The sequence below is a fragment of the Peromyscus maniculatus genome, chromosome 3, assembly GCF_049852395.1.
Source record: "Peromyscus maniculatus bairdii isolate BWxNUB_F1_BW_parent chromosome 3, HU_Pman_BW_mat_3.1, whole genome shotgun sequence".
NCBI lineage: Eukaryota > Metazoa > Chordata > Mammalia > Rodentia > Cricetidae > Peromyscus > Peromyscus maniculatus.
The window spans coordinates 149,952,072-150,096,250 of NC_134854.1; the positions used below are offsets into that span (position 1 = coordinate 149,952,072).

The window sequence follows — 144,179 nt, forward strand, 5'->3', positions numbered from 1 at the left end:
CTGCCCAGGGGCTGAGAGCTGAGTACACTCATGGGCTCGGGGTGGAGGCTGTGCACAGACCTAGGGGACTCAGTTAAGTCAGCATGAAGGAAAGCTGAATGACCTTATTTCTCAGGGTTTGGACAAGAGCTAATCAAATCTACCAGAGACTAACATGGTGAGGGAGTTCCATGAAGTGCATGTTGACTTACAGGTTCAGAGTATCCTATTCTGGCCCATTATCCAATAAGCATTTCTTGGATAAGCTTTTGATTAGTGGATACACTGTGTCTGAGTCTTTGCTGAGTGCAAACTGATGACTTCCTTTGGGCCAGAGACCTTGGAAGCTCCTGACCAAGAACAGACTACAGCCACTGGAAGTCAGGCTTATCTTGGAAGTCACAGGATAAGAGGCCCAGAGTTTAGTGTGATAGCGCATAGCCCCAGGGTATAAGGCAAGCTTTTCTGGAGACAAACCATAGTCCAGCCACTGAGGATGGGCTAAGATGCCTGGGGACATTCTAGGCCATTGCTGAGGTCTGGAGCTGGGCAGTGCCTACAGATGGAGTACTAGGGGTAGCATGAGAGCCCAGCTATAGATAGAGGTGGAGACTAGGCAGGCCTGGCAAAGGCTTCATATTTGCCCATAGTCTCCAGGGAAGATGGCCCCCATGGACCATCTTACTTAAGAAAGTAAGGAAAATGTCAGCATCTCAAGGGACTGGAAGGCCAAGGACTAGACAGGCCCATGGGAACATTGCATGGAATGAGGTTTGCTGAGCTCTGCTGTTGGCCTAGCTCTATACTCTGCTCATTCACAGAAGTCACATCCTCAGAGCCTGTAGTCTAGCTGGGGGAGAGAGACCTTCCAAACCTGGACTTCAGAGTATGCCCAGTGGCCCATGTTCGACCATATCCACCACACACAATGGCGAAAGAGGCAGTGCAGATCCATGCTCATGGATCTGTGAGAAGTTCTCTAGAAGACTGACAGCAGAGAAGGCCACTGATAGGCTCACTAATGCAGCCTCAGCAACAACAAAAGCAATGAGTTTGGGTGAGGGGTGAGCTTCTGAAGGGACATCAATTCTACAGCATCTCTGTATCTTAGACCCTGACTTCTATTCAGAACACAGTCAAAGCAGATATGGTTTGTTTTCACTGAATCAGAAAATAAAACAACAACAATAAATAAGTAAAACAAAACAAAACCTAAACAAAAGAAAAACTTGGACAGTTCCCACTGGAGACTCCCAGGAGCAGGAGGGGACATAGCTGTCATTTTAATCCTTTGTGGGGTCCATGGGTAGAGAATGATGGCCACAGGACAGGGTCTGGGGCAGCCCCAGGAGGCTGAAAATGAGGACTGGGGTGAGAGGAGACTGGGATGGCCCTCTTCTCTGATAGCTGGAGAGGATGAAATGGTGTCATGGATACCTGTGACTCACAAGATGGTCAACCTGTTGACTCCTATGGGTTCTGGCAACCTGGGACTTTGCCCTGTTTGCAGGCATCTCCCTTAAGCGGGATTCAAGGCTGGGCCCCTTGTGGTAGGCAGAACACAGGATCTCTCCAAGAGATTTGGTAATGGAAGCTCACTAATAGGTTTCCCTCCAATGCCCTCAGAATGTCCCTTTTCAATTAAATTCCTTTTTCTAACTCAAGGTTTTGCCCTCCCCTTAAGTTTCTCTATTTTTCTCATCTGGCATATGCAGATTATTATATAATTCTCACTGATTTTTTTTCTAAACACAATGAGGGTCTCACACTTTAGGTCAAGGCTCTGAAGAACCAAACGAGGGCAGGAAGAGCCCGTGGAAGTAGCTCCAGCTCTGCACCAACTCTGCAGCTCCTCCCTGGGTCCCAATATCTGTCAGCTATGAAGGGGGTGATGAGGTTTGGCATCTGTCTCCCAAGGCTTTGGGGAAGTTGACAAGATTCACAACAGAGAGTTCTAGAAACAAAAGAGACACTGCCATTGGATTTGTTTGTCATTGTCTGAGGACTCTCCATAGACTTTATGTAGGCTTGGTCTTCTCTAGATAGTCCTTCTAGGTTGGTTTTTATGAAAGTAGAGAAAAATGTTAAAATCCCCCTAGAAGAGCGCTCAGGGGACTGGAGCCTGGGTCCTGGAGAAGGTTGTGGGAGCCTTTCATAGAGTCAGGTCGTGCTGGGATATGCTGTCCCTGTCACCAACCCCTGTAACTCACTCTATGTAGGCAGCTCCACCTGGAACAATCTATCACCAGCATGCCTCTCCCGTGCACAGCCAAGCCCAAGGCCCCTCTGCATCTGACCCCTCCTGGGCGCCATCACTCCACAATGGACTCCATCTTTCAATGGGCCCCTTTCCTACCCAGCACTTGGAATGTCTCTCCCATGGGAGACAACACAGGTGGTAGTCCAGAGGCCAAAGAATAATCTAGAAACAAAGACCAAGTATTCCACCAAGCCTGACAAAGCACACTGTCTTTCTATCCTGTGGAAATTCTGTTTCCATTCTCAGACCAGGGCCTTCAGACTTCAAGTAGCTTCCTGGCTATGTGTAGAGCACTGTTGGTCAGTTCCTGTCCCCTTCCCCAGCACCCTCACCTCCACAGCTCCAGGACTCTCGTGTCCCCTCAGGGCAAGCCTAGACAGTCTACAGAAAGGTGTGCAGGACTGACAACTTCCCAGCTGCTCCCATGGAACTTACTTCCAGTGAGCAAACATAAACACAGGCAGGGCCTGCACTCCACAGTTTTCTGCCCCATTGTGGCTTCCTACCACCCACTCTACCCCCTGCACCCACCCCTACACCCACACAGCATCAGGAACACAGGTATCCCACGTTGCTTCGTTCTCATGTGTGTTTATTGAGCGCCCACAGAGCCCGTGGTACTGTGCTCAGGATTCAGAGCCACAGTCTAGTCAAAACAAGACCAGAGCTAGAACACAGAATGTTTCATAGCTGCGTAACATCTGTTAAGGGATCGGGGTGGGGAAAACTAATCACGAAACAAATTCCTATTCAAAAGCAACAGAACCTCCTCTGAGAGTAATATAGATTCTAGGCACACACATCCACACTCGCGCATACACATGCGCACACGCCCCTCAGAATGAACGCCCAAGTACGCCCACTTAGTTGTATATGCATGCATATACAGATGTTTGTGGGCAAGGAAATTAATATATATGCTGTATGCACACACACTAGCACGTGCGCGCGCACGCACACACTCACACATACACACGCACACACTCACCACTGCACAGACGGGAAATCTGGCTTATGCTATCAAAGACACTATGTCTCCAGGTTCTAGTGGAAGCAACCTGTCCTAGATGTCTGCAGCATGCAAAACTTGGAAGATCCGTAGAGTCAGTTTAGGAGGACAATGGGGGCACATGGGTATGTTTCCATCCTCGGAGCTCCCACCAATGCACAACAGGCAACAGCAACGCCTTTGTGAAGGGCTCCGGGGGCAGAGCAGAGGAGCTGGGGGCTCCCCGTCATGGTGGGGCCCCGGAGAGCCCTGGCAAGTTCACCAATCTTCAAGGCAGAGTGGAAAGCTCTGGTTGTCGAGTGTGGTCCTCCTAACAGTATTCCTGGGGCAGCGTGGCAGGCTGAAGTGAGTGCCTCTTCTCGCTTGCTCTCTGCAGCTTCCCACATGTGCTAACGCATTTTGTAGTCATTAGATACAGATGTTTCACACAGCTGTCCTTTAAAATCCAAGTCTACTGTGAAATCGAGGTCTCGCTGTGAGGAAAGAGCAAAGGGCCACAGTGTGAGTCTAGGTAGGGGATCGTAGCCCTTCCCGGGCACAGGACTTCTCTTGAAGCCCACAGGGACAGGCAGCCATGGCATCTCTAGCTAAGGGGTCTCCATGGACAGTCCTCAGGAATGCATTCTGGTGCCCCATGATCCTCACGGGAAGGACTCTGACAGCTAACCTAAGCCTTCCTGTCCTCACACGAAAGCAGTCCTGGGATTTCTTTCATCTAGGTGATAACTGAGGTTGGTGTTGGGTCTGGCTCGACACCACCCTCAACACCCTGCAGACTGTGAGTGTCTGTGCAGATACAGGGACACCTCAGCAAGGTCTCACCAGGTCAGCTGGAGGAATGCCCAACAAACACTCCTATAGCAGACTCTTGCATTTACTGGCTCAGCTCACCCTAAATGAGGCAGAGCCATTTGTACAACATCCGTTCTCAAAGGCTCTCCTGTGGGCTTCCGGGAGCTGTCCTCAAGGCTGAGATCAGAGTCTAGAAAGCCTCTAGCCACTGGGGTCAGAAAGAGTCAACACAGAGATCATCAATTAGGCCCTGTCACCTGCAAACACAGCTGCTGTCTGCCTCCTCCAGAAGTTTTTCTATTTGTACACAAGACATTCGGCTGGGCAGGTGACTTCTGGGAGCTCCCCTCAGTGGTCATGGCCATGCAGGGCTCCCTCAGACTCACCACATTTTTGGCATTTGGCTTCATGGATATGGTCCCATAGATTTCCTCCCCCCTCCGGACAGTGAGGTAGTCTTCCAAGTAGAAGACGGTCTGCTTCCAGTGAGTGTAGGGGGCATCAGGGGCTGGAGAGGGACACAAGAGAGGGAAGAAGCGAGAGTCAGAGATGAACAAGATTCAGCTGAGGCCCAGGACCCACACAGAAGTCCTGAGCTTTCCATGCTGGAAGGGCTCTGGCCGGCCCAAGCATGGCCAACACAGGCCTGAGCACGACATACAGGGCTCTGGCAGGCCTTGCTCTTCCCCGTTCCCTCTACCTTGCTTATGTATTTTTTTTAATATGAGTACTCTGTCTGCATGCCAGAGAGAGCTTCAGATCCCATTACAGATGGTTGTGAGCCACCATGTGGTTGCTGGGAATTGAACTCAGGACCTTTAGAAGAACTACCAGTGCTCATAACCGAGGAGCCATCTCTCCAGCCCTCCCTCTACCTTGCTAAACCATTAGATTACATTCCTAAAGCCAGCTACCAAGGTCCATTCCCTTATTTGGCCACTTCCTTCTCCTGAGGCTGACCACCAAGGTCCAGCTAGCAAAGTATCAAAGCCTAGCAATCAAAAGCCCCCCTGGGGTCGCCTTATTAACATGCCTAATTCAAAATTAACCAACTCATCCTAACACTGGGTTTCCCCCTTTCCCATTATAAGCGGCCACTTGCCTCTACACCACAGCTGTCTCCTCTCTATCCAGAGGCAGTCCTTTGTCTCGCTGGGACAAGCGCCCCTGCCCCCTTTCCTTTGCTCCCTTCCTTTCGTCCTCTATTTCCTGTCTTTGTCTCTTATTCCCTGTCCTTTGTTTCTCTGGTGCAAATAAATCTCCTTTTGTGCTGAAAACTTGGGCTTGGGGTGTCTTGTGCCAGCACCAATCCTTTCATGGGAGACTCAGTGATTTCTGCCCATACACCAACACTTAAAAGGGGCCAGGTGTACAGTCCAAGCCCCAGAACTCCAGACTCGGCCCCAGTGCCCTTCCTCACATTTCAGCCCCATTGAACTGGTGATCTCAGTAAGGGGTCAGAAGAGAGGCAGCCTTGTACCAGGGAGCAGCTGGTACTCTGAAAGCTCCCTCAGCAACCAATCCCATTAGCATAAATGGGCCTCTTCCCTGTGATCCTGTGTTAGTGCAGTAAAGACTCGGGAGTGTAAGATGTATAGAGCAGAGCATCCCATCTCCATCATTTGTAGATTTGTGACACCATTCATGCAAACTCTACAGCTCAACCAGTCTCCCAGCTTTACCAACACCCCTCCTTCTTACTCCTGCATCCTTCAAGTAGTTTCACTTGCCTGGGATTTTGCTCCAGTGCTGCACCCAGCACCCTGGCCCAGTCCTGCTGTAAGATTCCAGCTGTGCCTTCCCAACTGGACCAGAAAGAAGGGGATTCTTACTCCACAGACCCCCACCCCCTCCCGCATAGTTCAAGGCCATTGTGATGCTCACATCTCCTGGGTATTTGCCACTGGATCTCATGTGGTCTCCAGCTGACTGGGAGGGGCCCTGTGTCTTTGGATACAGTCCTTTTCTTTGGCAGTGACTGCCTCTGGAGCACTCTCCCCCTTCCCTACTCACTACATCCTCATCCTTCAAGGCCAGCCTTCCTGGACCACTCCAGCCTGGATCTATCTGGTGCTCCAAGGGCATCCAGAACGGATGTCATCACAATGCCTAGCATGCCTCAGAATGAATGCCTCCCCTTCACTTGTTTACATCCTTCGCAGACTCCTAGAGAGCAGAGCCAGGCCAGCCTTGCTTAGCACTGCTTAGCTCTCCCCAAATTTAATCTAGAAGTACGGAGTCGAGTATCAAGTGGACACCGATAAGTGGACAGTGTCAAGAGCCCAAAGCACAGCATCACACAGATGTGTGATGTGCCTAAAGATGCTTAACTGAAACCGGTAGGCCACAGGAGACTCACTTTAGGGTGAGAGCCTCTTGGCTGAGACCCTCATCTTCCCCCAGTGGACTTTGCTTCTTGCCTAAAACCAATGCTAACAGCAACAAGACTTGGGAAGGACATAAGGGTCCTTCAAACACATGGAAGACTGCATAGGAGATTCTGCCTTACATGCGCCTTGGGGAATCACTAGGAGTCAGTTGTGCATCTGCAGGAGGAACTGGAGCTGTCTCACAACCGTGGGAACTGAGTTGCTCATTCCTCCCCGAGGTGTTGAGGACACCACTCGCAGTGAGCTCATTTGTCACGCACCAAGTTAGACAGGGTGACCTCAAATATCTTTCCAAACCCCAAGATCTATTTTAACGACAGCAGAGAGGCCCTTCCTTCCCTTTGTTGTTTGCCTGGAGCTGGCTTGATCAAATGTCAGTGGTCAGATGGAGACTAGGGCAGCCTTCAGTGTGTGCATTTGGCAATCAATGAAAACCCAAGGTCACAGGAGAAAGCACAGCCGGAGCATCTGGAGGGGGAGGAGGAGCGAGAGACCACAGCCTGTGCCCATGCAGACCTGGGGCCTCCAGCCCACCTAGCACCCAGCCTGCAAGGCACGCTGCTGTCTACAGACCACCTGCTCTCAGCACGCTTCTGCCAATTATCTCTAAATAAACTGTCAAAAGACAGTTCTGGCTGTGTGTGCAGAATGCCGGAGTGTGAGTGACAGCACTCTCACCCCCGTCTCCACCTCCACCCACTCAGGCAGGTGTTCCTAAAGACCTTCAGTTAAGGGGATTCGAGCTGCCTCCTTTATCACCCAATCAGAGATGTTGAGGATCCGAGCTTCACCGGCTTAGGTCTGCTGGCCAGTGAGGCCAGTTGGCTTCCAGGGAATGGCCCAAGGCATGCATGGCATCCCTGGGTGGAAGGAATTGTCTTAAAAGATTTTCCAAATGTCATTTCCATAGTGGAACCAGTAGCCATGGCCTAACTGTCTCAACATCTTTTCTCATCTGAGTTTTCCACTGTGTCCAGTAGAAACAGCAGAATTTAGAAGCTTGGCTCTGCTTGGTTTTGCATTTCTAATTCAACAATTTTGGGGAGGCAATGCACAGAGGGGTCAGACATGCCAAGACATAGTATCTGCCCCCATGGCTAAAGTGGCTGTCTTCTTTCGCATCCTCCTGGGTAGATGCAGTGGGAAGGACAACAGGCCCCACCTAGTTCTATATTCCTTTTGCCACAGGTTTGTACTGTGACCCTGGAAATCCTGCACCACCACATGGACCTATAGGTCATGCTATTTATCCCCTGAGGTACTATAAGGGTGAGAGGGATCGTAAAGAGTGACCATACCTCCCTCTGTGCCTGGGGACACAGTTCATGTCCATTCACCCAGCACAATCATCACTAGCTCACCATCTTGCTTGACAAAACATCCTTAATAAAAGCTTTTCATATGGACACCCCACTTAGAACCGATTAGTTATAACAAAACCACATTAGGGGATGGCTAGGCCGTGGCAGCTGATAGTCATTTCATGAACTGGTGTGTAAGTACCCATCCATAAACTGAGGGATACCTGCAAAGATACACTGCCTCACACCGGTGCTCTACAATGCCTGAGTTATATCTGGAATGCCGCAATGCATGGGGTGGTACTCACACTACACCATGCATTCAGGGCTGTGAATGATGTCTAAAGCTCTCTTTGTCTGTGACTAAGTTTTCCCCTCTTCCCAGTCCCAACCCACAATCCAGGATGGCACAGCTTTCAGTCATTATGAGGATGAGTTCCTTTTGAGAATATTCTGGATCCACATGCCAGCCCAGCATCCTGGTTCTAGATTACTGCTGATTTTCACTCTATATTTATGGTGAGTATGGCCAATACTGTTTGCAATACTGCAGGTATAAGAACGTGTATACAAAGATCTTTGGCTTAGGATGCCTGTCATGTGCCAGGCATGGCCCTGAATTTGTCCAGCAATGCCCAAGATGAACACAGCTTTGCATTCCCACCCTCATCCCTCCTGTAGACCCTACACCCTTAGAAGACCATCAGGCAAGCAGTGGATAGTGCAAGCAGGACTGTGGAAGCTATGATCTTGGGTGAGGAATGGAAACACAGGGAGCCATGAGAGCCATTGGGAGTGGCCTCTCATGAAATGATCCTCTTGTGCTTTGAGGAAGAGAATTCTGCTTCCTGTTTCACTTTCTAGTGGTCAAGTAGTTAGTGTTTCTTTGTAGGTTATACGTTTTCCAGCTGTATATTTAGAGTTGTGTTGTCCAGTGAGCTTCTTGGAAATTAAAGACTGTGCACGGAGAGCCTTTGTTGACCTGGAAAATGACTCAGTGCCATGGGATAGCAAAGTGGGAAAGAGGCCACCTGAGGCCCACAAAGTCACCTGCTCAAGGGCATCTCTGGTGACTATCATCGTACCTCGGAAAACCTGATATTTGAAGCCAGCTTCCCTTAGGGCCACTGCCTTCCACCCACCCCACGGCTTTCCTGGATGGAACAGCAGCAGCAGCAAATCTCCTCCCACCCTCACAGAGGATGAGTTCAAGGGGACAGGGACAGCTGTGCCTCTGGCTGGCAGAGCCTGGAACCTTGGGCACTTCTGCCTGATGCTGTAAAGCAGCCAGAACGATTAGCAGCAGCATTTTCAAGCTACACAGTATGTGATTTGCTTTTTTGAGTGGATCCCCCAGAGCTGGCCGCGCTGGGTCTGAGATGGAAGACTCAGTGGGGAGCCAACAGGGAGGGGCACCTGCTGGGGAGGGGAGGAATGCATCCACAGACTCCCACCATCAACATCTTGTTTTTGCCCATGCATGATTGCTTTAAAACTCTTTTCCGATAGCCAGGACATAGGACTACTTAATTTAGGGATGGGATGGCTAGAAATGGGACATTTAGATAAAACATTCAGAGATACCAATAGCAACTAAGCCACTAAGTTCTGAGGTGGGCTCACAGGGAGTTCTGTGAATACGAATTAGTTTATTTACATTTATTAATTATAAATATAACCATATATCATTTATTCATCATCCATTTTAGCTGATATTTATATTTTAATTAAGTATTACTCAACAGCTCGTGCACTTACATTCCAACAGAAATAATAATAAATTTGTTTCCAGCTACTCTTTTGCATTGTAGTTAATAATTTAGCTCCATTCTAGTTAATAATTAATCTCCATCCTAGTTATTAAGTTAGGTGGTAAGTTCATGGGTACTCATTATATTAATAAACAAATAAGCCAAAAGTGAATCATGCATAGGTTGTCCAATTGTGACAGCATGTCTTGAACCAAACATTGGGATTTATCAAATTGTATGCACCTATGAGCCTGAAAAACAAGCAAAAAAAAATTACTCTGCCAGTGGCCAGACTGAAGACTCTGAGTAGAGTCTGCTGCCAAGTCCACACAGTCTAGTAAAGTCTTTGACACGCTAAACTGATGCTCATCTCCCGAGAGGGCTAAGAGACTAACCAACCGCATTTCCTCTGGTTTTCAGCAAGCAGGGTAAGAGTTTACAAGCAGCATGGAGACTGGGTGAGCACAAAGGATATGCCTTGGTGAGGAGACAGGCTTGCCCTACCAGTAGGGAGTCAGGCATAGTTGAATTCTCAACTGTTTCGTTCAAGATGGTCTCGTAGTGCTTCTCAAACTCAAGTAGGAACCATGGCCACCTAGAGGCTTTGCCAAGGTACAGAAGGCTGGGTCACCCTCAGAGTTTCTGAACTGATGGTTCTAGGGTGAGGCTTTCCCAGAACCGAGTGGTGCTGAGGCTGCTGTCCACATACTATATTTTGAGAGTCACTGCACAGAGACACAGGAATCAAAGATTTTAGGACCTATGAACATCCTTCTAGAGCCCAGCTTTGCAGAGTTCTGTGCAAACAAGAGGGACTATGGCTTGTTAATGGCTCAAAGGCAGAGAAGAGCCTTCCACCTGGGCTTTCAGCTTAAGCCGAGTAATGGTAAGGGGATGGCCAACAGACAGAGGGGACTGAGCCTAGGGTTACACACTTCAAATCCTCACCTTCTTTCAGGAAGCCCAGAAGCAACAGTCTGAAGTCCTGGCTGAGCTTTAACCAAGCCTCCTCCTTATGGGGCCATCAGAATGTCAATCCTGCCACTACAGAGCCAGGGAATCAACTCTAAACAGAAGTCCAGTAGGCTATTGGGACCAGAAGCAAATCACTTTCAAGAAAGATAAGCCTTAGTAAGAGTCATGGGTCAGGGTCCAGCTTTAGACATCCACAGCTTTTTCCAGAGTGCCCCTGCCGCTGGCTCTCTCGTCACCCACAGGGCAGGCTCTGCACTATCATCATTGGGAGGTGGGAGAGACAGAGCTAGACATCATGGTCCCCTCACTACCAGCCTCCCCTTTTCATTGCTAGACTGAGTCTCCTTTATCCTTCAAGTTCAAGCAGAATCTGACTTCCCCTCTCCAGGCTGCTCCTGCACACTGGAAAAAAGAGCTCAGCTCACCTACTGACCTTTGAAGGAGGGCAGCCCTCAGCAATGGTCCCATCAGTGGGGGAATCTCTAGTTTTACCCAGGGCCAAGAGAGCACCAGTCCGGCCTAGGTGACAGAGCCCAGGAGATACTAGTCTTTGTAATCAGAAGCTGAGTGCTGGACTTAGGAGAAAACTTTCTGGGATTTGGACAAGATTTGTGTTTGTTTGTTTGTCTGTTCATTTGTTTGTCTAGAGACAAGGCTTCTGTATCCTTGGCTGGTCTGGAACTTACTGTATAGACCAGGCTGGCCTCAAACTCACAGAGATCCACTTGCCTCTGCCTCCCAAGTGCTGGAACTGAAGGTGTGTACTACCACACCTGGCCTGGCATTGGATATGCTTAAAAAGTCTCCTGCCTCCTGTTCACAGGTTAAAGGGCATTCCTGCCCCCATGTATCTAAGAAATAAGTGGTTACATCTGCTAGAACATTCCCTGTGCCACTAGCACACCTACTCAGCCCCTGAGGGCACACTCACAGTTTCCAGGAACTCACGTGGAGGACATTCAGTCTCTGGACCTTTGTCCTGGCAGATCAAGCAGACTATTGCAGAAAGAAGGGGTATCAAGAGCCCTCTGCTAAAGGACCTTCCCATTGCTGGGTCACATCCCAAACGAACATGTAGAAACAATGGCCCAGTGATGAAGTCCCCTGAGCCTAGGGCATTGGAGGGAGCCCAGAGTGGCTGTCCTGTGGGTGGGAGTGATGGGAAAGAGCTTGGGCATGCCCAGCAAGGGGATGTCTGAGGACCCACTAGGGGGCTAGGGCCAAGCCATGGAGCCCTCCCTTGCTGGGCCCGAAGGCAATGAAGCACCTCTCAAGGCAGCCTAGACAAAGGACATGGTTTGAATTTGTCTGCCAAAGCTCATGTGTTGGAAATGTGGTCTTCAGTGAATGCATCAATGCTGAGAGCTGAAATCTTTTTTTCAGGGGGCAGGGTGGGTAATTGGGTCTTGGGGTTCTATCCTCATGAATATACAAATCTATTCATGGATGGATGGACCTGTGGGTTATCATGTGTCTTAATCACTGTTCTATTGCTGTGAAGAGACACCGTGACCATGGCTACTCTTATGAAAGAAAGCATTTAATTAGGGGCTGGCTTATAGTTCCAGAGGGTGAGTCCATGATTATCATGGTGGAAAGCAGACAGGCATGGTGCTGGAGCAGTAGCAGGGCTTTGCAACCTGATCCACAGATAGCAGACAGAGAGAAAGAGAGACTGGTCCAGGCTTTTGAAAGCTCAAAGCTCGGTCTCAGTGACACACCTCTTCCACTGCGACCACATATCCAATCCTTCCCCAAAGTTCTGCTCCCTGATGACTAAGCATTCAGATACATGAACCTATGGGGACCATTCTTATTCAGTCACCACATCACAGGAGTGGCCTACCATACAGGAAAGCTCTCTCTCTCTCTCTCTCTCTCTCTCTCTCTCTCTCTCTCTCTCTCAGGTTTTCTTTGTCTTGTCTTTGGTACCTTCTGCCATGTTATGATGCAGCACAGAACCCTCATTAGGTGTCACCTAAACATGCATTTTTGACTTGCAATTTCCAGAACTGTGAGCCAAATAAATTTCTATTTCTCATAAGTTATCCAGATTCCAATGTTTTGTTATAGCAACAAAAAGCAGACCAAGATAGTTGAAATCATCTTCTGGAAACACAACCACAGACTTAATGAATGGACACAGGGGGGGAAAGCAGAAAGGAAAGAGAGAGGCCAGTTCATAGCCCAGAGAGAGTTATGTGTCGTCTTGCATAGAGGCCATCACCTCTGCACGCTATACACACATTCCCTCTTGTGCATATGGGCTGTCCTAGGGCCAGAAGGGGATTCTATCAGAAGCTCTATGCTGTTCTTACCCTTCACACAGAATTTTTCACAAATGCTAACCAGATAAACATATATTAAAAATCTCCAGAGGACAAACACAGTTGAGATGGATCAGCAGCCAGAGACTCTTACCACATAAACCTATTGACCTGAGTTTGATCCCTGGAACCCACATAAAGGTAGAAGGAGAGAATCAACTCTGAAATGTTGTCTTCTGACCTCCACATGCACAAGCACACCACAGCACACCCACCCCTCACACACATCATAACACACATTATAATAATAATACATTAAATTTTTCAAAAGGGAATCTCCTTACCCAGCCCATGTCTCCTATCTTGCCCTCACCCAGTATTAAGTCATATATGAGCAGGGTGGAGGTGATGGGGATGAGCCCTCCCACATTATCAGCAGCTTGTAAACCCAGGGACGGAGACAGCAAGACTTGGATGATTAGTCAAAACAATGAGAAGTTTATCTCTGGCCCCAGGTGGAGACATGCCATTCTGAACTGACAGGAATTGCCTCCATTGCACTGGCCTGTGGGCATGTCTACGAGGTATTTTCTTGGTGGTTAATTGATGTGGGAAGACTCAGCCACTGTGGATGGTACCAACCCTAGGCAGGTGTATCTATGATGCATAAAAAAAGGAGGGAAATGTGAACCCGAGAGCAAGCCAATAATCAGCGTTCCTTCAGTTCCTGTCTCTGTGTTCTTGCCTGGGCTTCCCCCAGTGACCAACAATAGCTGTAGTATTAAATAAACCCTTTCCTCCCCACATTGTTTCTGGCCATGGTGTTTATCACAGCGACAGAAAGCTGACTGGGACAGCCTCCATTCTCCTGTGCTCACACAAGTGAGCACACAGGAACATTCAAACACAAGACACAGTGTAAGGTAGACCTAAGGACGGAAGTCAGAATGCCGACCTCCCTCAGCACTGTTCACGCTTGACCCTCCAGAGTGTCTCCCCCCACAGTGGTCTCTTTGGTCGCTCTCCACTCTCACCCTCCAAAGCACCTCATGTTGTTTTACAATGAGCTCGCCTGTGTTGTGTAACTACACCATGTGTCGTAGGAATTCTTCCCTTAAAGACCACAAGGATAGAAGAGCAAAGCGGAGGCCAGAGTGCATTCCTGGTGACAGCCATGCCAGCTCTCAGCTCTGGGAACTCTACCTCTATCACGTTTACCTTCTCCTTGGGAAGTCAAGAGAGTCGGGGCTACATCCTCTCCTCAGATGGAGAAAGCTCGTGAGATGCCAGGTCACAGCCCCAACTGATGTCTGGCCAAGTTAAGGCCAGCCCCGGTTCCTACCCATAAGCCTCAAGGAAGCACAGAGGGGAAGTCACAGAAAACCAATGGAGAGCTCACCTGTAGAAAAGCCCATTTTCTTGTGGCACTTGGTAAATTCAATATTAAAGTAGGTGACAAGGGCGTGGACGTAGTCGTTGCGCTGAATCTGCAGGCAGAAGGCAGATGTGAAGGACAGCTCTTCCGTCTTCACAGTGTAAATGTCCACTTCCTGTAGCCCAGAGGAGAAAGAAGCCGGAGGCTGACAACCTCTGTCTTTCGGGGGCCCAGTAGCTTTACCCCTAGAGAAACTGGATTAGCCACTACTTTGGGGTGACTTCCAGACCCACCCACCACCCTCTCAACTCCCTCCTCCATCTTTCCTAAGGTAAAGGACGCTTGGAGAATGGTGTGAGTGGAATTGAATCCAAATCTGACCAGAACTGAACCAGGAAGGTCCATCTGCTGGGGAGGAGGCCAAAGGGGCTGAAGGTTGAGACAAGAGTGATTGAGGAGACCAAAGCAAGTTAGAACGGCTTGCGGTGGCCAGGCAAGCATTGCTACCTCCCTCCAGTCATTCACAAAGTGTGGGGCCCCTGCTCAGCGTCTTTATTACCTGGGAGAAAATTCTGAGAGAGGCAAGGAGAGTCACCACAGACCTACTCAATCAAAACAGCAGGGCCTTCCTTCCAGGTCTCCCATGAATCAGAGCACTCATTCCCCAGCCCCCACTAATTTTTATTTTTTATTTAAGTTCTCCAAGGCAAGAACACTAAGTGTTGCCTCAGGACTGAAGCATAAACGGGCTGGAGGAAGTTCCGCCGACCATTTATAACAAGGCTAGACAGGTTTAAAAAATAAATAAGAGGGGGAAACATGAAGCGAGAAGTCTCAGTTTGGACTGGGGAAAGCGGAACACAAAGAACTAATAATTCTCACAAGTTCAGCTGGAGAGTGACTGAAAATCGATGTTGCGTGGGGAGTCAGTGAAATGCAGAGACGGCTCTCCATGTGCTGCTCTTCTGTGAGTGGAGGATGCTGACTGACCTGCTGTTCACTGGCTGTCCTGAGGCAGGAAACCCTGCTGGAGACTTTTAGGGGCATCCAGGCAGATGCCAGTGAGACTGGCTTTTTGTTTGTTTGTTTGTTTTTTGAGGCAGGGTTTCTCGGTATAGTTTTGGTGCCTTTCCTGGAACTCACTTTGTAGCCCAGGCTGGCCTCGAACTCACAGAGATCCACCTGCCTCTGCCTCCCGAGTGCTGGGATTAAAGGCGTGCGCCACCACCGCCCGGCACCAGTGAGACTTTAAGAAGAACTTCTCTTGGGTTGGGCTGTATAGAAAGAACCACTCTTTGCGGGACTCTGGAAGAGACAGGCAGGCATCTGTGTGCCTGGTGGCTCCAGGCAGTGCTCCAGATACCCAGCAACAAGACCCATGAAGAGACAGAATGGCACTGGGCAGAGGGCTCCCATCTCTCTGTGTTTTTAGAATCATTAGAAGGAATGGGGTTACAAAGGTCATAGGATGTGTAAAGAAGAAATAGAGTCACAGGAGCCAAGCAAGTCTCAGTCCTGATGGGGCCTGAATGAGCCACCATGGCCCTTGCAGAAGGGGAAACGCTCTCAGACTGGCCAGGAAGAGGGCAGAGGCAGGGTTAGAAAGTGAAGCCCTCCAGTCATTGGCAGCGAGCAGCTGGACTGCAGGGTGGGATGGAGCCTTCCGTGAGGTGGACACTATGTAGTTTCTAGAGCCCATCTAAAGATGGAGAATAAGAATTAATGGGAAGGTGAACCTTGGGCCAGAGGGGCCACCATAGATGATATAAAGCATCTCATCCATCCTGATAAGTGACAGCTTGACCTTTGTGGACAGCCCAGGGATGCTGATCCTCTGTCCACCATATAGTGCCTTCCAGGTCCAGGCATCTTCAGAAGCAGTGGAGAGATCACAGCTGTTTGCCCTGACTTCCACCTACAGGGCAAGCCGAATGTCCACCATGGAGGCTCTTCACTCTGCTGCTGGGAATCGCAATGCCGCAGGGTTCTGTCTGCATTCAAGTCTGCTCTCCACCCCACCCCTTCAGCAGAGACCCTACCTAGGAGTGGGAGCCACTGTTCCAGGGTAGGAAACCCCTTCAGAGGAGATGTCTGACAGACTTTCTCAGTGCTCACAGTCCCTCCAAACCACACGCCATCTGAAAGCTCCCCACGGCTCCAGAATTCAAGAGAAAGCCTCAGGGAACTGAGCAGTGACTAATGGTGTACATAAAGCACCTGGTGACTTTTCTGCCTCCTTCTCATGCAGGTTCTTTCACAGTCCCTGCATCTTTCTCTTTTGATCCTCGGCCACCAGCCCAGCTTGACTCCTGGCTCTTATGTAGGGGCCTTGTCCACCTCCATCCTCAGCCCCTGCCATTAAAATGGATCCTTCTGGGGACAGGAGCCATACCTCATTGTCTTGTGTGTCCTTGGAATATAATCGAGTACTAACAGGTGCGTGGGCTCACCTCCTCCCAGAACAGGTCTCCCTGCCTGGAGTCTTTCCCTCCTTCCTGGGCTGTCTTTCACAATCACCCACCCACTCAAACGGTGTCACTCTTGGTCTACAGCCTTCAAGGACTCCCTAGGACTTACCCCCGGATCTCATAAATTTCCCCATCTATTACTTCCCTTTCTGTCACTTTCAAAACACATATGTGCACACATGCACACACATACATAAATGCGCACATACACATACAGACACACACAAACACATATACACATTACTTAATGGGAACTTAAATAAGCTTCTACCTCCACACCCTTCAGTTGATTCCAAAGTCATTAGTTTGGGAGACTACGCAGCCATCGCAGCCATCGACATGTTACTCCTGGCTTCACGTTGGCTTTGCTCCAAGGGACACTCTGCACGAAGCCACCCTGTTGTGTGAAAACTGCATTTCACTATCTAGCCTGGCTACAGTTGCGTGTCTCTGGCCCTCCAGAAGAAGTTGCTCTTCTCTATCCCCCAGGGTCTTCCAGCAAAGTAGTCCTTCGCAATCTTTCTCACTCTTTGGAGAGCAGTATTTTCTATTTTATAATTAGCTGCAGAATTAACTTCTCCCAGAGCAAGCAATTCCAAAAAAACAGGAGTTGTAGATTTGTTTGGTTTGGTTTGGTTTTGGTTTTTGAGACAGGGTCTCACATAGGCCAGAATGGTCTCCAACTCACTAAGTAGACGAGGCTGGCTTTGAACCATGATCTCTAGCCTCTACCTCCCTAGTGCTGGGACCTCAGGTGTGTCCCACCATGCCTGGCAGAGACTTTACTTTAGACTTCAGAATCCAAAACAGCTGGTCAGCACAGTGAACAGCATTCCACACATCAGAGAAGACCACTGCTGGTTTAGATCCTGAAGTCCACTTACCCCAAGTGCACTCATATTTCACTATAGCGGCCTGCAAACCCAAGGTCAGGGTATTTTTTCTTTGCCCCAACAACCTGCTCTGGAGTCATTAGCTGTTTCCAGCGATGAGCACCAAACTTGTATTCATGGTTACACAAACATACACCACACATACACACAGACACACACACATACACCCACACACCACACACACACCACACACCACAGACACACACCACACACACACACACACACACACACACACACATGCCATACCACACACACAGACACACACAGACATAGACACACACACACCACACACATACACACCACACCACACCACACCACACATACACACACAGAGACACACACACAGAGACACACACACACATACACATACACACACACACACACACACACACACACACACACACACACACAGAGCCAGCACAAGCAAACCATCTAGCAGGCATCCCATCTCCAGACAGCCTCTCAGACCATCCATCAACCAAATGTCATCCGTCATATCTTGTGTTAGCTGACAGTGTTCCATGGGTCCTGGAGACATTTGCATCTTAATGGGGGCCTCTGAGGAAACAAAAGGCTCCAGGCAGAGGGCAATGAAGCTGTGCACTAACGTGACAATAGTAGAGGCAGATGGGTCCCTTTTGTGGGAATAGGATCAGACCTGGCTGGGCTTTGGGGACTCAAAGGCCCGGGGCTCAGGTGCATGCCCCAGCCCCCAGCTCAGCCACAGTTATCCCCACTGATGCCCAGGAGCCCGGGCGCTATTACTGGAAGGCTTCTTTCTCTCTCATTTGCACCCTTGAGACCTCAAGGAAATTCACTGCCTTGTCCTCAGACAACCCCAGATAACACAGGGATCCTCAGGGAATGAGCTTCAGAGGAGCTCCTGGCCTCTGCTACCCCCACCTCTCAATAATGTCACAAATAGATGTCTCCAGGCAAAAGTCTGGTCAAAACAGAGTCTTAATTATAATAAAGTGTCACACTCGGCAGTGTTAATAGCTATGAAAACAGCAATTAAGTGTGTGAAGAAGGGCAAGTGTTTTCCCAGGAGGCTCAGTGAGATGCTGCAGAGAGAGAGAGAGAGAGAGAGAGAGAGAGAGAGAGAGAGAGAGAGAGAGAGAGAGAGAGAGAGAGAGAGAGAGGTGGGAGCGAGCACTGTCGGGGCAAACAGTCCCCCTCCTGGCTCAGAAAATGCTGATAAGAAGGTCTCAGTGCAGCAGCAAAGAGGCATCATCGCAGAGGGCCCCTGGTCCCGAGACATCTTCAGATACTTCTGAGTTTGCAGGAGGAACAGATGCGACACCCATCCCTCCCCAGGCTCCTTCCCGTCTAGTCTGACTGCTTGGCACACAGATACACCCAGGTGCAACATGGCCAGGGATCTTGCTGCCGAGGCACCCACCTGGGAAGAGGGAAAAGGAGAAAAAGGGAAAGAGAGGCATGGGGGCTGAGGGTTGGGGAGAGCCTAGCCAACCTGGGAGGCCACCGGCAGGCAACACGTAGGAACACAGTGGCCACATTGCAATGGGACTCTGTCAAAGACAATAAGGTGATCCAGTGCCCAGAACACTAACAGATTTTATCTCTAAGCTAAAGCTGCTTTGTGCGGGCGCCCGATGGCAGCTGTGATGGCTACGTGTTGTTTTGGAAAATTCAATAGTACTCATTGACGTCTACCTCTTCTGAAATCAATTAATAAATAAATTCATCAATTTATTTATTTGTTTGTTTATTTTTGGTACTGGGGACTGAACTCTGGGCCTAGTATATGCTAGGCAAGTGCTCTACCACTGAACTACTGAAATGAACTCTCCTCTTCTTGCTTTGGCTTCTGAGACAGTTGCCCAAGAGGGTCTCAAACTCTCTATCTTCTCTATCCTTCTCTCTTAGCCTCCACAGAGACTAAAGATCTCAGCCATAAGGCTCAACTCTTCTTCTGAATTTTCAGGGGTGTGCCATGCCCTGAGAGTGAGCTTCTCCCATTTTCCTTGCTCTTGTTCAGAGTCCCAAGAGAGAAAGGCCTCGGGGTTATGGGTTTATAGGAAGATGTGGGCATATTTCCTTGCAATGGCTCCTGCCAGTACCAGAGAACTGATAAGCGGGGAGTACTGTGAGCCTGAGGATGAGAAGCCAAGACTCAGATCTGCAGCTAAACCTCTCAGGCAGGATGCTGCGAAGTGGGGGGGGGGTTATCAGGTGGTGCAACAGGGATGATCAGGAACAAGGGCTGCAGTGGATCCTATGTCCAAAAAAGAGGGGGAGTTCTTTGTATGGACAAACAGCAGCCATTCAGAAACTTCCCCTCAACTTTGGAGGCCGTGAATCGGTCCTCACTTCTGCTAGAAAGGTTCCAAGCCACCAGTCCCAGACGTCCAGAAAACAAGGGAGGCACAGGGGCCCAGAGCAGACAAGGATGCCCCAGTAGAATGAGAGAGACAGGTAGGATGATGAGGCTTACAAAGAAGCCATGGGTTTATATCCAAAAATGAACTTGCGTCCTGTGAAGTGGATGTCTTTCAACCTCAAAGACTAGAGGTAGTCACACGTCAGTTGCCTCTGTTTCAGATCATACATTAGCACATAGTGTTAAAACTTAGAAGGGGGACTGAAAAGATTCATCTGGCCTTGAACAGTGGCGGCTCCTGGGAGGAGTTGGGGTGGGCAAAGTGGTGGGGGTGGGGTTCAAATGCTTATTGTTACGCTTCGTAATTAGGCATGTTTAGATATTTAATAATAAGAGAGAATCCAAGATGCTCACCAGCTAGTTGTGCACACTGAAGAAACCCTGACAAAGGATTTCAGGGCACGGACCAAGGAGGAGGCTCCAGGATGGGGCTGGAGGCTCTGTGTGTGCAAACCTGATGTGTGCTTGGAGTGGCAGTCTCTGGAGGTCTGAGAGGTCCTCCCCAAGATGGACACTCAGCCCTGAATTGCCCTGCTACCCTAAGTCTCCATATTCCTCCTGCCTCCCAGCAGTGTGGTCTCTGATGCTCTCCTCCTCACTCACACCACCAAGGACCACCCCACCCCCCAACCCCCAACTCCCCAACCCCCCACCTTCCCACCCCTCCATCCCCCACCTCCCCACCCCTCCACCCCCCCACACACTTTGGGCCCCGCTCCCAGCAGTGTGGTCTCTGATGCTCTCCTCCTCACTCACACCACCAAGGGTCCTCCCACCCCTCCCACCCCCCAACCTCAACCCCAACCCCTCACCTCCCCACCCCCCACACACTTTGGGCCCCGCTCCCAGCAGTGTGGTCTCTGATGCTCTCTTCCTCACTCACACTACCAAGGGCCCCGCTTTGGGCCCCGCTACCAGCAGTGCCACTCTGGAGTCATCTCAGCAGCTCTGCTTAGCAAGAACACCAGCTTTTGACTTGTCACCAGGCTCTGACCAAAGTGGCCTTGGTGCCCTCAGTAGGGAGCCCTGCAGGAATTGCTATGACCCCGCTTTCCAGAGTGGCACCACTGGGTCCTTAGCATACCCAGTCCCAACCCAGACGAATCTCCAGACCTTTATTAAACAGGCATTGGTCACCACTTGCTTTGGGTCCACGATGTCCACCAGGGGCTCCTTCATGGCAACATCCCGGATACAGGTCATGTCAAAGCCATAGACGTTCTCCCACCCTGAGGAGACAGAGTGCGACATGAGGACAGGCAGCAGGACCCCCAAGCTCACACAAGCTACAGCACAGCCTTTCTAAGACAAGGGAGCAAGGTGAAGCCTCTGCTCCCTTCAGTCAGAACACTGGAAGCATCACTGGCCTGCAAGGGCAGCCTTGCAGTGAAGCAGCTGCTCATTCACTGGCCTGCAAGGGCAGCCTTGCAGTGAAGCAGCTGTTCATCCACACTGCCATTCTCGCCTCTAGAAAAGGCAAGCCCCATTCTGTCACGTCAGCCAGGGCTCAGAGAGGCTGTGAAACTGCTGGAAGGTCACACATCTAGAAGGCAATAAGGCTAAGGTCCTTCCTTACACACAGGACCGGTGACTTCCGGCATGTGCCTGCTGTCTCCTCTCCAGGCCATTTACTTTCCTGTTTCTGGGCCTTTGCTCAAGATTCCTGTCCCCTAAGGGCCCATCTGAGTCTGGCACCATAGCTTACTCTGAGGACACTGGGCAGACTCCCTCCCTGACCTCTCAGAATCCCAGCTTGCTCAGCAGGTGGGTGCAGGAGGGTGCTCACCTTACCCCCATGCCATCGATCTGAAAAGCACTCACTGAGGGCTCACCCCATAAGAAATCACCCTATGTGGGGAGGGGGCAACCATTCTTATGGGGCTCTGGGCCTCATGGACTACTAATGAAACGCTTTGGGAAGGAAGAAGAATTAGAGTGTAGGAGCTGGTGAGTTTGAGTCTGATGGCCTAAGACCATCAGGGATGGTGCTAATTGGCATTAGTGAGTGATTAGTCACCTTTGCCTAATACACCCAACAACTCCTTGATGGTGCCTCCAAGCTACAGATGAGAAAATTGACCCTGATAAGTTGGCATCTGGCTCACACACAAACCCTGACCCAAAGTCACACACCAGCCCAGGGACACCAACGTGGAGCTAGGAAAAGAGCCAAGTTGACCCCTGGCCTCCAGCTGTGTCCCAGTGTAACACCAGCCAGGCATACAAAGTTCTTCCTGCCAAAAGGAGGGCTTGGGCCAGGGCTCTGGTTCCCGAGAAGCACGATCTCATCTGTTTATTCTGAAGGGTTTCGAAATGCTTTGAAGTAAAGATGCTTTGGTCTGAACTCTTATTAAATGTAAATTTTCTTTTAGTGTTCATCACACAAAGGGTACCTTGGGGAATGCAGGTCCCTGTGTGTGTTGAAGAGAGTGGGAGTGGAAGAAGGAGGTGTGAATGGCCAGTCAAGGAACTGCTGTTCTTTTCTAAGGTACATAAAGATCTCTGGGATGGGGGGAAGCAGACAGAAGGAACAATCATTTCCCAGAGGGTGAGTGCCGGTGAGTTCCTGCTTGCAGAGATGATGCCAGTCACGGCCCATTCAATTACAGGAGGCCGGTGCCAAACTCCTGGTTGAAACCACCATTGTGGGGGCTGGGAAGTAGCTCTTCTGGTGGAGTGCTCGCCTGGCGTGCCCTGGGTCCATCCCCAGCACTGGGTAAGTGTGGTGGTCCATGCCTCTGATCCTGGCACTCAGAGGTGGAGGTGAAAAAACCAAGAGTTCAAGGTCAGCCTTGGCTATATAATGAGTTCTAAGCCAGCCTGACTACATGAGACTCTGTCTCCAAGATAGATAAATAGATAGATAGATAGATAGATAGATAGATAGATAGATAGATAGATAGGCCACGTTATGGGATCTGGCTGCTATCCACTCCCTTCCCAGATGACACATATGTACTGAGTCACATTGCCTTGGGTTTAAACCCTCCATGAAGAAACCTGTCACTGTGCACCCATTCCTTCAGTCCCTGTACCCCTTCCCTCTAGAAAAGGCTCTACACAAGTGTCCAACAAAATCCTCAGAGATGGCATGTGTGATGGTTGACAGCCTGGGTGTTTGGGATTCACATCTGAGCTCTTCCATTTCTTTGTTGTGTAACTTTACGTAAGCATGAGTTTCTCCAAGCCTCCGTGTCTTTTTCTTTAAAATGGAGCTGTTAGTGATAATGTGGCTATTCTCCAGGGCCCTTATGAGCATTGAAAGGACATTATATGCAAAGTGCCTGAGACAGTGCCAGGTGCAAAGAAAGACCTTGGCATATGGCAGTCATCATTATGTGGTTTGAGCGCCAAGCTGAATGGCCCTGTGCGGACCAAGCCTCTTCTCCAATCTTATTTGTAAAAGGAAGGGTTTGGCTCAGTGTTGATGTGCTCTAGAATGCTTTTTAAAGTGCAGCTCCCGGGCTCTGACCAGACCTACTGGACTAGAATCTCTAGATGGGAGACTCAGGAAGCTGGACTTCCACAAACATGGTCATTCCACCCAGAGTTGGCAAACCTTCATGTTGCTTGATCTTCTGAGGTATTTTTCAGGTCCTGAGTCATGAACTTAAAGTCTCATAGCATTGGTGAACCCCTTTCCAACTACTGGGGGCCCTTCCATGTCCTCGGCACCCACAGCATCCGACATAGCACAGGCCCGCAGCTGGTTCTTTTCAAGCTGAAGGTATTCACAAATGAAATGTTCTTTCTTTGCAAATGTCTCATCCTCTAGGTACCTTTACTGGGGCTAATTGATGTCTTATGTCCACAGCTAGACTGTCCCACTCCAGCTCTCCAGGGACAAAGCATCTAGACCCTTCAGCAATGCATTTTCTTGGTTCTGCTGACGTTTGTTTCCCACTAGGCTGTCTTGGTGGAAGTGAAGCAGAAAAGGGAGGCTGTGGATCAGGTGTTAATTGTCTATTGAGAGGCCATATTGTCTGTTGAAGGACTGCCACTACTTATGTAAGTGACATCGGAGGGCCCTGAACATCTCTTGTTGATAGATTAACATTAATTCTGAAACAGACCTTGATACGTCACAGTAAAGGTTATTAAGGCGACCTCAAAGCCCACGACTGCAGGCCCATTCGACTGAAGCCCCTACTGAAAAACCCTGTCGGAGGGAAAGCCTCTTTTCTGGGTATAACTATCCTTTGTCTCCTGTGTTGATTTAACACACCGTGCCCAGGAGCAGCGAAGAGTCACAAGACACCGGAAAGGGCACACATGTGACCTGTTATCCAAAGAGAAAGAGAAGGGCAGACACAGCTGTAGCTCAGATGGTAGAACTGCTCCACAGAGACTGTAACGTCACTATAACAAACACATTAAGAAATCCAGTGGGGAAGGTAAAGGATGCGCAACAGATGGGTAGAAGAGGGAAACAGTGTCTTCAAAGGCCAATGAAATTCTTCAAACCAGAATCACGCTATCAGAGAGGAAGAATTCTTGTAATCAGCTTGTTAGTGGAATGCGTGAACACATTGAGGAAATGATCAATAAACCCAAAACTAGTTCAATAAAAATAACTCAAAATTAAATACAATGAGAAAAAAAATCCAACATCTATAGTGTAATATCAAATACATTTTTAATGAAACTCCCTGAAGATGAGGAAGATCAGACAGAAAAATACACACTTGTATGGATGATGGCTAATTTTTTTCCAGGTTAATGAGGCAATCAACCTACAGATCCAAGCATTGTATATAACCCCAATCAGGATGTATACAAGGAAAACACACCCAAGTAAATCAAAGTAAAACTTGAGAGAGAGAGAAAGAGAGAGAGAGAGAGAGAGAGAGAGAGAGAGAGAGAGAGAGAGAGAGAGAGAGAGAGAGAGATCCAGAGAGACACACATAAAAAAGACACATGCACGAGGAGATACTGTCTCAGAAGCAGCCAAAGAAACAGAAACACAAATTCTTGGAAACGAACAGAATACATATTGGAAAGTACAGCAGCTGCCCTCCTCTTTCTCTGGCCTGAAAGATCTGAGTTTCTCTGTGAGGGCTGACAGCCAGAGCCACTGTCTCAGAATGCCTCCAGAGGAAGACAGGGGTACCTCAAGGCCCCACTTACAGTCTCGCTGTGCAGAATGGAAGGTGTTTATAATGTCCTCAAGTGTTTTAGGCTGCCAGTAGCAAAGTGAACGATGGGGAAAAGTCCCCACATAAAAAACGTATAGGTCCAAGAGCGGAGTAGAGAGTAGAAAAGCCAGACGGACCCCAGCACTCCAAGAGATAGAGTCTGCAACTCTCCAGCCACAGTGCAGCTACCTCCACACCGGGTCTTCTTTCTGCTCCCCCTCCTCTTGACCCCCAGCTGGTTGGAGATTCTCGTGTTGGGTGACTTGTGGCGGGGATGAACTGGAATGGATGACCCAACTTTGAGATTCCATAAGCCTTCTCTGCAGTAGGGGACTGATTTTTGTTTGTTTGTTTGTTTTTGTTTTGTTTTGTTTTACTGATTGCTCCTCTTTCAGATTCAAACACACCTTGCACGTTCCTCTGATGTGTTATTCCCCACTTTGTTCAAGAAGACACACACACCCTGAGCCAGGGAAGGTCAAGCACCTGGTCCTTTCTGCCAGGTTCCCCTTTAGCTGGTCAATAGAGTGAGGGCAGGGCCTGTGTTTTGTTGTATGCTCATGGCTGAGAAGGGGAGGGGAGCAGAGACAGGAAGAGAGGGGAAGGGGGGAACAGGAGAGGGGATGGGAAGGGAAGCCTTCAACCTCAACAGTTTACTTTCTGTAGGGTGGGACAAGCCCCACATTCACATTGTTCCTGTGCTTCTTGGACCAATTGAAATTTGCCTGTAACTGTCCCCTTGGCAACCAGCAACCAAAAGCTGTTGTTGGGAAGGCACTTCTCTAAAGGGGCCTGTTTCCTTTAGCTAAAAATGTGTGTTTAAAAGAAAAACATTGAAGTAGAATACTTAACTGTATCCTAAATGAAATATAAATGTTAGAATCTTGTTCTTTGGGAATTTAGGGGTTTTGATGTTGTTTGATTTTTTTTTTTTTTTTTTTTTTTTTTTTTTTTGCTGTGGTGCCGGCAGTTGAAGCTAAGTAAGTACCACAGAACTATAGTGTGAGCTTTTTTAAAAAGATACCCCAAGGTAAACACTTTAAAAAATGGGGCCTGACTTTTGGTTTTGTTCAGTTTTAGTTTGTTTGGCTGTTAGTTTGTTTTTCTCTTTTCCAGAGCTGTAAAGGCAGTCATAGGAACTGTGAAGATAAATGACATGTTCTCCAGTTCTGGGCTGGCCCCTAACTAGGAGCCTCTGTCCCTTCCCCTGGTAGGTTCAGAATGGCCAGTTCATTGCAATGTGCCTGCTCCAAGGGCTCCCTACAGGTTCCGGGGAGGGAAGAGGGGAGGAGGTGAGTTTGTTCTGGAAACTAGAAGGCTGCTCCATAAAGAGCTTTCCTAGAGCTCAATAAATATTTAAGTAGATGTGAGTGAAGAATGTGTTTGAATGTTCTCTCCACACGCTGCTAAGAACAATTACTCCTCACAAGCCCCCAAATGCTGTTCCAGGGTGATCTGAATTCTATTTAAACACACGCTTGACTTACTGTTCGCCACTCAGTGGCTTCTTTAGTTTTTGGTGGGGAGATGCAAGGCCCATATTCCAAGCCACCAGAGGCCAGCAGGCTTGGCAGAGCCTGGAGCCGAACAAGATGCTGGCTTACTCCTTCAAAGGATAGGCCTGGCCTATTCCTACACACACCACAAACTGTGGTGTTCTTTGGCATACATCATCTGATTTAATCCTTGCAAATCACTGGGATTGAGAGCATCACCTCTCACCGGGGCTCAAAGTCAGGTAACCCACTCAAGGTTACTCAGTCAGTAAATGGCAAAGCCCTCATTTAAAACGCTAGGGTTGGCAGGTGTCAAAGCATTCACCCCAGTCACCTCACATGTGACTTTCACTCAGAGGCCTCTGTCCTCCTTTCCTGGGGTCAAATATTAGCAATGACAGTGACCTGGCAGGTTTCCAAGGCATGGAGCTTCAAGTCACTCCTTCATTTCCCCTTCTGAAGTTTGGCTCTGAGCCTCACCCTGTGACCTTCAACTTCCAGAAGGGTGTGTGAGCCTCACAGCCTTCCCAAGCAGGTGTCTGCAGCCCATGGACGTGAACCTGGACGGACTGACTGCTGTGCAACTTGGAGCCCCTGCCTCTTGCTTCTGGTTTGAGTGCTGGTGTGTCAGTCATTTAAAGGGCTCTTTGCTCCGTTGCCATGTGCCGTTCCAAGTGACATGGCCATGTCTCACCTGACAGAAGTACACTGGGTACCATTCCACCAAACGCCAGGCCCATGCCACTAAGAAATAAAACTTTTAAAATGAAATAGAAAGCCGGGCGGTGGTGGCGCACGCCTTTAATCCCAGTACTCGGGAGGCAGAGGCAGGCGGATCTCTGTGAGTTCGAGGCCAGCCTGGTCTCCAAAGTGAGTTCCAGGAAAGGCGCAAAGCTACACAGAGAAACCCTGTCTCGAAAAACAAAAAAAAAAAAACAAAAAAAAAAAAAATAAAATAAAATAAAATAAAATAAAATGAAATAGAATAAAATGGTTCTCTAGAACCAGATAAAATACTGGCAAAGGTTTTGTTTGTTTATTTTGTTTTGAGACTGAGCCTTATTCTGTAGCCCAGGCTGGTGTTGAATTCAAGATAATCCCCCTGCCCCCCAGCATCTCAGCCTCCCAAATGTGGGAATTAGCTACCACATCTGTTTCTTTTGTTTAGAGTGGTGTAGAGAGAGAGAAATATGGGGTCTTGCTGCATAGCCCAGGCTAGCTTCAAAGTTATGATCTTCCTACCTCTGCCTCCTGAGTGCTGGGCTGTAGGAATGTACCACCACATGGAGCCCTTTTGCCTGAGAGACGACACTGTTCTAACTTGTAAGACATTATGGATACCTATTTACCTACGAGCCTCTGCCCACCCCAAGCACACTATCTGATTGATTGAGATTCTCTCCCCACCTCACTGCATGTATCCTTAAAGGAACCTCAGAGAAGACTCCCTATTTTACCGAGTGTGACGCAGAGTCACGGTGATTTTGACTAGTTTAGAGGCAAGGGGGCAGGCAAGTTTCGAAGCGGTTGGCTTGGTGGGAGACCTGCCACACCTGGCCACCTGCCCCGCTCCTACTGCCCGGGGCCACACTCTGTTCTCCCTTCCCAGATGTTACCTTCTGCCAGCCACATTGTTCATTTATATTCTGTAGACCTCCCACCCTTGGGAATAGTGAGAAAGGCTCCATAGAAGAAACCAGAAAGGTCACACACAGGTAAACTCTCCCAGGACACCAACCGACCACCCTGAAGTTTCTCTCACCCCCAGCAGACAACCGAAGCTCAACAAGGAACCGTACGGTGACTTACAGTGGATTTTGAAGTCCTTGTACTGTCTGTCTTCAATTGCTACCACGTATAAAGCTGCCCGGTCTGGAAACATAAGCCCTCCAGGTTTCTGTTGATGAATTGTGGGGAAATGGGTCTCGTAATCTATTCACCTGACAAAGACATCACATTTTGAACTGCACATAGAGTCACCAGACAAGCACCCCCTTGCCAGCATCTCTGACTCAGTGGACTGACAGCTTGGCTGGACATGGCAGTAACACTCTGTTTATTTGGAGCAGGGGGAATCTGAGGAGCCCAGGCAGAGCTGACGGGACAAGTGAAACGCAGAAGGTAAACCAAGGAGGGACGGAGCGCCAGCCCGTGGCTCGGCGAAGCCATGGCAAACAGGACCCCTGGCTCTTCCGCAGTCTTAACAAGAGGAAATGGGTTTCTGCTCTAGCCAGAGTGGACAAAGTTAGACCTAATATGGTTACACATTCTGACAGCTGAGCGTGCTGGACCAGGGTTGACTCATCACTTGTTGCCCTGAAGCAGTGGTGCTTCGAAGAGAGGGCCTCGAGAGAGTGATCTTCTAGCCCATTCCTCTCTGAAGTTCTCATATTTCTCCCAGGCAGGAGGCTATGGGAAGTGTGGCAAGACAGCCACCAGGGCAGTGCGGGGACAGCATGCGGACCACTTACCAGCCACTTGTCCCTGGCAAAGATCACCGTGTTGAGCATGGACTCATAGAACAGACAGTAGCCCATCCACTCGCTGATGATGATGTCCACTTTGTCCACAGGCAGCTCCACCTCCTCCACTTTACCCTTAAATATGGTAATGACTAGAAAACAAGAACCCAAGCCATGCTGTGCGAGGACCCCTGGGCACCCTGGGCTCCTTGCTGCAGGGCTGCTGAGTCTTGAGTCCCATTCTCATCCTGCTTTTAGGGCGTGACTTACCTCATCCTTCATCAGAGGAACTTACTTAGTCACTGAAAATGCTAAGATTGTTGAAAGCTACTTGAGTGTGTCCTTTAATCAAAGGTACTGGACAATTACTATGCACCTGACTCTGTGCTAAGCCTGGAAAACACACCACGTCATGCAATCTGCCTTAAGAACTAAGCACATTATTATTAGCAACCTCTTCTCTTACAGCTAGGGAAACTGAGGTCTCAAGGTGAGATGATGGCAGTAGAAACAGAGTCCAGGTCTGATAGAATGGCACTGTAACACTCCTACTGTGCGCTCTCTGCTCCGTGCGAGGTTACCATGACAACGCAGGCCCAAACTGAGCAAAGGACACTGCACATATTACTCTTGCATCTGAGCACAGCCAAGGCCCTGTACTCAGTGGGTGCCCATCTAGTGTCTGTGAAGGAGGCAAATTGGTGTTTTGACAAGACCAGTGGACTCAGCAGACAGGGAAACCGGGGGTTAAATGCTGGGTCTTCTAATTGGCTGTCTGATTTTACACACATCACTTGGCCATGCAATTCCCATCCAATTCATCAAAGAACACCAGAGAGCATGAGGTCTCTGTCGGGGCTGGTTGTATTAAGGAAATAAAGCCACACCTAGGAAGTACCAGGTCTGTAGCTGAGGCTCCACAGAAGGCATGGCAGATACATTTCTTCTTTAGCAATAATATGGAGAAGAGAAAGGGGTAAAGCCCCCGTGAGAAGTGACTTCCCATCCCACTGCAGCAGGAGAATGATCTCAGTTGAGTTTTTGATCAGTTGACCCAGAAGGACACATAATCTTTGTATTCTTTGATGCACAGATGGAGAAGAAAAGGGAACCTTAGGGTCTGCTGTCACACTGGAAGAATGTTGTGTCAATTGCCTGGTCCATTCTTAACATCTCTGCTGCAAGGCCACACACTGTCATGCTCTGAAACCCTCCTTCTGTGACAGTCCCTGGAAAAATCACGCTAACAAAACTGAACAGAAGCCCAGACCTCAGAGTCACAAACCAAATAAATTATGTCTGTCTTGAATCCAAGGCAATTAATTTGGACTGGAGGCTCCTCTGGAGCCAAGGACCCAGAGGCCGGGGCCTTTGTCTCGTGGCTTCACAGTTAAGGGCACCAGCAGCAGCTCCTCATGGCAGCTCCCTCTCCACTTCCTGGTTAATCAAGGCTTAATCAAGTTTTATAAGGTGTCAGACACTGCTCACATCCACCCACCCTCACCACCCACCATGGAGGCCTGTGTGCCCTTCCTGTTCACCACTGGTGGCCCCTCCCCCCAAGAAGGAAGAGCAAAGTAAGGCCAGACTTCTCCAAAAATTTTGCAACAAGTGGGAGAGGCAAGTGTTAAGCCTGTGGGGTTTTTTGGGGGGAGGGGGACCCGAGACCATGAAGAAAGAATTCAACTAAGAGGAGGGCCCCGTAGCACACCCTGAGAATTCACAAGGGGACGAAGTCAAGGGCTTTGGAAAGTGTCCACATAGTCCCTAATTCATTCCTCATTCTGAAAAAGAGCCAACCAGCATACTCATGCCCTTCTGCCTAACTAACAGCTTGCAAAGCTTGGCTTGTTTTATTTTTGTCAACAGTTTGACACTGTCTAATAGCCTCTCTTTTTGTATTTTCTTTGCACATCTAATGTTTATACGCAGCTGTACAGCTTTGGGTCATTTTGTCTTCTTGTAATATGGCATGGCCTCCATTTGGCCCTAGATAAGACTCCCTTCTGCCTCTGGGATCCCATAGCCACACTCTGGGTGCTTAATGCAAGGCTCCAGCTAGGATGACCTCAGAGATACTTCGAGAAGGAAACTACTTAAGGAAGAAGAAAGGGTTTATTTTTGGCTCACAGTTTGAGGACATAGTCCATTTACAGGAAGTCATGACAGCAGGAACGTGAGGCAGCTGGTTACACTGCATCTGCAGTTGGGAATCAGAGAGATGAACACTGGCTTTTAGTTGATTTTCTCTTTTTATTCAATCCTGGATCCTGGCCCGTGGGATGGTGCTGCCCATAGTTAGGATGGGCCTTTCCACATCAATTAATCTAATATAGAAACTCCCTCATAGGCATGCCCAGAGATTATCTCCTAGGTCAAGTTGACAGTCAATATTAACTATCACCCATGTATGCATGTATGTAATATATGAATTATCTATCTGTCTATCTATCTGTGTTCTATCTATCTATCTATCTATCTATCTATCTATCTATCTATCTATCTATCTATGTTCTATCTATCTATCTATCTATCTATCTATCTGTGTTCTATCTATCTATCTATCTATCTATCTATCTGTGTTCTATCTATCTATCTATCTATCTATCTATCTATCTATCTATCTATCTATCTGTGTTCTATCTATCTATCTATGTTCTATCTGTGTTCTATCTATCTATCTATGTTCTATCTATCTATCTATCTATCTATCTATCTATCTATCTATCTATCTATCTATCTATCTATCTATCTGTGTTCTGTCTAAGCTGTCTACATATCTAGCTCACATAGAGCATGAGGCTGGCTCACAGAACTGTATAAGCATACAAAGCTCTATTTTCCTTCTCCACAGACAGGCTTTTTGAGAGGTAGAAGCTAGTGTTCTCAAGGCTCAGAACAGCTAGGCTGCAGATCCCCTTGTCCAGTCTGGACCCCACATCACCAGGGCAGTATCAGCTCAAGGTGGCTTTGAGGTCACTATCTGGAGCTGTGTTTCCAGGCCATAAGTATGATGGAAAGTTTGTTCGACTAGCTGTGACAGGACCCTGGCTCATAAAATTTACAGTGATTAATCATAGCTAAATGTTCCACAGGGAGCCATAGGTTCTAACCTGGGAGCTTTTACCCTGTGGCTTCAGCTGGAAAATTAGACAACCAGAATTCAGTTGTTGTTGCTTTTAATGGGATTTTTTCCCCTTTTATATTTGAGTGGTTATTACAAAGTAAATTAGGCCAGCCTAACCTGATTTGGGATTTCAATGTATCCATCAAATCAGATGGCGCCATAAGGCCTGGAGTTCATGGTCTGCCATTTAATTTTATTTTAATTATCTATTTATTTTTATTTATTTACTGTTTTATTTTTAGATAGGGTCTCATAGTGTAGCCCAGGCTGACCTGGAACTATGTATCCTGGGCTAGCCTCAAACTTACAGGGAACCTCCCGCTTCAGCTTCGTAAGTGCTGCATTATAGGCGAGAGCCATCCTGCTCCTCCAAGAGCTAATTCTGTCCCACTGAAAAGTGAGCAGCAAGGTTGCACTTCCCAGGACAGGAAATGGATTGTGAGTCATGAAACCCCCAAATCTGTCACAGTCACCACACCAGAACCCCTCTCTCCATGTCCTTGGCTTAGTCTCCTGTTTGGTGACACTTAGAGTCACCACTGCCACCACTGTGCCCCTTAGGCATCAGCCCATGACCCCCTCTCTGAGTTGCCTATCTCAGCTTCCCGCTTCCATTATCTGGCAGAACACTAGACTCTCCACAGACATTCTAAACTTCTTACGTGGGTGGATAGATGAATAAACAATTAAAAACAAACAAACAAAACAAAACAAGGGCATTGGTTTAAAAGACCGAAGAGCTGCAAACCAGTCCTAATTATACTAGTAAATTATCAGCATCCGAAGAGCAGCTTGAGGAGCAGTTTCACTTGAATTAACTTAACCATTCCCCCAGAGACAATGTGGCTGCTCTCATCTGCCTATTAAGAGACCTGGAGTCTAGAAGAGTCAAGTTATAAACCCAAACTGGGCCCACTGTCACCTGAGCAACTCACCCAGCCTCACAGAGGCTCCTGCCCCTACCTCGTGAATGTGCAATCATTTCTGACCTTCTGCCACCTGGGAGAGTGTGCGCATTGAGCAAATGCATCAGAGGTGGAGGGGAAGAAGCTGGAGGAGGGGAGGACTGCCCTGTCCTTCTCAAGGCTGCTCGAGTGAGCAAATGAGGGAAAGACAAAATAAAGGTGAACAGCTAGGCTTGGTCAGAGCTACCAATCTTCCTTGTCATCAACTTCCTTGCCTCTGTGCCCTGTGTTCTCCAGAGCCCAGGTACTCTGTAAATCTCTCTCTCACAGAATCAGAGCCTGGACACCACAGTGATGGAGAATGACACCATCTGAGTCATCATCTGTATGTCTAGTGGTCCTCCATTACAAGTGGCATAGGTGGGCCCTGGGTGCCATGCAGCCTCAGTGTACCACATACAGCAAAATGGTACCCTCTCCTGGTCCAAATCCCTCTTCACCTGAGAACCAGGAGCTTGAGAGTCCACCCCTCTCCCAGGGCATGCTTCCTATCCTAGATCTCTGCAGGACTTGCGGGACCAATCTGCCAAACTGCGGCTCCGATGACATGTTCGGCTTCAGCTGGAGGCCTTTTCTAACTGGGCATAGCACCCACCATAATGATTTCTCCATCAAAGCCATCTGAGCATTTCTACCCACCTCAAGCCATCCCTGAACACTGAGAAGTACTGACATGGTCTAGTCTGCCCAACTCCCAACACACTGGTCAAGGGCAGGTGACTGTGCAGGCCCCGCCTACATGGTAATTAAGAAAGAAATTGTACCCGGCAGAATGGGTCCCACTGGGCTTGGGTGTTCAGAATATCACCCTCAGGTCTCACTCTCACCCTATAACCAGATCAAAGCCAACAAGGCAAAGAGAAAAAACTGTCCCACACCTCAGGGGATTTACACAGATGACTCTCTATCACTGTAGGTTTTACATCCACAGATCAGACCACCAGGGAATCAAAAAGATCTGAAAGGCAAGTGGTGTCTGTACTGAGCGCAGATGTTTGTTGTCTTTATTCCCCAGGCTGCATCATCTAACAACTATTTACATAGTGTTTCCATGGTGTTCGATGTTCTAAGGAATGTGGAGAGGATTTAAAGTATGGGGAGGAAATGCACAAGCGACATTCAAAGTCCTACATACAAATATTATGCCATTTTATTAAAGGGACTTGAGCGTGCTTGGTTCTTGGTATCCTCAGGGAGTCCGGGAGCCAACCCTCCATGGACATTGAGTGGCAACTGTACATTAGTCCCCCTATGTAAACCACTTGTCCTGTCCCCTCAGCATGGCTGGCCTCTGCTCTAACTCTCTCAAGTCTCTGCCCCAAGGCCCTCTCTTCAGAAAGTGTTCCTTTACAACCAGTGCTTGTCAATGCTTAACAATCGCATCCAGAAAGGGAACCAGGATCAGAGGGGGGCCCGGGGAGGGGGGGGGAGGAGGAGTTCAGGGGGAAGGAGGAGAACTGCCCATGACTAGGATGTGAACTCCGTCCTGCTCCCCCACTCCCCCCTCCCCCGCCGACTGGGGGCTGGAGACCATTCCCGGCAGGGTGAAGATGCGTGTGCAAACCCAGCTCTCTAAAGCAAGCATGTGAGCTGCTCCCACACACCTCCATGACTGCCCGTGCTAACGTCCAGCCCCCAGTTCCCTCACCTGTTCTTTCGAAGCCCGTTTGTTCACGACGTCTAATTACACAGCAGTCTTTGTTCACCGTTCTTGTGGTCGTGCGTCTCTGTGAGGCTAGAAGCTTCGTGACAGCAATGATTTTTGTTTTCCTAGTCACGCGGTTAACTCCTTTAATACCTAGCGCGGGGCCTGGCATATGGGACAATATTGCTTGAAGGGCTGAATCAATGGAATTACTAATGGAGCATTTCACTGCAGTTAGGAAAAGGAGAGGCGATTGCCGGGAGCTGGTGGTACAGGTTCATTCAAAACAGTTTTACGTGATTAATCTCATTTCTTCCTTTTGACAGCATTATTTGTCAAGTTAATATATGAAATAATAATAACAATGGCTAACGGGTATTGGTTGCTGCCTGCCCACCAGCGCAGTTCTGTTTCATACAGTGGTGTGCTAGAGAGAGAGATACTTGACTGGATCTCCAAGGGATGAAAATGTGGTCCTTAGACTTTGACTGTATGGAGATGGTGAAAAGGGATGCGGATCAATTTTTCTTTCTTTCTTTCTTTCTTTCTTTCTTTCTTTCTTTCTTTCTTTCTTTCTTTCTTTCTTTCTTTCTTTCTTCCTTCCTTCCTTCCTTCCATCCTTCCTTCCTTATTTATTTATTTATTTATTTATTTATTTATTTATTTATTTATTTATTTATATTTATTTTGGTTTTTCAAGACAGGGTTTCTTTGTGTAGTTTTGCGCCTTTCCAAGAACTCACTCTGTAGACCAGGCTGGCCTCGAACACCCAGAGATCTGCCTGGCTCTGCCTCCCGAGTGCTGGCATTAAAGGCATGCACCACCACCAATTATGTCACATGGGCTCTCGGGGTCACATAAAGAGCTGCTACAGGCTGTGGCAGCTTTACAGCAGTAATCACCCGGTCCCCACAGTGACCCATTGATGTCTGAATCACTATGGTTCTTGTTCCATAGAAGAAGAAACTGAGGCACGCACAGAAACTCATCTAGAATGACTAGCTGCCCTTGCCCAGATGGATGTGAATCAGGAGTAGCCCCTGCAGTTTCCCAATAAGGAGAAAGGCAAGCGTCAGTCCAATGGCACCCTAACGGAGTCAAGGACAAGTTACCATGCAGGTTCACCAACAGTCCCAAGACCGCATTCCAGAGCTGGTCATCATGTGGGTGAGTGTAGGTCTCCTGCAGGGACTTTCACATGCACCACGGGATGCTACCAAACATGCAGCTAGAATGCTGCTGGGAGCCAGGACCCCAGGCAAGGGATGAATGAGAGAATCTTGGTAGTTTGTAGTGAAAACCAAATTGAACAACATTGATGTTTAAATAAAAAAGAAAAAGAGTATGTCTCTCAGTTAGGCTTCGAAGCATCTACCAGGTAGGTTTAGATTAGGAGACACCTGCCAGCAGCCTATGGCAAGACCACCTCCTCACACACTGCCAGTGATCTCCAGCCGGTAGCCACATGACGTGGTACCTGCCAAAGTGCCAGTGGGAACCACAGTGCACAGTGTGTCTGACCCCAAAGAAAGGGATTCAGCCAAGGCCCTCTGAAGCACAGACAGGGGGAATCTAGGAGAAATAGCCTGGGGATGTGTGAGCAAGGACAGTTCCTTGGCTTGTGTGGTCCAAAAGAAAAGAAACAGAGCTTCAGGAGAGTAACAGGGAGGTAGAATCCACCTCAGCAAAAAGAAGTGCTTTCTGATGGCCACAGAAGCCCAGATGTTCGGCAATGAGGTCTTGTCAATGAATCCCAGAGTGCCTGACATAGAATTACAGCAGTATCGGCGCTGTATGCTACCAGTGTGAAATAACATACAGCTAATATGTGTTGAGTAGCTAACATATGCAAGGTCATGTACTTGACATTTGGCCTGCTGCTTATTGCTCATCTCTTCAAGCTGCACCTCAATATACCTCCTCTGGAGAGCAGTTTGCTCTTCCATTGTAAAATGATGCAAGAGAGTCCTCGTGAGTTAGACTGCAGACCCGTGTGTCCACTGCCAGTGTGTTTCATCAGCTACCCTGCGATCTCTTCCACCTGTGACATGTATCCTTAGGGACACGCACAAGATGAAGAAAACAGAGAGGTACATCTTTTCCCTTTGGGTGTCTGGAGAGTAAATGAATTATACTTCTTTTTTCTTCTGGTTTGTTTTTTTACAGATTTACAGAGCTTCAATCTCTGCCCTGATGTCGATCTTCACAAAGGAGGGGACTTTCTGAAGCATGTCTTCAGCCGCTCCCCCCACTCATCAGTTACTGTCATGGAGGAAATAATAATTGCTGGTGTTTAAGTCAGAAAAAAATGACTGAAACATGTGTAGATCGAGGCACGTGAAGGTGGCCCATCTGTGCAGGTGGCTTCCTGTAGGTGCGTGTCTCCATGTGAATCAACCCACCCCCCAGGAGCCACATGGAGGGGGAGAGGGAGCCACGCTCTGACTCTGGGTGCCAGGTATTTTGTGTGCATGTTGTTATTTATGGCCCGCCGCCTACACTCCAGACACTCGTACAACCGGTGGTGGTGGCAGCGGCGGCATTTCTAACTCATCTCCATGGAAGCACTCATCCAAGTCAAGCTGTCCTGTCGAGGACACACGCCAAGGCTGAGAAAGCTGGTACAGGGGGCACAGCCTGCTGCGATCTCACCCGCCCCACCTACCTATCCCACCTTCTAGGGAGGAAGAAATGAAGGCCACTGGGCCTGGGTTGGTACAGTGTATATGGTGGGGGGGCACACCTGAGGCATAGGGGTAGCTGGTTTTTTTTGGGGGGGTGAGAGCAGTGCAGCCTTCACAGGCCTTTGCTTCAGTTAAGCACAAGACCAAACAGAACCAAATATAAGCCATGACAATCCAGAGCATGAAATGGGTGAGCCGGGGCTGATCAAACTGGATGTCCGTGCTGCCGGGGACAGGTGAGGTAGATGTTGCAGGGCAGCATGGGATGGAGAAGCCTGAGTCAAGAGACAATGGCCCTGCCTGGCCATCTGACACCAAATTGGGAATGGGGGACATTTCTCAGAGGACTGTTCTTGGTGGGACAGAGGTGCCCCAGAGTGGAAGAGGGCCCTTGAAGATGGAGGAGGTGGGATGCCACTTGGGAAGCTCTTCAGCAAGGGTGACAGAGTGACAAGCGTACGTGGTGCAGGAGGTGGGGACTCTGGGAGATTGGTTACATGCAGGAGGATTGATCCAGCAAGCCAATATGTCAATAACAGGACTCTAGCTTTTCAATGTCAGAGGAAGAGGTTTGGAGAGGGAAAGGGAGAAAAGGAGAGGAGACTCAAGGGGCTGAGTCAGAAGTGGAAGAGTCCCGCGAGCTTAGCCTCAACAGCATATGAAGATAGAGACAGGAATGAGTGTTGTGTAAGTGTGTACACACATATACACACATACATACACACATATACACACATGTATACACATATACATATATCCACACACATGCATACACATGTTCACACATGTAACACATACGTATACATGATATATATACACATATAGCACACACAAACATACACCACACATGCATATATGATACACATGCATGCATGCACACACATACACATATATGCACACACATATATCACATACATACTCGGTCCCCAGCTCTCTGCAGCGAGACACCCTAAAGCTACGGAGCATATCCAGCTCCTTCTTTATTTCTAGCTGCTATCATCCAGTCAAGGACACGGGATGGGAAGAGCTGATTGAAAATAGAGGCAGATGAAGTTCAAGATGCACCTGAAATAACTGGACTGGGAAGTCAGAAATCCAGAAAAAAGGGGGAAGCACACAGGAGCCAGGCTTAAGATGCTCTTGGAGACCCAATCAGGGATGACTGGAGTTTCAAAGTAAGTCGTGATAGCCAGGTAGAACCCACTAAGTACAGTATGGGCTCACAGTAAAGGTGTTGAAACTAATAAGTAAAAGGATGAATAATTAGAAATGACAACAAGATGATAGCCATAGACAGAACAGAAAATACATAGAGAAATAATAGAAGATAGATATAGATGAAAATATATGGTAGAGATAGACATACATAGATGATAGACACATGGTAACTAGAGATGATAGATAAATAAATAGATGAGAGATGAGAGATAGATAGATAGATAGATAGATAGATAGATAGATAGATAGATAGATAGATAGATAGATAGATAGATAGACAGATAGATAGATAGAATAAATGGGGAATGGAATGTTTACAGGATTTCAAAGTACCTCCCCCAGAACTAACTTGCTCCAAATATGTTGTGACAATAGCAAGAAGAGAAATTCATTTAGCCAAAATGAAATGGGAAAGCACAGGGAGAAAGGCAGACCCCAGAGGTTGGGAGTTACCATCAAGGAAGTCTACAGAGGGGCGGCCTAGGTACCAGTGGAAGGCCCCTGGGGCCAAGGAATGGAGCCCAGCATCCCAACAGTGAATCTGATTCCACGTCATCTACACTCACTCTTGTTCCCACTTCCGGGACCGTGGGTGCTAGCAGAGTGCTGTGTCCACCCACAAACACACGTTGGAGTGCAGGAATAAGAGCTCAGGCCGGGCTTCTCCCCTCAGCCCCCACCTCTCTTCACCTCAGTTTCCACATCTGTTAACTGGGAAGAGTCACTTTCCCTTTTCAGAGGGATGGAGAAGGGATGGGGGAGCCTCGGAGTGCCAGGCTATGTCACTCTTAGAGGGGTTGGCCTGGTTTCCCTTTTCCATACTTAGCGTGTAGAAAAGACATCTGTCCTCCCTCTGTCCAGGTCAGGCACTTTTGAGAAGAGCTTTGTTCCTGTGCCTTCGGAGGGAGCTAAGAGATGCTAGGGACCAAGCCAGAGGTCAGGATGCCTGAGCAACATTTGCCCTGTTCAGGCTGAACGCCTTGCTCATGGCCATGCAGCTACTGCCCATACAGTGCCCCAGCCTTGCCCCTATCACCAACACCCTCCCCTCCCTCCACTCTGCTTACTTCTTTACCCAGATTCTGCTACAGCCTGAAAGCTGGCCAATGTCTCCCCAGATGCCCATGTGTCAAAAGCTTGGTATCCGGGGTGGCATTAATGTAAGATGGTGGGCCCTTTAAGAGGAGCCAAGTGGGACATCCTTAGGTCATTGGAAGCATGGGCTACCTCTCTGGGAGCCCCGAGTTCTTGCAAAATGGGTGTCATAAGAGGAGCAAGGCTGGCCCCATGCATCCTTCCCCTCTGCTTCCTTGTTTTTAATTTTAGCCTCTAAAACTGAGCTACAGACTTCTTTTCTTCATTGATAGTTGATCTCTGGTATTATGGGAACAAAAGCTGACAAAACCAGATGACATCATCGATTTGTCGTCGTTGTTCTCTGGACCCTCCCTTGCTCTGCCTGGTCTTCTCATCAAAGCTAGGCAGCCTCCGGCTCCACACACATACAAGCCAGTGAGCGTGGAAAGAGAACAGCCACAAAACAATGAGAGTTGGGCCCTCTGCACAGCGGGGTCCACAGTTCTCTAAGAGAGAAGCACATTTCCCAGCAATCCTTACTACCCAGCAAACCCTGCAAAGAGCGCCCGGCCTTTCTTCTCTCCCTTCCCATCCCTGTCTATTTTCTCTGCATAAGACTATTCACATCTTGAAGCAAGCAGAACCAAGAAACTAGAAGCCTCAGGCCACCGGCCACCAACCACCCCCACCTAGAGGCCCCCATTATTACATCTAAACTGTCCGTACTCCGTGATAAAGGTCATTCCCTCCTCTGTGATCTGCAGCTAGTCCTTCAAGATCCCTGTCTCACATACCTCTTCCTGTGCTTCTGTTGAATCACATACATTTTCCCAGCTTTTCCCTTCCTTGACCCCTCTAGCCTCTTGGCTACTGCTCCATTTTTCCATTCCCCACTACTGAAAGAAAAGACATTTGTGGTCCCCACATCACAGCCTCCCCTAATCCTACTCTAACTGGATTCTGGCCCCTGCTACACTGAGTACTCATTGGTAACACCAATACCTACCAAGTGGCCAAATCCTGCTGCTGCTACTCTGGCATTACCCTGCCTCACCCCAGCATTCCCTGAGCTGCTCTCGAGGATTCACCAGCCTCCCAGGCAGCAGCTCCTCCACTTCTTTGCTGGCCCCGCCTCCCCTGCATAATGTCCGAGTGATGAGCAGCCCTTCAGTCCTATCTTTGTCTTGTTTCTGTACTCCTAAATAGATTGGAATGACATTAGGATGTTGATGGCCCCAAATGGAAGTCTCCAGTGACTCCTCCTGAAGCCCTAGATGCATAAATCCAAGTCTTCCTCAACATATCCACTTGGGTACCCAAAGTGGGGCACCTCAAGCCCTCCACAGGCAAAGGCAGCTCTTGGTTTCTCCAGCCACCCCTGTGAGCCCTCTGCCTGCAGACAGCCACCTTGAAATTTGGTTGTTCCCCACACTTCCTCTCCAGCCTGGCAGCATCAGGTCCTCTGGCTCTGCTTCTGAGGCTACAACACAGCTCATTTCTCTCTATACCCGCCTCCCCCCCACCCCCCTCCCACCATGGTCATCTTTCCTATCACACATCTCTCTCAGGGAGCCTCTGAAATGTGTGCTGGTGTTATTTGCATCTGCAACCCATCCCAATGTGCCCACCACCAGCAAAGGTTCCTCCCCTTCTTAAAACCCCTCTGAATGATCTCCTGGCCTGAAGAAAGAAATCTAACCTTGTCTGTGATTGGGCTTCGACCACTCAGGCCCCATCTCTTAGACTTCCCCTCTCTGTGCTGTGGCCATGGGCCTTTTCGTGCCCTGAGCATGCCCAGTTCAATGCCGCCCAAAGTTCTTGTCTGAACTTTAGGTACTTTGATTGAGTGTGGCCTCAAGAGTTCATGTGTAGGATCCTTGATTCCTGAGTGTGGTGGTGTTGGGAGATGAGGCCCAGCAGGATGGCGGGTGATGGGAACTGAGTACCAGCAAATGCATTAGTGTTACTCTCAGGGGAAGGATTAGTCATGCTGAGAGCAGGTTTTTGGCCTCCCTGCTCTCCCACATTTCCACTGTGAGCAGAAGCAATACAAAGCTCTTTCCAGAGACATCAGCCAGTCTGGGACTTCCAAGCATTCAGAATGGTGAGCCAAATTAAACATCTTTCCTTTATAAATTTTCCAGTCTCGGATATTCTATTATAGCCATGGAAAACAGACACTTGGTCAGCCTGCTTCCCTCACGTTTTTTCAAACTTGAACTTGAATGTGCTGCCTGAGAGGGCGTCTCACCTAATGTGAGTGGAAGGTCCCCAGCTCCCCTACCACCCAAATGATCAGAACATGGTCATCAGGAGCTTTTCTCTGACTGGTCACAGCTTGCTTTAGTATCTGTAATTCTGCTCCACACTGGAAGTAGATTCAGTTAGGTCAGGGACATCAGTTGTCATATTCCCGGCTCTGTCCCCAGAGCCAGGCTCATGATGACACGCACAGAAATTTGTGGGATGATTTATGCTCCTGTCTCCCATGGAGTCTGCAGCAAGTGGGTCAAGCAGCAAACAGCACAGGTGGCAGGCTGAGGCCACCCCGAAGTAGGTCTTTGACCTACTGCAAAGCATCGCGTAGTGGGAGGGCCCATAGTGTCTGGCTCTCAGACCCGCAGGGACATCTGACTCTCTACGGGGGAGCAGAAGAGTTCTGGGGTACAGCAGGAGGTGCCCAGGGTCCCAGTCTCCTGTTCCACCCTGCTCCCATGCCTGCCAGTGAACCCAGCTTACTTCTCTCAGGGATGCCCATCCTTCCAGGCTCCATGCTTCCCACCCTTTGGAACTGTGCATGGGAGCCTTGCCTTTTGGACTTGACCTTGCCCCAGCCACTGCACCCAGCTACCTTAGCCTCACTGTTCCTGCCAGCCCTGCCTCTGTTCCAACCCATTCCTCATAATGTGGCTTCTGGTCTACCTGCCACATTCCCAACTCCACCTCCACCCAGGACCAAGTATGCACCTAGAATGTCAAGTGCTCAATAGCCCGATGCTAAGCATGGGGCCTGGCAGCTATAGTCAGGCCTGATGATGGAGAAGAGTTATGAGGAGGTGGTCTGGTCAGGGACCCTTGCAGGTCTGAGCATACTGAAGATGGGCCACTGAGAGAGGGAGGCTGGGAATGTCACAGATCACAGGAAGGGAAGGGAACACGTCTCTCCTCGTGATCAGAGTCCAACCTGAGCAAGACCTCACTCCCCAGCACAGCTTGATGAGCATACCCCATCAATACCAGTGCTTGTGGCAGACAATCTGGCCAATACCCCCGGTCAGGTGACAGAAGAGGATTCAGGAGAGTATGGAGAATGCAGAAGAGGAAGAACATCAGTTGCTACCTTACAGACTTGACAGCCTGCAGCTGGGCCCAGCAGAGAGCATGATGACCAGGACTCAGTCACAGACAGGGCTGGCTGATGGCTAGGGTGGGACAGACTTCATCTGACTAGCAGGACAGAGGAATGTCACACTCCCGGGCCACAGTTCTGTGAGTGGTTGTTTCAGCACAAGCTGTACCTCCCCCAAACCGCATGTCCCGTGCTCTCCCCTCCTGTGCCCACCTATGCCACCATAACCAGAAAATGCAAGCCCCTATCCCACCGCGAGGAAAGACTCAGAGGTGGGCCTTACCATTGTCCAGGTGGTTGGCCTTAATGATCTTCTCCGAGTAGTCAGAAATACTGGAACATTCGATCTAGAAAATACACAGAACAAAAGAGACAGGGATTTAAAAGCACCACTGCCTGCTAAACTCAGGACCTTCAAAGTCCCCAAAGGCCTATGTGTTGAAGGCTGGGAAAAGTCCCAGCACACGGCTCTATGGAAAGCAAAGGGACCAAGCAAGAGGAAGTTAGGTCATTGGAGACGGATATGGAGACCTCAGCTCCTCCTCTTCTTCCTCTCTCTGCTTTCTAGCCTCCCCGAGGGAAATGGCTTTGCTTTACCAAATGCACCTACAATAATCAGCTGCCTCACTGCAGGCCTGGAACAACACAGCCAACAGCCATGTACCAGACCTCTGAAACTGGGTCAAAATCAACCTCTCCATCCTTGGAGTGGATATTCTCAGGGATTTTGTTGTAATAATGATAATCTGACATAGCACCCAGAACCAGCTGAATAGATGGGAAAGTTAAGGTTCAGAGAGGTGCATAGTCTGAGACAATAGATTTGTGGTAGCTAGAAAGCCAAGATCTGGCCCTCTAATTGGGTGGCTCTTGTCATTTCACTAAATTGACCACTTTGCCTAGAGAGCAAAACCCAGCTGTGGAGACTCTGTTTCTGTGCTGGAGTCTAAAGAGTGGCTGACTGACCTCACCATCCTGCAGGAAGAGGATGGGAGAAGTCAGAACAGACTAAGCTCCTGAGCAGGGGTGGAAGGCAGCGCTGGGCCAGAGTTACCATGAGCGTCTCTCTACATCCCATCACTAAGTCCTGCCACAGTCAGGTGGGCACATATGTGAACAGAAATGTCAGGACAGCTCTTGGGACTGGTCTTAAGTCCCCTCTACCAAGGCACACACACAAAGGTTAACTCTGAACCCTTGAGCTGATTTTGGTAAGTGTTCTTTAAAGGCCCTGTGGTGATGGTGCAGTCCTCAACCTGTTGGTGCTACCGGCACTGGTGGACCCTTTAAGAGGTGGAGCTTTGTGGGAGGAGGTTAGGTCATTGGATGCATGTCATTGGATGCATGTCCTTGGATGTGGTCTTAGGATCATAAGCCCTTCCTCTTCTTTCCTTTCTTTTCCTACCAGGAAGTGAGGCCTTCCTTTATCCCAATGCTCTCACGGAACTGTGATGGCTCATCTCGGGCCCAAACCGAGGAACCAAGTGACCATGAAATGGAACCTTGAAAACCATAAGCCAAAACAAAACCTTCCATCTTTTGAAACTGATTGTTTCAGGTATTTTCTTAGAGTAACTAAAGCTGACTCACAATGCCCTTCTCTGAACGCTTCCTTTGACAGAATCTCTTCGCTTCTGTATGAAAGTCTTTTCAGGATCCCCAAATCTCTAAGAAAGGGCACAAGTATTTGAGAAATAAATTGACCATCAGCTAAGAGCAGGGCTTCATGGGAAAGGTTGGAGGCCAAGACCCATTGCAGGGTCTAAAAGCTTAGGATGTGTCGTCAGAAGGTGCTGGAGCAGAAGGGCATTAATGGAGACCTATCTGCCACTTTACCTGACTCTCTGACAAAGAGGGCTTAGGCTGAGGCCTGGGTCTCGGGAAGGGTCAGTTCTCTTGAGAAGTTATTGCAAGGGGTCACTGATGGCCTGGTCTAATGTCCACCTTTGGGACTGGAAAGGAAATAACTAAGGGCACAGATGCCACTGGCTGTGCTCTGTCCCAGGAGCACCCACCCTTCCTTGGTCGTCAGGCCCTTGGCTTTCAGGTTCCATTCCTCATGAGCATTGTTCCTGTCTTCTCCTCCTTCTTGCCTCCCTGTCACCCCAATACATGTGGCTCCTGAAGTTAGCACTGAAGAACACAGCAGCTCTAGCTAGGTAGCTGGCCACATCCCAAGGGCCTCCCCAGCCTCTTGCAACAGGCTGTGGTCCCTTTCAGGTGGTTGGATGAGGGTGAGCTGAGTCCAGGCACATCAAGCACAGAGGTCACCTGCTGTGGGGAACCCACTGGCCAGACTGGATACTTGAGCTCCTCATCTTCCTTTTCGGCTATCACCCTTTCCTTCTCTTCCCTCTGTTTCTACTCTCCCTGCTTGCTCCGTTCTTCTTTACCTTCTCCTTCATTTTCTTTCCTCTAGCTTGCCTCCAAGTCTCTCTAGCTTCTGTTTCTCATGTCACATCACCTTCCTTCTGTGTTTCTGCCTCTATTTCCTCTCCTTGACCATGGCTTCTGCTATCCCCCACAACCTCACCCTCCCCAGTGGAGTGGACTGTGGACCAAGGGGAAGCCTGAAACAGGAACAATGGAAGTGAGCTAATGGGAAAGAAGCTGGCTAAACCTGGCCGGGCCAGAGCCGCTGATGACAGGCAGGCTATGCCAAGTGACCACTGAGAGGCACCAAGCAGGAGCCCCGGGAGCAACTCTGCTGTCGTTCCTGATGACTCAGGAACCAGAGACAGGACACGGCTCTCTCCTGCTCAGCCTGACACCAATCTAGGCCATAGCCCTTGAAGGGCAGCGTAGGATCACCAGATGGCCTCAAGGCCATTGAGATCCATGACATCAGGCTTCCATGCTGATGAGGTTTGAGAGAAGGAAGCCTGAAGCAAGGAAGTTTCTTAGCAGTGATGGTGATGGTGCTGCTCTTGATAGCAATGGTGGTGACGAAGGTGATGGTGATGATAGTGATGGTGGTGATGGTGGATGATGAAGATGATAGTGATGGTGGTGATAGTGGATGATGATGGTGATGATAGTGATGGTGGTGATAGTGGATGATGATGATGGTGATGATAGTGATGGTGGTGATGGTGGATGATGATGATGGTGTATGATGATTATGGTGATGATGGTGATGGTAGTGATGGTGGATGATGATGGTGATGATAGTGATGATGGTGATGGTGGATGATGATGATGTATGATGATGGTGATGATGATGATGATGATGGTGATGATAGTGATAATGGTGATGGTGTATGATGATGAAGATGATGATGATAGTGATGGTGATGATGGTGTATGATGATGATGGTTATGGTGATGATAGTGATGGTGATGATGGTGAATGATGATGATGATGGTGATGGTGATAGTAGTGATGGTATTAGAACGGTACTGTGATTGATTTTCTCTGTTCCTCTAGCAAGAGAGATGAACTGGGACTGGGGAGGTGGCTTGGTGATACAGCAGTTGCCTAATATGCTCGGTGCTCTGGGTTCCATCCCCAGCACAACACAAAAATAGAAAAAGAGATGGTAGACCAGGGTCTACCATCTTTGTAGGAAGATCCAGAGAAAGCAAGAGGCAGGGACCGCTCTGCAGAAGCCAACACGAGGGAGGGTGACATGCTTACCCCGAACACCTTCTTGGCCCCTGCTTTGGCAGCAAACATGGAGAGGATCCCTGTGCCACTCCCGACATCCAGCACCACTTTGTCCTTGAACACATGCTTATTATGGTACATGGAGTTCCGGTACGTGAGGGTCCTCACCTCATCCTTCAGCATTTCCTGCAGTGGAAGGAAAAGAAGGTTATAGTCGGGGGACTCAGGACATCTGGGAGCACATCTGGGTCACTGGAGCACATCTGCATCACAGGCAACTGAGTCATCCCAGTAACATCTTCTGGAACCACTATGACATCACTGGGTAGTTAATGAGGATACTGTAGTACATGCAGGACACATGCCTCATTCCAAACTTAGCCTGCTTTAAAGGTCTACTTGAAAGATAGCTGAGAGGTATAAAAAAGGAGTTTGTGTCCAAACCTGCTCCAGTCTGTCTAAAACCAAAAGGAAAGATCAGAATAGCACAGCACGAGAGACTCAAGAAGGAATCATCAAACTGATGTCCTCCCTAAGCTTACACCAACTCTGTCTGCTCACCACCCTTCACATCTTAGCAATTTAGTATCTTTTGTAATTTTACTTGTAGCAATTTCAGTGCATAGGAATCCACAACACTGTGGTTTTAATTGTATGTCCTGTTTGACTCCTGATAGACATCACATTTTCAGGGTACTCACTGGTTGGTTCATTCTCTCTCTCTCTCTCTCTCTCTCTCTCTCTCTCTCTCTCTCTCTGTTTCTCTCTCTCTCTTCCTTTCCCTTCCTCCCTCTTAATCAGTCTAGGTTAGTGTTATTAATTTAATTAGTCTGAAACCTAAATTTTAAGCTACATACAGCAAACTTACAGCCACATTATGCTGAATGGGGAAACCGAAAAACTTTCCCTCTAAAACTGGAGACTAAGACAAGAATGACCACTTCCTTCACACTAAATCAGTACGATACTTACATTCTTAACTAGAGTAGCAAGAAGAGAGAAAAAAATAAAAGGGAACAGAGACGAGAAGGAAGAAGTCAGGTGGCTCCCTTTTACAGAAGCCTTGATCCTGTTATTGAAAGACACTAAAGACTCCTAAAAACCTATCTCTGACAAACACTTTCAGAGTCTAAAATCAATGTGCAGAAATCTGTAGCTTTTCTAGACACCAATAATAAATATGAAATGCAGAAAACAATCTCATTCACAATAGCCTTTAAAAACTTAAATGTGTAGGAATGAGCCTGACACCAGAAGTGAAAGACAGCTGTAACAAAAACTATAAAACACTGGGAAGAAACTCAGGAAAATACCAGAAAATGAGAATTTTCTCATGGGATTACTGCTGTGAAAATGGCCACATTAAAGTAACCAGCAAATAAAATACAAGCCCCATTAAAACTCCGATGACATTCAAAGAACCAAGAAAAGCAAACCTAAGGTCCCCAGGGCAGCACAAGAGATTAGAACACAAAGTAATCTTGAATGAAAAGGTCGATGCTGCAGGGACTGCATGCCTGGTCTCAAGTTACACCCAGAGGAAAGTGACAAAAACAGCCTGGTGCTGGTGCAGAAGCCACACAGACCTAAGGAATGGAATAGAGAATGCAGAAATCCACAAAGCTCCATAAACCAAAGAAAAGTGTATGTGGGAGAAAAGACAGCTTTTTCAATGAATAGTGCTAGGAAAACTGGATAATCCCATGCAGATGAATGTAACTAGATCCCTATCTCTCACCTTGTACAAAATCCAACTTAAAAATGGGTCAAAGATCTTGATGTGCAAGACCTGAGACTTGGAAAAGGAACACTTAATGATATAGACACAGGCAAGGACTTTCTGAACTGGGGTTTAGTAACTCAGGAACAATAACAAAAATGGACAAATGGGATTGTGTGAAATTAAAAGGCTTCTCCCAGCCAAGGAAGCAGCAGAGTGAGAGGAAATGTTTTCCAGCTATACATCTGGCATGAAATTAATATTCAGAATATATAAATAGCTACAAAAACCAAGAGAACAAATAATCCAATCAATAAATGGGCAAATGAACTGAACAGATACTTCTCAAAGAAGAAAGACAAAATGTCCAATGAATTCAAGGCCAAAAAAAAAAATTAACATTTTTAGTCATCAGGGAAATGCAAATTAAAATTATGTTCAGATTCTCTCACCCCAATCAGAATAGCTATTGTCAAAAAAGAAAACAAAACAAAACACAGTGCTGGTGGGGGTGTGAAGAACCCGTTGGTGGGAATGTAAAGCAGTGCTGTTGTATAGTCATCAGCGGGGAGATTCCTTCAACACTGCAAGTAAAACTTCCATAGGATCCCGCCACCCCCTCCTCAGCACCCACCTACAGGATGGGCCATACTCACGCACAAATAAGAAAGCACACCGCCTGAGGGAAACCGGAAGGATCATCGTGCTAAGCGAAATAAGCCAGACTCAGGACAACATATATGTTTTCTTTCATATGCAGGACCCAGTTGTTTATAAAGATGTAAAAGAAGAAAAGGTGTGGTTTGGGAAGATCAAGGGGCACAAAAATAGGTGACTGGGGTAAATAAGGTTAAAATGAACAACATTCACTGTGAAACGATGAAATCGGTTGCTTTATACAGCTAATGTGCACTACTAAATTCAAAACATTGGGCTCTGATGGTTTCGCTATCATTTGATTTCTATTTAGTTGACCTTCTCTCATCTGTATCATTTCCTTTCTTTGACTTGAGTTTCATGTGCTCTTATTTCTCTAGCTTTGCAAGGTAGAAGCTCTGCTCTTGGGTTTTGGTGTTTGTGTTTTTGCTTTTGTCCCTAATAGAAGCATTTAAAGCTATAGATTTCCTTCTAAATCAGTGGTTCTCAACCTTCCCAATGCTGTGACCATTTAATACAGTTCCTCGTGTTGTGGTGACCCCCAAGCACAAAAATTATTTTGTTGCTACTTCATAACTATAATTTTGCTACTGTTATGAAATGTAATGTAAACAGCTAATATGCAGGGTAGCTGATATGTGACCCCCACCCCAAAGGAGTCATGACCCACAGGCTGAGAACTATTGTAAATACTACTTAAACTGCAGCCCACAAATTTTGATGTGTTGGTCTCTTAGTTACAGTCATGTAGTCTGGAATCCTGTCTAATTTCACTCATGTTTTCTTTTCGGGTACATGGGTTATAAAGAAGAATAGTTTAATTTCCAACCTTTTTGAGGATTTTCTGGATAAATTACTTTAGGCTTTTAATTTTGATTGTTCCAGTGCTGGGATTGACTCTAGGGTCTCACACAGCTTAGATTACTACCCTAACACTGGCTTTTTCTAGTCCCTTTCCTCCCGACCCTTTATCATGAGGTAAGATCTCACCAGCTTGTGTAAATTGACCTGGGACTCACTGTAGCCCAGGCTGGCCTTGAACTTTCAATCCTCCTGCCTGAGCCTCGTGAGTAGCTACGATGTTAGGTGGAAGCCTCTAGGCCTGGCTCTAATTCACTTTAGTGAGCACACTGTGTGGTTTCAGTCTTTTGCAGTTCATTGAGATTTATTGAATGACAGTGATGTTTGGATTCTAAGGGTCTCCAGAGCCTCCTGTGTTGAAGGTTGGTCCCTAGCCTGTGGTGCTAGAGGAGGCCATGGAGCCTTTAATAGGTGGAGCCTAGTATAAGGAATTTGGGTCATCAAGGGTGTCCCTGCAAGGGACAATTTGGAACTTCTATCCCTTCCTAGTTCTTTACTTCCAGGCCACTCTGAGTCCAGCATCTAGCCCACCATGCACTCCCTACCATGATTAATTACTGCCTCTTCCTTGGAGGCCCACATTCTTAGACCACAAATCTGTGATAGAACCCCTAAATCTGAGCTCAAATCAATCTTTCCTCTTCTAAGTTGATTATCATTTTGTCATAGTGACGGAAAGCTAATAAACCCTCCACAAGATCTATCTCAATGACTATTTACCACACTGCTTGAAAAGCTTGCACCTCTGCAGCTTGGGGATGCAATACTCCATAAGTGACAAGTTAGGCCAGATTGTTTGTGGAATGCAAACTACCTCTATCCTCACTGGTTTTTAAATCTATTTGTGTTCTCCATTACCAAAGAGAAAAGACTACTGCTATGTATATCACTCTGTATAAATAAAATACTGATTGGCCAGTAGCCAAGCAGGAAGTATAGGCAGGACAAACAGAGAAGAGACTTGTGGGAAGAGGAAGGCTGAGTGAGGAGATGCCAGCCACTGTCCAGGGAGCAGCATGTAACAGGCACACAGGTAAAGCCACAGAATATGTGGCAACATCTAGATTAACAGAAATGGGCTGAGTTTAAGTATAAGAGCTAGTTAATGGTAGGCCTGAGCTAATGGCCAAGCAATTTTAAATAATATTAATCTCTGTGTGTTTACTTGGGTCCAAGCGGCCAGCCACAGGGCCGCAGGAGGTGAACAGAACCAGGAAAACTTTAGCTACAAACTACAACCAGCCATTTGTCCCTGCATCTGTTTAGTCCTACTGGTTGCCATCCATGCTTTCAGAGCTCTGTGCACAGGTACTGTGGTAATGTGTCCCCTTGGCCAGGCTGTACAGCTTCTCTTAGGAGTCTTTCTCTTGTGTTTCTAGTTATAGTAGATCAAAGAGAAGATTCTCTTGAGACATGGAAGGCAGAAAGGAATCAAGAACCACTCTGAAGGCCAACTGCCACTTCCTCTGCTGCCCCAGGGCTGGTGGCTTCAATGTTATAAGGTGGCGAGGAGGTGGGGGTGGGTGGGAGGAGCGGTACTTGGACTGAGTTCCTATTCTGCATTTTACTTTGAGGATGAGCTGAAGCCTCTCTCTTCAGGAGATTCCTAGATCCCAGTGCCACAAGCATGCAAGGCCCTATCCCCAGAATAGGCAAGGGCATGTTAGACAAGCTCAGTAAATCAGAAGACAATACACGGAGCATACGACCATTGCACACAGACGTGGGAGCCTCAACCGCTGCACCCACACCACACCTCCGCTGTTGCTAAGCTCTCTGACCCAGCCCATCACCAAGTGTCCGGTGCCTCAGCTTCCTCGTCTGTGAAGTAATGCTGTAAGAGCACTACTTCTAGGGCTGTTGTGATGATTAAGCAAATGCAGAAAGTTTCACAAAAGTGTCAGTGCTAGGCTAACGCGAGACAGTCAGGTCTCCCAGCAATGTACCTAGAAGAATCTGTAGAGGGTATTCAGCACACAAGTGCTGGCCAGCGGTCATGCCACACAGGCAGGGATGATGTCTTCCAGGCTGATGTCTCAGACCCACCTCTGACCAGCAGACAGATGTTGAGATTCAGGCTGGCTCTTGGGGACCTGGAGGCTGTCCTCTCCTTTGAAGGCCCCAGGAAGCCACTCTGGGTTCTGCTGGAAGATCATAGTCACTTTTTCCTGGCCCTGTCCTCTTGAGTCCTCTCTAAGTGAAGCCGTGGACGCAAGGAACATAAAGGTCCAAAACCACCTTTCACTTAGCCCTCTTCCTATCGTCCATCTTGTCTATATTTACAGAATAGCCATGTTCTGTCCATCCACCCACACTGTGATTTAGCCACGCTCTCTGACCACCATTGTTCCAGTGTCCTATTGATGGCCTGGGGACCACTGCACAGTCAGCTTGCCCACTCTGGGGATCTGAGGGTCCTGCCTAGAATGTCCAGGAAGAGCTTCTTGTGAGCTTTCCAGTGATGAGCAGATCCCTGCTGCTAAGTCACAAGAGGTGAGAAAGCATCTCTACACAGAGCACCTCCATTCAGCTCATCCCTGTCCATACCTCCTTTCATATTCAGTGATCCTGGAGACCAAGGAAAGAATGGAGGCCAATCACAGGGGTGAAGGCCACCCATCTAGTCATACCTGTATTAAAAGACCTGTATGTTACCCTAGCTGGATCTGGAGATGGCCTATAACAAGAGGGATTGAAGATAGATGTGCAGAAGCACTTCCCCATGGGACAGTTGCTAAGGCTGTGGGGTAGAGGTGTCATCTGTGACTTACAGACCCGTTCATCTGCACTATGTCACATATAAGTTTGGGTTTTTGTTACAACACCTGACTGAGGGTACCTGGTCTGGTATTCAGTTGGTAGCTTTCTCCCAAGCAGAGTCAGGTCAATCTCCCACCTCCCACATGTTGGTCATGATGGTGTTCCCCATTGACAAGCTGGGCAAAACCAGGCATGGCAGCTCAATCTGCAATCCCAGCACTTGGAGGGGCTGAGGCAAGAGGGCTACCACAAGTTCAAAGCCAACCTGGCTACATAGTGAGACCATGTCTCAAAATGCGCGCGCGCGCGCGCGCGCGCGCGCGCGCACACACACACACACACACACACACACACATGCACACCTGAACTCACTCAAAGCCTTGACAATGTGCAATCCTCAGGTCACAGTGAGGGGTTGTCAAGTACTGAAAGAATTGGAGACTGAAAATAGCCCAGGAAAGCTGCGCTGTGGGCCCGGAATTGGCCCCGGAACTCAGACGGAGGCTTCCTGGGGTCAGTGTGGAGATACAGGGAAGGCTCTTCTCAGTGTGCTCGGGGCTGGTTTCCAGCGCGGGAGCTTTAGGCAGGCCAAGCCATTCAGGGTCCTGGATATAGTTCCCAAGTGTGGTGGTTTGAATGAGGATGGCCCTACAGGTTCATCTATTTGAATGTTTGATTCCCAGTTGGTGGAGTGTTTAGGAAGATTTAGGAAATGTGGCCTTGTGGGAGGAGATGTATCACTGGGGGTGGACTTTGAGATTTCAAAAACTCATGCCAGGCCCGGGCTCATGATTCTCTCTCTCTCTCTCTCTCTCTCTCTCTCTCTCTCTCTCTCTCTATCTCTATCTCTATCTCTATCTCTATCTCTATCTCTATCTCTATCTCTATCTCTATCTCTATCTCTCTCTCTCCAACTTTCAAATTAGATGTGAACTCTCAGCTAATGTTCCAGCACCATGCCTGCCTGCCTGCTGCCACGCTTCCAGCCATGATGATCATGGACTAACCCTCTGAAACTGTAAGCAAGCCCCAATTAAATGCTTTCTTCTAATGTTGCCTTGGTCATGGTGTCTCTACATTGCAATAGTATAGTAACTAAGACGCCAAGTGTCAGCCCAGAAGGGAACCCAGAGCTGCGGGCTCTTAGAGCTTGCTACATGGATGTACCCTTTCTCTAGGATGGATACTGTCATGAGTCCCTTCTGCTGCATAGAGTCTGCACGGCTTTAGTACAAGTTAATGCTGGATGGCAACCCAGACCAAGGATGGTGCAAGGAAGCGCCCACATTCCTGAGCAGGCATCTACCCCCTCCAGGACCAGGGCCCTTGGGAAAGAATGCTGATCCTCAGGCCTCCCCACAGGCCTGGGCTCACCATTTTTGCAGAAGGCAGCACAGAGAACTTCCAACCTCCCTAGACTATGTGAGACAGAGCCCCTGATCTAAAAAAAAAAAAGGAACTGAGAGGCCTCCTCACCTTCACCATCTGCCTCCACAGAGGCTGCCAAGGACGCAACAGAAGCAAGTGAGTCCACTCAATCTTTAAGTGAGGGTCAGGGAGCATGGAGGAAGGAAACATTTTAGAAGGTGTATGCCAGGGCGAATAGGAATGAAATCCATGTGCCAACATGGGAAGGTTGAATTCCTGTCTTATGCAAAACAAAGGTTAGCATGAGGGCCGGGCTGGTTGGTAAGGTCCTGGTCACCTGTGAGCAGGAGCAGCCTAAGGTTAGGCTGAGAAGCAAATGAGCTAATAATCCAAAATGCTGGGAACAACACTCGGTACACAATAAGCATTTCACAACCCCGAACCGCTGACTGCTGATATTAAAAACCTCCCTGGCAGCAGCCTGGCAGTTTGGATGGAAGCAAACCTTCCTTCCGGCATCATCTCATCGCCAGGGAACCACAGGAGCTGGTTTGCAAAGACATCCTCACAGCCAGGGAGCCTCAGCCAGTAAACACTCCCTCCTGTCCCAGGACTTTCTTCCCTTTGCTTAGTGATGGTGGGGATGTCTTCCTCACAGGGTTCCCATTAGGATCAAGTGAAAAGGATCCATAGGACATGACTAGCACCAGGCCCAGCACCTGGCAAGTGACAGCCACTGTTAACCGCTTTGGGGGCAGTTGGGGTCAGTGCTAGGGAATTATATAATGAGGTGTGATGGGGCCTCCAGTCTGCACCCACGATGGCCACGAGGCTTGCTTCTGTTTGGGGACCCACACAAGGCTTCCCTGTTGGGAAGGGGGCTCAGTATTCACCCGAGAACTTGCGAAGATGGAATCAGAGTGTCAGAGGAGGCCTGTCTATAAATCTCACCATCAGCACTTCCCCTGGAGATGGCCCTCGGACAGATTAATAAGCATCACGACCTCCGGGAGGCGAGGACAGCCTCAGTGCATTGGCGGCAAGCACTTAAGCTCTTGGCCAGCATCACGGGGTCTGGTGGTAAAACTTAAGGTATGACACAAGGCCGGAAGGTAACCCAGAAGCTCAAAGCACCTCCGGTCGCCCCACCCCCAATTTGTTGCCATTCATTTGTTTTGAACGGCAGCTCACTTTGTAATTCGGTCTGACCAGGAACCCACTACACAACCCAGGCTGGCCTCAAACTCTCAACAGCCCTCTGACCTCCCCTCAGGCTCTCAAGTGCCGGGATGCACAAGCATCCACTTCTACCTACTCACCTGCTCCAGGCCCCACCTTGGCCATGACGGTCCCAAAGAGAACCACAGGATGGAGAGAGGGTCAGGGTTCAGGGGCACCAGGGGGGCTCATTTTGTGGTGGTAGAGAGTTGGACATGCATGTTTTGCCACCTTTGAAAACAAGAATAAGATGGCAGGGCCACACCTGTCCCACCCGCTGGTCCCCAACCTGAGTGTGTTACCTCGTGGATCCCAAAGTGAGCATAGGAGTCAAAATAATAGTCCCTTGATGTCATCTCCTCGGGATTCAGCAGCTTGGACATCTTGCCCCGTCCTGGGCAGCTGGGCTGTGTGGACACGTGGTGGACACATTGCACGGACTTGGCTGGGATGACAGGCTGAGGGGGCTGAGGGGGGGCACTGCTCGCCTAAAGGGAGAGAAGGGACCCAAGTTAGCCCTGGTTAGCCCTCAAACATTTCAGATCTTCTCCCCTTCCTCCTCCCTGCTCCTCCTGTAGCCCAGCACTAATTGCCAATGACTCCTTGACCACAGGATTGACAGCAGGCTACTGACGCGCCAGACCCAGATTGACCTCAGTTCCAGATCTTACAAACTAGGTGGTCTAAACTGATCTGAGCCTCAGTTTCCATGTCTGTCAAATGGGGAAACAATATCTTCCTTTAGTGGGACCAGGAAGAAATACTCAATAAAGGGAAGGATGTGGGGGAAAATGGGAAGCCAAGAGTTGGCTCTTGAGCAGCCTTGGTTTTGATATGGCTTATCCGTGAAGGGCCACATATTGAAGGCTTACTCCTCATTTTAGTGAGGTGGGAGGTAGAGTGACCATGTCACTGGGGACATACCAGTGAAAGTAATTAACCTCATTGTCTCATGGGGATTTGATTAGTTCTCAAGAGAGGGTCTTTGAAGAGCAAGACTCTCCTCTCTCTCTCTCTCTCTCTCTCTCTCTCTCTCTCTCTCTCTCTCTCTCTCTCTCTCTCCAGAAAATAACACCAAAGCCCTTGAACCTTCAGAACTGTAAGCTAAAGAATTTTTTTCCTTTATAAATTACCCAGCCTTGGGTATGTTGTTACAGTAGTGGAGAGATGACTACTACATCAATTAGACAATGTCAGGCAAAGTTATTAGCCACTGTACTCTGTGCCTTAGTTACCCACCTCTAACTTGAAAATAAAATGTCCATACTTAAGATTGCACTGAAAATTAGTCAAATTAGTATTTTTTAAAGCGCCTAGAAAAAGGCTGGGCATGCAGTAAGTGTTCATTAAACCAAATCAAATATCGCAGGCGGAGATGGGGCCGAGGAAACGAAGCCCATGCACTTCTCTCACGTACCATCTCACACTAAGCTACAATCAGACTTGCCACCCTCAAATATGGGTCTCAGGTATTGTACTTTGTCAGGGCTGATGTCTCAGCCCCTAGGTTCTGATTCTCACTTTGCCTTGAACCTCAGCACCACAAGTCCCCATATTGACTGACCTCTCCCCTGAGCTCTGCCTACTACTGCTTCTCTGGGTCTCCGTCCGTCCTTCCAGCCCAGCTCTGTGTCGCCATCACGGCTACTTGCCTTTCATCCCTCAGGCTAAGGGAAGGGGGTGTGGAGGTCAGAAGTCACCCAAATGAAGCATAGCAATGCCAGAGGACTGCCTGTCTCTGGAATGTATACACCAAGATGACAGGCACAGAAAAGGCCTCAAAGAAAGATGCACGTCTTTAAAAACACCAAGACCAACAGCCAAGTGGGTTTCTCCAAAGGCTGGTCTTCTTCAGCTGGGAATCAGGGCTCCAGGATTCCGTCCTGACTCCTGGCTGTGTGACTTTGGGATTTTGTATACACCACTACATCTCTGATCCCTCCTCGATCAATACAGGGCCTAACGGAACCTCCCATGGAGCTCTTGAGATATCTCAGTGCACGAAGGGCTGTCAGGGAAGCAAGAACCCAATCCCCAGCACCCATATAAAATCCAGGCATAATCCTAACACTGAGGAGGTGGAGACAGGAGGATCCCTGGGCTTTCTGGCCAGACAGTGTAGCCTAATGGGTGAATCCCAGTTAACCAGTGAGAAATCATACCTCAAAAAAACAAAGTAGATGGTTCCTGAGGAATAACACAAGGTTGACCTCTGGGCTACAAACATATGTGCATACATATGTACATAAAATGCACAAACACACACACAGAAATCGAGAGAGAACCTTTTTGCAAGAATAGTCAAGACACTAAGGTCAGTTAGCACTAGACTTCAGCATGGTGTATATATAATAAGGGCTTCATCATTGTTGCTAGTATCATTACTATCATCTGGATCTTATGGATAATATATATATTATCCTTGTCTTGTCTTAATTTGTCCCTCCATGAGCTGGGTCAACTCAGACTTACAGTCAAGGGAAAAGGTAACCCCTGGGACAGAGCAGATGGAAATGCCATCCCTCCCTCCTATCTCAGGCACAGCCCCAAGACCACCCTGGGTCTGAGACTAGACAGGAATGAGCATCACGGGGCAAGAGGTGATGCCCTGTTCTCATGGTGCATCCGGGCTGCCGCCTCTAGGAAACAGCAAAGACTTCCCAGTTTAGCAACGCAGGCCTTTGGGTCCAAGAGAGGCCAGGCTGGCTGGCAAATGGGGCTGCCTCATCATAATGCTGCAGGTGTACCCACCCTCTGCTTGGGATGTTGGTCACGGTCTCTGGGAAGCTAAAAATAGACTGTGTCAATTGCACACTCCCGTGCAGGCTGCAGAGTCACCTCCAGAGCTGAAGACAGCTGTGCACACAGTTGACCCCAGTATTGATTCCATTTAAATACATTAAGGAGAGAAAAACTCTTAGCTGGTGCAGGCACTTGCGTGTCAAGGTCATGGGGCTCCCAGGACCCTTCAGCTGTCATTCAACTCTCAGTCCAAGGACTTGTTTTCCTTAGAACTCTCTGGCTTTTTATCCTCCACAGTCAACTTGTGAGGTAACTTCCACATGTCACACAAAGCGTGAAGCAAAGGGATGAATGGTTTGACCAAGGACAAGAGAAGGGCATTGAATAAATAGCCACAAGTCATGAGGACAAAGGAGTGATCATGGCTGATGCTTTGTCCCAAAGGCCACTCATCAGCTCAGCTCAACCTTCTGCAAAGTAGACTTGGACTCTGCCCCTAGACTGACAGGTGTGCTCTTCTCACAGTGGCCTTGAATTCACAAGCATTGAGCTACAGGAGAGTTGCTTTGAATTCTAGAGACAACTGCTGACCACCTGCTGCTGCTAGGCACTGTGTGGAAGAAATAGTCCTGGGGGGAGGGGCCCCCCAGAGACTCTGCTTTCTAGACCTTCTGCAACCTCACCAGAAGCTGCAATAAAGCGCACTCGACAAAAGAGGTTCGAACACAAAGAGGTGAATTCCCTTCAGCTGGGAGTCAAGAAATCCTAGCGGAGCGGGCCATGCCATGAGCAGGGAGCTTTGTCAATGGGTTTTGAAAGGTACGGCTGACAAGGGGGAATTCTGGGAGCAGAAAGGATAGGGGCGGGAAGGTGGTGAACTCGCTGGGGGAGAACATGCTGAGATAGCAGAAGATTCGGCTGAGAGAAGGTCATGGTCGGGCTAAGAGGGTGGCATTAAATACAGCAACCAATAGAGAGCCCTCGTGCCCTGTGTGTGCAGGGCCCCGGAGTTTGCACACCAATTTGGGGAATCGAATGTGAGCACAGAGTAGAGGAGGGGGCAAGGAGAAAAGGGTGTCCATGGAGGAATTTAAGAGACTATTTTCAAAGTCCAGTCATGAAATGATGAGTATCTGAGCCCCTGGGGTGTCGGAGGGGCTGCCTGCCAGCAGAGCACAGAAATAGAATCTATAGGGTTGGCAACTGGCGGAACATGAGGAAAGAGGGAGAAGCTGGAATCCGAGATGCCGTCCACATTTCAAGCCTGGATGAGTAGGAAAATAGTGGTGACATTAACAGAAATAAGCGAGTCAGCGGGAAGAGCAGGCTGGGGTGGGGGAAATAATGAATCTCAATTTGGATGTGCGGAGTTTGAAATGCCATCAAGCCATGTAAGAAAAGATGTCAAGCAAGCGGGTACGGAGGCAGTGCCAGTCAATAAACACCTTCAACAAGACTGAAAGGCACACCCTAACATTTGTGGCGAGGAGAGGTTAATGTGCGCTCACAGAGCGAGCGCTGACAAACCAGTAACTTCACACCCCAGCTTAATGGGGATAAAGAAGCTTCATCTGTTCATGTGCAAATAAAGACCAATGGCAAATTAACACACAGCGTAAACGTTCGGCTCCACTGGAGCTCAGATAAATTTAAAATAGAACAAAACCTTCTCTCATCCCTCAAAATGATCAATCTCTGCACTTGCAAGATTAGAAGGGGCAGGGGAAAGGAGGAAGGGGGCGAGGGGAAGGAGGAGAGGAGTGCTTTTGTACGTGTCTTGTGAAAATGTAATTAAGTTGAGACTTTTTAGAAAACAGTTTGGTAAAAATTCATTAAGCGCATCAAAAAGTGCAAATCCTTTAACCCACAACTGCTTTCTTTAACACCAGGAGAGAGCCATTTATCGCCCTAAGCATGTAGCTCTCTCCATTTCATGATGACCAAGAGACAATCTAGGGGTGGGGATTTAGCTCAGTGGTAGAGCGCTTGCCTAGCAAGCACAAGGCCCTGGGTTCGGTCCTCAGCTCTGGAAAAAAAAATCAACCAAACAAACAAAAAGAGTCAATCTAGATGCTTTACAAGTGAGCATCTTCCTGTAGAAGGCTATGCAGCCCTTAAAAATGTAGGGAAAGTCTTTAAGAACACAAAGATGAGCACAATAAGCTGCTGGTTGAGGAGGGTGCACAGGAGAATACACTGCAGTTATGTCTTCATTAAAACCTGTTCGTGCTGGTGCACGAAGAGAGGAGACCCAGGGAAGGCACCGGAATTGTCAGCGATTGTCACTGGGTATTAGGTCATGAATAATTAATTCTTTCTGGCGCCAATTTTGCAAATAGCGAGAGCTAATATTGCAAAAGAGTATGAAATGTAATTCCAGATCCCTGGAGGGAAACTGAGGCCGGGACTGTGTCTTGAGAGCCATCAGAAGGATGGGGTGGAGTAAGAGCTTGCATAGGAGAGACCCCAGTGGAAGAATGGTGCATACGCCTAGGAGAAAAGGCACAGTCACCACCCTTTGAGGACCTGGGTAAGCTTGGGGGACTTAGGGGGTTGACATGGGAACAGGGATACAGTGGAGAAGAAAGATGTGTCTTCAGACTGCCCTTCTGGGGACATGTGACCCAGGCTTTGACTTCAAGGAGGGCACTCTAAGGCAAAGCTTTCCTTCCTGCAGCCTGGCCAGGACCTTCATCTACCCAGAATGACAAGGAGCTCAGTGGGCAGCCTAGAGTCATCCCCCCAAACTCAAGAAGCCCCTATACATGCAGTTGTCACCAATATTGACCCTGTTTAAATACAGTTAAAGGAGAGAACATTCCTAATTTGTTCAAGCATCGTGCCTGGTCAAGGTCCTCTGTTTCATAGGGCTCCCTGAGTCTCTTCCCAACAGCCAAGTATCTGTCATGCGCCACCAGTGCACTCTTGAGACAAAGGGATGCATGAGTCAGGGGAGGCAAATGAGACTAAGAGGTGACGTTAGCCCTGGCTCCAAAAACTGCCAGCCTCCTGCCGAGGAGACCTGCATTCTGCCTGTGATTTGAGAGGTGTGCCCTCTCCCGGAAAGCTGAGGGTGAACGGCAGTATCCAGTGTCACTTCGCCTTCCATGGCTACCTGATGAGCTACAGGGCACTGTGAATGCGCTAGGAAAGAAACGTGAGACAGAGGGGTCCATGGAGGAGCGCAGCAACCGCCCTAGGAAGATGGTTCAGCCACAGCTGAAGGCTCACTCTGGGAATGTGGCCAGGGAGCTGCCTCAGCTGCCTGCCCACGTGGCCTCTGGAGACACTCAAGGAACACAGGCCATCGGTGCTGGTAGTCACTTCTGTAAGGTCAGAAGGCCTGACTCCTCACTAGGTAGGAGGTTCAAAGAGGCAAGTCTTCCAACTGAGAAGTCAGGAAGAGGGTTTGAGGGTATACTGGGTGTGGAGCTCAACTAACCCCCAGCTGCAATGCCTTAGCCCCTCATAGCTGTGCCCATCAAGCTCCAGTGTGCCTCCTTACCCAAATCCTCTATGGATAGCCTTCCATCACCGTATTCCAGTAGGGCTGGAACCCAATCCACCTGCCAGTTCTGACCCTGCCTGCCGTGAATGGCTGTCCTGCTCAGAGAAAGTGCTTCTGCCCAGTGGCCCTCATCTGGTCCTGCCCATACCTGGGGCCCCAGGGCATGCGAAGGGCCCTGCAATATTTATCTCAGCCTCCTCCAGGATTCTCGGGGTGCTGCTATTTCCTGCGAGTCTCTCCACACAGCTTATAATCCCATGTGCTTAAAATCGTGCCCACTGTCTGTCAAGGTCAAGAAGGAGGAGGAGGAGGAGGAGGAGGAGGACGGGGAGGAGGAGGGGGAGGAGGAGGAGGAGGAGGAGGAGGAGGAGGAGGAGGAGGAGGAGGAGGAGGAGAAGAAGAAGAAGAAGAAGAAGAAGAAGAAGAAGAAGAAGAAGAAGAAGAAGAAGAAGAAGAAGAAGAAGAAGAAGAAGAAGAAGGCGGCTTCTGGAGAGGAGAGACTCTGAACTGGTCCTTCAAGGAAGGGTAGGACTTCCCCAGGTGGGATAGGATAGGGACATTTCAACCTAACTCTATCTCTACCTAGAAAGAGTGGGGGGCGGGGAGATAGTAGATGATTTGGGGAAGGTCGTTAGGTCTGACTGAAGGCACGTTCTGCTAAGCACTTTGCAAACACTGCTCAGTGAAGGTGTAACAACTTGACAAGGTGCTGCAACACACAGGCAAAACAGAAAAAAACCCTAAAGCTCTCAAACTCTAGAGTTATTGGCAAAAGTCCAGAGCTAGCAAGTCACAGAGCCAGGCATTAAACGAGTATCTGTAACAAGACCAGAGCCCATGCCATCAGCGTTGACACCATAGCAAGCTTGGTTCAGGCCAGCCATGCCTAATGCAGCTGCTGCCTCAGCTGGCCAAGGCAGGCTAGCTCAGCAGGGAGGCCCGACACTCAAAAAAGGCAGAGACCAACTCAGGAGCACGCTTCAGAGGAGCCGGGTAGCCACTTCTCTGAGGTTTCAGGATTTAAAGAGAATCCGGAGCCGATTTCAGGTTATAGACAGAGAAACTAAAGCCCACATGAGGACAGGGATCTTTCTAGGGTGACCTGAAACTGAAGCCATGAAGAGCAGGAAAGGCATGGAGACAGGACAAAGAGCAGCCTTAAGTGAGCACAGGAAGAGGAAGGTAGTCTGCAGGACAGAGAACTGCCGGTCTTTTCTGCATCCGGCCGTCAAAGCCTACCTAAGCCCTTTGGGCTATAAATGACTCCTCCTGGTACCAGAGCAAGACTTAAAACAATCCCAGAAGACAGATGCCCACTGCAGGAGCTGGGTCCTGCTCTGTTCTCCAAATGCCAAGAAAGCTTCTAACATCACATTCCTATACGTCCTGGGGTTGTCACGGAAGGAAGGCGGTAGAGTGTGGAAGACAAGACCCCACAGGAGAGCGGGGTGCCCTGGCCTCCTTCCTGTCTCCTCTCCCAGTTGCTTTGTCTCACCCTGGCCATCCTCTCACCAGGCCCTGCCACCGGAATCACCCATAGACACCCTCTCACCCTTCGCCATTCCATGCACACTTCCAAGACCTAAGCTGTAGCTGTGTTGTGGACAATGGCATAGGCAGTTAGCTGTGCTAGCAACATCTGTGGGTACCAGAGTTCCACACAACGGGCTTTCGGACCACTCCAACTTCCTAAAGAGGGAGCTTTCAAGCCTGTGTTCAGCCCCAGTGGCCAGAGTGCATCCTCACATCTGCTCTCCCGCATGCATGTTTTCTGACAGCTGGGTTGCAGGATGAATTCCTGGATGCCGGTAGAGAAGCCTTGTGGTCTGTGAGTCCGGGGGGAAGCAGCGTTCCAGTAGGTGGGTCTCACTCACTGCCAGAACTGGCAGTGGCGAGGGTGGCGATGTCTAGGCACCACAAGCCCTGAATGTTATGGTCGTCTCCTCACACTCCGTCACTGGCTCCCTGAGTTGCTCAAGATCGTTCACCAGTCGCCTCCCTTGCGCTCCCACTAAACGGGATGCCTAGGCACAGCCACCCCCAGATGCTCTTCCTTAGCCCTGAAGGTAGGAGCATGGCCCTCCCCTGCTGCCTGCCACGCTTCTTCACGTGCTATTTTGTGACCATGGAGTCACACACCCTCCTAGCTACCTTCCCAGAAGCCCTCCTCTCACATCTGGTCACACCACACTCAGTTCATCGCACTGAACAAGGTAGTATCAGGAGGAGACGGGACAAAGGGCAGTGGTCCTCAGAGTACAGGTCCTGTACCACCAGCATCAGCCTCCATAACACCAGATACTAGTGCCTCAGAATCTACAGTGGGACCCAGTGGTCTATGCTCAGAATGTTCCCCGGGAACTCTGGCGTCCTGTCCAGTTTAAGAGCTGCTGGTCCCTATGGGTACCTCCCGACCCAGCATGTCATGGAAGAGCAACTCTCAGGGAAAAAAATCCGTGGTCAAGCATAACTGGGCACATGAGCTCAGAAGAGTTCTTTGTGGTGCTTTTAAGGCTTTGATTTGCTAAAAATGAACAGTCAATCTCTGAGAAAGATGGTAGGATTGCCCATTGGCCCTGAATTCCTGTCTGGGTTGCTCTTTCCCAAGAGGCAAGGTAGCATGATTCTGAGGGAACTAACCTGGGCTGTCATTTAGATTAGTTTCTAGTTACCAGCACTGTGGACCCTCACAGGCAGGTCTGAAGCTCTGATGCCCAGAAGCAGAACTCATGAAGGGAGCACCACAATTGTCAGTCACATCAAGCTCCCAGGGGATGATGCTCATGAATGTAGAGTATGGCTACATGCCTTCCTCAGCCCCTCTGAGCCCCTGAACTCTTACACGGCCCTCAACACAGAAACTAGACACTACCTGGGTGTTACTGGCATTGACCAAAGGCCAGAGCAGCCACAGACCCTGGGAGAGATCCAACTGAAGGTTCTAGAAGGCACATTGGCTCTGCAGGAGGTGACTGGAGATTGGGCAGATTCCATCACTCTTGGGCTCTGTGGCCTGGACTGATCCCTGACTGACTCACAGGCACTACTAGAACCCCTTGTGGTTTATCTGGAAGGCAGTCGTGTGCTGTGCACTGTGTCCCAGCGCTTCCTGTCAGCCCCTGGCTGTCTCTTTGTGGTACAACAGCAACGCCTGCCTCAGATCAAAACCACGCTGCTCCCACACAGCGCTCCCTCTGCCTCCTGGATCAGTAACCACCGAGAAAGCATCGCCTGGATTTGTTGGGCCTGACCTATTTTTTAAATAAACTGGGGCTGTTTTCCATTCTTAGTCACTTTTCTCCCAAGCCTCCACATATTAAATTCTCTTCTTATATCCACAGATATTTGGGCTGCGAACGATGTCAGGTTAATTGGATGCTTGGCTCCTGGCTCTTCCTCTTCAATGGGCTTATAAAGTAGACTTCCCCAGGCTAGCATCTCCTCCTACTCCGTCTCCCCTCCCTAAGGCAATAGGATCCTCTCTCTCTCTCTCTCTCTCTCTCTCTCTCTCTCTCTCTCTCTCTCTCTCTCTCTGTCTCTCTCTCTGTCTCTCTCTCTCTCTCTCTCTCTCTCTCTCTCTCTCCCTCTCTCTCCCTCTGACTGGGAGGAGCTTACTGATCACCTGGCTTCCCCTCTGCCGCTATGGGCAGATGCACACCTACAGTCTCCTCTCACCCTTCTCCCTGCTGCCCCTTCACCTCCAGACTTGAGTCACATCGTCCCTGTGGGGTCTAGGCTGGGCTCCTGACTCTGGTCCTCTCAAGTAGGGCCGTCAGCAAAGGGGTCTGCCCTTTGTCTGTGTCTGATTTCTACTTGCACAAACATGACACCTGTGGATCCTGCGCTTGAGGACCTCCTCACTTTTATGTCACTACACCGAAATTGTTTCTCATTCCTACCCCCCTTCCCCTTCTTCATAAGGACAATGTATTCTGTCTCTTCTCTGGGGCCACTAGGGTGACTAAAAGACTCTGGATGTGCCAGCAATTAGGGGAAATTCTCATGTATGACATGGGTACCATGAGATAGCCAGTTCTAGCCACCTGATCCCATACCATGGTGCTGTTTTTAGATGTTCCCTGGGCTCTTCAGCAGCGCTGGGCACAAAGTCTCTGGCTGCTCTTTGTGTGCTGTGTGACAAGTATTACACACACACACACACACACACACACACACAGACACGCACACGCACACAGACACGCACACACACAAACACACACACACACACACACACACACACACACACACACCTACATGGCCTGTTTCCCAAGCATTTGCTCCATCCCCCATCCCACTTCCCACCATTCTCTGAACTCCCTGAGTTCTGGGGGACTGATCTCTGCAGGAAGGGGGCACTGCTGGAAATCCTCAGGCACCTGAGTTTCAGCTGCTTCTGTTCTGAAACCCCAAGGCACCTGCTGGTCTAAAGCTGGTAGCCATGACTGTAGGGGTCACTTCTCCAAGAGGGAACCCCTTCAGACTGTACAGAAGGATTATTCCATAGCAAAACCGATTTCATATGCCTCTGGTTCCCTCGGCACACTGGACACAATGACGTGTTGAAGGCACTGCCCTGACACTCCAGTGGGTCAGCATCATCCTTCATCAATGAGACCTCCACCCTCATCCCTTCTGCTAACTGAGATCCATGAGCTCTGCCTGGTTCATGGAGAGTGGAGGCAGATCCCCTGCCTCCTGAGACCAGACAACAGACACTCCCTTGAGAAGGTAGCAAGGTGGCTGAAAGAAAGTTGAGCATCATCAAAAGGGAGACTGGTGATGTCCTCAGTCCCTTTGGAGGGTTCACAGCACTCAGGTAGTCCTATCAGCGTGCCTTATCACAGGGAAGTTTCACGGGAAGAAAATATCTCAAACATATAGCTAGCTTTGGCTAAGACTCGTAACTCCAGCCTTGTAGACAAGTGACTTTAAGTGTAGACTTGAGCATCTATTAGACATTTTCCCAACCATTTTTACACTCCGGTAGCACACTCACTGCCAGCTAATCCCAAGGGCTGGTTCCTCACACCCTTCAGGCCCTATCATTTGGGCATTACACTGATAGCTTGGATTTCATTTTCTTTGGGTTTTGGGCTTTCGTTTTGATTTTTGGTTTCTATTTTGAGACAAGATCTGACTATGTAACCCTGACTGGCCTGGAACTCCTTTAAGCTACCCTTAAACTCACAGAGATCTGCCTCCTGAGTGCTGGGACTAAAGGTACACCACGGTACCTGGCCAATTAATTTTTACCACATTTTAGTGTGTGTGTATGTGTGTGTCTGTGTTTGTTTCGGGAAGGGAGTGTGCTTGGTATGGTGCACCTGAAAGGTCTCAGAGGATAACTTGTGGGAGCTGGTTCTATCTTTCCACTATCTGGGTCCTGGTGATCAAACTCAGGTCATAAGACTTGGCAGCAATCACAGAATCATTTTTCTGGCCCTCAGTGATGTCTTCAAAAGAACTACAGGTCATGTGATAATACAGAAAGAAGTTGCAAGGGGCTGGCTCAGCTCACAGCCACACACACTTAGACTGTCACCTGGTTTCATGGATTCCTTCAGACATTTTCCACCTCATCATAACAAGCTTATTTGCCCCAAATAAATATATTTCCACCTGGACTCTTAGCAGAAGCAATTGGCTTCTTTCATCAAAGAATCTGATAAGACTATTTCTTGACAATGCTGGCACAAGCTAGAGAATAATAAAGTCTGTTGTAGGGTAATTGCCAACACAAACTAGATTTTTTGAAGAAAAAAAAAGCATTCCCAGGCAATTCCAATAACTATTCCAATAACAATAAAAGCCAAATGAAACATAAGAAACAAAAGGTTTAAACCAAGTGTGGTGGCACACACCTTTAATCCCAGCACTCTGGAGGCAGAGGCAGCCAGTCTGATCTACGTAAAGTCCCAGGCTGGCCAGGGATACAGAGTGAGACACTGTCTCAGAAAGACAATTAACAGTTCTCATGATCCTGAACACTAGACAATGGAAAAGACCACATCTGAGAAAGGAGCTGTCCCAGCATGTGGCCTGGAGGAGGTATCCAGGCACAACAGAGACAGTCCACACCAGGCAGAGCTGATGGACCTCTGTTGCTGAGAGAGATGGAGGTGAGGACCTGATGCCAGCCAGGCAGGACTTCCCAAGGCAAAGTCCCGGGGGAGAACAATCTCCAGGGCATGTGCAGTTCTGTTGAGTGTCCCAAGGATTCTGCCAAGGCTGACCACACAAAGAATGTGAATAAACCACATAAAACCAGGAGAAGAAGCCCTGCAGGGACAGGGTGCCTAATCTGCAGTGCTCTCAGGGCCTGGAAAGCTTCTTGCCCCTCCTAGCCAATTTGGAAAGCTCATAATTCATGAATACTCAAAATGTTTTATTGCTAATTCCTCCCAATACAAAATATCTAAAAGTATCCAGCTCCCAACAACAACAGCAAAAGACCATAGTGTTTGGCTCCAGTCAAAAATGATCAGACTCCCCGGGGCGGTGGTGGTGAATACCTTTAATCCCAGCACTCAGGAGGCAGAGGCAGGAGGATCTCTATGAGTTCGAGGCCAGCCTGGTCTCCAAAGTGAGTTCCAGGAAAGGCGAAAAACTACTCAGAGAAACCCTGTCTTGGAAAAAAAAAAGATCAGACTCTCAAAGAAGCGGAAAAACACTACCCAAAACCATCTACAGTAAGAGCAAAACCTGGCACACATGTTACAGTACTACCTGAAGGCACACTACAATAAGTTTGCAGTATACATTGCTGTCCTGTTTGGCTTTTTTGATCAACTTGATACAAACTAGAGTCATCTGGGAAGAGTGGCCCACAACCGAGAAAATTCCACTCTAAAATCCAGCTGTAGGTAAGCAGAAGGGACATTTTCTTAATTAGTGATGATGTGAGAGGGCCCAACCCATTGTGGGTGATGCCACCTCTGGGCACATGATCATGCATTCTATAAGAAAGCAGGCGGAGCAAATCCCAAGGAGCAAGCCAGTAAGCAGCACCCCACGAGAACCTCTGACTCAGGTTCCTGCCCTGACATTCTTCAATGACTATGATATGAAAGTGTTAAGCTAAAATCAGTTCTTTTCTCTCCAAGTTGCTTTTCGTCATGTTGTTTTATCATAGCAATAGAAACCTAAGGCAAAAATTGGACCAGGTCATTATAGACTTGACCATGTATTTTGGGCAAGATTGAACTTTGGACTTTGAAAACCATTGAGTACTCAGAACTCAGCAGGCTGTTCTGTGTGGATTTGGAAGATAATGTCGAGAGTCATGCAGATAAGAGAGGCAAGGCTTGTGGAGTTTCAGAGGGAAGTTTGAGAGTTCTTCAAAGACTCTTCTGGGACTGTTCACATGATTTTTTATATTTATTTTTTAGATTTACTTATTTCATGCATGTATTTTGCCTGCATGTATGTCTGTGTTCCACACGCATGCCTGGTGCCCTTGGAGGTCAGACTACCACATCTGATCTCCAGTAACTGATGTTACAGATGATCATGAGCTACCATGCAGGTGCTGGGAATTGAACCCAGGTCCTCTACAAGAGCAACAAGTGCTCTTAACCACTGAGCCAACCCTCCATCTCTCATTCATGTGATTCTGGGCAGCTGTGGCTGAACACTCAGCAGTGATTAACAAGAGGCCAGCACCACTGAATTGAAACTTTTGTTTTACAGGTAACAATTGATGCTGGTCAGCTGGAGCTGAGAAGATGGTGGCGATTAAGAAGAGACCGGCATCATTGAGGTGAAATCTGAAATCTTATTTCCTCAGGTTTAGCACACAGAAGCTGTGGCCTGCAGGGGACCAAGGCTGAGTTTCATGGATGTAGTTGAACTTGGTCATATGTAAGAGTCTCTCAAGTAGTAATGATTTTGAAGACATGCATGGGTCATGTACAGCAGCTGAGACTTGGCACTGTGAGAGGCCATTGGTGAAGGAGCAGCCTCGATATCAATTGAAGGCTCATGATTGAAGGGGTCATGGAGAGAGACTGTAGCAGGGTTGGAACCCCCAGCCCAGCAGAGGCTACCGGCAAAGGAGCAGCCCATTTGCAATGGAGACCCAGCATTTTGAAGATGTCAGCGCCACGGGACAATCAGCAAAGACAGCAACGAGTGTGGAGTGGAGCTGTCCTGAGCCCATGAGACAAGCTGTGTGTGCTAGGGATGGCAGAGCGGGAGAAGAGCAACTGTCTGAGCCCTTCGGAGCCTGAAACATTGTGAGCAGGTCCCAGGAGCCAGATGGCGAGTTTTGCACTAGTAGATTTTGGCTTTGCTTTGGTTTGATTGTGACTGTGCCCTGATTATTCCCTCTTGGAGTAAGAAAGTATGTAACTTCTTGATTTTTATAGGGGTCAAGAGACTTGGAATTGTAGACAGGCTTTGAATTTTTAGAGTCTTTGGAGTTTTAGGGAAACTTTGGATGTTTTAGAGACTGGATATTTAGGAGACTTTGGATATTTTAGAGAGGCTTTGAACTTTTGGACTTTGAATGTTTTAAGACAACTTTATACTTTTAAGGCTTTTAAGCATTGAAATTTAAAAGGCTGTGGGACTTTTAAAAGTCAAACTATTTTATATTGTGATAGTAATATTAATATATGACCTTGGAAACAAACAAGAAAGGAAAGGTTGTAGCAGAATGTCCGTGTATTTGTGTGTCAATTTGACAACGATCACTTGTCCTTGTTTTTTGTTTGTTTTGCCAACTTGACACAGTGGGAATTATCTGAAAAGAGGGAACCACAGTGGAGAAAATGCCTCTGTAAAACTGGCCTGTAGGCAAACCAGGGGAACATTTTCTTGATTAGTAATTGCTGTAGGAAAGGCCTGCCCATTGTAGGTGGTGCCACTGGGTAGATGGTCTTGGGGAATAATAATAATAAAAAAAAAACAGTCTGTGGAAGCCACTAAAATGTTTTCCTCTGTGGCTCTGCTTCCGTTCCTGCTTCCAGTTCCTGCCTTGAGTTCCAACCCTAACTTCCCTCAGTGATGGAGTGTGACCTGAAAGCTATAACAAAAATAAACTTGCATCCCTAAGTTGCTTTTGGTCACGGTGTTTTATCACAACAATAGAAACCCTAGGACAATGATGAACCCTAAATTGACCACCTTATGAAAATCAATGCATTGTAGGTGGTGCCACTGGGCAGACAGTCTCCCCACAGGGCCAAAAAAGGAGAAGTAAAGAGACAAAGAAACAAATATCAAGATAATTGGCTTCAACCTAATTGCGTCAACAATTACATTAAACATGAATGGTTGAAACAGCTCTGTAAAAAGGCAGAGGCTGTCATATTGGACTTTTAGAAACAACCAAATGCTTCCATGTCTGAGATGCATTTTAATGTTTTAATAGGGTACAATGAAGGGACGGAGAAACTATGCCATGTTGGTGCCAATGGGATGAAAGCTCAGCAGCCATGCTAACAGCAGCACATTCTTCAGAGCAAATAATGTCAGGAGGAAATAGGGTCACTTCACAATGTCCACTTTATCAAGAGGATCTAGCAATTCTATGCACTTATCCGCATTAAAAAATGTTACAAAAGATATCAAGAAAACCCTGACATAATTATTTAGGCCCTAAATCAAAATGCTAGTCAAAACGTACAGGGGCTGGGAGTGCGGCTCAGGGGTGGAGAACTAAAACAGCATGAGCAAGGTCTTGGGTTTCATCCTCAGCACTAGCAAAAGAAGCTGCAATGAGTTACCCTGTCACACAGAAGGCAGCAGGCAGTGAGAAGATTGGAAAGAAAGCTGTGTGTGCTGCTGGTGAGGAGGAAAGATGGTATGGCTGCCATGGGGGACAGTATAGTGGGTCCTCAAAAAACTAAAAATAGAGCTATGTCTAATGCAGTGATTCATTTCTAGGCGTGCACTCAAAATAACTGGAAGCAGGTTCTGAATGAGACATCTATGCTTCCATGTTCATTCCAGCAGCACGACAGCATTCACGATAGCTAAAATATGAAAGCCTACCAAGGGCCTGTTAATGCACACATACAGTGGAATATTATTCAGCTTTAAAAAGGAAGGGAATCCTGTCTAGGGGTGTGGCTCAATATTAGAGGGCTTACCTCGCATGGAGAATGCCCTGAGTTCAATCTCCAGTACCATCAAAAGCAAAAAAAAAAAAAAAAAAAAAAAAAAAAAAAAAAAAAAAAACTAAAATCAGAAAGGAAACCTCAATACATGCCACAACACAAAGGAATTTTGAGTACATTGTGATCTGTAAACTAAGAAGATCACAAACACCAAATACTGCACCAGTCTGGCAGTCTGGGTAATTGGAGCAATCAATATTATAAAGACAAGCCGGGCGGTGGTGGCGCACGCCTTTAATCCCAGCACTCGGGAGGCAGAGCCAGGCGGATCTCTGTGAGTTCGAGGCCAGCCTGGGCTACCAAGTGAGTTCCAGGAAAGGCGCAAAGCTACACAGAGAAACCCTGTCTCGAAAAACAAATAAAACAAAAAAACAAAAAAAAAAAATATTATAAAGACAAACAGTAGGACAGTGGCTGCCAGAGGCTGGGCAGAAGTGAGAGACGTGTGGTGTCAGGGCTGTAATGTTTCTGTTCTGCAAGATGAAGAAGGTTCCAGGGAAAGCTGTCAGTGACGACTGCAGAGGAATACGAGTGAGCTTGGTGCTGTAGTGCCCCACACGTGGGTAAGATGGTAGATGCCGTGACTATGCGTGCTTCACCAAATTATAAACATATAGAGAAAACATCTGATGGAATAATAAGGAAAAGTAGAGCAATCCCATTAAGTGGTTTAAAGACATTCAAATAAGCCAGCCTTGGACTAAGAGCCTATGAGGTGACATCAACCTTTTTTTTTTTTAATCACTTCCAAACTCCTCAATTAAGGTGTCTACTTAAGTAAACATCTTAGCATGAACTTGCTCATCAGGCCTCTTCTCCTCTGAAAGGTAGGGGGAGAAGAAAGACTGATTTCAAAGACCATTTTCCCGGGGAATGGCTCAGATCCTGAAGGGTGGAGACAGTCGTCATAGGAAGTGAAGTAAAGCTGGTGCTGAAAAGACATGGGAAGGTCGGAAGCACGTTTAACAAGCCTTGGGCTGCTGAGGCCCTAAACACATGCCCAAACTCCTGTATCCTCTACAAAACCTTAGGTACCGCATCCTCTGCAGTCGTCCCGTACACCCCCCCCCCCGGCCATTTGGCCCTGGCCTGCCTGCTGCTCCTCACACACTACAGACTCCTTTCCACCCCAGGGCTGAGCACCAGTTACTGTCCACACACTGAGCCACTGAGCAGTCAGCTCACATCTCTTCCTACTTGGGTGTCTGTTCAGACGGCACCTCTCTGAGCACTGTCTCCAAGCCGCCCTGTCTGCAAACACCGTCACTTCTGTTACCCCCGCTTCTCATATCTGCTGTTTTCCTCAAAGCTCCATTCCGTTCCTGACTCTCTTTCACGTCCTTGTTTGTTGTCTGTCTCCCCCGTAAAAAGAAAGTTCTCTGCTGGCAGCGCCAGGCTCCTCTACCTTCACACCAGTTCTGAGCGCCGCCGTGCCTTGTACTGAGTGGGTGTTCGATAAATCCCTGGTAGATGCCTGGATGGATGAGGGGAACCCTTAGCCAACTGCTGGGGGGATGGTACAGAGAGGAGCTAGAAGAGCCGACACCGGGACAAGGGAGCCTCTTCCATGCCCAAGCTAGACTAAGGCCCACCTCACAAAGCCAGATCCATGAGGACAGAGATGAAGCTGGAGTCATAGGAAACCCACTGACAAAGTCCAAGTTCATTAGCAGAGATGGTAAGTTGATTCCCACCTGCTTCGTGAATTCTCTCTTGGACTTAACCCCTTCTCGAATGCTGGCCGAGTGTCACTGGCCTTCACTGTGTCCCCTTGAGACCATGACAGTCCTGGTGGCCTTTGCACTTTCCTCTGCCTGGAACCACCACCTTCTCCCTCTCTGCTTACCTGCTCAGCCCACACCTAGGCACCCCTGCTGCATTTCCAAGGAGGTCAAGATGGTGGTTGTTAAATATGACGGGGTCACCACCTCTGTGTGTGCCACTCTCCCCTCCCCATGAGGGAGAGCATCGTGGGATTCCCTCTCCCCACTGACCGAAGACAATCTTCTGAGGAAGTTTTCTGCTCTGACTCTGTGTAAAAGAAAGCTGTGGCTTTGATGTGTGTTAAAGGGGGGGGGGGCGTGAAGCTCACAGCCTTTTGGGGCATGCCCTTGGCTCTCTTCTTCCCACACTGCAGGTCTCAGTAAGTGAAGTCTGACTCCAAAGTTGAGTCTCTTTTCCCCCAGTGTTCTGTGGGAGCCCAGGCTGGTTTTGAACTTACTATGTAGCCAGAGCTGGCCTTGAGCACCTGATTCTCCCGCCTCTGTCTCCTGATGGCTGGGATCACAGGCATACATCACCACACTAGGCTCAGTTCTGAGTCTCACATTTTCCCCCAGCAGCTCCCTTCTGGAAGACTTCTCTTGCCTTCCTCCTAAGCTTTTCATAATTCCCAAGACTGATGGTCTCCTTACCAAGCCCCCAAATCTCTATTAAAAGCATATGCTTCTCAAAGACAAGGACCACCAGACATGGCAGCACACATCTATAATCCCAGCACTTGGAAGACTGAGACAGGAGAATTGCCCTGAGTCTGAAGCCAGCCTGGATTGCAGGGTAAGTTCCAGGTTACCACACACACACACACACACACACATGTTGGCGGAGGGGGGGGGGGAGTAGGACCATGTCTTAGTTTTAATCAATCGCATAAAAATTCCATTTGTTGAATACACACACAAATGGATGGGTGGACAAATAACCCTGAGGAGGTAACTGAGACTCTGAGAGCCTAAGTGATCTTTTCCTTGAGTCCCTCTTCTTTGGAGTCTATCACACCCTCTCTCCCTCAGTCCTTGAGCATCACCTCAGACAGCCAGGGCTCTTTGCTCTCTTTGAACTTAATTTTATCTTGCCAACTGTATCTGCTTTTGGGGCTTCATGTAAGAGGCAAGCATTCAGCAACCCTGAACAGCCATCACCATCACTACCAGAATGGCAGCCATCCTTCACGGAGCAGCCCCTGTACTAAAGGCTGTTAATGTTTCTTCATTTGACCCTCACACAAATCTTTTGAATGGGGTGGAAAATGTCATCCATAGAAAATAACTAGCTAACTCAAGGCCACAGAGTTAGAAGCTAGGAGAACCTGGACTCCAGCCTTAAGAATCCATATTTTGTATTTTGATTGAGACATGAGAGCCAGCACTGTTCCAAGGTCATTGGTATAAGTGGCCAATGATGACAGCCCCTGCCTGGAGCACTTCCCAGCCAAGGTTCCTTTTAGACCCCACGATGAACTGTTCTGAGCTCTCCATTAAGTACCTCCCCACTCTAATTGGACACAAAGCTTTGACCCTGTGTACAAATCACAGCAACCACAGCCCATCTCTAGGACCTTGAGAGAACCTTTCTTTAGTTAGACTCATAACAAGATCCTGAAGAAAGCTTCTACTTGAGCTGTTTTAGGGGGTTCAGTGGCACAGAGATCCCCACCTTCAAAGTCCATATTGGGCCAGGGTCTCATTTCTAGTCCTGGCTTGGCCCCTGACTCCAAGTGTGTCCTTGAACCTGCCTACCTTTCTTCTCTCTGGCCTTGGATTCCTATCTACTGAAATAGGAAGGACTAGATTAGATACTGTTAATCCTAAGGATCAGACAAGCATTTCCAAGGGTGACATGAGTACAGTGAGAAGGGGGAGGTGATGCCACCCACCTTTGGTAAGCAGGGTGACTGGCAAAATGGGCCCTTTCTCTACGAGGTGGGCAATGGCCCATGCTTTAATCTTCTGATCATATACCTGTTGATTTTTAAAAGTTAGCCTCCATAAGGCCAAATGAAACATGTGTGGGCAGGCTTAGTTCATGCCTCCCCAGTATTTCGCACAATGCCATTCACAATTAAGGAGAAAACTGATGTAAGACAAAGCCAGGAAAAATGTGTACATAGTTTTAAGAAGCCAACCACAGGAACAGCCTGGACTCTGGGATGAACACAAGCTTCAAGAAACTGCCAAGGCTAAGGGCAATGAGTAGACCCTGAGGACGGCCTGTTCCCTAAGTGAGCTAGAGAATAGTGTAGGCTCAGATCAGTGGATAAGGGAGCCAGTGGATTCCCATGAAGGGCAATGATAAGTGATGATAAGTGGCAATTCAGTGTCATGGGCTAGTCATCAAGTGGCTGTGAGAACCCCCTACAGAGATGATTACTGACCTCGCCTTTATCGCTTTTAAATCCAGTGGGTCTGCTCTGGGAAAGCTTACAATTCTAACAGCTCCAGAAAGTGTTGCTATGGCTGGTACGGGGACACCAGGGCACCAGGGGCCATGTAGGTTCTAGAAAGTAACTTGTTCTCTTGAAACCAGCTGCGTGACCACCAGAACTTGGGAGACTGCCTGAACCTGTCTGGATCACAGCTTCACCCTCATCTGTAAACTGAGGCTGGGATACACATCCACTCGTGGGGTTATTTAAGATTTAAACTGGATGATCCCCACTGGGTGTGTTGAAAGGCGCCTGCTCCTAGCACAGAGTGTGCCGAGTGAATGAGGCTCATCCTTCCTGTTTGTGAGCATGGCTTAGTGGAAGCCACAGCTGCAGGGGCTCCACAATGATCCCTAGGTCTCAGGCGAGAAGAGAGAAGTTGCTGGAACTCAGAGCCCATGTACCTAGGTGTCAGCTCCAGTTCATAAAAGGAGCTATAGGGACCACACAGGACAAAGGAGTATATAGTTGACTGTATTCTCCTATTCGATTCCTTCCCTGCTGCTGCTGCTACCCCAGGACAGACCTAGTCAATCAGGGGTTGATCAGGGGCTGTGATGACCTGGGGATGGGGTAGTATAAAGTTACTGTATGTCACCTGTTTGCAGAAAGCCCCACACAATGTCCAGGGGACAGGTGGAGGGTGAACTGGAGGAGCAGACTTAAGATTACCAGCATGCTTCATTTCCTTCAGTGAAAACATGTAGTCAGGAAGTCTCCACTGGCTGGGCCAGCAACTGACCCCCATTCTGCAGCAGCAATGGCCAGCACCAAGCTGTTCCCTGGCATCCCCAGCCCTGGCATTCCCGGCACCTCTGGCAAGATGAGCCAGAAGGTCCTGGAGCCACAGCCAGCTCCAACACTAAGCCAACCAGGTGCTAACATCTTTGGTCCTCAGGAGGGGACAAGCCACCACCTTGCAGGATCCAGTAAGGCGGGGTGAATTCGGGAGAGACTGGAAGATGGACACAGCACCTGACATCCAGCCCCAAAGCCCACTCTGACTCAGACAGAGCAACTTGTCGTCAGGGGGCAGTCACTGCCACCCTGCCCCCTCCTCTGTCCAGATCCTCCTTGTTCTTCTAGACTGAGGCCAGAGAAAGAGTCCAAGATCTGCTAAGTCACTTTAGGCTCCTTGGAGCAAAGCAACATGCTACAGTGTAGTATTCGTTATCTGAAGCTGGACAGAATAAAAGCCTCTTGAAAGATATACGATAGGGCATGGGTCTGCCTGAGCCAGGTACGGGACTAAATGCACAGCCATTATTAAACATATTCCCAAAGCTGCTGACATTTGGTGCTCTCTTTCTTCAGATTCTGGCTCCCTTTGTCAGAAGGCTTGAAAGGAACTAGAAGTGGGGAAATGACATGCAGGAAGCCCGGAGCTGGATTTCCAAAGATATCTGGGAACAACGAAGTACAGGTGATCTGATAGAACTGTGAAGAAATGGCTGCTCTATTGGGGTTCAGTTGGAGTCACTGTAAACTGCACTTGGAAGAGCAGATGAATACATGGGAACTCCAAAAAGGACCCCCCAAAACCCCTGCTGTCGGGTAAGATGTTAGGCAGGTCTAAAAGTCCCTTCACCTGCCAACAGTTAAGGAAACTTAACCAGTACAGAGGACGCATGCTCCACTGGGTTAGCATCAGAACTATAATGGCAGGACAGCTGAAAACCTCGGACTCCATCACTCTTGGCTTCACAGCACTCTAGAGGACAAACAGTCTCAGCAAAGGGCGGCCACACAATGAGCAGTTGTTGGATGGGACTCTAACTCCAGTGTTTTGAATCCTGTGACCCTTGTCCTAAGATTATTTAACTTCCACTAAGGCTTAATGAGCTGTTATTTCCTGACATCACACTTTAAAAATGTTCTGATGCCATTATCCCTGGTTACTAAAGGGCCACTCCATAAAGCAGGATGGATAGGAGTCACCTTGCCTGCTTTTCAGAGAAGCCACAGTGCTCCCTGTCTGCTAGCCTCCAACAACAGAATCCAGACTGTGGCTTCTGCCTCTTGGTTCTCTACTTTGACCACAGTATCTGGCATCACATGAGGACCAGAGAAACTGAAGCAAATGAACAAGGAGGCAGTTCATCGTTAGGGCTCAGGACAGGTCCCCACTGGCCGCACCAGATCGTGTGGCCTACAGTGTAGAGCTGGGGGATGGACCTGAAATGCTCTAGATTCTGGATCACTGAGGGAGTTGGAGCAGGGTGCAGCCTACGAGACAAGCCACCAGAGTGCCCTGCGGCAAAAATCACAGTGCTCCTCAGTGCTAGCTGCCCACGCAGTTTGGGTTTCTTTACATTGGAGAGTAGCAAGAATCTATTTTTAACTAAGCAGATAAATGAGTAAAAAGCAATGCTGAACCAAGAGCAGGTGCCGTCCAAGAAGCCTGGGCCAGAGTAGAAAGAGAAGTCTGACGGCTTCTGTATGACATGTCCCCTATAGGCTCCTGTGCGGGAACACTTGGTCCCCAGCTGGTAGCCCTATTTTGAGAGGTCATGGAACCTTTGGGACACAGGCCCTATTTGGTAGAAGTAGGTTGCTGGTGGTACACCTTGAAGATCACATTCGACTCTTATTTCCGGGCTAGTTCTCTCTGCTTCCTGACCCAGTCATGATGTGAATATCTCTCCCACAAGCTCCCATGAGTACAGAACTATTCCACCATGTGCTGTGGGATGTCTTTCTGTATGCTGTGAATATGTATTGCTCCCATTGGCTAATAAATAAAGCTGCATTGGCTTATGGCAGGGCAGAATGAAGCCAGACAGGAAATCCAAGAGAGATATAGAGAGAAGAAAGAGGAGTCAGGGCAGACTCTGTGAGCCACCACCAGGAGAAGCGAGATGCGAGAGAGCAGGTAATGCCACGAAGCCATATGGTGAAACATAGATTAATAAGAATGGGTTGAGTTAAGTTGTAAGAGCTAGCCAGCAAGAAGCCTGGGCCATACAGCTGGTAATTAATATGAGCCTCTGGGTGATTATTTTATAAGTGGCTGCAGGACCTCAGGTGGGAGGGGCTTGTTCGGGGCGAGACCAAGGAACGTCCCCCCTACACACCATGCCTTCCTTTCCATCGTGGGCAGCGTCCTCTGATGCCATGAGCCAAAACAAGCCTTTTCTCCCATACGTTTGTCTAATGTGTCTGTTAGAATGACAAGGAAAGTGACTGATCCAGGCTGTCACGTCCACTTCCCTGTACAGAGGCACTACAGGACTATATAGTTAGGAGTCAGAGTCTCAGGGCAGTTCTGATCCCTTGACTAGGGACATTTAATTTCAGAGCAGACAGGGATGATAGACCAGGTAGGGGAAGTGTACTGGTGGATCCAGACTCTCAGGCACCTGCCTCCAGCCAGGGAGGTTTTCCAGGCCCCTCTGGTTATCTTTACTGTCTCTTGTTGTGGCCAAAGGGCCAGGAAGTCCCAGTCACCACAGACAAAGCCCTGGCTCCTAGCCCTTGCTGAGTTCTGTGTCTTAACAGTTCTTACCACAGTGGGCCTGGAACATGGAGAGCAGACTTGGGTTGGGAGGTAACAAGTACCTAAGATGCCTAAGTGGAGCTGGGAAATGACTAAATGGGTAAAATCTCTTCCTATGCAAGCACCCATCCATATAAAAAGTCAGACATGACTTCATGTCTGTAACTTCAACATTGAGAGGAGATGGAAAACAGATTCTGAGAGCTTGAATGGCCATCGGCCTTAGTCAGTGAGCCCCCATGCAGTGAGAGACCTTGCCTCAAGGCAATAGGGCAGAAAGGGATAGTGAAAGATGCCCCATGACCTGTCTTGCTCTGGCCTCTTCATGTTTGGGCACAGGCACCTACATATATACATGCATATACCACACATATCTATGAAACACACACACACACACACACACACACACACACACACACACACACACACAGCAGGCCTTGTTAAAGAGAAAGGAAGGAGAAGATGTAGCATGAATCTTAAAAAGTCTTATTAATAAAATCAAACCTAAGGCCAGTTATTGGGGTGAACGCTAGAAGATCAGAGAAGCAGAACAAGCCACAGTTTTCTCACCTTGCCAGTTCCTCAGCTGATCGTGTTTCCTCAGACTAGAAACCTCTAAGTCCTCATATCCAAATGGATCTCAGCTAAACTGTTGATAGAAGCCTAAAAGCTTAACCAGCCAAATGCTTCTAGTTTCTGGTCCTCGCGCCTTATATACGTTTTTGCTTTCTGCCATCACTCCCTGGGATTAAAGGCTCGCTTTCTGAGATTAAAGGTGTGAGTCACCACGCTTGGCTGTATCCTTGAACACATGGATTTCTGCCTCTGGAATGCTAGAATTAAAGGCGTGTGCTACCACTGCCTATCCTCTATGTTTAATATTGTGGCTGTTCTGTCTCTGACCACAGATAAGTTTATTAGAGTGCACAATATTTTGGGGAACACAATACCACCACAGAAGAGTCCAGGTTTGTAGCTTTGGTGACTTAATGCTCAGCAAGATGAGAATACACAGAGCAGAAGAAAGTGTGCTAGAAGAAGGAGAGGAAGCCTAGAGATGAACACCTGAGAAATCCGTGATTCCAGTCAGACATCTAAGTGGAGAGGTCCTGTAGGCAGTCAGACATGCAGGGTGAACTTGGAGGAGAAAGCTTGGTTGCAACTCTGAGGTTGACAAGCAGCTGCAGATGATCCAGGAAGGAAGCTATAGTAGTCGGCATCACAATACTGGAACAAAACACCGGAGGCAGGCTACTTATGAAAAGGGACTTCCATAGCTCACCGTTTCAAGGTTCAAAGTTTGAGGTTGGGCTGCCACACTGGCTTGGCTTCTGGTGAGGGAAGACAGGTGAAAACGTCATGGCAGCAATACATAGAAACGAACCTTTTCCTCTCAAACCAGGAAACAGAATGAGACTATAGTCCCATAGTACTAAGAGTACAACCTACGAGACTCACTCGAGTAGGACTCCACTCTGCCCGGCCTCTTTGTGTCTATCACTGGTACATGGCAATGGGCTTCACAAAGGTAATTTCTTTCACGTCTATCATGTGATTTGACCATCTTCACCCCAGCCCCACCTCTCAAAGATCCGTCTTCCATTCCCGCCATTCTGAGGACAAAGCTTCCAAATCCATTGACCCTCTGCACACTAACCACATACGAACCAAGGAGAAGCCGGGAGCAAGGATGAGATCACCTGGAGAAAGCCCGGGAGAGAAAGAAGGCAGCCCAGATCCCAGCCCTCAGGGGGCCCATTGCACCTTACAATAGCACACGGTGGAGATTTGAGGCTGCAAAACCTTTCTAACCCCAAACCCAGCTCTCTTTCCACAAGGCTCTGCCTCAACTGTCCCCACAGCTGCCTGTGACCATTCATCTTAACTATCAACTTGACAGGACCTAGAATCACCTAGGAAAGACCACTGGGTGAGTCTTAAAGGGATTTCTAGATTGTTTTAAATATGGGTGACACTACCCTCTAGGCTGGGTGCCTGGACTGAATAGAAAGGAGAAAGCAAATGGAGCACCAGCATTCAGCTCTCTCTCTCCCGCCTGCAGACAGTGTGGCCAGCAGCCTCACAGTCATTCTTTCCCTGCCCCTTCTCCACCCTTCCCTGAAGCATTAATCTAATTAATCTTATCAATAAAAAATCAGGAGTCGGATATCAGGCTAAAAACCTGAAAGATCAGAGAAGCAGGGGAGCAGCCACAATCGCTTCCTACCCCTCCGGTTCCTCCGTTCAAAACTGTCTAGATCCTCTCTCTGCCCTGCCTTATCACTTCCTGTCTCCTCTCTGTGCAGACCTCCACAGGGTTAACTAGTGGCTAGCTCCACCCCCTGACTCCAAGCAAGCTTTATTTGTCAGAACACAAACAAAATGTCACATAACACTTCCCCAACCATGATGGTTTGTACCCTCAAACTGTGAGCCAGGATAAACTCTCCATTCCTTAAATTGCTACTGCCGGGTATTTTATCACAGTGACAGGAAAGGTAACTAATCCACCAGCCTCATTCTAACCACGGCCCACATGTAACATGCTCCCCCGTGCTGAGACTTCAGGCGCCACCTCTATCTCAGCAGCTCCAGCCAGCCATTAAAACTGCCCTCATGCATTCTGTGAAAGGAATCTCAAGCCACCTCTGATGAGTGTGTAAGGACGTGAACATGACTGTCTGTGCACTGTACCTACCCCCTCTGACATGGGTACGAAGACCCCTACAGGAGCACACTCATCCCCCACCACCACAGCCTGCCAGGAGCCTCTCAGTCACATCAGCTCTCCCAGAACATTAGAAGCAACTGTTCCCACTCTGAACTATAAATTTTCCACTAACAGCGAAAACAAAAGCTGGGCGAGCAAAGTTATAAGAGGAAGCAAAAAGAGAAAACATTTGTCGGGCTTCTTTATGTCCAAAGTCATTATTAAACGTAATACCGATCCTGTAAAATGCTCTTGGTAATCCCACAGGGATGAAAACTCAAAACTGATGCCCCAAATCACCTCAGGTCCACACTGGGGCCTTCAGCTCCAGTGTGAGCAGAGGGGCATGGAAAGAAATTCTAATACAAGGGGATTGGTGCCTGTGTGGGACACAGGTGAAACGTCACTGTCACTCAGCCATTAACTAGTCCTCCTTTCCCTAGTTTACACACGCACCTGTGGGCAAAAGTTGGACGGATGTGTGTTAATATTGACACAGGATAGTGCTCAATTAAAATCCCATCTGCACTTGTCCTGGGCTCTAATCATTTGTGTATTCTCTGATTGAGCCTCTTCAGAGAATTACTGTCATAACTGCTTGTCGGGGAGAGATGGAGTCCTTGAATTGAAGGCATCTGCGGGAATTCCAGCCTTTCATTTTCTGGGAGCCCTAATCTTGAAAGGCCACCACTTCACTTCATCCAGCCGGAAATTATCTCCCACAATACAGTGGCAAATAGGGCCCTAATTAATGAATTTGCTAATCGCCACTCCCTTTGTAGTGCCATTAGCCCAATTTGGTCCTACTCAACTGGACTAGCCTGGGCCAGGCCAATCACACAGACTCTTCTCCTAAGGGACTTATGGTCAAGAGAGGAGGATGCTTAACTCATTAATTAAACACCCAATCTGTCCTGTGAGACTGGACATCTCTCTCCTCAGTTTCTCTCTGTTAAGAACATGAAGGAGAGTGCTACATTCGTACGGTAATTAACAGGTAAGGGTGGGGTTTTTTGTTTTTGTTTGTTTGTTTATTTGTTTGTTTGTTTGTTTGTTTGTTTGTTTGTTTGTTTTAAGGAGACATGTTGTGGAGGATCTCAAAGGCACCTGAGCCATTATGTGCTTCCTCTGGCTCACCATAATCTGGCCAACTGATGTCCCCATCTCCATTTCCCTCAGATGTGCAGGGATGCTCAGAGATTGCACTTTTGTTGTAGATATTACCAGGTACCAGAGTGCTGACCCTCCAGGGCGAATGAGCTCCCAGTGCTGTAGGTCAGCCTGTGAGCCACAGAGAATCCCCATCCTCCTGTGACAAGGGTATTGCCACGGGAACAGGGCATCCCAGGGCAGCAATATTCAGGAGTCCTATGTCCAGCTGTCTTTGGACCACCTGAATTTAAGCCTTTCCTCAGCTGCTCAGCTCCTGCCTCTGCTGCACTGACTGCATGATGTCATCAGCTAAGGTTCTTTGTCTGCTCCCTCTTTTAAGACTCCATCTGATAAGCCCAGGTGATTAATGATAGCTCATGCTCCTGAGCATAAACCTCATGCTAAACACTGTACTTATATGATCAAACCCACTTACCACTCAGAATGGCCCTAAGAGATGAAATGCTGTTACAGATCATGGATGAATGCCAGGTGTGGATACATGGAGAAACCTGGGAGAGCTGGCAAGCAGCAGGTAGCTAAGCTCACACACAGTTCGGCCAGAAAAGTCAAGAGTCTGCATTCAATCTTCACTCAAGGCCAAGAATGTGGAGGCCCACAGAGGCTATCTAGTGAGACCTTACTCAGGGTCAGAAAATCTGAGCTTGCTTTACCCAGAAGGGCTGCGTAAGAAGATGATTTGGCCACGGGTGCTATCTGGAAGGGTCTACACTTGGCTGTATGGTGTGCTTTGATCTTGCAAGGAGGAAGTCTTTTGCCTCTCCTCTTAGCATGTTATAAAAAGCCTTTTGAATAAATCTCTGGGCTGTTGGGTATTGACCCAGGACCCTCCTGAAGCTATCCTGGGTCTCTGTCTTTTTCCTAGTCATCTAGGTCTACCTCTCTAATATTTTCTCATTCCTCTCACCCACCCAAGATCCCTTTGAAAGGTGGGAGCAGGTCAGAGCTGGACTCTCGCACAAGAAATCAGTAGCTCATGCTTTAACTTTTAGTAAGTACTGAGAGGCTGGCTGTGTCCCCCCCCCCCCCCCCCCCCGCCCCCACCACAACCCAGAGTAGCCTTGCCAGCATGCTACTGATGGGCTCACAACTCTGCCACTTAAATAACTTTACTGGCAATTCCCAAACAAATCCCCTGGGGAGCTAACCCACTGCAGTCCAGTTACGGGTCTGCAGATGTCAATCAATTGTGTGTTTTTCCTCATGCCTGCAAGTTTATCTGGTGGGTAGGAGCTGGTGTGGAGCAAAAAGAAAGACAAGCTTAAAGTTAGGAGTGTCCATAAAAGAGAGGACAGAGTCAAGAGGTGGCATCATTGGTAAAGTACTTGACATGGACGCATGAGGACCTGAGTTTGGATCCCCAACACCCATTAAGGGGGAGCTGGAGACAGGAGGATCCCTGGGCTTGCTGGCCAGTTATCTTGCTGGGTAGGCAAGCTGCAGGTTTAGAGAGAGGGCTTTTTTAAAAAATAAGGTTGACAATGATAAAGGCAGACACCTGATACAGACCTCTGGCCTCTACGTGTATACATGTGCAACATACATTTGAGCAATGCATACACTACACATGTACCAAAAACCTATTGAAGAGGGAGAGACAGAAATGGAGAAAAAGGAAGGGGAAAGAGAGACCATGTGTCAATAACAGAGCACATTCCAACTCAAAACATTACATCCCAGCTCCCTACCAACCGTATACTCTTGGTCAAGATAGTTAACCAGTGCAATTTCCTCAATTCTAAAATGCAATTGATATGGCCTGCTTTTTACTGCTGCTGTTAAGGAAAACAGTGCCTACCCCCACTCCCAGCATTTACTGTGCCCAGTGGAAATGAAAGTATAAACATTAAACATGGTAGTGCCTATGGTCGTTGCTTCAGCCTAAGGAAAAAGCTACAATAAGAGACCCTGGGCCAGGTGGGGAGCTAAGCGAAGGGAAAGAGATCAGTGTGGAGAGGGGAAAGGGAAGGAGTGATGAAATGGCCTGGACTGGATAATCAACTGTCCAGTCATTCGTCAGCCAGGTTCTGTATTCAGCTTACTGTGTGGTGGGCATTGTATTGAGTGAACCTAGACATTGAACTGTATCCCTGAAAAGATGTATTTATGAAAGTGACTGACTTGGATGTTTTTGGTGGTGGTGGTGGTGGTGGTGGTGGTGGTGGTTTTGGGGTTTTGTTGTTGTTAGCTTTGTTTTGTCTCTGTCTCTCATTTTTTAGTTTTTGTTTTTGTTTGGTTTTGAGTCTTGCCAACTTGATGTGAGCTACAGTCATCTGGGAAGAGGAACCTTAATTGAGAAAAGACCTCCATCATATCACCTGTAGGCAAGTGTATGGGGCATTTTCATGATTAATGATTGATATGAGAGGGTCTGGCCCACTGTGGGTGGGGCCACCCTTTGGCAAGTGGTCCTGGGTTGTGTAAGAAAGCAGGCTTAGCAAGCTGTAGGGAACAAGCCAAGAGTGTAGCAAGCTTTTTCAGCAGCCACCAGCTCACAAATAACAACGTGGAAACATATTAATTATGAAAGCTCAGCCGTAGCTTAGCCTTGTTCTCAACTAGCTCTTATAATGTAAATTAACCCATTTATATTAATCTATGTTCTGCCAAATGGCATTACCTTTCTCCTGTTTCCTCCGTGTCTGACTGGTGACTCCGCCTTTCTTCTTACCAGAGTTCTCTGTCCCCAGAAGTCCTACCTAACCTCTTGCCTAGCTATTGAGTGTTCAGCTTTTTACTATACCAATCACAGAAATACATCTTTACACAGTGTACAAATGTTGGACACCAGATAAAATGTTTATCTAATTATTCTTTATCAATAAAAACTTGGGAGTCAGATATCAGGGTAAGAACTTGATTGATGAGAGAAGCAGTAGAGAAGCAACCAGTGACCTCCTCTCTCTCCTTCCTCGATCCAAAAGGGCCAAGAATCTCCTAAGCCCCTCCCTACTACTTCCTGTGTTTCTCTATATGTCCTTGGTCCTCCAAAACCTCTGTGACTAATTTTGGTCAGCTAGTAGCTAGTTCCATCCTCTAATTTGAAGTAAATTTTATTGTCAGTCTTGGGATTGTCAGAGTGAGATCAAGATATCCCACAACAAAATAGTTCCTCGGTGATCCAGCATAGCCTGAGATTTTTAAGCTGAAATAAGCCCTTTCTTCCCCAAGTTGCTTTTGATCATGGTGTTGTATCACAGCAATGGAAATCCTAAAACAGCAACTTACTGAATTTGGGATTGCAATCCTAATAGAAGTGATAAAGTTAAGATGAAGTCCAACTGCAGTGGGGGAGGGCAGATAAGCCAATGTGGCAAATGGCCTTTTAACACACACACACACACACACACACACACACACACACACACACACACACACACACACACACACCACAGCAGAACACCCTGTGAAGATGGAGGCAGAGACTGGAATGCTATGTCTACAAGCCAAGAAATGCCCAGCACCCTTGGCAACCACAGGAAGCTAAGAGAAGGGGAAGGAACAGGACAGGATGCTCGCCAGAGCCTCCAGACTGAACCAACTCTGCTGGCAGCTGGATTGCAGACTTCTAGCTTCTAGAACTGTGAAAGAACTAATTTATTCTGTTTGAAGCCCACCCAGTTTATGGTACTCCACTACAACAACACTAGGAAACGCAAAGAAGTGATGAAACCAAAAAGATCCTTTAAGAAACAAACAAACAACAAAACAGTGTTCACACTCCATTCCCACCAAGTAGCAGCTAGCTTAGAGTCCAGGTGTAATGCCCATGGCCTTGACTTTAACTTCCAAGGTGATGCTTGCACTTTATTAGACAGGAGTGTTCTTTCCTGGTCCACCAACACGGTCTCCGGGAGGAGTTGCATGGATGCACAGGGGAAGGGGAGATAGTTGTCTCCTCCACAGGTTCTGATACGTCCTTGTTATCCACAGGTATTTCGGAGGACGTCGGAGGTGAAGGTGGCAGCAAGATGGTGGTGGAGACCACAGGAGAGTACTAGAAAAGGGAGAGCAGGGCTGGGGTCTCTTTCTAGGTGTCTCCCAAGCCTGCAGGTCTTCATTACCCTGCTGATTTTCCTTCCTTTGTTTTCATCTTTCAGTTCTTGCCTTTGGTTTTTCCCATGTCTTTCCAGATTCATGAAGTGGACAAAATGTAGGTCTTGGTGACTAGAGAGTCAAAGCTTTGGGTCTTGGTTCCATCACATACTCATGTCAGGGCCTTAGAAAGTCATACTAGTTGTCCTTGCCGTGGCTTCTTAACTTACACAATGGGAATAGCATTTGTCTCACAGTGTCCCAAAGGATGAAATGTGTAACAGGGCATCTAAAGGTCATATGAAGAGGAAGAAACTCTCATAGTGCACAACTTCCAATGTCTGTGTAGTGAAAAATAGAGCTTTGGGTGATGCTATGGGTCAAGATGTACCAGAAAACATGCTCGAAAAGTCAGAACCAGAAATTTGACGCTCTCTTTGAAAGGGGCAGAAATGCCATTGCTCTAAGACTAAAGGAGTGTTGTTCTCTCTTTGTCTAGATTTGAGTTTCTTTCAGCTCTAAGATTATGACAATATAAAAATGTGAAGATCAAACTGTTTGCCTTTAATCAAATAACACTTTGAAGGAGATATATTTTTACTTATGGGTGGCCCATTAAAAATCTGGGAAAAGCCATGATGCTTGAGAGAATTCTAATAACAAGTGAAATATGAAAAGATATTTGATGTGTGAAAGAGCTGACAGGCTGGATGATACAGGACAGAAATCTTCTCAAATGTTGCCTTCTACATGACCCTGTGAGAAGCCTGACCTCAGAGTAGTAGAGAGAGATCTGAACACAAACTAGAAAAGAAATTAATAGGCTTAGCATGATGGAGCACGCTTTTAATCCCAATACTCAGGAGGCAGAGGCAGGAGCTCTGTAAGTCTGAGGCCAGCCAGGTCTACATAATGAATGCCAGGCTAATCAAAAATACATAATAAGACTCTGTCTTTAAAAAAAAAAGAAGAAAAAAATAGGAGTCAGTAGCTAAACTGTTAGCTAGAAACCTAACCACCCAGTTTTACAAAGGTAGCTGTAATTACAATATGAGAGGACAGGCCCAGATTCCAGGAAGAACTTCTCAACTACTGAGATAACTGGGAAATTAGGGGAACCATTTTCTCCGAAGCCTTTGACAGAGTGGGCAGGCAACTAGACATGTTAGGTAAGAGCATTCAGAGTCAAAAGCAATGACAAAGCAACTTTTTGGAGGTCCCTGTCCTTCCGTTGACTGCTTCAGTTTGAAAGGATGAAACCCCCTGTGTCTTATACACACAATAGCCTCTTGCAGTTACCTTGGCAGCTCACACATTGTCAAGCTGCCTGTTTCCTCCCTGCTGGCACAGTACAGTCCAAGGTGTAAGCAGTGTTTTTACAGATTCTTGCGTGTTCCACACTGGTATGTGAGAATTGCTTCACATTGCAGTTAGCAGGGAGGAGGAAATGAAGCTCACTCCCAAACTGGAGACAGGAGTGTTGTGTTTCACCCTCTTTGACAGCCAAAAGCCAATTTAGGACTCTCTACAAAGCCAAATTTGCCAGGGGGGAAAAACATGTGGGTATCTTCTTAATTCTCTTAAGCTCACTTCGGGGTTGGAATCAGTGTTTGCTGAAGAAGGAAAAATGGATGTGGATTATGGATTAGGGGCCATTTCAACAAGAGAAGCAAGGAAGGGAGAGTCCTCCCAGACTGAACTTCTCCTGGCAAGATTCTTAAAAGCCGGCAGGATAACAGTCAAACACCAAGTGTTGGCCAGGAACGAGCCAGTCTCCCAACCCCAGAACAAGCCTGAGTGTATTTAGTCATAACAGCAATCTCATGACATGGCTGGTTCAACATAGCAACACATCCAGGGATCCCAGAACTGGACGTAAACCCAGCCACTGACTGCTGGGCCTGAGTAGGTGTCGGTGGCCACATTCTTCAGATAGAGACTTAGAGGTGGACCATCCACAGAGAAGCAGCTGCCTCCTGTATCCTCCCACTCCTATCTCTCAGTTCTCTGACACTGGAGTGAAGGGGCCAGGCATTTCAGCTAAAAGTGAAGCTGAAGCCAAAGGGCACTACAAGTCTACATTGCACTCGGGAAGTCAGTTCCGTTACCCTGTAACTCCAGCTGTGCTCATGGGTACCCAGACTCTGTCATCACTGAAGGGTCCTCCTCAGTCTGTGAGGATTCTCCTTCTGGACTAGCAAGTCAATAGAACATCCAAGAAGCATTCTTTGAGATGATTACTGCTAAAAACTGTTTTGTTTTGTTTTTTCCTATCCCTGGTGTTCTCCTTTAGGGTGATGGATCCTCAATCAAGGAATCACTAACCCATTAATAATGCATCATGTTTTCACCAAGAACCAGTACAGCAAGAAAAATAGAGAAGAATCCCTTAACCCCCTGGCTTGTAAGAGGCCCTTGTGATTAATACATTTATCTTCTTTTATATGAATATCCCATAGCAAGAGGCAATGATTACCAAATATTGGATAGGTCCATGAATGACCAGAATGCGCCAGAGTGCTTTGAATGGTTGCAACATCTGGATTCCCAGAATCTTTGTCCATTGTGAGTTTTAAAAGACTGCATTAGCTCAAGCACAGCAGAAGAATATGAGATGAGAACCCCATTTTTTAGAAAGTCAGAAGGCTCAAGAAAGTCTTATAATTACACAAATCAATTCTATCTACACATTATTTACTGTGCAGCAGATACTGCGCCAAAAATAAGACATGTAGAAAAAAGTTGCATATCCAGTTGGAGAAATAGACATGTTTAAAAGACAATTATCTTGCAATAGGAAAAGCAAGAGGCAGGCCACACAAATGCCCAAGAAGGAGCAATAGGTTGCTCTCCCTGGGGAGAGAGGCTAAATGAGAGATCTGGGAAGGCTGCCCAGAGGAAGCAACATTTGATTTGAGTCTTGCAGGTTGAGGAAGACGTTTTTTTACCCCAGAAAGGAGAATAGGAAGAAGCGTCATCGATGGAGGGAAGAACACAAAAGCATTCAAGCCTAAATTTAGCCATCTTGGAGGTTCCCATGGGGCAGATGTTAAAGGGCTTTGTCCACTGTGCTAAGAACTCCAGTGCCTTGTGGGGAATGGGGTAGCTCCTAAGTTTTGAGAGAGCTGACCTATCAAAGCAGATTTATCCTTTCAAAAGCACCGTGCAGGGCATGCAGGGATGGTGAGACAGGACCAGGCATGGCCAGCTGCTGGACGCTAGGGTCCTAGCATAGAAATAAAGGGGGCCTTCCTTGAGCACTGAGGATAAGCTGCAAAGAGTGGGGGTGGAGGATCTGCAGATGTCACAGGAGGCCCCAGCACCAGGCTGAAGATGTAGCTCAGTTGGTAGAGTGTTTGCTTAATATTCACAAAGTCCTGAGTTTGATCCCCGACACTGTCACAGGCCTATAATCCCAGCAGGAGAATCAGGGGTTCAAGGTCACCCTCAAGAGTTCAAGGCTTGACTGGGGTACAGGAGACTGATGGGAAGAGGAGTGTGACTGCGGGCACAGAAGAAGGCAGAAAGTGAGGTCAGGGACCGCCCTGTCGTGTTCTTACACCACACGCGGAATCAGCTCAGATTAACAAGTTAAGAAACCAAAATCAAAGTGATTGAAAGTACACCCAGGACCCACTGTAGCCACAAAGCTCTATGCCCCAGCTTCTCACCTTGCTCCCAGGCCCAGAGACTGTGGTCACAGTACATACTGTTACATTCTCTCACCTACCCCCACCCCCGCCACATTCCTCACCACACCACACCTACCTGATGACTGCCATCTCTTTCCAAGTCTTTACCTTATGAAAAAAAATAAAAAAAAAAACAAAACTCTCATCCTGCCATGCTCTCAGCCTCCCTCCCCATTGCCTCTTTCCCTTCCAAAGTAATCCTCTCCTCCTACTCCCCACCACTCCCATTCACACATGGCATCTTGCTAGAAATAGCAAGAGTAGGGCAAAGAGCAATGAATCAAAATTGAGGGCGATCCACGTTCCAAGCCTGATTTAACCCACCAGCTGGCTGTAGACACTACCTGACCTCAGCCTACTCTGTGGCCTCAAGTAAAATGAGAAACAAATACTAACCTTTGCTTCCCTCACAGCCCTAGTATGAAGACAGAACACAAGGCGTGTGCTAACACCAGCAAGAGGCCTGGAAGGATGCAACGGGACTCTCCAGCAGGAATGTCCACTAACCTGTGAGTTCTTTGAGGGCAAGAGCCAGGCCACCTGGGGTCTTGGGGACCTACTTTTTCCGGGTACAGAGTGAGTACCTGCTAGGGACTGGGCAGGAACCATTGCCACCTCGACCTCCACACATCCACAAGGTTGCTCTTGCCAGCCCTACAACGTGCAGGCAACGCACCCCCACAATACCCCACTTTGGAAGCACTGTTTTGCTCCTAGCTTATTCCAAAAACAGCCCGTTCCTGGAGGAAAACCAAGCAGTAGTCACGAGGCCTGGATGCCTCGCTGGGCACGTTTGTTTGACCAAGTCTGTGCTCCATCCTTTCTCCAAGGAAGTTGCAGAGAGCTGAACCTCCTCCGTTCTCCTTTGGTTCATTTTCCCTCCAAGGGGCCCCAGCTGGGTCTTTTCCTACCAAGCTGGCCTTGTGCTCCCTCCCTCCCCCCACACCTCTCTCTGTCTCTGTCTCTCTTTCTCTCTCTCTTTTTATCTCTCTCTCTGCCTCCCCCCCACCTCGCCCCGTCCCCCGCCGTCGCCGCCGCCTCTACTGCTGTTTTCATTGATGCCTTGAGCAGAGCTGGCATGTGCGACTGCTGAGAAGGGGGAGCGTGGAGCAGCGGGGGAAGCAAGTAAAAATAGCCTGTCGCGCGTCGCTCTGCCTGCTCCGGACGCCTTTAACCCTCACGGAGGGGGAGAGAGCCGCAGCCAACTCTGCAGAATGTGGCCCGGGTCTGCACCAGACTCCATGCAGCAGTCCGGGTGATGGCGGACCAGGGCCCACGAAAACTTTCACATTTTAATTTTATTTTATTTTTTAAGACAAGCAGAGATGAGGTGCGGTAGGGGAACAGAGGGGAAGAGCTACAGCTACAGAGCGGCAGGGACTGCTACGTGCTGGCGGCCCAACACTTTACTAGAGCGCGGCCTTGAGACTCGAAGCTATTTTTAGAAACCTGTTCCTCGGGTGGGCGATCAGAGGACGGAGGGGGAGGGGAATGGAGAGACCGGCTCTGCTGCGAAGCTGAGCGCCTGGTGCTCTACTCGGTTTCAAAGGTCTGATCTCCGGCTAGGGGGTGGGAAAGAGGATGGGCCAAGGAACGACGACAAGCGGGCTGGCTTTGCCCTAACTCAAGGAGAAAACATTAGCTGCTGAATGCCCTGTGTCTTTCGAGCTCCAGAGCATGTTTGTTTCAAAAATCGACAGTTGCCAGAAGCATGCTGTCTCTAGGGCCCAGGAAATGGGGATTCTTAAGCTTTGCTGCCTACACTGTGGGGTGGGGATGAGTTGTGACCTCTAGGAAACAAGGCCTGGAGGGTCTTCACATTGCTTTTGCATTTCCGAAAGGCCGGGACAGTTTCCGCGCCACACCCCCATCCCCGCCCCACGCTGCATATGGGTTACCGTATGTGAAATGTACGGCAGCCCCACCAGACACCGGGCTATTAATAGAGCCCCGGAGTTTGCTCTGTGTCTTTTTCCTGCCACCGAATAAGGGATGATCACACACACCCCACTCCGCCCCCACCTCGGCGCACGGTTCCTCCGCGAAGGTAAGGGGGCTGCCCACGCCATTTCCCTCCGTGACTACAGGTGCCCAGAGCCGAGGAACAATCCCGTTGTGATGACAGCAGGGTCAGAGTGAGGCATAAGAACAGACTTGCTAGGGACGCAAAGCAAAGCCCTGCTGGGCTCTCTGAAGATCAGGGTCAACTCCGGAGTAGAGAGAGGGCAGCTAAAGGGCTGCGGTCAGGGTTGCCGAAGACGGAGGACAAGAGTATCATTTGCGGAGCTACAGCGGCCTCCTTAAACGCTGCTGCGGGACAAGTGGCCGCAGACCCGTTTCGCGCCGCAGCCCAGGGCGCGCAACCCCCACCGCCTGTGCGGGCTCCGCTGCGGCAGGCACGGGCGCTGTCCCTGGTGCTGAATGGGGCCGCGGTCTCTGTGCCCTCCCCGGGTTCCGCGCGCTCCCGCGTCTCCTTCAGCACTCGTGGACTGCAGACCTCCAGTCGCGCCCCGACGTGGGTTGGAGGGGGTCCGGTTGCAGGTGCTTGTGTACCGCCTCCTAGTTACGGCCCCCTGAGGCCGGGAGCTCTCCGCGGTGCTGCAGGGACCCGGAGGTTGGGGACCGCCTCGAGATTGAAGGGTAAAACCCAGGCAGCGGTGGGAGATGGTCGAGGCACTGCAGGGAGCAGACCTGGGCCCTAATATAACTCACCCCAGCTCTGAGTAAAGCCGGAATCCGGGATCATTATCGGAATCCAGTGCACACGGGCAAGGGAACGGGGTTACCAGGGTCTGGGACTTGGGGGAGCAGGAAGGGAGCAGCGGGTGGCAGGAGAGGGTGATGGGGGTGAAAGAGACTTTTACATTTTCAAGAGGGGGGCGCTGAGACATGCACCGTCGGCCCCCTCCCATACTCCTCTCAATCTCAATCTCTCTCTCTCTCTCTCTCTCTCTCTCTCTCTCTCTCTCTCTCTCTCTCTCTCTCTCTCTCCCGGCAGAGACACAAGCGGGATGGGGAAAGTTTGACACCAAGGCAGCGGTAGTGGCAGCAACCAGCGGCGGCACACAGGGGTCCGGGTGGGCTGCAGGGTCGCCTAAAGCCCCGGCCCAGTCGCCTCCTTACCTCCGTGCTTTCGACTGCGTTCTCCGCCATTTTCCTCCGGAGGAGCAGGCAGCGGGAGGAGTGTTTCATGCCCATAAGAGCCAGCAAGGGTTTGGGGATTCGAGATAGTAAAGAAAGAGAGAGGGCTGGTGTGGCTTTAAAAGAGAGCCAAAGAATGCGAGAGGAAGGGGTATAAAAAATCCCCAGCCAGCCCCTCTCCCAGAGCGTCCTCCGCGACAATCGAGCTCCGTGGAGTCCCTCCTGCGGTCGCCACTTTGTTCACGTTTCCTCGCTCCTCATCTGCCTCGCATCCCTTCGCACACTTCCAAGTTCTGGTCGAGCTCGCGACCCCCTCCGCGCCCCTCTCCCCTGCGCGGCGGGCTGGGCGGGAGGGAGGCGGCCCCGCGGGCTCGCCGGCTCTAGCCGCGGCTCCCAAGTCCGGCAGGCGGGAGGCGGACGCCAACTCTCCCAACTTCTGCCGATCGCTGGGCGAAGCAACACGCGTCCTGCTCGGCGCTCCCGGGGGCTGAGCGGGTGAGTGGGGGCGGGGTGGGAGGTGCGCGGGAGCGAGCGGTGGCGGGGCGCTGACGGCGGGGACCCCCAGCCCGCCCCCCTGCCCGGGACCGCGGGGTCTGGGGGCCGCCTGTGCTCCGCTCCGCTCCTGGCGCGGCGCACACCTGGCGCGGGGGCTAGGGCTGAGCGCACGCCGCAGGGCCGCGCGCCAGGCTCCCGGAAGCTTGCGTCCGCGAGGCTCTTGGAGGTTCTCAGCCCTGGTGCGAGTCCTCCTAGCTAGGGCAAGCTCGGGGCAAGACTCGGCCACCGTTACCCCCCGTCTTCGTCGTCTCCCCCCACCCCTCCTCCCGGGCGATTCCTGGATCCTTCGTGGATTACGGTTTGAGGAGTGAAAAAGGATGGGTGTCTGGATGGGGGGCGGGGGGAGTCCTTAACTCCTTCAACTCTAGGACTGAATAGGCCGTCACTATCTAGCCTTTCCTTCACCCTCCGAGCCCAAGACTAAAAAGGGCTTCAAACCTCGCTCAGGAGGACCGGGTTGGGGTGAAGGTGGCCGCTCGAGGTGGCTTGGGAAAACGATCAGGAACAAGTCAATGAAAGGGCTTGCGGTCTAGCTTCCCTATCCCTGTCTTTCCTGACAGCCCCCCTACCCTGGGCCCACATGTTTCTCCTCCCCCCCCTTCCCGACCCCTCCCCCCACCATCACCAGATCTTGAAGTCCCTTTTATGGGAGAGAGCTGTGAGGATGTCACGTACCCATTAGGATTCTCTGGATCCTTTTTTAAGGGAGTTTGGGCGGCAGCGGGGGGTGTGAATTTTTATACAATGCATTCCTGTCTTCACTTTGAGAGCTTTTTTCTCTCTTTCGGGCCATCTGTCAGGCACTGGGGGATAGAACAATGGGGGAAGGAGGCCGGACTCAGGACACTTTAGCTGGCTATCTCAAAGACAACTGAACATTCAGGTTTTCCAGTCCACAGGTCAGGGACAGGGACCTCACAGATGGCCCTGGAGCATTCTGCCCTCTTCATTTTGGTCCCTGTCTGACTTATCTAATCCAAATGTCCTGCTTACTCTGATCATAACCTTTGATGGCCTGAAATTGTAAGAGTGACTGTCCTCATCTAACCCGGATCCATTGAGGAAAAGGGCCAAACCGGGCTCAGCATGATGAATCCTCCATCAGACCAGATCCTCCGGCAAAGAGAAGAGGCATTGCTATAAGTGGGGGTGCGAAGTGAAAAGCGGAAAGAGGAGACGATGAAGAATGAGAAGGATTAAAGAAAATGCAGCAAGAAGCGTGGGTTAACTGAACCACATTTATTATCTGCTCCGAACAAGAGTAAATTCAAATGAATAACCTCAGCCTTCTCAGTCCACAGACCTGAATTTGAGTTGGGTGCAAATGAGCAGATCTTTGGCAATACCTGGTCCCTCTTCACTACCATCCTGCCATTCTTCCAAAAGTTATATAGGGGAGCGGGGGCATAAGTGCATCTAAAGAGTGACTCTTGCCCTCTGGTGCCTCCTGTTTTCCAAGCACCTTCTCCCAGATTTAAAAAAAAAAAAAAAAAAATACTCTGATGCTAGATCAAAAGAGGCTCGATACTTGTACAATCAAATAAGACTAGAAAAGCAAGGTCCCCGCCCACACATTGGGCCAGGCCTCTTGCAGGTAAGGCCCCTGGGTCAGAGAAAAGGGGACATTAGTCTATGATCCTTTGACGAGCTGTGGGAGCCTCTGAAACCAGCTCTCCAGCCTCCCGGACTTCCAACCCAACACTGTCTCCACCCCACCCTCCTTCTGCTTGTTCATCCATTCTGTGACTAACAGGGGAGGAGGGGAGCTGAAGCAGGCTCCCACCGAAATAGGCTGCTGCTGTGCGTGATTATGTTGCTATGAGAACCTCAGTGGGGGTGTTTCCTCAGTTCTCCGTTGAAATCTTTCGCTGTGCTTGGCTTCTCCCCAAGTACAGACACAGCTCCTGTTGGAATGGGGAAGGGACATGGAGAGCTGTGTTTTTACAGCAAGAGTTTTCTGTTCCAGCTCAAAGCCAGCCTGGGGCACTGAGTGAGGTATCTAGGCCAGGAGGGTTGCTCTGCAGTGGCCAGAGGAACCTAGTGAGCCAGTGAGCGACCTATCATGGTTGATGCTCCCGCCCCCTTGAACCCTCCGGAAGCAGAGACACTGGCCCTGCTGTGCACTCACCTCATTACAAATTCACAAACTGAAAGGTGGTACTTGGAGTAATTTGTTACTCCTGAATGCTGGAGGTGGAGCGATGGCTCAGACCTCCACTTGCACCCACACACTTGTGCACGTGCACATGCATGAACATGTGTACACACACAAGGATTACCTGAACACTCACTGCCTAGGGTTGTGAAAACCCACGCTGTATGAAAAATGCACAGTAGGCCCTTTCAAGGACTGTTTTCTCGCCATCCCCTCATTCTTGAGGAGCCAGCCCTTTCCTGTCTCTTGCATGAGTATCAGCATATCCTCTTATCAAATTAGTTTAATTATTCCACATGATACTGACCGCGCATCTCTTAATAATCGGAACTTGGCTTAACAAGGCAACAGAACCCACCAGACTTCTGCTGAGTTCTCAATTTTTAGTCACCTTGAACACTTGGAACAGAATGTTTGTAAAGCTTTGTAGAGAGTTTAGTGGCAAGTGAGAAAACATGGGATGATAAAGGCATTCAGCATTTGTCATGGTGTGTGTTTGATGCGTTCTGTGGTCAAGTGGTCCTGAAAACCCATTAGCTCATTCGCCTTGCACTCGACCTTGAACAGAACAGAATGTGTTGAATGGCACACATAATGTGCTCAGAACAATGCTGACCTGATGATAAGAACACAAATATGTGAACCTTTCCTACAGTTTGTCTTGGAGCATGAGTTAAACTTTATAAAGTGTTTATCATGTGTTGTAGTCTCTATATCTGAACAGGTTTTCATGTAGTCCTTTAAGCTAACTCTTTGGGGTATTGTCTCTACCAAACAACATGGGGGAGATGTACAGAGAGAGACAAAACCCAAAGAATTGCCCTCAGAATGCAATCAAAGTGGAAGTCCCGGATGCCTTATTCCATACACAGCTCTGGAGAAGTTAACTGAGCTCAAAGAACAGGACAGTGGCTCCAACCTTAGCTGTATGATGAGGGAGCTTTAACCACACCAACTCTTTGGTTCCTCCTCCAGTGATAAGTTGATGAGGGCATCAAGAGTTTTTAAGAGTTTAATTCTAGTAGAGAGCCATGTTGAGGACAAGTGGATACAGATACATGGAGACAAGAACTGTGTAAAGTCCCTGGGGTATAGAAAGGACCCACACACAGAGAACCACAGGATCTGTCCCCATATGGAAAGGTCTGCCTCTAACACACACACCTTTTTGGTATTTTTCTCCAGTGCTGGGTTCCAATCCCAGCAGGTTCTGCGTCAGCACTCTACCACTGAGCCACATTCACAGCCCTTGGTTTTGAGACAGGGTCTTGCTGTGTGATCCAGGATGGGCTGGAACTAGGAAAACAACCCCTGTCTTTGCTTCCATGGTGCTGGACCTGCAGGTGTGGGCTGCGACACTGCCAGTGATGCCTCCTGAGAACTGTGGAGTGGAGCTGTGTTGGTGCCTGGGTGGCATGTAGGGTTGGAAGGAGCCCCTTGGGGAAGGGTATCATGGGGCAAAATTCTCTAGTGCTGTGAGACACCACTGAAGAGCTGGAGATGCTGTCACCAGGTTTAGTTAGACTCACTATATGACAAAAACATCGAATATGTTGAAGCACCAGAGGAAATGATTACTTACATTGTTCTATTCGTAAATAAAACTTGGGAGTCCTATATTGGGGTAAAATCTGATAAATCCAAAGAGCGATGGAGGGGCTATCAACTGACCCTGTCTCTCCACACTTCCAGATTGAAAAAGCCTGAGAATCTAAGCCCCTCCCTATCCCTTCCTGTGTCTATCCTAATCTGGGTCCACCAAAACCTCTAATTTTAGCCAGCTGAATGTTGATGCCACCCTCTGACTCAAGGTTTAACCTCATCGGTCTCGGGAGTGTCAGAGTGTGATCAAAATATCCCACAACAGGAGGTGACTTGTAAACACAGGAGGCCTCTATGTTCCCACCCATCCTATTCTGGGACTCTATAATTTTGCCCAAGGGCCCATGCTAGGATCCCAGAATCAAACACTTCCTTGGTTGCCTCATCACTATCACCAATCCAGTGGTCCAGAATAAGGATGCAGCTTCCCTGACCTATAGGCCACACTGCTTGGGAAGATGTAGGTGCCAAGCCTGGTCTGCTCCAGCATATAAGCTGATGTGTGCTATCCTCGCCTCCTCATATGTGCCTAGGACTCACACAGGACCATAGCACACTGCAGTGGATCCATGCCTCAGAATCAGGCCACAGCCATCATCCATCACCACACGTGACAGCTAACCCAGCAGTGTTATGAGTGTTGTCTGAGCCAGATGGAGTCCAGCCAAGGCTGCAGCAGCCGCTACCTGGCCAAGCTTGCAAGCAACCCCACACCTGGGTGGTTCTCCTGCACAAAAGCTTCTGCAGTTCTTTCTCCCTGGCCAGGGGCCCATTGTTCTTTGTGTTTAATTTTTTTTATATTCTTTGGGAATTTCACATCATGCATCCTATCCCACTCATTTCTCAGTCTTTCCATGTCCACCCTCCATCCTTGTAGCTTCCCCCCAGAAGAAAAATGATTTAAAAAAAACCCACTTTGCTCTGCCTTGCCCACCTCTCCATCACATATGTGTTGGTCATGGTGTTGGGAGCAGCAGTGTGTCCCAGGTATACCCTTTCCCAAACAGTTTTACTTGTATATGTTCCTTGCAATGAGTCGTTGGTCTGGTTCAAGGCCCCTGGCTTCTGCTATACCATCAATACCGAACCCTCACCAAGACTCATCTCAGGTACCCATCCTGCTGTCGCCCAGAGTCATGGAAATCCTGCAGCTATGGTTCTGCAAAACTGGTCCTTTCACTGCTCCAGCACGTCACAGATGTTGGGGTGGGCCAACTCAAAACTCTGGATGCAGGCCTGGGTGGTAGCAGAATTGGTTAGCCCTGGCCTCTGCTGGGACCCAACTCAGGCAAGGGCCAGCTCTCCCCTTGGCAGCCATCGAGGAGTGGGGCCAACTCTCCCTTGACCATGCCATTGGGGCCAGCTCTCCCGTGCCCACACCACTACCTGTTCTGTCACACTGCCACCAGCAAGGGGCAAGGCCGGCTCTCCCATGTTCAGGCCACACCACTGGGGCCAGTTCTCCGGTAAAGGGCAGAGCCCGCTCTCCCACTGCTTCCAGGGAAGGGGCAGGGCCACTCTCCCGGGGGCCAGTGAGGGGCGAGGCCTGATCAACAGGGCCCTTGGACATCAACAGGGCTTTAGGCAGCATTCTCATGGCCTCTGGTGGTAACACGGGCCACAGACATCAACACAAGACCCCAGCTGCAGTGGGGCCACAAACGCAGACATGGCCCCCAGTGACCACACAGGCCCAGATCTCACAGGGCCTCAGGTGGCAGCGCAGGCCACTCATATCAGCCTGCTTCTCACTGCTGCTGCCTGACCAGTTCCGCCTCTCTCCACAGCACATGAACCGCTCTGCATCTCTTTCTCTCCATTTCTCCACCACCTACTTGCTCCTCACAGCGGCACCCAGAGGCCGCTGTCTTCTGCCTGCCCGCAGGTCCACTGTTCTGTAAACCACATTCCAAAGAACAACTGGCAAAAGTGTCATGGGGCCCTGTGAGGCATTTGGTTTCCTTTCCTCCTTGTTGACACTAAGACCAGAATAAGACGTCTTTCCTTCTCTGATAGTGTCTGATGAAGTCATTGTGGGTTTTTGTTATGCGGGACACTACTTGGCATGGTAACTCGATATCTGGGAGGCATTTCGTTATAGTTCTGCACTGATAGGAGGGCATTCTTTGGTGCTTTGTGCTTTTCAAGTCCAACAGCTCTTGGGCTGAAGCACAGCTCAGGACGGAGGGCATGCCAAGGCCCTGGCTCCAATCACCAACACTACAGAAAAAAATTAAAAAGGAAAAATTCTAGAGACTGGTGAGATGGCTTACTGGATAGTGTCTGTTGTATAAAGAGACCTCAGTTTGGATTCCCGGAACCTATGTAAAAGCTGGGAGCATGGGCAGGCATCTATAACCCCAGTGCTGGGGAGAGAGTGGGGAAGAAACAGGAGGACCCATGGAGTTCAATGGCAAGCCAGACGCGCCAGCTGATGCGCTCTGACCTCTAAGTCCACTGAAAGACCCTGTCTCAAAAGAAAGTGGCAAATGATCAAGGAAGACATCAGACCTCCACACACATATAGCCATTCATGCATATCCACATACATGCACCCCCATGAACATGTACACAGAACACATCCAAACCACATATACCTCCCCCCAAAATCTAATACTTTGATTACTTATCTTTCTTTCTAGATGAGAAGGGCCCGGAGATTCATTTTTTCTCAATGGTCTATGATAAAAGTCCAGACTTCTTTGGAGACACAGAAGAGCCTCAAGGCACCAAAATATTCCAAAGTGCTATCACAACAGAATTAACTTTTTCTACTTGCTAAAACTGTACATGTCTTTCTTCCTTTTCAAGTCATTCATATTTACCTTTTTACAGCAAATCCCTTCCAAGCACCCCCTATCACCATGAATGCCAGCTGGCAACCATGCATATTTTTCCTAAGAACCCTCATGCAGAAATGACTATGGGTCCTGCATGTGTTAAGCTTTCTGGACTAAGAAACCTAAAGCTGAGTGCCTGGCCTGGTGGTACATATCTGGGAAGATTTTGTCAAATGACCAACTCTAGTACAGTCAGTGTTCTGATAGGCTCAGATACTTTTGGAGTCTCGTGAACTGGTTCTTACAGGTTAAATACAGCTATGATCAGTGGCTAATCATCAAATGTGGAGATGATCAGGGAAACCCTGAAAGCTGTATGCTCTGCACCAAAAGCATAAGTCTCCATGCCAGGGAGGCTGGGGACACATTCCATTCTGGGAAGTGTTGCTGCCTCCATTCTCCAAATGCACTGTGATTTCACTTGATCATAACACAGACTGCATGCAAAACTGACCTCAGGCAGCCAGGAACCTCAGTGAGCCCGTACAGCCGAATAAAACCATGAATGAACACACAGCTTTTCTTCTATGGGCTACTTACCCATCATGATCACATTCTTCTATCTTTGTTACATTTTCATGTAAGACTTCACTAGGCTGAGGAGAGATCAGTAAAGTGCTTGCCTTGCAAGCGTGAACATGTGAGTCCGATCCTCAGAACCCATGTTAAAAAACAAAGCCAGGTATGGCGTTATGTGCTTGCAACCCCAGCATAGCAGATGTGAAGACTCGAAGGTCATTTGGACTCACTGGCAAGCCATCCTAGTCTACCTGGCAAGCTGCAGAGAAGTGAGAGATCTCAACATGACAGCTCCTGAGAAAGAACAACCTGAGCACCCGAGGCTGTCCTCTGGCCTTCACAGGCATGCATGCACTCTCTCTCCCTCTCCCTCTCCCTCCCTCTCCCTCTCTCTCTCTCTCTCTCTCTCTCACACACACACACACACACACACACACACACACACACACTCTCACACACACAAAATCCTTCATCTCTCAGTGTCACTGTTGACATTTTCCTGTGTGACCTTTGAATTTTGCTCCTGCACATCTATATCATATGCAATTGTGTGGGCACACATGTGTGTGTGCATATATACATATTGTGTGCATGGTGTGTGTGTGTACATGTGTGTGCGCCTGTGGGCGTGCCTGTGTGTGTGCATGTATATACATGGGTGTATATGCATGTGCTCAGTGCACGCTGTTGCTATGGCAATTTAATCATTTGAAAATTGTTTCCTTTATTAAACAAGCATCTTTCCAGGTTATGTTTAGCCAAGCTAATTTGTAAAACTATAAACATCTTGCATGGATGAACCCCACTTTTTTTTTTAAAAAAAAAAGCAACCCTTTATTAAGAGACTTTCAAGTTGTTCTCAGTTTCCTGTCACTCTGAGAAACTTATAGTAAATGTTCTTTTACACATACCTTGTGAATGAGAGCCTTTATTTCCATGTGATGGGTTCCCAAAAGTAGTATTGTCTTAGTATATATTGTCAAATGTTAACCAAATTGTTATCTAGAGGTATAGCCTGAATCCTCGTAAGACAAAAACTCCACCTTCCTTCCCTCATCTGCCCTGATGTCATGTGCAAAAACATCCGTTGCATCTAAAATTGAGATCAGGGTCTTGAGGCAGATCTACGACAGCGAAGTCACAGTCCTGTCAGAAAGGTGTGCCATAGCATGAGCCTTTCAGTGCTAAGAAAATCCAGGAGAGTCACTGAGACCTGTGGTGCTTCTCAGTGACCATCTTTCCAGTGGCCGGAGTGCTCCCGAACGCTGGATAACAGGAACGGTTTCAGTGTCTCCAAGACCTTCTGTGATCTGAAAAACAGTAAATCTCTTTTTAATTGCCACCAATCTTCTGTCTGGAGAGGTAGCCAGGACTAACCAGGCACCTTCCGGTCCCTTTTCTTCCAGGCTATGCTGTGGCAGTGCCTAGATCAATAGCAGCTACCACTGTGTGTACCTAACAGAAGCCTCACCACTGAGAAGCCACTTCCGACCTCTGTGCTCCACCTATGGAGCACAGTTTCCTGTATTCAGGGTTGCCCTATCAGGTGTGACTCATCTGTGACTTGTCACACAAGGGAAGCTCCCAATTTAAAATCATCCACTTGAGTCCAGGCTTCAAAATATGAAGCCTAGAGTAGAAGATGGCAAGAGGAAGGAGGCATCCAAGGGAGCCTTGGAGAAAGTGTTGTGGCTTAGGCCAGTAAGTCAACTGCTCCATCTTTGTGCCCATGGAAAAATGGCGGACTCTGGCTAGCAGAGGAGTATGAGGCACACAAGCTCACAGGATACGGCATGTCTCAAAGTTCCTGGGTTGCGGTGTTTTAGGGCAGGGAGGGTTCCTTCCTAGGTCTCCTTCTCATGATATCAGTACCAGAGGTGTGTGTATGTGAGTGCACATGTACATGTACATGCACATGTGCGAGGGAGGGAGAGCATTTCCTCCTGAGAGCAGATCTGTGGCTGAATCCGGGAAAGTTGCCTTATGACGCACTTCCTGCTCTTAGAACCAGGATTTCCCCGAGAAAAGCCTACTTCCATTTCTGCTTTGTCATCTTGGGAAGGCTGTGACAATCACAGCTCTGTCACACACCCCAGTAACCATGAAGACTGACCAGACACATCTGACTCAGTAGTACAAATGAGGAATGAAGATCAGAGCGCCTGCCCCCAACTGTAAGAGTGCCCATGGGCTTCTGTGTCTGAAGGCTTGGTCGCCAGCTGGTGGCGCTGTTTGAGGAAGTCGTGGAACCTTAGGTGGCAGAACCTTGATGAAGGAAGTGGGTCACTGACAGCAGGTCTTGAGGTCTATCCACCAGCCCCACTTCCCATCTGGTCTCGGTTCCATGTTCTGCTAAATGTAAGGAGTCTCAGCTACAGCTTCCCACTGCCACAGAGCTGCCTACCACCGCACCTTTCCCTCTACGATGCGCTTAAGCCAAAAAATCAAATCAAAGCAAATCTCCCTCTTTAGTTGTTTTGTCAGTTATTTGGCTACAACCATGAGAAAAGTAACCAGTGGAGAAAGGCAATCCAATTCCTATGTGGTCAGAGGCTGATGGAGGCCCAGTCCTGTTAACCATGGTGTGAACCCTCAGTGAGCCATGCCTTGGCCTTTCCAGATACAGAAGGCATTTCCATGACAGTAACCAAGCAGCCAATACCACAGTATATTTCTCTGTTGCTGGTCAAGAGCAGAGCTCAGTGGGAAAGCTGGTAAATTTATCTACAACAAGGGCTGTTGGACCTAAAGACAGCTCCTGGTGATGGAGGTTGATGCACAATTAAAGTAATCCACAGATTGACCTGCTTCAAGTGTCCAGATACATAAAAACAAGAGTTGTTGCTTTAAAAAAAAAAAAAGACTCATCAATGATTCTTGACATCAAAATTCATCCAGGTGTATGGATGGCCTGGCATACACTGTGAGGGTCACCAAATATATTCCCAGTAGCAGCCATTTGGTTGCAGGTGAGGCAGCCAAGGAGCATCCCTTTCCTGAAGCAATCCACTCTGCAGCTAGCCTACCTGCCGGGAAACAGACATTGCTCATTATGCTGGCTAAGCTCTCTACCTGCTCATAGCCAGTGGGGCTATGGATGGTTCAAGTTATTCCATGGGGGAAGTGACAGCGGTGTGAGGACCCTGTAAAATCACCCAGTAGAAGAAGACAGTTCTGTTTCTTAGACTTACCAGTGTCCGTGTGATCCGAATGCAGCTGTGGCTCGCCATGGTCGAGGACTCTCTTCTCCTGGGGTGGATGTTTTTCGGGTAGATCTGTTTTTCGTGGCTCAGATTCTTCCTCCCGGGGTGTCATAAAGGAAGAGAGTACCTGGTGTCCTTAGTGTGAGGTGTGCACAATAGGACTCTGTGATGTATGGGCCCAATCACTGCCCCACCAGATGCTCTTGGCAGCCTCAACTTCCAATGCCAACCCTTATTGTGTATGTCAAGGGCAGATGGCTGAGAAAAGCTGAGAGGCTTGAGCTAAAGGACCAGGTCACAAATTCAGCGACTGAATTTCACATGACCTTGTTTTCTTTGACACCACCAGTAGAGGGTCACAGACCCTCTTTGGTCTTAAATTTGGGCTCTGTGACCTTGGACACATCACTTAACATCCTGAAGTAACCCCATGCTTGTCTGCAAAAGGGAGCAGAGGACCAGTAAAGCTTACTGTCTGGGCCTGCTAGGAAGCACATAACCCCAAACAAGCTCACTCTAACCCCTAATAAATGAGAGTGGTAACACACAGCACACAGCTGGGGGGACATCAGCAAAGCTGAATCTGCTCTTGGACTCTTGGGTACAGGGACAAGTGCAAAGAGTACACGCCACCCCCGAGGCCAGAGGACCTGTCAACTTGGGAATGGCTATAGACAAGCGCAACGGCACCCAACTGACACCTCTCAACCTATATTCCCGCCCTCAGCGCTGTCTGTCACATCTGCTTAGGAAGTTCTCTCAAGGGTGTCACTCGGGTTGCATAATATCTTTGCAGGTATGGAAGACACTGTTTTTTAACTGCTGGAAAAGTTCAGCTTATACAATGCCCATTCCGTGACACCAGAACTTAGCTAGTGGATCTTGAAAATGGAGCTTGCTCAGGAAGGAAGACAGGATCCAGCACATGGGCAAGAGGGTCGTGGAAGAACTGAGGGTGGTGACGTCAGGACAAATTGCATGCAAAGATGATCTGTTGTTTTCCTTATTTCTTCTCTCATCTCCCTCTTCTTTTCCTCTCCTGCCCCATATTCTTCTCCTCTGTCCCCTCTTCACTAATCTAATGTCAGCCCTTGCAGGCTATCTTATGCTACACTGAGATTCACTAAACTCAGTATCTGAACCTGGTCCATGAACCACGCCTTGGACCATTCAAGTCACAGTTTCCCACTGAAAGACTCTGAGTTCAAATCTTGCCCCCTCCCTTATTTCTCCTTTAGTCTCACATCAATCAGGACAAAGAGGAACCTTTTCTCTTCCTTCTCTTGATTGTGTAGTGGGTCCTTGAAGCCATTCTTGCCTCTCCCCTTTCTCAATCTTGCCACACCTGTAGAACCACAGCCTGCATTTGGGTGTGTGAGATGTCAAGTGAGTGGACCAATGAGCCTGTGGGTGGTTTTTGTACAGTATTTCAGGTAGTGATCTGATGATGTCACTAGGAGACTATGCCTATATCACACTCAGTAGCAATGCCCTGGGGTCCTCCCTAGATCCCTCTTCTGATGGGATGCCAGCAAGTCCTCCCGGAGATTTCTAGGAGACCCACATCATGCATATTCACAATAAGCCTTCACTGGAGCTCCCCTGGGTCATCTTCTGGTAAACTTAAGCTGCCTTGCTGCCATCTGCATTGACAATGTCCCCCATGAGAATAGGGAGGGCTGTGCCCAGGGCTTCTGAATGCTGTGCAGAAATGTGGGTGGGTTGTGAGCCACCAGCACCCACCCCTGTGTTCAGAGTCTCAGTAAGTCTCTTGCAGGAACACCCATTTCATCCTGTTTCTGCCCCAAAGCCATCCTAATGTCCAGAAGACAGAGCACATTGTGGCTTCTGCTTCTCTCTCTCTCTCCTCTCTCTCCCCTCTCTCTCTCTCTCTCTCCTGTCTTCTAATACCAATACAAACTCCTTCCTCTTTCAGCCCCACACAAAAGCGCCTTTAATGGTTCATCTACGTTGTCAACTTGACTACATTTGGAGTCACCCAAGAGACCCACCTCCGGGTGTGTCTGTGAGGCTGTTTTTAGGGAGGCTTACAAGAAGTCCTACCCTGAATGTGAGTATCACCATCTACTGGCTGGGGCCCCAGACTGAATGGACAAAGACAAAGGAGGAAACCAACTAAAGCGCTGGCATCCACGCCTCTCTCCCGAGCGTGGAGGCGATGTGACCCGCCGCCTGACGCTCCCTCCTGCCCCATCCTCGTCCCCATGACGGACCACATCCTCCTCAAAGCCCTTCCTTAAGCTGACTTTGTCAAGTGTTTTGTCACAGCCATGAGAAAAGTAACTACTATGTGATCATACAGGACAATTCTTGGAGAAAGAAGCTTCAGGTTGAGGATTGGGAGGCCTGGTTCTCACCAGATCTCAGACTCAGTCATGCAGGAGCTAGAGCCCTGGGGCCTCCTCTGGCGGCTTGTGCATGTGCCCAGTCCTTTCCCTCTGGGTTTCTGGCTTGCTCAGGTCTTGTGCAGGGTATTTCCCACCAATGTACCTGGGTTACATTTTGTGTTCTACATCCAGCTTGGCAGGTGACAGCATTTATGGAATATCTGTAACAGAAAGGGGACCATCTCTTAAGTCCCAAAACTATCCTCATTACAATTTCCAACATCCCCGTCATGGCTTCTCCTCTGTCTCATCATCACCAAGGTTGCGTGACTCTTGGGGGAACAATCCTTCCCATTTGTGAGCTGTTCCCATTTGCTGTTGACGGGTCTGCATCCAATGAAGACACCAGCCTCCACAAAAGAATGAATCTCTAATGGTGGAGGGTCAAGCATCAGACACAGGGTGCTGCAACCATGACCATGGAGTGGTTCCAGAGGTGCTCCCGGGTGATCCCAAACCCATAAAATCATTTTATACTGATATATAATTGTAGTTCTATAATTCTAATTCTTTAGCCAACAACTGAGTTGTGGCCTGGTGGATGAGTTTCAGGAAAAGCATGAAGTTATAAGAAGAAAAAAAATTACAATACAGACTCAGAAGAATGTCAAATTCTAGGCCCAGTTGTACTGCATGTTGCTGAAGACCCCAACATAGCGGGTCAGTGAAGACAGAAAGACACCTGGGAAACTGGACCTGGTGGCAGCTACAGTCTGGGTCTGTCCTTAAGGTCCTCTATATTTTCAAGTTGCAAGTCTTCCTCAACATTTAGAGGTGTTTGGGCAAGCCAAATGTGTGGGTCATGTTCAAATCTTTGCTGGTTTTATTGTCAGTCGTATGGTTGGTGTTCAGAGTACAGACACTGTTCCTAGCTCTCTAGGCAGGCAAGGGGAAGAAGGAGGCAGTGTTTAGGAAGCTGGGACTCAAGTATTTGGGTCTCAGGAACACCAGCCATACCTGTCTTCAACCTTTTTTATTTTAGGGGAAAAAATTAAATACCAGTAGAAATCATCTGTCTTGCTGTCAAGCCAGGCTTGAAGAGCTGCACCCTCTGGAATTGGACCATCACCCACGTACATTGGAAGGGATGTGTTGGGGACATGCATTTGGAGACTGGTACTTCTGGGTATCCATCCTAAAAGGTAGGTAGAGTTATGTAAAAGCTCTCTTCATCTTCCAACTCCACTTTACAAGCCTCAACCACTACCATGGACCTCCCATAGTTTTTTCTAATTGTGTTCAGAGGCTTTGCAATGGGGATAAGGCACATAAAGCATGGCTAAAACATCTGAGGACTGAATTTGACATTAATGTGTAACCAAAAAAAAAAAACACTCTATAACAGCTTCAAGAACCAAGAGGGCAAAGATGGCAGGAGACTATGTGCATGCCATCAGAGCTCTCGGATGGATAGGAAAACCCTGATACTGGTCCTGTCCTAAGTCATAGTGGGTCTTCAGGGGAGGCATGCCATTTCTTGATTAATAGCAAGAAATGCAGGCAAGCTTTCCTGGCGGGCACTGCAGCAACTGTTTCCTTAGGAGTATTTAAAAAGCAAAAAAGCAAAAATGATTAGCTGAGGAAATTGCTTTCAATTTGATTCTGCCTGGAGCCAGGAGCCAAGACATCATGACTCTGAGGGCCTCCTTCCACAGTGTACTCCCAGGATTACAATAAAAGGACTGAAAAATGTTGGCCAGGTTCATGGTACAACTTGGAACACAATCACATGAGCACAGTGTCTGCTCTCCCGCAGGTCTGGAGAGGTGGGGACAATGAGGAGCAAATGGCGAGATGAAAAAGGATAAAATGGGAATCCGTTAAGCAAGAACCGGGACCAGCTATGAACTGCAGAAACCACCAGGGAATCACAAACTCAAGAAGGAAACATAGCCCCACTTGGCTTTCCCAAGCACAGCAGTAGGCAGAGGACAAAAATAATGAAGGTGAAGAATTATTTTAATAAAAAATTTAATTGTTTCTGAATCCTGCTCTGTGGATAAGCTTCCCACAGCATCCAAGATGACTGACTGTACCCTTGCTGGTACCTTAGCAGCTGGACATGCAGCTAAACCACCCTCCTTTCCAAGCCCCGCCCAGGAAGGCTGCCAGAGGGGCATGCTGTGGATCAGCCCTGGTCGTCCAGAAGCTATAGCCTCCCAAAATGACCTCCAAGTCTGCCAAGGCCTCTTTATGACTAGCCTCCCTCCTCCATCCAGCAGGCTGACCATGCCTGGGATGCCAAGCCACTGGGTGCCTTAAGATGCCCAATCCATGCTTCTCTCTCTTCAATAGGGTATGAACCTATGGTCCTTAGCAATCAAGTCTGCCTCTGTGCTTTTTCTAATAAGAAAAATCATTGAAATATATTTGTTGCAAGCTACAACTTATGTCTTAGGAAAGACAAATATTCCAGTCTCATTTCTAGGTGCCCCCAAGTGAATTGAAGGGACAGTAAACATCTAATCAGGGAAGGGGTGACAATTCCAAATAGGCAGCCATACATTTTCCCCCAGATTTTTTAATTTTAATCGTGTGTGTGTGTGTGTGTGTGTGTGTGTGTGTGTGTGTGTGTGTGTGTTCGTGAGTGCACTTGCTCTTGGGAGCCAAAGAGAACATGAGATCCCCTGGAGCTGGAGTTTCAGGCACTTGTGTAAACCATCTGATGTGGGTACTGGGAACTGAACTGAGGTCCTCTGCAAGAGCAGTATGCCGTCTTAACCAGGGAGCTGTCTCTCTAATCCTCCTTCCCCCAGGTAGCCATAATGCCCCAGGGTGCAAAAGAAACAAGTCTACTCTACACTTTCATACATACAGTCGACCTGCAAGACCACTCGAGACTAAGAGACCTTTTATAAACACTGCAACAGCCTAGCCATCAGCCTCTAAAAGAACTCCCTGCAGGCCTCCTCAGCCACCACTCTGCTGGTGAATGTACAGGGGGTTGCTTCCTTTGCTGTCTGTAAAGCACAGGTGTGTGCAACAGAGCGTTTCCTTGACTTCTCTTTGCTTTTAAATAATGACCTTTAGTGGTGTGTGTGTGTGTGTGTGTGTGTGTGTGTGTGTGTGTGTGTGTGTGTGTATGTGTGTGTGTGTGTGTGTGTGTGTGTAAGCCAGGAAATGATGAGCTCTGAACCCATGATGACCAAAATAACTTTTCAGCCACACATTTGATCATTTTGATGGATACATACATAGCACCAGGCCCAGTGTCTTTCCCACCTCCACAGATTTTGTGGTCCCGTTGCTCTTTTACATGCATACTGTCAGTGAGAGGTGTTCTCACGCTTATTGTGCTTCTTCCTGTTTGCATGCTCTTCTCAATTCTCCTGTCCCACCCCCTCCCCTCGCGTTGTCTTAGTACCATGATGTGTTCATTTGGTCATGGATATTTTCTCAAGCATTCTGACCCATGACCATCACAGTTGGTCATGCAATTCAATGCTTGGGTTTTATCTTGTTTCATGTCTGCTGCTCCCATCTTTGTTTCTTCACCCCACCCCATCCTCTAAAACTCCAGACACACTTCCCATCTCAGCCCTTAACGTGCCAAGTCTCCATCTCATCTCTTTAGGTCCCATAAGTGCAAGAGGATTCCCATTCCGGCTTCACCACTTTTCTCTTCAGTTCTGTTCACTCTGCAATCTGAACCCGTCTGTTGGTTTTAAATGTTGAGCAATTTAGTTCCCAAGGCCTCCTTGTGTATTTGCTGGCCAGGTTAATTTCCAAGTTCCATTCTGCTTACACATCGCCTTTCCTTTGCTGTGAACTCTCTGTTGACATCAGTATAACATAATGTTCGTTTGTGTACGGGAAAGTTTCTGTGAGCCTGGCAACTAGGAGAAAATTGCTGTATGTACTCTGAGCAGGTTTCGCTTCCTTCTGTCCAACACAGGGAAGGTATCTGTCATTGGTAGAGTGAGGCAGCAGAGGTGTCTGTCTCCTGATTTGTGTAGACTGAAGAGCTCCACTTGGACTCTGCATCACAAACGTCTGAGAAGTCCAGGTAAAATGCGGTTATGGCACAATCACCTTGACTGTCTGGTCATCCGGGCAGCCACAGCCTCTCACCCCGTTGTGACCTTTACACACCCTTCCAGCCCACATCTGTTACGTAGGAGCCCAGGCACATTTTTCACAGGCCGCTTCTGCAGCAGTATCCACAGTAATGCTTCCTTCAGAAAACTCACTCCATCGACTTTCCATGTTCCAGAGATTTCTCCCAGTTTCAATGCATCAAAGATAGTCCCCGCTCTCTGGCCCCTGTTCATGGTTTCAAAGGATAGACTGTTCGTCCTCGGTATTTTGGGTGGAAAGGTGAAATTGTCACTTTTGTTTAAACCCCTCCTCTTGAGCCAAAAGACACGATATGTTCTCAATAAATAGTTGTTGGATGGAGGGATGGGTAGATTCAATGTTTCCTTACCAATTAAAAAAGTTTCAACTTTGAAAAAGAATTGTTCCATCAGAAATCTGGTGAGCTGGTTTCTTGCCTCTCTGCCATTCAACTTGAGTGCGGAACTTAGTAGAATCGGTCCGAAGGCCCCAGGTAGCAGATTTTTGTTTGCTTGCAAGAATCTCTAGAAATTGTTCCAAGAATTTCTAGATTCCCCAAGGATAACCTGGCAAAGACCCTAAGGGTTTCATTACTAACAGATATCACGGCAGCTACCCCCTATATGGTGGCTTGTGATTGCAAATCCAACTTTTAACTTTCCTAGAGTATCTGGGAGACTTTGGTTTCAGGGGAATGAGATATGTCTTTGGCAGTACAGGAAGTACATGAAACCAGCCTCCCACCTTCACTTGTGAAGTACACATTGAAGTTCTATGATATGTCTCATTTTATGTTGTCTGAGTAAAAGCCCTGGTATAGGTTTCTTTTCTGCCATTCAACTTCCCTGACCAGGCAGCAGCCAGAGCCAGCAAACGCACTGTAGTATCTCACAGAAAGGGAAGGGGCCAAGCCAAGGGCCATAGATGTCTCAAAAGACAGATACACATACAAATTATGAAGGAAGATTGTTCAACAAAAAGTGAGCAGATGACTACTTTTTCGTTGATGTAAAGGGTATGCTACTTAATCTGTAGGGAAATTATGCAAGGGGTTTTTCCCTCCAGAATCTAGAGGATGCACCCTCACATGGACCGGCAGCATGGTGGTATAGTATCACTTTGCAACTCCATAAAGATGTATATGAACATCCCACAATGATGCCATCTGATTCCACTGGAAGAGTATAGTCTACCCTTTTCTTGAAAATGTGATTCCTCTTTCAACTCATCTGGGCTCTACCCTGTCCCTGAGACCCAGTTAAGTTTCATTTCCATAAATCCTTTCCTGGGGCTTCTCAGAAGATTCTATGAAGATTCTTTCCTTGCTCTATTTGACCCATCAATATAGATGCTACCAGTCACCTTGACAGGTCAAGTATTGGGCCACCTTAGTTTAAAGTTATGTCCTTCAGCTCTGATTACATAAAACACAGAAATGGGTGGGGGAGGGGAGGAAAAGACATGTCTACAGGAAGGTAAGGAGAGACGGGCTATGATTATCCACAAAGTACTCAGTCACTGCTGAAGCAAAGCTCTGTAACCTGGAGCTGGAGAAAAGTTAAGTATGCTCTTTAACCAAAAGCACATCTCTCTTAGCTCCAGCTCAGTCCCTGGTTATCAATTGGGATAGTACATTAAGATACAGCCACAGTGAGAAGTAACTGTCGTTGCTTTTAGAACTTACAGAACCAACAACTAAAAAGTTCAGAAACATTCAAAGAAGGGCTGAGTTAGGACCAAGTCATCTAAAATAAGATTGTGTCCCGAGAACTCTGTTCTTTAAGGCAGAGTGGGGCTATCTTTTTAAAGGTCCCATCCTATGTCTTCATATAAAATGTTCCTGAACTTGAAGACAATAATATCCACTGCAGGAAAATCAAGGCGCAAGTGGAGATGAAAACCAAGCCACCTGATCTCTTCCTGCGCTGCACAAGCTCTTGGTCACTGTCTTAGATGCAAGCTCCAGAGGGCAGAGTCATGCCTTCATTTCATTCCTCTCAGTACTCAGACCAGTGCTAAGCACATGGTAGGTGCTTTTAATATACTGGTTGAATGAATGAATGAATGAATGAATGAATGAATGAATGAACACATATCAGTAACTCTAACTTTTTTTAGGCCCCCTGCCTTTGCTTACTCAGACACTTTTGCACTAGGATGTCTTGTCAATAAAGCAGTTTTAAGAGTACTGATTTGAGGACCCCACAGCAACTATCACCCTTCTCAGACCATCGAGGTTGGAGATTTTCTGTAAATTGCTGCTCCAGGTTCTCCAGATGGGGTCCTTGAGGGCCAGCTCATGCAGGGCCTTTTTCCTCCATCATCCATCAGATGGACAGGCTCTTAGTCCAGTCCCCATTAGCTCACAGTACTGATACGTGCTTGGATGCTCACATCCAGAACCATAGTTGCAGGTGCTATATAGGTAGAAAAGAGGAACCACTCAAGAAGTTGCTGTCAAATATAATGTTTTATCTTAATGAGTCTGGGGAAGGACTCTGCCTAACAAGACATTTTTGCAAGGACTTGTCTGCTCTGCCTTGTCTTGTGAATTCCCCCAAAGAGCACTGAGCCAAACCCTTAAAGAGATTAAGGGAGAAGGAGAGGGAATTTGTGTGTTAACGAGATAGGAACAAGGCCCATGTCAAAAGGCCAATAAGAGTTTAGGGCCTTCTACCTAGGCATGGACCTGCTAGCAGGCACTTCCCTGGTTCACTGTTTATGGACCTGTTGAATGGAAGAAATCAGACTTCTTGAAAGAAATGGTCTGCCTAGGACCAGCTGGCTTAGGCACCATGACCCAGCAGGCCCACACATCAGCCATGTCAGCCTGGCACCCTGGATGGAAGAGAACTTGTGTCCTTTATTAACAACCTCAAGAGAAAAGGTCTCCCCAATGCCCAGACATCCAACTGTCCTAGCAAGAAGAGCTGGTGTGTGTCTAAGGTGTGACAATCCCCTTGAGAGCTGGGATCCCTTCAAATACTCAAACCACCTGGCCTCAGAAGTGACTGGGGAACTCTTAGGCTTCTGTCCTGGATATTCAGAGTGTTGGGAAGGAAGACGAAGTGGCTTTGGATTAAAGCCGCTCTTAGGATCAGTGCCCCAAAGCAGGGGCTTCCCTTGAGACCCTTAGTACTTTGAAGCAGCTAGAACTGTCTCACTTCTCAGGATATTGAAAGATAATAGAGCTCTGACATGGAGAAAGGTGTCTAAAAAGAGAACTCGAGGCACAAAATTCCTGACTCTTCAGCCCCTCTTCCCCCACATCCCTCTCCAGCCTATAAGACACGGAAGAGAGTGAGCATTCAAGAGGACACAGGCTGAAGCCCGCTGTCTCTTCCCCAAGAACCAGCTGCCCTCGCTACTCATTGGAGGGCAGGAGGCAGTGTGGCCTTCCCACTGTGGCCAGAGGCTGTCTCACTGCTGTGGCCTTGCAAATAGGGGGAGGCTCACCATCGGCCCCCTGCTTCTGCTAGCAACCCAAGCAGCAAAAGCCAGTCATGTCTAGCAACATGGGAGATGATACAAGTGCCCCTATAGAGCGGGGTCCGGCAAGAAGCCTCAGCCAGATGGCAAAGCCGAAGAGGTCAGATAGCTAACTATACATGCCAGAGACTCTTGGACCTTTTAACACAAAATCAAAGTCAGGGGCAGAGGTTTAATAGCCCCTGTGACAAACTGTCTGCATGAGAACACAGAGACTCCTAAAGGATCCCCATACCTCCTGTGAGGAGAGCCCCAGGAAGCCAGAATCCAAAGCCTTAATCCTCTGCTGCTCCTCGGCCCCTCCCCTCTCAAACTTTCTGTGCTTTCTACCCCAATCCTCCCTTCCCTCATGAACACCATCTCCCTCCAACCCCACCCTGAGATCTCTCAGGCCAACACAGGATCCCTCTGGGGCCACTGGATTGGATTGGGACAGAGATTTGATAGAATTTGACATCGCCCATCGGGGGTTTCCTCTTGGCTGGGACTAGCCAAGCAGTCAGTGATGTGCAGTATGAGTTTCACATTCGCAGTTCTCCAGGTGACCACGCTGCAATGGGCCCTGCCCTGGGCATCTTGCCCATCTCAAGTTGAGTTGACAGTTCCTTGCCACCAAGAGGAGCAGAAAAGTGAATAAATAAGAAACAATTGAGCAGAAGTTTGAATGCCACTTAGAAACATTGCCAAGTTTGAAATTGGTTCATTTTTCAAGTGTCTACGATAGCCTAGCATGTTCAGGGACAATGCTGGGTCCTAGGGATATAGAGATAAATAAGACATGATCCCTGTCCTAGAGATTCTTTGCCCAGGGAAATGCCCTTGACTGAAAGGTAATTGGTAGGTAGAAAAGTGAGGGTCTCGGAAGGCCATCTAGGAAACATCTAGGAACAGCAGCCAGGAGAAACTTTGTGTAACTCCCGAGAACCACCGTAAGCAGTGAGGGGAATTAAGTCACGAACAGGAAAGTGCTGGGCTGAGCATGGGGGGGGGGGTGCACACGGTATAAAGGGACGGAGATGGGAAAGCATCCACTCCTAGGTGGGACCAGCTCCTCGGGGTGGAAGCAGCAGAGGGCAGACATTGGGTGCAAAGCTACCAGGAAGAGTGGACAGGAGAATGGAAACAGTGGGCCCCACTCACTGTGTGCCTACAAGTGAGTCAGATGCCGACAGAGTATACAGAAAGACAAACACGTGTGTGACTTCACTTTCGTCTCTGTGTACCCAGGGAGGCAGGCACGTTAATCCTTATCGTATGCATAACACAGAGGCTCATAAAGGTTAAGTAGTTCCCTCAAAGACACACAGCACAAATGTTGCTAGGTTAAGAAATGGGGTCTCTTTAAATCCCATCCTCATGAGCACTGTATGATGGGAAAGACCTTGGCCACCCCACTAAGGAGCTTGCACTCTATCTTAACACATGGGAGCCCTAGAGGATTTTAAACAGAAGGAAAGCATGATCAGATCTGCATTCTTACTCACCCTGCCAGCTGTGCAGGGAGTGGGTAAACTGAGGCCCCAAGAGGGCAGGAGGTAGCTGTTGTAAAGATTCTATGAGTCAGAAGCTAGGTAGTGCAGATAAGCAGACAAGAACCACCCTTACAAGCAGTCAGAAGGGGAAATCAATGGGACCAGTGACCAAATGAGAGGAGTCACCAAAACGAGAAGGAGCTGTGAAAGTGGCCAGCTGGGTTGAGCTATCACCAAGGTCCCGAATAATTCAGTCCTCAAGCCGCTGAAGACAGTATTTACCAAGACCACAGGTAATAAAGGAAAAAAAGACAGAGGTGTGGAGTTACTCAGACTCCAGGCAGGAAACGCAACTGGGATTCAGGACCTACTGCAAACAAAAGCTGCCAGCAACTTCTAGAAGATGCCCGAAAGCTCCAGTCTTCCAGTGAGGTGGACAGAAGAAGAGGACCGGGAGACCGGAAACTGGCAGCTGGGGAGGCACAGACAGGGTCGGAGGTGGCACTGTCATGGAAGGCGAGGCAGGAGAGCACTTCAGGGGCAGAGCAAACCATGGCCTCCCCTCCAGCAGCCTTTCTGGCTTCTGAGGACTGAGAAGTGGAGCCCACTGGGTTTGTGATGTGCAAGCCAGTCGTGATTCAGCCCACCGGGTTGACAGAAAGTGCCTGAGTTTCGAAGGTTGAGCAGTGAAGGGGGGCGGGGGGGGGGCGTGCCTCGGAGACACTAACTGCAGACAGCGCTTGTAAGACCTCCGACTATAAAAGGAGGCGGTGACAGGCCAGTGTCCTGGGGTTTAGAGTTGAGAATGGCTAGTCAGAGCCCGGAGAAGAGCTGGAAGTGAGAAAAACAATTAAGAGAGGAAGGGAGGAGGAAGTGCAGATGGTGTCCGGTCTCTAAGGTTCAGCCTTAGTCCAAAGTAAGAGAAGAGAACTATCTAAAGTTGTGGACGGAGATGCTTCTGGGAGGCATGGAGAGGAAGGGGACCAGCAATGAGGTTTATCCTAATACAATGAAATTGACTTTGCCCTTGGGATAAGGGAGTGAGTGAATTTTCTGAGAACTGGCATCAGAACAGCAAGTAGAAAGTGGGCTGAGGAGTCAGTCCCATGTGAGTTTCCGCTAGCTAATGTGGGGGACAGATGGGCAACTCTGGGGTAAGTCAAGGTCACCGATCTTGTGTTGGCCAAAGTCCACCACACTGTGTGATCTTTAGCAGCTCTCAATCACCCCAAGAGGGAGCAGAGACTATCTGACTATTTCGGACTCAGACTTCATGTCTGATGGCATGGACAGGGAGGGTGGACCACTGCAGACACAGAGACACTACAGGTCAGAGAGAAGCAAGCCAAGAGCTCGGGGCCCCTGGGAAGAGTCTCAGGAAGAAACAGAAAGGCCAAGGCCTTGACATTGGCAGAGGACCCCTTGTAAGAAGGTGGGGGAAACCGTGAGGATGAGAAATTGAGATAAGGAGAACTTGGCATTGCCGGCTTCTAGAGGAGAGGCGGTTGTGAGTAGCAGGTGGGGACAAGGTGGCTTTACAGGACAGGGGAGTCCAGAAAGCCTCTGTCGCCAGAACAGCGCAGTGTGTGCAGCGAGCAGTTCCGTAGGAACTCCACCCTGGAACGGCGCCCAGAGAACCTGTGCCTCCCTCCTGCCCACACCACAGCCCACTTTCGGTGCAGGAGTCCGCTCAGAAACCGGCAGGCACTCATGGGACTCCGGGGCCATATCTAAGTCAGGAGGGGTCCCGACAAGCTAGGCCTCACTTGTTCCCAGCCTCCAACCCAGAGACCAGCCTCTTCCCCCCCCCACCCCCCACCCCCCGCTCTCTTCTTGTCCAGCCTCTCAGCAAACTGACCCCCACACTTGGGCTCTGACCCGAAGCCTTCACGTATCCCGCAGAGGTTTTGCTACCCACTGCTGGCATGGTCGTGGGTGCTGGTCTGGTGTATTCCCCACCCCACCCCTCACTGCTCTTCCCCAAGATCTGCCTCCCGGGGCACACACTTCTGCTGCCAGACACCTCAGTCATGCCCTGGTTATATACTTAGTTCTTCTGTTTGGGCCTCTCCAAGTCCCTGAGTGATGGAGATCAGATGTACTTCCGGGGGATGGGCCTATCCTCAGTTCTTCTCTTAACCCTAACTATAGGCCCCGGAGCAAACAAGTCTCCATGTGCCTAGGAAGCTGCTCCCAATCTCTGTCCTCTTAAGCTGGCCCACCCTTACAGTGCTGTGTAACAAACAGTCCAGTGCTAGAGAATGAAGGGGGTGTCACCCGGACGTCCCCAAGATCTTTGGCATGGACAAAGTTGAGGAAAGGGAGGCTCAGAGAAGTTAAATAACCGGTCCCAATGTCACACAGCTTGCAAGTGGCTGGGCTGGGGTTCAAATCCAGGCCTGTCTTCTACAAAGGCAAGCACTGTGAAGCTCTCCTGCCCAACCTGCACCCCCAGCCAGAGCTCATGACAAACTCATGTCATCATTTTGTTTGTCTGCTCATCTATCTGTTGATTCATTTATCAAGGCTGAGCATTTCGGAAGCTGTCCGCAAACACTATCTTAAGACTCAGAAGGGTTGTTTTGAGCATGAAGAGGCCTCTGGTGAGTGAGGTCTGAAGTAGATCCCATTTCTTAGGACAATCTACACACCACCTTCCACAACCAGAAAAACTCTACAAACCCTCTCAATCACCTTTGTTCTTGCTTACAGACTATGAGAGAGAGGGAGAGAGAGAGAATGAGAATTAGGCTCTTCATAGTGGAGAACTTATGGGAACGACACCACCGTAGCTCCGTTGTCCCTGTGCTCACTAAAGAGGCCTTGAGTTTTCCCAGCAGCCTTGCCCCGCCCCCACATCCCTTCATAACTTGTATTGCTGGGACAACACATCAAGCCTGGGGGAGTTCAGCAGTCCCCCACTTGCTCAGCATTTCCCTGCTCACACCCCACCCACCCTCCCGCCACCACCAAGACTCCGCCATGAACAGTCCTATCCACCTAGACCGGGTGGGCCCCTGCGCCCCTGCTCTCCCTGCTCTAGGCCTGTTAGGTAAGCCGAGGGAGCTGTCCAGCACGAGGGGACTGGGCATCTAAGTGGCTTCTTGAAGCAGAATGGCGAAGAGACTCTGTTTCAGAGGAAGGGAGATCTGGGGAGCGTCAGAAACCATGAAGTGGAGAAAGAATAGCTCCTTCACCATTTGATAACAAAAGAACCTGTGTTGTCGTCATCGTCGTCGTCATCCTCCCCCCCCCCCCCCCGCCCCGCAGCAACCCTCCCCAGATGGAAGAGTTGCTTTCTGCAGCCACACTGGCCACACTCAGGTCCTCAGAAATATGAATGCCACACTAGCTGGCCTGCCTTTGCTCTGCAGGGACCACTTAGGAATCTGCCTGTCCCAAGAGGCAAACATCTTGGCTTGTTCGTGCTGTGCTAAATGGCACATATCCTCCCCACCCAGACTGGGCACCCGACTGGGGTCAAGCTTAGTGCAGATATCAGGTTCAAGTGCACCTGCCAATCAATACACTAACGGATCCTCTCTGCCCAGGATGACTGCTGGAGCCACCTGGGTGGATCCAATCACTGTCCCTCCACTGGATTCAGCATCACTGAAAAGGAAAATGATCAAGCACCTCCCCTAGAAGAAGCCACTTGGAACATGGGAGGAACATCCATGCGCAGTCTAATGACTTCAGTTCCCATAGCAGGTATTAATACAAGCTGGAGAGACAGCCTGGGTTTGGTTCTGATCCTGACAGACAGCAGCATGTAAGATATAACTCCTGCTGTAGGAGGTAACAAATCAGTGTTAAGGTCATGAGCCAGGGGTGGCTGATCCCAGACAGCCATGGCCCTTTGTTGTTAGGTCCTGGAATAGAACCCTCTGCTCCAATACTTCCTGCTGTTCTCATATCAGTGTGACAAAGTTAAGACAACACTAAGTGAAACTAGAATAGAAGGCACCTGGCTCTCTAAAGCAGCCCCAGATGGATTCTGGAAGAACTTTTGTGGCCTGAAGTTTCTGATTTGAGCTGTTGGCCCCTGAAGAGTGGGGCACAGGGATGAATCACCCTTTTGCTTCTCATAATGGTCTGTGTTGCAATCAGATGGTAAGTGCTGTCCAGGGTCACTAAGGGTCAAATCAGAGAAAGTCAACTCTCCCTGCAACAAAAGCCACCAAGGGTGGACCCTACATTCCAACTCCACAGCCCATACTTTGGAATCACTCCTGGATTTCAAGCCAAAGTTAGCCATGGTCAAGAGCTCGATGTCAAAGGTGAACGACTCGAGGCACGATTTTGTCTCCTTTGGTGTGGGGGGGTGAAGGGTGGGAGTGGCATTTGTTTGCTTGTTTTTTTAATTTGTTTTGTTTTGTTTAGAAAAGTAAACAGAGGCTCAGAGAGGTTAGGTGGCCTACAATAATGTGTAGATCTGGTCAGGGTCAGAGGCAAACATGCATCTTGCTTGTTATGTGGTCTCCCTCCTCATCATTGAAAGAAAAAAAACTGGGGGTCCATCAGATCTGACAGGTCAGACCCACCAGCAGTCTCACTCAGGCCCATAAGCCCACAGACAGCATAAGGCAACATTAAAGACCATCCTGCCTCACCTCTGTTTACAGATAACGAGACTCGGGCCCCAAGAAGAAAAGTGACTTGTTCAAGGTCACACAGCAAATTAGTGGCAATGTCCAGGCTTTAGGACAGATGGGCAGAGTGCGGTGCAAGCCAGCAGCCAGCCTTCCCCTCCAGTAGCTGCACCCAGACTCTGTGCTGGATCATATTGTAGCCTCCTGTTTCTGTTCCATTCCTCTTAGGAAGGAACATGTCTGCACTGGAGTAGCTAGCGCTTCCCTTTCAACCAGGTGGGAGTTCTGTCTCTTAGGTTTCTTAAGTGTCCAAGTCTGTCTCAGGCCCGGAGATAAACCACAGAAGAATCCAGACCCCCCCCCCACACTTCGTTCATGTGCACAGCTGTCCTTGCTGAACAGAGGGAACATAGGTAGGAAATAACCAATTCCTTTATAAAGGAAGACATTAGGCCAGACTGCTGTTCCCCAGTGAACAGCCTCAAGTCATCGTTAAGTCCACCAGTGGCATTATCATTTAAGGTCCAGTCACAAAAGCGAAATTCCAGATTTCAGGATCTGATGTCACATCTGACAGTGACACCACTATCCTGTCCAGAAAACCGAATGGACTCACTATGCCTTCAAAATCAAGTGGCCTAAGGCTGCCTGGGACCAGCTGTAATGCCTCCTGTAGTGGCCTCTCACTGTTCCCAGGTTGGGCTCTTGTGCCTACCAGATATCCTAGAAATCACTGCAATTCCTTCTGACCGAGCTCCCCAAAAACCTGTTATCTCCCTCTTGACAAATCACTGTCTGTCCAAATGCAGATACCAGAATTTTTTTTCTCCTTAAATGCAAAACCTCTTTGGATTATTTTTGCCATCCTCATCTAGCAGAGAACTCAGAGTACATGATAGCCCTGAATAAATAGTAAATAAATGTGTGCTGTGGAAAAAATACAATCTCCCTCTACCAGCTAAGGCCTGGGAAGAATCAACTACTACAGAAGAGAAAATAGGTGTGGGAACCTGCGTAAATTCAAATGAGAGCAGGTCAAAAAAAGTAAGGCTCCTGCTTCTGGTCTTTCTTAATCTTTCCTAATACACTGAAGAGTAAAAAACCCACCCTATGAGTTAAAGAGGAGGTATAGAGTGGTGTTATGGTTTCTGTACACTTTGTAACCAGTGTTTGTGGCTGAGGAAACAAATACCTCTTAGTGAGATTCTTTCCTCTTATTTTATTGCTTAAAGGAGGCAAGACGTAGTTCACATCTTCCACTGTGGACTGTGGTTTTGTGTTCCTAACACAGTCACTCACTGTCCACAGTGCTCCTAAACCAGTCCACTCACTGTTCACACTGCTCCCAAGTGTGGAGAGATCCTCCCCACCTCTTCATTTGGCTCAACAACCAAGATCAACAGTGCTATAGACAGACCCTCCCTCTGCCCATCTCCACTGCAAATGAAGCAGTAGGTGGTGGGTCTTAACAGGCAATATCTAGCATCCTGGTAGATACTCCCTAGGAAAGAATGTGCACCAGCCGCACCAGGGTCTTGTGTAAAGATCACCACCACTGGCGGGGCAGGGGTGGGGGTGGGACTTCTTCACAATTTACATCTCTTTTCCTGGATATTTTCCCTCTTAATTTCCTCTATATTTCCCTCTAAAGAAGCCTTTCAGAGCACGGTTCTCCTAGAGTATATGCTTAGCTGAGCCAAGAGGAAAAGTTAAAACCAGGGCTTTCCCTCTGTGTTGCTTTTTGAACCCCCACTAGAATCGTGGAAATCCAACTATATAGAAAAAGCAACTATAACCTTCCTTGATATTTTAATCTACCTCATAAACTCCAGCCTGGAGAAAAAGCTTCTACGGGCTAAGACAGGTACATGAATATGCCAGTGTGCATGTGTATTTGCCCATCAGCCTAGAGCAAATGACTAAGAAGAAACTCTTGGGACATCTTCTTTGTCCGTCATCATGAAGTCTACCTTTCAAAGCCAATTATAATGAGAGTTATGTCTCCATCCTCCCAGGTGGCTCTGTCTTAACATCACCAAATCCTGGACCCCAAAGCTTTTCTTCTGCTAATTTCACTCTTTCTATACACATTTCCCCAGATGTGTGCCACTCACTGCCTTCCAAAGGGAACTGATTCCTAAAGGTTTACAGAAATGAATACTTTCATCTGCCTCCAGTGAGGCTACAAGATTTCTGGGGAGAAGAATAGCCAGGTCTGTTGAATAAATATATTCATCTGACTTAAACTGGTTCTCACTTCTCTCAGCAGGAAGGTCAACAAAGCCAGTTGAAACTGAGGGACAGATGGCCCTGACCCCAATATTTTTTGTCTCCCTGCATGGTCTGTTCTTTTGTCCACTCTCATCAGCCTCTCCTTATGGGAATTATCTGTGTACTTGGTATGGGAAAAAGAGGTCCCTTGTGGGAATAAATGAATATCTAGCTCCTTCTCTGTCTAATGCTTGGACCCCACACAAGAGAACTGCCAACTCCAAGATAGCGGGGAGACTATTTCAGAAGAAAGAGAGGCATTTCTATCTTCTGACACAGTGGGTTCTAGCCAATGAAGTCAGAGGAAGGCTGTTGGCAACTTCCGTTAAATTCTGTTGGGGCAGGCAAGTGGCAACTGGCAGTTAGTTCTGAGGTGACGCTAAGGATGCTGGGATAGATTAAGTGAGCAGCTGGCCCTTACATCCTGAGCCTCACTTAAGTGCCCAACGAAATGGAATACAAGAGTGAAGGGTAGTTACAAATGATGCCAAGGCCTCTTGTTAGTCTTTGGCTTCCATATCCTTCCTCAAAACTTCAACCCAAGTGCTCATAACCCAGCACCTCCTGCCCAGGCCTTTGTGGCAAGGGTTCCTATAGGTAAAGTTGAAGACTGAGGAAGACAGAGGATGGAAATATTGTCCTAAGCCACCAAACACATTGTAGTCAGGACACAGACATCTGTAACTGATTACCCTCGGGCCAGATCTGAGAAAATGCAGTCTCTCAACCTCAGTATAAGTGGGCAGGCTGAAGTAAGTCCTGACTGAGTCCAGGGCACAGCCTGGATTCCTTCCTTCTTCCCTACCTTTCCCATTTAGTGCCAAAAAGTCTCATGAAGGCCAGTCAATCAAGTAACAGGAAATGAGGCCATTTAGACATGTCTTATTCTTGGGAAGCTGGTTAGGATCTCCACTAGCATGTGGCACTGGAGCGCAGGTTCCAAAATAGGAAAGCCTCAAGTTTTAATTCTGGATCCTGTTTAGATACTAGACATTAGACTTTAGACAAGTTACTTAACCTCTTTAAACCTCAGTCTCCTCAATCTGTAAAATGGGGATAATATTGGGTAAAGCAATGAATAGTGTAAGGAATATGCATCATGTTCACTCCGTGGTTAGCTCCCATACTCCTGTGTCCCTCTCTGACACCCCTCTCTCTTCCTCTCCACAAGTCCTAGCTACATCATTGCCTATGGACAGCCAGAAGGGAATCACCCCACCCCTGAAATTAGGCCGTGGTGGACAGTTCAGAAGTGCCTACTCAGACAGGACAGTTCAGCCAGCTGCCTGGATCTTGAAAAGCCTAAGAAGCTGGTGATGTCCAGAAGCTCACATGATTCCTACAAAATCCAGTTAAATTACTTAGAAAATGACCCTCAACCCACCCTCTAAAAGAACACAAGTATATTTTGCTCACTGGGTATCTCAGACGGGGAGCTAGATTGCAGAAGGTCATCTGGGTAATGGATGTTGTTACCCAGTACCCACTCTACGTCTGTGAGCCACTCCAGAGTGCCTTGATGCCTTGATGGAAAAAAGTCTTCACACTTCAAGACTTCAAATTTAAATGGTTCAGTGATGGCCAGACAGAGATCACAGAAAGACAAAATCCCGATGGGGCACTGGGAACACTTTCGTTGCAAGTCAACTATAAGGTTTGCTTTCATGAAAATGAGACAGCATGAGGGATTCTCTCCCCCATCTTCAATATATAGCAAGCATGGAGTCTAGGAAGGGTCTTGGTCCCTCTTCACCTTGGTGGAAGTGGAATCGAGGCAGGGCAAGGACTCCGTCAAACCTCTCTGTTCTTTCACTGTTTATGCTCAAAGTGAGGAAGCCTGGAGGAAGATCCCTAACCACCTATTGCTGCAGATGCCAGTTCAGCCTCTCATTTACCTTCCTTGACTCTGTTTCAGTGTTCACTTGAACCTCTGCCCCAAACTATCCCCTGCTAGTAGGCGGCGGCAGCATTTCGCCTGCCAAAGGGCATCTTTTTCCCAATTTACATAAATGTGTGGGCAGGTAGCATTTAAGAGACCCTGGTTCTAATTCCTTAAGAGAAAAACACAATCATTCCCTATCAAAGAAGGTTTTCAGGAGACTATGCAACTTGCATGCTGGTGACAGGCACACTCATTAGGTCAGGCTGGTTAATGGTGGGGGCCGTTTGGTTTTCTGTGTTTCTTCCTTCACCATTCAGGAAATCTCAGCTCCTTCAGTATTGGCTTGAAATGACACTTAGGAGGTAGGACAAAGGCTTCAGGGAGAGACTGACAATGTGAGGAAGGGTAAGGAACCCCTGTCTTCCCTCCGAGAGCAGGCATAGGTGAGCACTGGTAAGCTCAACTCACTCTGGAGTTCTTCCTAACAGCGCATGTCTGCCACCCTCACCCAGATGTTCTTCAACTTCTAGTTAGCCCAGCAAGGCTCTGATTTCTGAAGTAAGTAAGGCTAGACCCAAAGAGAAGGAAACATCCCAGCAGACAAGCAAGCCAATGAGTACCAACCAAAGACGACTAACCAGTTAAATGGGTAGACCCTCTTGAGCAACTTAGAAATGAAAGCGGGGCTCAGTGCCCCACTTCCAACAAAGCTTGGGCTAAGCACCTGGAAAGGGGGAAACTGCCTATGGATTCCAGGCAGGGATGACTGGAAAGAGGCTCAAGCCACGGGAAAAGCCATGAGACCATCCAAGCCGCCTGCAGCAGACCTTCAGACTATCCTTTTCCCCACAAAGGGGGGCTCCATCTCATTCAGAGAAGTCACAAGGGCTGTCTGAACCAAATGCAAATGAAACAATATAGGAAAGAGGGGGTTTCGTTCAGTGTTCGTATTGGCTCAAAGGACAACTTACAAAGGCATCTTTTGGGACTGGTTTGGCATCACAGCGGCACAGACAAATCTCTCACGGGAGTTTTTTCAATAATATTGCAGAATGTTTTATGTCTTATGAGGAGAGATTTTTCTTTGACATTCATGAAAGGATTCCTGAAGGTTCAGGGGGCAGGCTGCATATTGGGGACCATTCCTTCAGCTCTCATCTCCACCCCATTCTCTGTGGTGGATGGCGAAGTATCCTCCTGGGCAAATGTTGGCTAGTTCTTGATAGCAAGAAGCTATGAGATTTTCTAACCAGTCAAACTGAAGGACAGAGAGTCTCAAGGTCAAATAGGTTGAAGGATGTATGATTAAAGTGCTAGTGATGGAGAGGGAGGGAGGGAGAGGTGGGGTCAGAGCGACCAATGTCAGTAGTATCTAAAACTGGGTATTGCCGGTAATGTTTATTCTCTCCTTTTCTGTAATGGTTTTCGAGTTTGATGCACCAATCCAGTGTTGTAGTTTTTTCCAAGTCTACTACAACGTGTGGTTTTGAATTCCAGTTTATAAATTGGTTGATGCAGCAAGGATGAGCTCAAGGTCAAGGTAGAGAGAGATAGAGTCAAAGGTGTACTTAGCAAGGTCTAGACATTGTCCTGGTCCAGGAGTCAAACAATTCAGAGCTTGCAGCAGTATGGGGAGTCCTTTGTTGGGAAATAATCTTTTCCCTGCCCTTGCGAGCACAGCTATGCACAGCATGAATCTGGGGACATCCCCCACACTCATTCTTACAAAGCTCGCTCGCCTACTGATGGATGAACGAGGGGACACAAAATCTTAAGATAACTCTTCCTCAAGAAGAAAATAATATTAATTTTGTCTTTGAAAAGAGGGCTCTTCTGTTTTCCAAAATTGGTCTCAGCACAATCCCATGGAAATACTATATCTGTGGCCCTCACGTTGCCATGGCAGGCCCAGCCAGGACAGGCAACCCCTGCCTTGCCCTGCCGACACCTCAGGCACTCCAGCACACTGCAGGTCTGTCTCCTTTGTTGGGAGCCCACAGCTTCTGTTCTGTTTTCACCCACTTTCCCTGCTAGGGGATCTCAGCTCCTTTGACCTGGTGACATATTTTTTTTTTCCTTCTTGTACAATCCTTGGAGGAGGGGTGGCCACTTTGGGTGTTTCAGCCTCTTCTCAGCTGATCCTCGCTGCTATGTCTCCTGGGGGTGGGTGCATACAACCCCCTTCTGCAGCCTTCTCTCCGAGGCACCTTCCTCACCCTCCACTTGTGCTCCTTACTTTTTGTGCTCACCCCCCAGGGCCAACCCCATTGCTCTTGGTGCTCACTGTATCGGGGTCACACCCTATGCTTTTCATGTTCGCTATATCAGGGTCCCACCCTCTGCTTTTAATGTTCACTATATCAGGGTCCCACCCCTTGCTCTTGGTGCTCACTATATCAGGGTGACTCCTCTCACTTTTGGTGCTCACCTCATCAGGTTAACTCAAAAGAAAGGATCGTCCCAGCCAGTTCACGGGGGAAAGACTGCCAGTTGGGCCTGACAGCGCAATGCACCTCAGGCACTAGCTGGATGCCTGGGTGGCCAGACATTGTATCTGGGAACAGAGTTTTTCACAAGGTTTCAGAGTTGTGGGAGTCCCCGAAGTTCTGTTGAAAACAGTGTGGATGGAAAAAGTTTGAGAAGTTTGAGTGTTCATTTTCTTCTTGGCAAGAGAGGGGTATGATCATTAAATAATGAGAGATGTCTTTGATCTCCCCCTAAAATGTCCAGAACATTTCACTGAAGGACTCTATTCCCTAAATGAATCACTGTGGCACAAGTTGTAGAGAACATGGAGGCTGGAACCAGGGTGGTGCAGAGAACATCTCTGTGGAGGTGTGGTGGGCATGGCTTCCCTAGCATGCTTGGATGTAGTCGTAGGGAAGAATGTCACCCAGACTGCACGCCTAGCTCATTGTCTGTTTTGGGGTCAGTGGTCCCTACTTCACTCCCCCTCTTCACTGGCTCCCATGTGGTAGGCAGGCAGCTCTTATTATCCTCATTTTACAAACGAGGAACTAGGCTCAGGAACATTAAGGAGTCTCCCTTATGTCACAAAGCTACCAAGACATAGACCTGGATTTGGAAATTGGACTGGTGGACCCGAAGATTCATGAACTTTCAATCTGTTATACACCAATCACTATCTATCTGCTGTGTCACAGATGAAGCCTGGGAGGTGCCAGTGGCGTGGGCTGATCACCTGCTCTCAGTGGAAAGGCCGTCTTCTTCCCTTCCCTTGTCTGGAAACTTGTCAAAGAGCAATTAAGAGAAGGTGGGGGAGACTCGGCTTCACCCCCCCCTTCCCTTTCACTGACAAAGTGACAAAACACTACAGGAGAGGGGTTGGAGGCGAAGGCCATTGCCAGCTACGTCCTCAGGATAGAGCTCAGAGGCCAGGCTATGTCACTACCTTCTCTGTGAAAACTGGGGTGGTGGGCGGAATAAGAACTCTGAAGGCTGGGGACATGCAGGATGTGTATAATATAGACGTCTCTCCAAAGACAAGGTGGAGTAGAGAGTAAGGTGTCCTCAGAGCCTTCCGCACACAGAGTGTGGCTCCTGCTAGGTAGGGATCTGGTGAACCAAAATGAACTTGAGACCATGTTTGCTGCCTGGGCGGATGAGTCCTCAGGAAGCTTTGGCCTCAGTTTCTGCATCTTCTACCCGGGGCCCATGGACAGCCTTTCCTTAAAACCACAATGCTGGTCTCCAATGCATGTTCTAATCTGAAGATGGCAGCAACAGACACCCCTTCGACACTGGCCACCATGCTTTGTACCCTGTGACACCACCGCCCTTGTTAGTTACAAAGGTTTTCTAGTAGGCAGCTGGCATCTCCGCACACAGCAGGCACTTGGAGGCCACCCAGCAAAGTGACGAGCATCCGTTCCACAGTCCCCGATAGATCCTCCCTGTTAGGAAGTTACAAATGAAGACTCGACAGAGGGGAAGAGCAAAGGACAAGAGGACCCGTGGGAATGCCGGGCAGTGGGGTTTCAAGTCTAAAAAGACAACGGTGCTGATGGCAGAGCTGAAGGGCTGAGTTGAAGGTGGTGTTAACGGCGCTTAGGGTACCCCAAGGTTCCCACTTGAATTTCCTTATTTCAGTCTACAGCCTTTCAATAAACCCACATCACCTGAGGAGCCCTAAGCACATCACTGCTTTATGATGCTGGAGAAGGTCCCTATGAGTGGCTGTGAGAAGCGCACCGTGGTGTCTGTGAAGTGCCAGTGGCAGACCTCCATTTTAACACTCAACCGCGGGAGTAGATGGAGCAAATGCTGACAGGTGCGGGGTGGGGGTGAGGCTGTGAAGCACTTCATGGACAAGAGGACAAAGGCATTAAGTACAGAACATGTGGTGGGTGGGATAAGAACACAGACTAGAGGATCCTCACACAAGTGGTGTGAGCAGAACAAGCAAGGACAAAGATGCTGGTACCACACTGCCACTGGGGGCTCCATTGGTGCGTCTGTGACGTTCCCTGAGAGCTGGACAAGAGCTGGCTCCCCTGAGCCTGGAAGGGTACACTGAGAAGTGAGTGTGACCAGTTACTCACCCAGACAAGTTATCCCCAGCCCATTCCAATTCATGCAGGCATGTGAAACACAGTATCTGGATTCCCCCAGGAAAAGCAAGGTCTTTGAGGTCAACAACCATGACCCAAGGCTCCTTCAAGCCTCAGAGCAGTGGCTTCCAAATGACCCGCTTGAATTCAGCAAGGACTGACTCAGGAGTCTGTATTTGCAAGCATTTTCTGTTGCCTACACTAACATTCAGCAGGCATGTGCGAACCTCTGCCCTTGGGGATGCGCCGCTAGGCCCCCACCAGTGTCCATTGAGGCATTAAGACTCTCGGGTTCTGGGGGTGGTGATGTGAAAAGAGGGATGAGACTAGAGGGACCAAGGAGCAAGGAATGGAAAAGGAGTAAGGCTTCCTCTTTACCCCTTGAGAATTCCCCATTCCTCTTGATGGCCCCTTAAATCCCAGCGGTTGCCCTCCTCCCGGGTGTTCCATCCCCTCTCCTCTCCAGCTTTCTTGCCACAACTTGTCTTGTTTTAAATTATCCTATCTGAGCATTTTAGTTTTTCTTTTGAAGTTTGGAAGCTCTGAAATGGCAACTCTTCCACAGACCAGCTAAATTGCCATTCGGCATCCCTGGTCTATGGGGCTAGCCCAGCAATCCTCGTACCTCTCCTTTTGACCCTGCTCTTTAAGACACAGCTTCGGTTTCTCCACAGTAGCCTCTAGGGGAGCCAAGGCTTTCCCTCCAGTGGCTGAAGCTGTGAGACTGTGTCCTTTAAACACCCCCAAAGATCAAACAGTTTTGCAGTCCACCCATTTGGGGAACCTATCCTAGGAAGCCCAGTTTAATAAGGCTGAAGACTCAGGACAGCAGTCCCTATTCCAGGATGCAGAACTCCAGAACCATCACCAAGGCAATGCACTTCAAAGAAAAGCATAGGGCTGCCAAGATGTGGGGTCCTTAGTTATCAGGGTTGGGCATGGCCAGAAGAGACCAGCTAGCCTAGTCTTTACTCCCAGGTGACCCTTAGCCCAAGGAAGTTTTTGAGAACATCTAGAATATTAACTCTTGAATCTGTGTGGAAATAAAATGAAAGAAAAATGAGGCTAGAAAAAACTGTTCTCTGTCAGCCTTTTTGAAGGCTGTGGTACAGCGGCCTGTACTGTCACATGCGACCATGTGGCATTCTAATGTGACTGGGAGAAAAGGTCCCCTTTGCTTCACTCTACCATTTGAAAGCCAAGTCGGCTTGGCACTTGCTTCACAAAGAAAACCACAGGCCACTGGGAAGAATTTTCCATCTTATTGTCATTAATAATTTTGACTTGGTACTATTATGCCCTATGGAAGAACGTGTGTCTCTTCTCTGTTTGCCAATTGCCGTACAGAGAAAAATACACATTGTTTTCTCCTGAAATGCCACAACATCCAGTGGTTCCAAGTTATGGCTGGGATGAAGGCTAGCAGCACAACCTCATTAAGCCAGTACCCATGCAAAACACTGCAGTGGCTTCCTCTAAGCCACTGACTCCTGCGTTCACTTTAACTTGATGTGGTCTAATCAAATGGGATAGCCCATAAAACTCTTAGGGACACTGTTATGGGGAGCCCACCGGAGAAGAGACGTAGACACAGTATATAGCCAATTGAAAGGCTTTATTCCAGCAAGCTTAGAGTATATGCAGGGATTTGGGACCCAGGTGTAGCACTTGAGTGTTTAGAATAAGGGGATTTTAAAGGCAAAGCCACATCCTGTTATTTCATTCAGCAACTACAGGGGGAAGTTTTGTGCAAGTAAGTAGTTTGCCGGAAGCCAAATTGATAGTTGAAGTGGGAGCCTTTGCACAAGCTAGCATGCAGTTTAACAGAAGCCAAAATAAGTCAGCTGGGGCATCTTGGCCTGGGTTCCTAGAATAGAGTTGGGTAATTTTCCACACGAGTTTCCATCAAGAGATCAAATTCTAGTCAAACTTAAAATGGCTTCAGCAAAAAAACAAAGTGAAGGGACGACTGCATGGTCTTGCCCTGTTACATTCCCCATTGACTCTATGGGCATGAGTCAAATCATTGCTTTGTCTTGTTCTTGGGGGATGGGCATAGTTGATCCTAAGGATATGTAGCTTATTTGAATTTATTCTCTGATGTAGTTGGCCATGCAGTCGAGGATGCAAGGTCTCACTGTTAGCCTGATCAGAATAATAATCAATGGTTGGCTAATATTGACAGTAAGGTGGTCAGCCACAGGAACCAGGTAAACAGAGATTGATACCAACTATTGTTTTTGAATGCCTCTGAAGAGGTACATTTACTTAAACCATTTGTTCATGTCCACCACGTGGTATAATGGGCCATAAAATATTGCTGCTGATGAGAAGAATTTACCTGGAGAGTGGCAGGTTGACCTGGAGAATGGACTAGCAAGCATCAGAGTAAAGGGGGGGTTCTAAATCAAAAGTCCTGGACACCAAGCAGGTTCCAGCTCCCTGTAGATCCCCCAGTATAATTCTTTCCTATATAACCCCAAGATCTCACATTAAAAACATTAGAAACTTTAAAAATCCCATAGTCTTGACAAATTTAAATGCATTAGAATTTCAATCTCCTTAAAATATCCAATCTCTCTTAAAAATCTAAAATCTCTTTTAAATTTTCAAAGTCTTTCAGTGGTGGGCTCCTGTAAAAATCAAAACTAAATTCTTTCAGTACTGAGAGATGGCTCAGCAGTTAAGAGGACTGGTTGCTCTCCCAGAAGTCCCAGGATCAATTCCTGGCACCCACATGGCAGCTCAGAACCATCTGTAACTCTGATTCCAGGGGACCCAATGCCCTCTTCTGGCCTCTGTCGCCACTGCACGTACAAGGTGCACAGGCAACCGTGCAGGCAAAAACACCCACAGTCACAATCTGAACAGAGCAAAACCAAACTCCAACAGTATAAATAACTCAGTGTCCAGTCATAATCTTCCAGGATCCTCCAAGGAGGCTGATTCACTTCTCCAGCTCCACCCTCTGCAGCACACACGGAGCATGTCTTCCAGGCTCTGTCTGGCTCCACTCTCCTGCTGCTGCTGTCCTTGGAGGTCATCCCATGGTCCTGGCATCTCCAAAATGCTGGGGTCCTCTGCTGCAGCTAGGCTATACTTTCACCAATAGCCTCTCAAAGACTCGCTTCATGGTGCCAAGGATATCTTCATTCCTTGACCTTCAATTGCCACAGACTGCACCTTTACCAGTAGCCTCTCCTGGCCTCTCCTAGTGCCAAGCCTCAGCTGCTGTCCATGACCCCTTCATGCCTTCAAAACCAGTATCACTTGAGTGACTCTTACACATTACCAGGTTTGGCTGCCAACATGAGGAACGATCTTAACAACCTTGGTCACCTCTGGAACACAGTTTCTGTATGCTGACTCTCAGGAAACACTTCCCAGATGATTTCATTTTAATGACACTGCTTTCTCTCTCTCTCTCTCTCTCTCTCTCTCTCTCTCTCTCTCTCTCTCTCTCTCTCTCTCTCTCTCGGATTCTCTGTATAACAGCCCTGGCTGTCCTGAGACTCTCTTTGTGAGAGTGAGACCAGGCTGGCCTTGAACTCACCCACCTGCTTCTGCTTCCCAAGTGCTGGGATTAAAGGTGTGTGCCACTATGCCCAGCTTGAACTGACCAGCATCAAGTATCCCAGGAAAGCAATGGTTTCACTTTAGTAGTTCTCGTATGTTATTAATCAGAACTGATTCTTCAGCCTCAGTTAAGCAGAATGACAGTCTTAAATAAAAATAGCAAATGGCCCTGATAGTTTTTAAACTTTCCTCTGACACTTCACAAGCTGGGCCTCCATCCATCCACTGCACTGGATAAGATAACATTCTTATCTTCCAAGATCCCACAGAACATCCCAATGAGTACTCAACAGTCAATGGCTTTTCTAGTCCAAAGGTCCAAAGTCCTTTCACAATCCTCTCCCAAACATGGTCAGGTCTGTCACAGAAATACCCCACTCCTGGTACCAACTTGTTTTAGTTAGGATTACTACTGCTGTAACGAAACACCATGACCAAAAAGCAAGTTGGAAAGGGAAGGGTTTATTCAGCTTATACTTCCATATCTCTGTCTATCATCAATGAAGTCAGGACAGGAACTCAAACAGGACAGGAACCTGGAGTCAAGAGCTGACACAGAGGCCATGGAGGGGTGCTGCTTAATGGCCTGCTCCCCATGACTTGCCTAGGCTGCTTTCTTATAGAACAGGACCAACAGTCCAGGGATGAACCCATCCACAATGAGCTAGGCCCTCCCTCATCAATAACTAATTAGGAAAATACCTACAGCCAGATCTTACGGAGGCATTTTCTCAGTTGAGGTTCCCTCCTTTCAGATAACTGTAGTTTGTCAAGTTGACATAAGACCAGCCAGCATAGTCATCCTTAGTGGCCTTCTTTAATTGAAAATGATGCATTCTAGGGATGACATGAGCTACTTTCACAGCAGTTTGGGTGGTGAGGATAACTTGGTAGGGTCCCTTTCAGGCAAGTTCCAGAGCAGGTATCTTCTTTATCCAAACCAAGTTTCCTGCCTGGGACTGGTGGGTGTGTTTTGAGGAGAGAGATGGCAGGATTCCAGGAGAGATGGAGGGTGGTGAATAACCTGGCAAGCTTCCTGCAAAGCCTTTAAGGACTTGAGAAGGGAATAATTAGACATTTCTGCTTGGGGAATATCTCAGAGTTTGGGGAGGATGGAAGGTAGTCTCCTGAATAAAACTTCAGAAGGACCACGCCCCTTTTAGTAATAAGTACATTAGGCCCTGGGCAGGGCAAAGCAGGGAAGAGGATGGCCCATCCTTCTCCAGTTCCAGGACCAATTTGGTCAAAGTCTTCTTAGGGGGTTTATTCATCCTTTCTATCTTAACTGAGCTCTGTGGCCTATACAATGTAATTTCCAATTAATATTTAATACCTTTGTCAGATTTTGAAGCACTTTGACCATGAAGGTTGGGCCATTGTCTGACCCCAAAGCTAAGGGAAGTCCAAATCTAGGAATTATTTCCTGAAGAAGTTTTTTTTAGTAACTATTGGAGCAGTCTCTGTTCAGGTAGGGTAGACTTCCACCAGTCCTGAGAAGGTATCTACAAACATCAGCAAATATTTATAGCCAAAAACAATAGGTCTGATTTCAGTAAAGCCCAACTGCCAATGATCCCCAGGCCAATTTGCTTGGGCCCAGATCCCTTATGGGAGCTCCCTTCCCTCTTTGGGGTTTACCCGAGCACAAGCGGCACATCTGAAAGTGGCATCCTTAACCAGGTCTTCCTAAGTTGTAACATAACACTCAAGTCTGAGGAGTTCAGCTGTTTTCATGGCCCCTAGGTGGCTGGCTTGGTAGAGATCTGTAACCAATTGCCTTCCCAGACTCCTGGGAAGAACGAGTTAGCCATCTAGCAGCATCTACCATCCTGGTGCATCCTGTGTGTCCAGTTCTTGTTTTGCCCAGTCAATCTTTCCTGGGGTATATTTTGGGCAGTCTGGTAATCTGGACTCTGGCAGGGCTACCAAGACTTGGAGAGGCCCCATTTGTTCTAGGGCCACTTCCCAGATGACCAAGCCAGCTGCTCTGTTGTCTCTGGTTTCTGGAGAATCACCCATTTGGTGTCCTTTGTAATGGGCAATGGTCACCCTCTTTGGTAACCAGATAGCTTCCAATAAAGCAAGGACTTCTTCTCTATTTTTTATTTCCCTGCTGAAGTTAGCAAACCTCTCTCCCTGTATAGAGGGTGCTATACTAACTATTGGTGTATGTGGTGACAGCTTTGTCTTCCCCCAAGTGAGTGCTTGAGTCAAAGCTAAAAGCTCAGTTCATTGAGCTGAGGTTCCCATGCTTAAAGACTGTGAAAGATTGTGCCCAGATATTATCTTGAGTCACCACTGCTGCCCTTGCATACCTGACCCAATCTTGTACAAAACGGCTCTCATCTATGAATAATACCTGGTCTGGTGTTACCAAGAGGACATTAGTCAGATCAGGCCTGTTAGACTGAATTGGCTCAATCACCTCAAGACAGTCATGCATGAGTTCCACAGGGTCTTTATCCAGCAGGAGACTGGCAGGGTTGAGAGCTGACACCTTGTGGAACCAAATTCAGGGTTGATCCAGAAACAAGGCTTGGTATTGGATCACCTGTACAGTAGACATCAGCTTTCAGGTGCTCCCTTCAAGAGGGCCCCAATAGAGCATGTGCCTGTCAGGAACCGTTCTTGCCCTAAAGTTAACTTGTCAGCTTCTTTTACCAGCAGGGTTGTGGCAGCTATGGCCCTTATACATGCCTGATATCCAGCTGCAACTGGGTCAAGTCTCTTGGATAGAAATGCCACCAGTCTTTTCCAGGTGCTGGCAGAGGGGCTTGGCTATCTCAACAAATACCGTTATCCATAGTCAACAATATCCAACTACCCCCAGGGATTCCTGTATTTTTTGTTTGTTTGTTTGTTTTGATGTGGGAACAGGGATTTATAGGATTGCTGAAATACAATCATGGAAAACCGTCCTCTAGGTTGTAGTCTAGGTACATGACCTGAGGGACACATAGCTGAGCCTTTTTGCCTGAGACCCTGTACCATAGGGCTTGGAAGCTTTCAAAAAGGCCTTCTGTTGCCTATATATATATATACATTCCTCCTCAGTGGTCAAAGCTATGAGGAGGTCATCTACATACTGGAGTAGAGTGCTTTGTATTTTTGTCTAAATTCCAACAGATCTGCACTCAGGGTTTCATCCAACAATGTTGGTGAGTTTTTAACCTTTGTGGCAACTGAGTCCATGTTAGTTGACCAGTATGCCATCATCTAGTTTGGTTCATTCAAAGGCAAATATGAGTTGGTTGATGATTGGAGTGGGCTCCAGAGGTTGATAGGTTCCAGAGAGGAGGCAAGGAGTGGATGAAGGAAGAAATAAGCCAGGCCATGTTGGTGGCAAGACTCTTGCAGCCTGACTAACTAGCAGCCAGAGTGCTTCTTTATTTATACAAAATTCAGTAAGCAGGTATAGATTCATGTTGGTCCAAAACATAGGTCATATCATTTTGGTTTCTGGACATGTGTTTTTTTCTCTTGCACATTTGGGGTCATAAGTTCAGTCATCATTGATGAACCATAACAGAACAGAGTTATCTATTACAATCATTTTCCCTCAAGTTTAGTCATCATTGATAAACACTTACATTTTATAATCATTTTTATTCATCAACCCTATAACCCAGTTTTTAAGAATCTAGAAGCTTATGACAGCCTTTTCTCAGGCTGGTAGTTTTTGTGGCTTCAAGGACACTAGACAGAAATAAAATCTCCAAACCAGACCAGGCAGATTGCCATGTCCCAAGCAGTGCATTATTAACTCTTAATGGTCAGAGTACCCAAGAAAAATCCTCAGGCCAAAGCTGCTGCAGTTATTATTCAAATTCTGGCACAATACAGTGTTTACATTTTATATCTTTATAGGGTGTATTTATATGTCTAACCCTGGCATTCTTTTTTTCCCTTGGTTATAAGACACCCCAGTGGCTCTATATAAACTAGCTTTTCTAAGAAAGGGAGGTCCTGACACCTCATTCTTTTATCATCTTTCTACACTATTCTTTGTCCACCAATATAAGTCCCTGTGTGGGCAGAGGTAACTTCAGCTAATCTAACTCTGTTGCTGTACATGCCATGTAATCGCCTGAATGTACAGTGGGCAGAGATTTGTAGTCTGATCTGTGGCCAACTCCTCTAGCCCACCGAATCTTGTTGACCTTTTTAAGTTTACTTTGTTTTGATTATCTTGTTCCTAAGTTAGTACAGGGACAGATGTTTTAAGAATATCTCAGAGCCTCATGAAGAGACCTCTTTATATACATCACAACCTCCCAGGTGTAAGGAAGGCCTTCAAGTAGATAAGGATATCTCCCTAAAAGCAGAAGGGGTAGTGTGCTAAGGATTTTCTTGGGGAAGCTTAGAAGCAGTACTCCTGGGAGAAGGCATAAATGATTCTTAAGAAATTTCCCATCAATCCAATATCCCTAATTTGTGCAAATATTAAAAGACCCCCAAGCATGCAGCACACAGACATCAAAACCCAAAGTGGCACAGTGGCCATAATGTGGCTCAGCTCTGCTGGATCTTTGTCAAGCAGCTGTGCTGGCTTTATGACTTTGGCTGTTCCCATCAGATATGGCTGTACCAGGTTGACTGGGGCCAGCAGGAGACAGAAGGAAACATATTCTATATCCAGGACTGTATAGATCTTCCTTTTGGGGGGGGCAACAAATTTAGGAGTGTATAAAAGTTCCCATCCATTTGTTGACCTCCCTTAAATCCTGTACTGGTCGGAAGTCTAGAGTGCCAGACTTCAAGACAGGAAGCAAGGGAGTATTCCATGGGGAGTGGCAGGGACAAGAATTTCTGCCTCTCTCAATCAATTGGTGTGTTTGCCCACCCCCTTCTTGGCCTCCCAGCCCATGGGAAGACTTACATTGTTTGACCTGTACTGATGTTACAGAACTGACATTAACTAGACTATGATGAGTGACCAGTGTGCTGCTGAGCTTAGTGGGTTCCCTTTGGCCCAAACATCAGGGTACCTTGCTTTGAGTTCCTGCAGGTAGTCTGAGGGTAGATCTTCTTTGCTTTGGGCTGAGTCCTCAGTTAAGAGATACTTCTCAGATAGAGAACAGATGCCCAGAATATTGGTAGAGGCTTGGCCTGAGTCCAGAGCCAAGTTCTCCCCCAAAAAAGATGATGGTTCTGAGTTTTTATAATAAGTCCCCTCTGATCAATAGGTATGAGCAGCCCAGCATAATCAGAAAAGAAAGAGTCACATACCTTGTCCCTAGGTGCCTTAGTTCAGGAGGTTTCCATAGAAAGTAGGCCGTTTGGCCTGTTGATCCTTGGATTACTGTCTCCCTGGGGGTGAGGGGTTCAAGAAGCTCTGTCAAGAGTGGGTTGCCCAGTGTCTATTAAAAAGTTAATGGATTTGTCCCTATTCTCGCTGTTATCCTGGGGTTCTGAGGGCTAAGTCCCATGGAGCTCTGGCCCCACCCACTTTCAGATAGCTGTGGGTTTGGGTGGCCCTCCTCTTTATCTTTTCTGCTAGGACATTCATTCTTCCCATGACCCTTCTGCTTACAGTGGGCATATTGTTCCTTTTCTGGACATTTTCTCTCCTTTTCTCCTGGCCTACTTCTCCTCTTTCCTCTCTTGTCTGGTTTCCTAAGGCCAGTGATTCTACCCAGATGAGTTTCTACCCTGTCTGTCTTTAGCTGAACCTTGTCTGTTGTAAACTTTGAGAAATTTCCAAATGTTGAGAGCTATTTATCCCTTCAAATCCTTCTAATTTCCTGAGTTTTCTCTCTTGTTTCTGGGGCTGACTGCACGAAAAAGGCAATATTAGTGACTCTCTAGCTTTGGGGGCATCTGGGTCTATGGGGGCAGATACCCGATGTGCTTCCCAAGGCTCCTCCAGAAACCCAGCAGGTGACTTCTCAGGTCCTTGAGTAACCTGATTTACCTTTGATAAGTTGGTAGATTTTCTGGCTACCACTTTTAATCTTCCCAATAATGTTTGGTGAAAAATGTTCAATGCCCCCTTACCTTCATGGCTATTTAGATTACAACTGTGTCGGGTGAACAGGAAGGTTCGCTCTATTTGGGCCTCTGCATCTGTAAGCTTTCTGCTACCCCAACCCCAGAGCCAACTTCCTAATTCCCAGGTGGATTGGGTCTTGCTCCTGAGCTTTAAACGGTGTCCAGGAGCTGCCGACAACCATCCCAAGTTGGCTAGCTTGTATAGAAAACAATCTCCAACAGGCTGATAAAGGCCCGCAGTTTCTCTGAAAAGGGAGCGTTTTGGGTCTTCCAATTATATAAATCATTGATGGAGAAGGAGACATATACCATAAAAGGTGTCAGGGAGCCCATTTCCTCTCCCTCGTCTTCCTGTTCTGTGTAACAGGGTCCCAGTGCTTCCCTCAAGGGGAGAACAAAGGATGGTCCTGCAGCCTCAGATAAAGCCTGTTTGGCCTCCCCATAGGATGGTCCTGCAGCCTTGGATAAAGCCTGTTTGGCCTCCCCATAGGCAGAGCCACTCTTTGTGAATGGCTGACAGAAGGGACCAGGTATAGTAGAGTCAGCCTTCTGGTCTCCCTCTGGGGAGGACCATTTCCTCTAGACCTCTCAAATTTCTCATTGGTTCAGTCAGAACTTAAGAAGGAGGCATGTCCATCTCTTCGGGTAGAGCAGGGAGAACTTTCAGCTTCTCAGTGTTATGGCCTGGCTAACAGGACTGACTCCCAAGAAAAAGGGCACACGTTTCCAACCATGGGGGTGAATGAAGGATAAAGGTTGCCAGTGATTGGCATGAGGGAACTGATTGGGATGACCAGGAAAGCTGGTCACAACGTTCCAGACTGCCCTGACTGCTGGGGATCTAAGACTGCTCAGGCAGCCATCCCACTTCAAAAGAGGGCCACTCAAGTTCACCAAGAGTGCAGAGTGTTCCTGGGGATGAACGAATTCCATAATCGTCCCCATCCAAGAAGCCCTTCCAAGAATTTTTAAAGTAACAATTAGAGGGGTCTTTGGGCAGTTCCCATTTCCTTCCATCACAAGGGCAAGTAACAGACTGACTTAAAGAGACAGAGACAAACAATGCAGACACAATAACCGCAACCAGATAACTCAGACAAATGCAGGTGACCACCAGGCATTCAGTCATCCACTAGAACAGGGGGCTCCAATGATGTCTCACACAGACCCTAGAGACAGGATGTATAGTTGTGTCCAATCTTCTTTCTTGTGTCCTAATCAGGTGGCACTTTCTGCAGACTAAATTTACCTCCAGAGGTGTTCAGATCAGTTGACTTTTAATTGGCTTTTTGGGTGGCACTACCAGTGCCTCCAGAGTGTTCAGTAGTGATTGGTCAAGAAAGGATTTCCCCAGGGACCTGGAATGTCTCAGGGTGTGCACCGTCTAGGAGTCCTCTTCAGCTGAATCACTCTTCCCTCCTCCTGGGGATTCCAAGACCCCTAAGTCTCAAAGTCCAATCTCTGAGATTCTCGCTGAGGCCTCTAAAATGTTACAGAAAGCCCACCAGAGAAGGCCACTCAGACATAGTGTGTAGCCAATTGAAATATTCCAGCCAACTTGGATACACTCAGGTATTCAGGACCCAGGTGTAGAGCTGAGCATTTAGAGTAGGGGGATTTTAAAGAAAAAAAATCCTGTTATCTCACTGGGTAGCAGCAGGGGGAAGTTTTGTGCAAGCAAGTAATTTAACAGAAGCTAAGATAAGTTGTTAGCTGGAGGGGGAGGTTTTCCACAAGTAGGCAATTTAACAGAAGCCAAAATAGATTAGCTGGGCATATTGACCTCAGATTCTTAGAACAGAGTTGGGTAATTTTCCACAGTGTTTTCCGTCAAGGAGCTCAAATTCTACTCAAATTTAAAATGGCTTCAGCAAGAATACAAGATGGAGCAACCTCTGTACTGCCTTGACCTGTCATAACACAAAACTATGGAAAGCCAAAGTATCAGGGCAGCAAGCATGACAGACATGCTTAGTGGACTGTTAGAATAGCTGCAGGTCACAGAGAAGCAGACTACCGCCTGTTACGTCACTTGGGCAAAGCCCAACAGTACATGTGCCATCAACAACAAATAATGCTCACACTGCCCCCATGAAGGGCCATTTTGTACATGACCATGTGTCAAAACCCACACCCCAAGTCCTTGAGAATAACAGTGTGGGTGGTAGAAAGAGCACTGGACTGGGAATCAAAAGACCTGGGTTCTAAAGCTCGTTCTTCCAATAACTGTAAGACTTGGGACAGACACTTCCTGTCTTTGGGCTGATGACACTGCTTATAGGTTAAAGGGCCTTGGCTTAGACCTCTCATTGCTGCCTTCCAGCCTGACATTTTTAAACCACTATGATTTATTTCCTTGGCAACCTGTGAGCCAGTCATATAAATAGCACCCCACTGGTCTCGTGTCGCTGACTGTGAGCTGTTAAAGTTATTAAAGTTTAAAAAAAAAAAAACTGGAGTGGACCAGCTGTGTATTATGGGTGCTTTTAAATTTCAAAAGCCTTTCTTGGGGGGGATGAAAGTATGGAGGGTGTCAACACAGCCATTTAAAAGATTCATATACTTATTTCTCCAGTGGCTAATGTAAGCTACTACAGTGCATAGGGTGGGTAAAAGACCCAGCCATACTGGCAAAGGACCTATTCAAATTTCAATATAGGCCACTCTAATACAGGGGGAGTAGGAGGCAGAGAAGTAGGAGAAAGTCTACTTCTGTACATCAGATGTGGTTTGGTTGCAGCTTGCCTGCAAAACACTAGCCTTCTGGAACTCCAAAAGAATTGCACTTTTTGGGGGGAAATTGAGGATAGGCACTAAATTTGAAGCTATGTACGGCTTTATCATTTGCCAATTCCACTCCCAGCTGTGCTCCCGCCAGAGACAAAACAGCATTTACAGTAACGTTCACAGACATACGGCCCGTCCAAAGGACTGTGAATCAATGGCAGGCATCTCAGTGATGGAAATGAATGAAAAACATTCCAAGAAACTCCACAATTGAACATTATAAGCTGGTGCTGAATGACAAGGTCCACACTCCAAAGAACACAAGCCAGGGTATTCTGCTGAAGTCCAGAACCAAGACAGAATAGAATACAACTTTTATAAGTGCCAGCCAATGACTATTCTGTTGTGGACAGAGCGGGCTTGGTGAAGGGTAAGAGAGACTCCTCGGGGCTCACTGGTGTTCTGTTTCTTGAAGTAGGTGAGGAAACACCATGTTTCCATGTTTTCAGTCACTACTGGGACTTGTTGTCTCTCATGTATGTAGACTGTGATTAATGTCTCCTCTTAAGTTACTTTTAGAATTATTATCTATGAGGAGAGGGGGCCCAGTAAAAGGGGTAGAGGCAGAAGTTAGGTTTCTCAGGCTGGGGAGATGTACGGGGGGAGATAAAGGTACTTGATCCCAAACCTAATAACCTGGCTTTAATCCCCAAGAGCCACACTGTGGAAGGAGAGAACCTACTCTTGCAAGTTGTCTTCTGGCACACATGTACCCACACGTGTGCACACACACACACACACACACACACACACACACACACACACACACACACTGTTAGCAGTGTATGTGAAGGGGGAAGCAGGGCTGGAGAGATGGCTCAGTGGTTAAGAGCACTTGCTCACTTGGATTATAAACTTGGATTAAGAGGACCCACCTTTGGCTCCTAGCATCCATGTCAGCTGGCTCACACCTGTAACTCCAGTCCCAAGGGGATCTGATGCCCTCTTCTGACCTCCTCAAGTATCCACACAACATGGCATGCAGATCCATAGACACACTCATACACATAAGTAAGTAAAAATAAAAAAAAAATGAGTTCAATTTCTCTTAATATACTCTTTTTCCTTCGGGTGCTGGGAATGGAAATCAAACGTTGTGCACGCTGGGCCAGTGCTCTGCGATGAACTGCCCCCAGCCTTAAATGTACCTAATTGTTTAAGAAGAGAAAAGGACCACTTGCTGAGTTTAGGTGTAGTAAATAAGAATAACTGCAAATCAAAACACGTCTCTCAAGTACGCATCTGCGGAAGGCTGACGTTACAGGGTATGCTTCAGCCGGAACAGGTGCAAGGCAGTAGTAGCAGAGATGAGAATCCAGGTGTCCTCGCTTAGTTGCGGCATTTAAAAGATTTACAGAATAATCAAACAGTGGCTGATAGTCCCTCACTCCTTCTGCCCCAGGGGACATTAGGCAACATTTTGGTTGTCTACTGATAATCTGTGGGGAGGGATTGCTGCTCACTTGTGGAGGACAGAGGCCAGTGAGATGACCCTGCATCTGGGGACCTCCCTTGTCAAAATTTCAGCCCTGCAGTGGTGGAAGTCCTGGTGTAAAATGACAGCACCCCCATGCCTTCGCACACAGAGTTTGAAATATATACCAGTATGTAACAGGATTATCTTTAAGTCAAGCCACAGTTTGAAATTTTTTCACCATTTGAACTTGTGACAGCATCAGTTGGAATAACCCACATAAACAAAAGCTCTTGGGAGTTCTCAATAGCTTTTTAAGACTTGAAGAGATCCCAAGACCAAATTTTCAAGAAACTGTTCAAACTTATGGGGAATATAGAATACACGATGACTTCTATTGAATAGTTTTTACATACCAGCCAGGTTAAAAACAAGAAATGTTCACAACAGATATGACAATGACATGTGGCTTCTTCTGAGTGAGGGGGGAGGTATCTGGAGTACATTAAACTATAATGATATTAGAACCAAAGGAAAGACACCAATCAAAATGTCTCTCAGATGCTCGCCATGAGAAACACATTCACCAAGAAAATTCACCTGAGATTCCCAAGAGAGCTACTGTCTAGAAGGGACAAGAGGCACAATGGACATTTCCATTAAAATGTGAATGGCAAGAATGGAAATGTACACATGGGAAATGAGAAATCCAGATGTGCGACCTTAGGAGAAGAGGCAGGGAAGAGGAGGCAAGAAAGAC

At 48.2% G+C, this 144,179-nt stretch overlaps 1 protein-coding gene and 1 long non-coding RNA gene across 3 annotated transcripts; both read right to left on the minus strand.

Annotated features, from left to right (window-relative positions):
* Positions 1-2,816: 2,816 nt before the first annotated feature.
* Positions 2,817-94,437, minus strand: Prmt8 (protein arginine methyltransferase 8). Of its 2 annotated transcripts, none has more exons than XM_016006398.3 (10): positions 94,019-94,437; positions 55,517-55,702; positions 46,661-46,816; positions 43,307-43,370; positions 28,967-29,109; positions 28,305-28,392; positions 20,978-21,093; positions 14,124-14,211; positions 4,427-4,548; positions 2,817-3,721 (listed from the first exon to the last, which is right to left on the minus strand). In XM_016006398.3, the coding sequence occupies exons 1-10, from the start codon at positions 94,091-94,093 to the stop codon at positions 3,638-3,640; spliced, it is 1,122 nt and encodes a 373-aa protein (XP_015861884.1). In that variant the 5' UTR covers positions 94,094-94,437; the 3' UTR covers positions 2,817-3,637. The 2 variants fall into 2 exon arrangements, with proteins under 2 accessions (XP_015861884.1, XP_006987931.1); XM_006987869.4 differs by having other exon boundaries at positions 14,124-14,274.
* Positions 94,438-102,619: 8,182 nt separating this feature from the next.
* On the minus strand, positions 102,620-110,369 carry LOC121828133 (uncharacterized). Its single transcript, XR_006070621.2, has 2 exons — positions 104,899-110,369; positions 102,620-103,017 (listed from the first exon to the last, which is right to left on the minus strand). It is a non-coding gene; the product is annotated as an uncharacterized LOC121828133 (long non-coding RNA).
* Positions 110,370-144,179: the final 33,810 nt, after the last annotated feature.

What these genes read in the sequence shown, in the direction of transcription:
- Prmt8 (XM_006987869.4), bottom strand. Translation starts at nt 94,093, where the DNA reads ATGGGCATGAAACACTCCTCCCGCTGCCTGCTCCTCCGGAGGAAAATG. An exon ending in ACGCAGTCGAAAGCACGGAG is followed by an intron (nt 55,703 to 94,018) that starts GTAAGGAGGCGA and finishes CTCTCCCTTTAG; the next exon opens with GCGAGCAGTGCCCCCCCTCA. An exon ending in TTGCCAGGGACAAGTGGCTG is followed by an intron (nt 28,393 to 28,966) that starts GTAAGTGGTCCG and finishes ATTCATCAACAG; the next exon opens with AAACCTGGAGGGCTTATGTT.